Source organism: Haemorhous mexicanus, chromosome 1, assembly GCF_027477595.1.
Source record: "Haemorhous mexicanus isolate bHaeMex1 chromosome 1, bHaeMex1.pri, whole genome shotgun sequence".
Classification (NCBI taxonomy): Eukaryota; Metazoa; Chordata; class Aves; order Passeriformes; family Fringillidae; genus Haemorhous; species Haemorhous mexicanus.
The window spans coordinates 13,483,688-13,609,641 of NC_082341.1; the positions used below are offsets into that span (position 1 = coordinate 13,483,688).

A 125,954-nucleotide genomic window follows, 5' to 3' on the forward strand; every position below is an offset into this window, starting at 1 on the left:
AATGAAATTAGGAAGTCTCGATGACTTCAGTATGATTCCATCCCTCCTCCCCTTCCATACACTCACACTCTCTCACACACACACCCTCAGTAATGCCAATTAAGTCGGAAACAGGTCTCTCTTCCTACCACATCAGTAAGGCCATTAGTTCCAGCAAAGCTCCCAAAAACTCTTCTCATAGACTGCAGTGCCCAAACAATTAGATCACTCCTGAATTAAAAGTACCCAGAAGCAACTTTGCATATACACTGGTTTTTTCAAAGCACAATGGAAAGTTGGCACATACTGCATTTACGAGAGCTGTAATCTGGTTTAAACACGGGTTTATTTTAAAGATCTTCAGCTCTCATCTGTAGGCTACTCCAGAACTCAGTGAATCAGCAAATAGTTACTTATTGGAAAGCTTCCCTCCTTAGGACACCTTGACCACTATTCAGTAGTTTGCTGAAATTGTGAAAAGAACTGCACCATCAATCTTCACTACAGGCAACTATCTACAGGTGTACAGGATCTAAAACGTGAAGTATTCAGGATGAACATTTAAATTTTGATATACAGACCTCCAGTGAGTCAAATATTCTGCAGATTACAGAAAATTTAAGTAAATAGCAGCCATATAACAGAGAGCATCTTACAGGTATTTACAATATATTTAGCATCATGTCATGAGCTTTGGTGTGCTTTTTCTCTTTGTCTTCTTTCAGATATTCATGGATTTTAAAGCATCTCAACAAGGTTTTTAAAGGAAATCAGACACTACACAGGTTAAACAACATGGTTCTATTAAAAACTATCTTTAACCATGGCACTCAGTGACAGCAATACAATACTTTTTTCCACAAAGCAACTAATATAAAAATATGCCATAAAATCATCTGTAGACTAGTATGCTAGTACATACATATAATCATAACATTCTTTTATAAACTCTTTCCTGAGATACCTTGGGTTGTTTGATTTTCTTGTATTACTGGATGCATTATCTTTATGATTCATCTAAAACAATTGCAAAATATTTTGAATGTGCAGGACACTCAGTAACATGTAAAAAGTAATTTGTAAATATATGGCAAAGAAACAGCTCTTAGAAATTATGCACTCTTTTACTTTTTTCTATCTTTTAACATTTGGCTCCTTGGGAGACAGAAGGATGATGCATGAAAAACCTGAAATTAGAGCTATGAATTGACAAAAAGCAGGAAAGCATTCAGGAATGTTAGGAGTTGGAATATATTATAAATGACACAAAGAGAAAGCCATAAGTCATGTTGGCTATGTATTGTCTTACAAAGCAACTGGACATATCTTAGTTCACAGTATAATAAATATTTTTACTAATCTGTTTTGGAAGAGCAAATGTCTTTTAGGGTTTCAAGCTCCTGTATAAGTTTCTTGTTCTGAACTTCTAGCACTGCAACACGACTCTCCAGACATTTTATGTATTCTTTCTTCCGACGTCGACATTCTTTAGCAGCTTCCCTGCAAAAAGCAGAAGTAAAAAGTGCAAACAAAAAAGCCATTTGCATGCCATTAGAAAGCTCAGCAGAGTATGGAGACTATGACAGAATTCCAAATTTTGGAATATCTCCCAAATCAGTCTGAAAACACTAAGCAAAACTGGGTTCCACAAGGGCCTCAAGTGTCTCTTTCTCAAGTTCATATGGCAATCTGTAGAATTGCTTCCTCTCATGCCTTGATTAAAGTTCATAATAAAGGAGGTCCAAATGAAAGACAGTTATTCTGCTTTATGACAATAAAGATCTTTGAGGGCCTTGAGTTCCTCAATGAGAGTCTTGTTTTGGTTTTCAAGCACAGCCACACGATTTTCAAGACATTTGACATATTCTTTCTTCTTTCTGCGACATTCTCTGGCAGCTTCCCTGGAACCAATACAAGGCAAATGACTACAGGAACAGCCACAATATGGCAAAGACTGGATAAATGCAATTACCTGCAATCCCTGTGGTTCCACAATAACAACAACCACCACCACCAACTGCTGGATTGCACAAACAGAACATCGGATAACAGCCAAAAGCAGTAACATAGTTAAAATATAATCCAAAACATCTAGAACTTGAAACGCATCCAGCATCACCAAATACAAAGATGGAACCAATACACAGAAGAATTGAGAAAAACAGAGAGTAATTGATGATGTATTGACTTGAGTTGTACTAAACATTAGGATGGAAAGCAGCATTTCTTCTTCCAGTCACATTCTACTTTGTGTGTTTATCGGGAGCATTGTCTTCTGCCATCAAAATCTTAAAACCAAACCCAGAGAATATACTTTCAGAAAAACACAAACATAACAATACTCTCTTCAGATAAAAACTAGATGCCAAGCTTACATCAAGATAAAAACTTACAGCATGTTGTAACAATGTACAATGCAATTTAAGTCCAAACAAATACAATTTATTAGCATTTCAGAACTGGCTGCCTGAGCACATTTCAGCCACATGAGTCTGTAGTTTTTGTTGCTGGCAAATGATAGCCTGAAGCCATTTTTGTAGTTCTGCTCAGAAGTCTCTAATATTTGAGCTAAATGCTTTGGCTAGTGTGTTCAGAAGCATGTGACTAAACAAGCATTCAATTCCAGAAGAAATATTAGAAGTACTGGGAGTCCTCCTTTACTACCTTGGAACATGATAAACTACCAAATTGTGAGAGGCTAACATTCCAGCAAGTTATGAGCAATAGCACAGGCACTAGTTTTAAAACTCAAGGGAGAAGAAACAAAAAGGAGGCACAACAATGCAGTGATCCTTGTAAGTAATTTAAAATAAAGGACAGGCATGAGAGCAAAGCAATACCATTAATTCAATTACAAGACAAGTGGCTAAGCAGTGTATTAGAGATCTGCAGAGCAGACTATTTCTACTACTAATCTGCCAATCACAGAGGTGGCTACACATTTTCAAAAGACAGACTTCCCAAGGAATAGCAAGAAGACTGCACAGAGAAAGACTGACATTTACAACATTCAGTCAAGTCCATGACAACTAATTAAAAAATATACAGCAACTTGACACAATGTGCCTCACAAAATGACAGGGGCACTGCAAAGTATCTCATCCCAGCAGCCAAGTATTTGGCAAAGTCTATAATTATCATTCCATCTTTGAATAAGTCCTCTTCACAGCTTCATTAATGGACAGCTGCTAATGAGATCCTCCGCTATTTTCCTAAACAATTCTTTGCGGGGACGCTTTAAATGAAAAAGGTCCTACTGGTCATTTTACTGTCAGTAGTGGGAGAGGACAGGAAGTAAAATTCAACAAAAAGTGTAACTCTGGATCATCACAAAAATTATCTGATATTGATTTCTGAACCACCTAATATTTTCAAAATAAAAATTCATGGCTACAAGGTCAACTCTAGTCTTCTGGAGTTAACAACCAGTACTCTAATGCCAGAAGGACACGGGATGACTGACAAAGAATTTCCTGCCTTCCCTTCATCAATTACAGGCAGTGCTCATGACCTTAAGAATAAAACTTTGCTTTAATGTTTGTGGAGGGGGGGGGAATAGTTTGCAATACTGACTGTGGATTATTATATAGTCTTACCTATTTTTCAAAAGTCTCAGCTCTCTCTTGCGTGTGGCCTCTTCTGCCATTTGCTGAGGGCTGTGCAAAGTCCCAGGTGAGGCTGCCATAACCACTCCCTGAGGTAAGGTAGTAGTGGGAGTTCGAATCTGGTAAGCTGGCATGTCACCAGTGGCAGCTGTATAAAAGAAACATATTTTAAAATATATGGCAAAAAAAAAATATATCTGAAAATAACGGATTTCTGAAAATTATTTATCCGGGATCCCAGATACATAAATTTATTCACAGGTCTGTAATGACACAACCATATTTTTTATCTTAATAGCATTTATTTCCATACTGTCAAGTGTCTGAATTGCTCTAACATGTGGCCCCAGCAGCCAGATGGACTGAAAGCTTCCACATGGCCCTCTTCAGACAACATGGAGAAAGCAGTTTGAGAAACAGTTCAAGCAGTGACACTTACTTCCTGTTTGCACAATCCCACAAAAAGAAGGTCCTGCTGTTGCAGCCACTGAGGTTTATATGCTACCCTGTTCTCCCTGTACAGGACTCAATTTACTTCAGAAGACAAATTTCTCCTTCTTCCTTGTGATAGCAATAGTACCAGCTTTACAGCCTCTCCTCCTCTTACAACAACAGTTTGGCAACCCTTAGATAACAAGTGAGAGCTGCTGTTGCTACAATGAAAAGGAACAGACAAGTGCTCAGGATGTACAGGCATTTGTTCCCTGGGCAAGACGACCACACATAGGATGCTGCAGCATTAGCAAACGACAGGAGGCAGTGGCAGTTGCACAGGAAGGAGTGTAGCTGCACAGTAAATCAGAGGGCAAAAGTTCAGATTCAGCTCCTGGGCTTAGCAGTTTTGTGCCCTACCCAAGCCAAATGCTGATCTGACGTGACTTGAAACCAACACCTTTCCTACAGTCTCACGTCATTTCTTTGTTTCAGATGTACTTGTCCCTACATGATGTACCTCAACTTAAAAACACTGGGGAAGTCCTAAGTACTTGTCTCTTGTCTGACAGAAAACAAAACCAACCAAAAAATATATTCCTCTTTACATTCTAAGCAAGTATTTACCTATTTCTTTCCATAAATATTTTATATTATGATAGAACAAAAATTCAAATTTTGTCATTAAAGCAACTGTATACAGCTGATGTTTCTTTCAGAGGCTTGTTACACTTAGACTATACTTTAATTCTTTAAAGCATTATTCAAATAATGGAAAAACATGTCTCACAGTGTAACCCCCCAACTAAGCACCACACTTAGTGGAGTCACTTGCTCACTCCACCCACACAGCTCCCCAGCTGAATGAGGTAGAGGAAACTCACAGGTTGAGATGGGAACAGTTTGATGGAAATAAAATAATAAATGTAATGAAAAGGAAAATAACAAAAAGAAAGATAAATAGACCCAAGAAAAATAATTAATGCAAATTAAAAGCAACTGTTTACCACTCACCAACTGATGACCAGCCTGTTGCTGAGCAGCAGGCCCCAGGTCAGCTTTCCCTCCAGTTTATATGCTGAGCATGATGCCTTAGGGTATGGAATATCCCTCTGGCTATCTGGGGTCAGCTGCTCTGGTTGTGATCCTTCACAGCTTTGAGTGCACCCCCAGCCTACTCACTGGCAGAGTATGAGAGGCTGGAAAGTCCTTGTGCAACTACTGCTGAGCAACAACCAAACCATGAGTGAGCTATCAACATCTCTCTCATCCTAAAACCAAAAAACAGCACTGTACCAGCTAACAGGAAGAAAATTAACTCTATCCCAGCTGACACCAGGTCAACTAGGAAAACTAAAAGGCAGACAAAAACATCTTCGGGAGGCTGATAGATTGAGCAGTTAAGAAACATCAGTTAACTACAGGGGGAAAAAATGAAATCTAATAAAAATATACTATTATTCTTACTATATTAAAGCAAGTGCTTCACTAGTTCAAAACAAACAAACAAAAAAATAGAATCAAGTTGGTTTTAGAGTACAATTCCACAGCCATGTCCTGAAATCATTATCAGCTTAAACCCCATGCACCTCCCCCCCTCCTCAGTCCTGTGGGTAAAAGTGTTTGTGGAATTACAAGATGAACTGGACCAGTGAACTGACCTGGATAATCCCCTAGGGATGTGGGAGAGAGGGAGGGGGAAATCAGCTCAGAAGGGCCCTGTGAGCAAAGACAGGCAGCTGCCCTGAGCACAGGGCTTGGTCATCTTGTACATCTACAAGGGAATTGCTTAACCCTTTAAATCCTCCACTTTTCTTAGCAGTCCCAGTCACGTCAATGGAATAGTACCTCAGCTCACTAACTACAAAAATGGAATTTTAGCAACTCTTCATGCTCACCTTTATGCTGGCCACATAACATACATCTTACAGACTCTATGGTAAGAACTACCTTTTTCTATCTCATCACTAGGTATTAAAGAGATGTTACTTTAATTTGCCCTAGCTACAATGAATTAGAAATCCAAGCAAACCATTTTGTAGATGAAGTCATGGGAGAAAGCTCCACAACCCAGATCACCTCAGCCTGGCAAGACCAACTAATTTGTTGTCTGTGTCTGACTTAAGCTCAGACAGCAGCAAACGGGACTTACTGCAGCTTTTGTGCAGAGCACTCAGTGTGATCATGTACCTCCAGCAAGACTTAACAAAAGCAAGTCCCTATCTCAGCTGGGATCAGCAAACACCACTGATAAGTCTTCTAGTCTGAGCAGGTCCCAGGAGTGGCAGTCTCTGCCTGACAGTTGTCTCACTTAGAAACCTGCCAGCACAAGAAAACAGATAAACTATTCTGTTGGTACTGACCTTGCCAATCCAGACACCACTGTTTAGAAACAAGAAAAAAAGCATAGCATAGCATTGACAAAGTATCTTTTAGCTGTGCAATAAGATATGTTTTATGATATATCATTGCAAAAATATATTTTGAAGATTGAAAAATGTTTTGTGTATTAGATCAAGAAATTACAATGTAACTGACTTCCCCAGAAAAAGACCTTTGGAAAGATGAAATAGGCTCTAAACATAGTGGGATAAATTTAATTTTTTTCAGAGTTACTTTAAGCCTAATTATGAATCTATATTACATTGAAAAATACCTTCCATTTCATCTGAGACAAATGTCCCACACACTTCATCCAGACTGCCAAACTTCTGTGGCCGTTTCTAACAACACTTCACCAAGGTTTAATGTAATTCCTAAGGTATTAGAAAGAGAACTGAGAGTGTTAACGAAGTAACAACTCTGGAGTTGGTGCATTTCCCTATCACATTGCCCTGGGTAATTTTTTTTTTTCCCTTTAAAATGCAAGGGAGTAAAAAGTCACTGAAAACCTGAAGCTTTTAGTTGAGACTTACAAAAAAGAAAATTAAGAAAACCAAAAGACAACTAGTGAAAAAAACCAAGCATGCATCAAAAAAAAAAAAAACAAACCAACCACCTCTTGGAAAAAGTAACTTGCTGAACACTAGAAAGCATCCCTGCACTCAATTCTTTCAGTGACTATCCAGGAGAAAAAATGCCCGATGTATTTGGATGCCTATTCCCCCCCCCTCTGTGAGTCATAACGGTGGGACTTGATTATCAAGGGGTTTTTAACTTCACCACTAAACTGGCTACACAAGGCATGACTCATTATCCCTTTGAGCATTAAATACATCGACCTGGAGAAGATATTTATCTTTGGATTAATGAAACAAGGTGCGCCAGCAGTGAGCAGCAGCACGTAGGAGCCGGCAGGGAAGCAGTTAATGTTACCGAGCTGCCGGAGGCAATTGACGAGGCAGAAAGGAACTGACTAAATCGCAGCATGACTTGGAGCTGACGTCAATGTGTATCTTGTTTGGAGTTTAACTTTTCCAGTTCCCTACTGCAACACGATTCCAGGAAATCTAATGACGTCAGCCTTTTGAACTCAATTAGCTGAGGAAAAGACCATTTTAACAGTGGAGGAGAAAACAAACAGGCATTACAATACTGCAATTATTGCCCTCAAATTTGTTTCCATTCAGCGTTTTTTTAATACTGAGAGCATAGGGTCGATTTACACTGCCGAAACAATTTCTACAAAGCTAGGTTGAAGTCCATGGCTATCAAATTTGTAGCGTCTATTGCTCAATAAAAAAGGCAGTTGTCATTTTTAAAAAAACAAAAAGGAATTATAAACACAGCAACATATATGACTGCCACCAAAATAAACAAAAAAACAAAAGTAGAGTGGTGGATTGTTTTCAGCAAAATCCTGCATCAAATAATAAAGAACAGTTACTGAATCAATTTGTGCAAGAACTCATGCATTAACAGTGATTTTTCATTTTTCTCCCCCAGACAAAACTGTTAAAATTGCCCTGGAATCCTACACAAAGTAGACAGAATTAGCAGCTATTTGCATGACTTTAGAAAGATGAAAGAATTACAGCAACAGGTTCAAAAGAAAATGCCACAAATATTAACTAAACACTGCATAGACATACAAAAATACCATGTCAAAGGCTAACAAAATTTTTACCTGTTTCATCTCCTGTTACAGCCATGATCAACTTCTGCACACACGATTCTGCTGCTCCTCTACCAGAGCTCAGCATGAACTGTTCCAAACTACCAAGCATGTGCAGGATTACAAGCAAGAGCACTGACATCACAATGACCTCACTTGCTTACCGCTGTCATTAACATGCTCCATCACTGGAACAGCTCACTGAAACTGCAGCCCAAAGAATTCCTTTTCCAGTAAACCTGGTTTTTTTTTTTCCCTCTTCCATATTGCTATAATCCTAGCTTTGTTCTCTTCCCCTGAATTATTCATAAAGCTACAAAAAGCACTCACCACAAAGCAGGCTGTTAAGAAAGACCTGAAAATTCACAGCACTGACTGACAGAAATGAAAACGTGGCTCTAGCATTCATGAATGAATCCAAATGATAAGGTCATGATTGCATAGAAAATAAGGAAATTTAAAACAGACGTGCATTTGTTTTCATTGGAACAGTTCCACTAAACGGCAGAGAACTCTGTTGGACAGACATGCAAGACAGGAAAGCTTAATAAGCTGTAACAAATAGGTAAATGAAAGGCTAGAGCTCCTTGCTTTGCAGGAAAACCCACAACCCACTCATTTAATTTCAGTTCAAAGATTCAGAAATTATTAAGGAACACCCCAACAAAGTAAGCCAACCTAAAGCCAGTGGTTTCAGATGCTGTAACAAGCAGAACAGTAACTCTGGGTAAAGGCTACCTCTTCCCCCTTCCCTCCTTTTTCAAAATATGTCCAAGAGATCTGCTTGACTCTGTTTTAAAATATAAATTAAAAAAAAACAACTCAGCTCTAAGAGAGTTACTCCTTGTTTACAACAATGCAAATAAAATAGTTTCAGACCAAGAATCCAAGCACTGGTTTGTATGTAGGGCAAAGCAAACTTCTAAGGTCTTTGTACTAAACTAATTCAGACTGGTAATTTATCAACTGTGAAACTGTGCTGGATGGCAGCAGTGGAAGCATCAATGTTTGCATTGATGTTCTGTGTTTTACATCCTGTGTTTACAGGAGTGTTCTGTGATTACAGGAGCACTTCAAGATCGTAAGTACAGAAGTTCATAACTAAAGCACAAGAAGTTAAAGCCACAGATTTCAAATATCACTAACAATGTAACGAAAATACACATAGATTCCAACAGAATGATTTTTATATAACTTTTCTATACTCACTTTCACTAATAATCAAAACACTTCCTTCTTCAGCTAGCAAAAAAATCCTTAACCCTTAATGTGTTAGGAAACTGCTCAGACACTAGAACTGCCTCTTATTTTGCCTACAAATGTAAACTTGAAGCAAATACAATGTCACTCAATTGGATCAATATATTTGGCACTTTTATCCTAGTATTTTTCCACACCACAGATTATCAGAAAATACCAAACACAGGGTTTATGTGATCTTATCCATTATTACATGAGATTCATTAACAAATACTTTAGAAAAAAAACCAACACATATGCTATCTGAAAGATTCTGAAACAGAATCTGAAACAGATCTTTTCTGTTTCCAGGTATTTGTTATATTCTTTTCTTCTTCTATGATAAAGAAAATAAATTATATGCTGCCTACCCAAAATCATTATAAAAATACATATGCAATAGTAGGATTACTAAGCAGAATAATTTTTCTATTATAATCTATGTTATCACAATATTAGGTGAACAGTCAACTACAAAGTGTAGACAAATGACAAATGTTTTTAACCTGTATTCCAACAGACTTTCTAGCATAGGCAAGATGAGCTGTAATAAGGACATTTCAGACACTTCTATATTCAACTTATTGCTGACCATTGTCTCACTCCATCATAACTCAGGTTTGCTGCCTTCATACAATTGTATTACTGTAAACATTTTCACATTGTTTTTATACATCTTTTTTACTGTAGATGTTTTGTTTTTTCTAAAGATTTTCTAATATCAGTAGTATGTAGAATAAGTTGAAGCCTTTTATCTTCTCATCATCTCCAAGTTCATGCTCATTTACTCTTTGCTTTGTACTTCTCCCTATATGCTATGTCACATTTTTTGTCTATGTTAACAGCTATGAGGCTCACTAAAGCACTGGACTTTGAACCAAAGGAACAGAGAATTCCAGGAAATAAACTTCTCTGAGCATGGACAGAGAACAAATCAATTTAGTTTTAAAAGTATCTAGATGCTTCCAGAAACATGATGTAGAAGGTATTTGGTTACTGTCTCTGAATCCATTTTGAAAGTTTCCATCACAGGCAAAACACTTAAAGGGCAATTCCACTCGTGGAGCCCATTGCTGAGACTGAGTAGCTCTGTCAGAGAACAGCTCTGTAATGGAGAGTCTGTAAAGGAAAATCAGTCAAATGGAATTCCCAAGGACTGAAACACTGCCAGACAAAATCCTCAAATGGTGTGCTTCTTCACAGACTTGGCAAGTTTTAGTAATCAGCTGAGGAGTTATTTTTCTGCCCCTGACACCAAAGCTCTGAAGAATCAAATCAGTACCTATAAAATACTACAGTCAGAGAGATGGAGAGATGGAGGCAGCCTCTGATTTAAGGGATGTGTAGGCACACACACAGAAAACATATTAGACACATACTCAGAAAAACATGCAGTACTAGAGTGGGAAATTGGTACAAATTTGGGTCTTAAGGCTTTGTTAAGAATGTATTCATAATAACATTTAGGGAAGTTGTGACAATACTCTCTGAGCAATAAGAACTTAACATTTGACTAAGGTGTTTTCATCTTATAGTCTTATAGTATTTGAAAATGCTTCTGGAAAGTCTTGGGACAACAATGTATTTCAACATTTATTTGAGGACCCTCATCCACTCCATGAATACATATCTAAATCCTTCCTAGCTCTTCTCATGGCTTATTTCAGATAGCTGTTTTGGGTTAAGAAAGTATTTATAAAGACCCCACCCCCTACTTCTCTCTGTCAAGAAAATATTTTTTTTAAATTCTGTATATCCTCCATAGCTTTTAATTTAGTGTCTCCCTAGAGAAATCTATCTCCCATTTTCAAAGGTTTTCATCATGTTATGTGTGCACTTTATAGGACCTTCAAAGTGTTCCTCTGTGAGAAAACTAGCTTCATTAAAGGACCTTTCATTAAAGGATCTGCTCTCTAGTAACTGCAAGAAAGGAAATTCGGCCCTAAATATATCCCAAAATCTTCAAAATTTGTGTTTTATTAACATTAACTGCTGAAAAAACCAAATTAGTTTCATATATTAAATGATGTGCACTTTCAGCATCTCACTTGAATCTGTAAGAGTACCTTTAATCCAATTAAACATGTCTCAAAATCTGGACAAGACATTCAAAAGCAGAAAGTGATGTTATACTGCTACTTCATTCTTTTCAACCAAACACAGTAGCTGCCTTACTAAGCAGAGAACCTGAATCCCTTCCTAAGACTCTTTCATCTTGCTGTATTTTACTTAATAGTGCAATAATGTCAACATAAAATAAGAAAACTTTAAAGAAAAATTGTTTGATATGAAAAAATGAAAACAAAGTAGACTATTCAAATATACCTTGAACAACAACTTGGCTTCCAGGAACAAAAAACTGTTGTGTGCCATCAGATGACTGTGCTGCATATTGCACAATGGTAGCGCCTGGCTGAGGAGCTCCTGAATTTGTCACAGTCTGAATTGTACCACCTTGAGATATAGTAACTAAACAGGAAAAAAAAAAAAAGGTAAGTTAGGCAACAGAAAGACATAACACATGCTAAAAAACATGCAATAAACATTGTCTTACAGGACTCCTGGTCCTCCCATTGCTTAAGGATTAATTGTATGATAAAACTTAGATAATATTAATATTGATTTCCACAAATATAAAGTCTGTTGTGTAGTATATGCCATACACATAACATATAAAAAGCGGTGTGTAACACATTTTATCTCTATGTTTCTAAAAAATATTACCTCTACTAAAATAGCTTAAATATGGGGGGGTGGGGGGAAAGGGGAAATAGTAGCCCCTAGTCATACAAAAGCGATGTTTTAAATACTAACATAGAAGTTATTTAAAAAAAATTCTTAAAAAAACCTTATTCTTAAAAAAAGTTTACTGACTCTCAGAAAACAAAAATCAGGACATCAAGACAAAGGAAGAGAAAGATGTTTAACACCAAGAATCCTTTCCTTAGAGTACAAAAAAGTTTAGCACAACATTTAACCAGGTGTACACAGTTGTACGGAGTCCAATACTCATGTAAAAAGAGAAACATAAGTAGGGCTCTTCCCACAATGTAATAGCAACACGAAAAAGACAAATATACTTTCCCCATTAATAAAAATCATACTGCATTCTTGCCATAATCAAGTATTGATAAAAATGCAATTCCCTAGAGACATCATTAATTGTATATTCCTTTTGAAATTAGCATTGCCTTTGTTAAACACAGAAATATCACTGAATCACAGAATGGCTGAGTTGGAAAGAACCTTCAAGATCATCTAGCTCAAACTCCACTGCCATGGGCAGAGGCACCTTCAGATCATATTTCTCAGAGCCTCCCCATCCAACCTAGCCTTGAACACTTCCTGCGATGGGGCATCCACAACTTCTCTGGGCAAACGGTTCCAGTGCCTTGCCACCCTCAAAGTGAAAATTTCATTCTATGATCTAAACTAAGTCTATCCTCTCTGTTTAAAGCCGTTGCCCCTCATGCTATCACTACACTCCCTGATACAGAGTCCCTCCCCATCTTTTCTGTAGGCCCCGTTTAACTACTGGAAGGCTGCTGCAAGGTCTCCCTAGAGCCTTCTTTTCTCCAGGCTAATCAACCCCAAACCTGTCAACCTGTCTTTATAGGGAAGGCCTCCAGCCCCTGATAATCTCCATGGCCCTCCTCTGGATCTGTTCAAGCAACACCATGTTTGTCTCATGCTGGAAACTCAGAGCTGGATGCAGCACTCCAGGTGAGGTATCACCAGAGCAGAGGGGCAGAATTGCATCCCTCGATCTGCTGCTCACGCTGCTTTGGATGCAGCCTAAGATCTGGCTGGCTTTATAGGCTGCAAGCACACATTGCCAGGTCATAGTCAGTGTTTCAGCCACCAGCACATCCAGGTCCTCTCAATCCACTCATTGCCCAGCCTATATCCACATTTAGGATTTCCACAACCCATACACAGGACACTGTGTATTGATGATTGGCATTGGCCTTATCATGAAGTTTGCAAGGGTCCACCTCTCTACGCTGTCACAGTCCTTTTGGATCCCTTCTCTCTACTGAGCTTTGAGTATCAACTGCATCATTTAGCCTGGTGTCACCTGCAAACATTCTGAAGGTGCATCTCCACAAAGATTCCACATCTCCAACCAAAGATTAAAAAAAAATACTGGTCCCAGATCTCTGAAGGACATGGTTCATTGCTGGCCTCTACATGAACATCAAGCTATTGACTGGAACTCTTTGAGCCAATTCCTCATCTACCAAGTGATTCACCAGCCAAATCCATATCTCCTGTGTTAATTAAAGCAATCCTGAAACCTTCAGCTGAGAACCCAATGCCCAAGGAGTAAAAAAAAATCCTTTCTCCCTGTTCTGGATTGCAAGGCAGGATGTATTCTATTACCATCTGTATGGCAGTTGTCTAGGTGTTAAGTGGGCAATTTCCCCTTATCTCTCTCCCTGCGAGATCACAATCACTCCTCCCTCAGCAGGGGGCATCCCGTGATAAGAGGCTATTGAATGTCACTGCATGGCTGATAAGAACTGTAACATCCCATTGTGAGATGCTCCGCCCAGAGGGAGGAGCCGAGCATTGCTATCCAGATATAATCAGGAGATTCTGACACACCAGCACAGCTTCTCCACTGGATTCACCAGAGGAACAGCAGCTGCTTCTTCTTCCACGGATCTGCGGAGGAAGAATCACCCTTTTTCTACAGGACCCCCTGCTCCAACAGAACCACACCTGACACCTCAGGAGGACTGCAGCCACTTTTCCAACTGGACTGCTGCCAGCACCCTGACCAACAGGGTGTCAGGTTGAGTTCTGACTCTGTCATTTTAGTGTACTGCATTGTTTTTATTTTATCATTTTATGGTTTTTCCCCCCTTCCCTATTAAAGAACTGTTATTTCCTGCTCCCGTATTTTTTTTGCCTGAGAGCCCCTTAATTTAAAATTCATAGCAATTTGGAGGGGTGGGGAGGGTTTGCATTCTCCATTTCAGGGGAAGCTCCTGCCTTCTTTAGCAGGCACCTGTCTTATCCAAACCAAGACACTCCCCCAAAAGATATTTAAACTATGTTATAAAAGTCAAACATAAAAAAAGATTGAGGCTTGTCAACTCCTCTGAATTAACTGTCAGATTACAGTATTTGAAGGTTCAGCTCTGCTTATCTCAGTACAGGATTTGTTAGATACCTATGTGAATTTCAGAGATTGCTGATTTCAAATGTTCTGTTTTGGCAACAGTAGGTTATCTCAAAAGCTCAACTTCAGATATAAACACTTGAAAGAGACTGAGATTGCTAAATCCCAACAGTTGAATTAGCTTCTTTTGGGGATAACATGGAATTCCTCCTCATCTGCAATACTGAAACAGGGTTCACCATGGACCTCCAGACCTGCCCTTGGAATGAGGAGTATGTAGCAAAGGAATTAGTTGGGTGCTGCACCCAGGCTCCATAAGGCATTGAGGAGAAAAGGGAAGAGTATGGCAGGGGGTAGAGTGCAAAATGTTTCAGTCTGGCCTCCAAAGCAGAAAGCATCCCCCTTTAAGGCAAGACAAAACAGAGAGAAGCAACAAAAGTAAAGCATTCTATTCCCTACTCTTCACAAAGTCCAGGACAAGAGCAACAAGATTTTTGTCAACTCTACCTCCCAGACAAGTTAAAAAGAGCCAAATTCCACCTCTCAGAGTTAGCAACAGGAATGGTGGTACATCTACACCATCACAGAACCCTACCACATAAAACCCAGTCAGTTTGGCTTCCTAAGCAGTAAAACATCAGCACAGATTGAGACAAAGCTCCTGGCCCCACAGTGAAGCTGGGTAAACAATTATGTCACAGCTGTCCAGCAATTATTCGTTCAGATCCCAATCTAGTACTTTATAAACAAAAGTGAATTAACTCCAGTAACTGCCTCCCTTACAGGACTGATTCCTGTCATATTCCCAGAACAGCACACTGCCTGTCCCCCCACTCACTGTCCTGATCTCAAACAATGCACACACTTTGTTGTGCTGGAGCACTACTGAAAACTGAGCCTTTTATGATGAGTACAGGACTGTCCGGGACAATCCCTGTAGTTGAATGTCATGCAGGTGGATGGATGCAACTGGCATCTTTTCTTCCAACTAGGAGTGAGGACAGTACTAATACCACTCTCTGAGTATGATCATCAGCTCTAATCCAGAAAAAAAACCCAGATCTTTTTCCCTTCCAAAAGTGAAAATGGAACTAAAGTTAGTCTTTCCCAAAAGATTTCTTAATTCTCCAATTGTTAAAAGTCTGTCTAAGACAGCAAGTAACCCAAACAGATAGCTAAAGATTTAATAATTTTCATTACCCCTGCATTTTTTCATGCAGATCATCATGATATGCACAAGGAGGCAGGGGGATGGGAAGACTGATTCGCACACTCCAACTGAACGAACAACTCTTACACATTAGACCACTACCACAGGTGAGTGAAGTAATTTTTTTCAGTATTAAATAACCAATATGACAGAACTACAGCCAACAGAGTAGGTGTGTAGTCAGATAAGAATACAAGGCTCCTATATAAGAGACCATCTCGTGAAAAACTACCCATTTGCCTGGCAGAAAGATCACACATATGTTGATGGAGGTAGCTGGCAAAGACTACATTTTATCTGGTCATGTCAGTCTGTCTGCTTCCATAAGCTAAAGCCAAGAAGCTCCAAGGAAAAAGGTATTGGGAAACCATGGCAACATACCATTTTGCCTGGTGAAAAGTAAGTAGAAAACAGCCATCAATGCTGCTAATGGACAAAAATACATTTGTTTTCCAGAAAAATTTACTTGTCAAGTTCTTCCAAAAAGAGTCATCCCAGACATCCAGACTAAACACACAGTCAAAATGATATTTTCAACTAAATTGCCCTTCCTTTGCAGGAATAGAGGGAACAGTAGAGAAAAAAAGGAACCAGCAAATGTAGTAACATAACACCTCTTTTAAACCGGGGCACAGTACAGATGGCCACAGTGAATCTGCAAGGCTACTCTTCATTGTCATGGACACTGCTCCAGCTTAAGGCATAAACTACTGGGTGCTTGCACAGCAGAACCTGGGCAGCCCATGCTGGCCAGGGACACAGGAGTCCTCAGGCACAGGAACAACAGGCAGAAGCACAGAGCTACTGACAGGAGGCGTAAAGATGAAGGAGGTACATGGAGTGACCCTCTGCATCATATCCAGCCTAAAATCAACACTGGATTTGCTACATTCCCACCAAAACCAACCACCCATTCCTGGTTTCAGCTAACAGCAGTTCCTGAGGACTACAGGCAACCAACAGGATGGCTCAGAGATGCTTCAGACCGTGTGTCGTATATGTGAAGACTAGGGGTCAACAGTCAAGCTCTCTTCATTAAGTTCCAAATTAAGACCCCTTTTATTACAAGGAAATGACCATCCTTGCTACCACCTGGCCTAATTAAAATACACAGACTTTGCTGAGGCAAAAGGTATTTTAACTAACAAAAATGAACTAAAAAAAAATCTAATTAATGAACTCATAAATTCAGCAAGAAAAACTACTTCCAAAAAGAAAAAGCTCTTAAAACAAAGTTCTTGAGCCAAAACCAAGAGAGTCCATAAAGGCTGACATTGCATTTTGAAGCAATGCCCCATTATGATGAGAATCTTAATTATATAGCACATGTTTCACGCTACAACAGTAACTTACTCAAAGAAAAAGCAGCAAAGAACAGAAATCTCCCAAGCTTGGCTTATAGCCAAGTTTAAACTAAGACACATAAGATTTAATTAAATTTTTGTGGACTCTGTTCTCACATTGTCAGTGATGCTCTCTGTTGCTTTTTTTTCAGAAGTAAATGCCTGACTGAACAAGAAACCAAAACCTTTGAATTTTGTTACTCACTTAAACACTTCCCTATCACTACTGTTTATAGGTGTGTTCAAATGAAAATATATTCCCCTAAGAATCACCTCCTGCAAGATATTATGGTCAAAGTACAACTTTGGCTTCCCAGAGGAAGCCACGATTAAACCTAAGCTCTAAAGTTTCTTAGAAATCCTACAGGTTTACAGGCTCACTAGGTAAGACACAGACATTATAACACTTTTTTTAAGCCTTGAAATGGCAAATATATATATTCTTAATAAAATCTAAGCAAAATCAAAAATACAATTCAAAAGTTGAATAAAAATATTTAATTTTTCTTTGAATACAAGAATACATTAATACATGCTGGATTCTGTACTGATTAGTTGTAATTTAGGATGATGGTATTCTTTTCCACAGAAAAGAACACTTCAGATGTTGGACATCACACAGCAAACATTTATGTCTAGAGCTTACAGAAAGGGTAAGAAAAGCAGCTTAGGAGCACAAGCAAAATTATTTTCTATGCTGAAAGGATAGATAGTATAGGCAAATTCTGTCTTTGCACCATTATAATTAGTTTAGTTGTATAAATTAAAAATAACTGAAGAATTCTAAGGGTGAGTAGAACACAACTAGAGCCTTTCTATCCTCTTTTATATGCCACCACAGTATTTTAATAGACTTCCTCTGTTTTCTCATTTCAGGAAAAAAACTCCACAACATTTCTTATGCAATCTTCCTGTCATTATATCAAAGGAAAAACACCTGCACTTTAGTGTGTCTACTTATGAAAAGACATGAAAAACCCCTACAAACTGTAGGATTGTAGCTTTATAAAATACATAATTTTAAAAAGAGTTGTTATTATGAAGTTATCCAAATTGATAACTGATTATCTGATTATGTCCAAAGAAGCCACAGAGTGCAAGTTACGCAACACTTCTACTATAAATACAGGAATAAAAATATCCAAAAGCAAATCTATAGAACAGAACTGTGAACGTAACTTTTAACTTGCATTTGGATGACATATCAAATGTTGAAAACCATGATTTAGGTTATTTCTGTGGTGAAAGTGTAGATACTTAAAAACTGGTGAAAAAAGACATAGTTCTTTTAAGAAAGAAAATTGGAACTTAACAAGTAATTTCATACTCCAACCTTCCATTTCAAAAAACTCTACTTGCCTTTTCATATAATGAATAGCACTAATACCTGGCAAATCACAAGAATTTGAAAGTGCAATGATTTGTATCATTAAACATTCACATAAAGGTGGCAACATTTTTCATTTCAGCTGAGCCTCACCTCTACATTTTAATGCATAGAAGCTCTAGAACGATTAAATTTAGCAGCCAACAAATACTACAAGATTAAAAGTCTATAATCCCAATGTTAGAAAAAAATTAATAATAATTACTTAAAAATACAGAATCTCTCATTGCTCTTCATCAAAATCAAACATCCCTACTGCATTTGGTAACTCCTAGAAACAAAGCTATGCTATGCACGATCTGCATCATCACATAGTACATTGCACACATACGGTATTGCCCTGTGTTAGTATGATACAGGCTGGTTGGCATGGCCACTGCAGAAATACCAGAAGGCGTTCCTTCATCCTCTGACTTCTCTTCTTCTTCAATCTTCGCTACTGCAGGTGCATCTGACGAGAGCTCATTCAAAATTTTTCTAAAAAGAGAATGTAAGTAATTTTATGTACTTGAAGATCCATATCCATATCCATAAGAAAATCAAAGCACTGACTTTTATCAGACAGTTTTGCTGCAATACATAAGCTGCCTTTAAAACCAGCAAAACCAAAATTAAAAGTCCTTACCGGTATGAAGGCCTTCTGGAAAGTATTTCCCTACGTTTTTGAGAATCAATTATTACTTCTGATTGTGCAGCTTCATCTGCAATCGATGCTACCTGCAACAGCAAAGTTCCTGAAATTCATAACTTCATTAAAAAAAATAGCAGCAGAGTAATTTTTTTTTAATTCCTTCCATGTTTACATGGGAAGTTTGTTGACTTATTTATCACTAATCACGTGATTTTGGACTACTTTTTCCAATAAAAATTGCAAATTCTGAAGTTACCCAGACAAAGTCATTCAGATAACAACTTCCAATTTGAAAAAGGAAAAAGTCAATAAAATCCAGGTTACTTTATTTAAATATACATATTTATTAGACTTACTAACACATTCATAAATGCAAAGGCACTGTTTAGCAATGTTGGACAAGTTTTGGAAGTGCCTGAGAAATCCACAGTATCTCATTTTCTCAGACCTTTAGTATTTTCATATATCCTTTTCTTAAAATTAGTCCAGACAATATTAAGGCCTAGGGCTGAATCACACTCTTGACCAGCACCTATCTTACTACACAGAACTGAAAGTCATTCTTGAACAAGGAAAAGGCTTTATTTTCTTGCATTGTTTTAACTACTCAGAACTACTGCTGTGCTGAGATTTCCAAATTGAAATAGTGTGAAAATCTTTTCACATGAAGACAGACCAGACTGCAGTTTCAGATTAAGCACTTTGTTAAACTAACACTGAACAAACATGATGTAAGAGACTAGAAGACTTCAAGTGTTTGAATGAGCTGCAGTGGAAGACCAGGGAATACAAGAAAGAGCTCTGGAATTAATGCATCTGCCAGTCTTCAGTGTTTAGTACTAGAAACAAAATCTGTCTGACCTCAATAGAAAATGACTGTCTGGAAGGTTCTGAAAATTTATAGGCCTGGGTAAGCTCAACTCAAACCTTTAGAACTCTGCCTTGAAGGAACTGCGGGTTACTGCAGAACAAAATTATCTCTTCACTTGTTAATTTTATTACATTACACTTCTGTGTAAAAATATTTAATGTAGCCTCATTTGGCTGGGTAACATGCAACAAATATCATTAGAACTCTATGTCTGCCACTCAGGCAGTAAGAGTTACTTCTGCATGTGTACAGATGCATAGCTCCAAACCAGACATCAGAGCTGGCTGCAGAGATCCAGGTGCTTCAAGAAATTTGTATTCTTCCCTTTGCAGGAGAGACCAAGGCTGAGCAGCAGAGTGAGATCCTGAAAGACATTTCCCTCCCAATGTGCCTTCAGCAATCTCCTCAAGGATCGATCTTCAAGCCTCTGGCATAATCCTTCAGAAGTAAAATTGTATTGCACAGCCAAGAAAGAGCCTGGGCATCCTAATTCAAAATTTTCATTCTGCTGGGGCCTTGGGATTAATAAATTATCTATTTGTCCTAGGACAAATAGTTCAAAAACAAGACCTCAACTATCTTTAAATTGTCACATTACCCTAAGAGCTACCAACAGGCCCCCTAGTTTGCGAAGATGGCTGAAGAAGTTGGGAGCAGACATACTTTAGGAAGAAGGTAAGGATAATTACAAGATGATTTAAGCATTTTAATGTGTGTATTGGTTTTGCACAGCATAGTTTTTGGTAGCAGAGGGGATGCAGAGGTGGCTTCTGTGAGAAGCTGCTAGAAGCTTCCATGATATCCAGTAGAACCAATCCCTGATGGCTCTACAGATGGATGACCAGTGGCCAAGCCCAGGCAAATTAGGGATGGTGGTAACACTTCGTGTTAACATATTTAGGAATAAATCAAAACAAAGGTTGGGGGCACAGTTTCAATTCTAGCCAGAAAAGAGGAGGAGGTGAGAACATGTGAGGGAAACAACATGGAGACACCAAGGTCAGTGGAGGAGGAGATGCTCTAGACGCTGGAGCTGGGATTCCTCTGCAGGCCGTGGCAAGACCACAGTGAAGCAGCTGTGCACCCACATACCATGGGGATCCATGGGGGATGCAGAGATCGCCCTGCAGCCCATGGGGGAGGCGCCCACGCCAGAGCAGGTGGATGCCTTGAGGAGGCTGTGGTCCAGCAGGAAACCCATGGAGAGACAGGTCTTGCTCCCAAGTTAGAACAGCCTGTAATTGAATGACTGCACCCTGTGGAAGAGCAACCCATGCTCTCCCAAAACATCAGTTCTGGGAGCCTGGTTTGCCTGTGGGAGAGACTCACATTGCAGCAGTTTTTGGAGGACTGCTGCTCAAGAGATTGGAGCCATGCTGGAGAAATGAATGGAGAACTGTCTCCCATGGGAGGGACCCCACAGTGTCACTGATGAGGAACAACTTCTCTCCCTATGGAGCAGAGGAAAACCTTGGGTGACAACTGACCAAAACCCCCACACTTTGTCTCCCTGCACTGTCAGTGGGAAGGAGGGAGGGGCTGGAGGAAAAAAGGTCGCTTCAAGGGCTTATTTTACTTCTCATTATCCTGCTCTGATTTTGTTAGTTATAACTTCACTTTATATCTTTAAGTTGAGTCTGTTTTGCCAACAGAGTGTTCTCTCCTGGTCCTTATCTCAATTCATGAAACCTTTTGTTAAATTTTCTCTCCTCTGCCCAGCTGTAGCAGGGGAGGGTGAGTGAACAACTTTAATGGGGGCCTGGAATTGGGGCAGTGTCAAACCACCACAATGTGGAAGAGGACATTTTCTACAAGAAAAATGTCCATTAAAATTTCAAAAGCTTTAATTTTCATCATGACAAAGAGAGAAATGAACACTTCAGATCATTCTAATGGCAAACAATCATGTCCATACTGTTAACAAACAAACCATTGTAGCATTTTCCCGGACATCACTCAGATTTCAACTTTACCTATTTCAGCTTCACCTGCATTTGAACAAATTTAACTTCAAATTCATGCTAAGTCTTTCCAAGACCTGATATACTACAGGGGGGGAGCAAGCAATAAGTCAAATAACAATTTAAATCCTCCTACAAACAAAACAACATTTAACAGAACAATAAGGAACGCTATAAAAGTATTTTTTCATCTAAAAAAACAACAGCATTATGAGAAAAACTTCTGAGCACTTTCCAGTTGAAAAACGCAGGTGTTTGAGGGAGAGGTCATGCAAGCTTCAACACCAACCTTCAGCATACTTCTTTATTTCTCTTTTAAACTGATATAATTTCCCAAGTTCCTCACTGTCTGGCAGAGACAAGGTAGCAAGTTAAAGCCAAATGATCTGGAGGAAATTCCAGGTGGCAGGATAGTCTACTGTAAAGGATTACAGAAGGACTGAACACCCTCTGTATTGGATTCTTCCACAGCATCTTCAAGGCCTTTCTTATCCAGATGAAACCAAAGCAAAATCCTAGAACTAACTAGTCAATATTAATTGGGACAAAACTTTCCTGTTTTTACTCCTTTGGGTAAGGGTGGACAGCCAGAGTTGACTCAATACATCAAATAGTTGACTTCCACTCGCCTAAGATGACACAGCAGCAGCTGGCAAGAGATTCCTGAGAAATTTCTCCTTCTGAGCTTTGAAAAGTCCTCTATCTTTGCATGTATGTCCTGACTACACTGACGAAAGGAACAGAAACTGGGAATTACTGATGTTCTTATTGAATAAAGGTAACTCAGGAAAATGACAGTTAGAAAGAATTCCTATGAAAAAAAGTATTTACTTTGAATACTCTGTTCTGACTTCAAGTTTGATCAAGTATTGGCACCTACCACACCTCTTTCCATGATGATCTAGGATTTCAAAACCTTGAGGTCCCATCATTTACACCTACTGCTCAGCAATAAAATATTCATTATCCGACCACGGTTTTATTATTTTTCTCAAATATAAATCCTACTTATACATGTCTTTTTGATTATAATACTGGAAATTTATTAAGAAGCCTCTAACATTAAAGATGGCTTCTCAAGACTGACGACACATGGCTTTTCCTTAACACATTGCAATAGCCACAGGCAAAACCCTTTCCTCCTAACAGGGAGAGGTGTATCAGCTTTCTTACCAGAAACAGCAATTGTATCTGCAAAAAGCAATTCAGCTGACATTTCTCAAACAGATTTTAATAAAACTAGAGCAGAAGCCTTCCCAGCTACAAAAAAAACCACCAATGGGAGGCCAAGAAATTTTCAAAACACTGCAAATTCATTCTCTCTTGCCTTTCCTACTTTTTAAAAACTCTGAAAAGTCTTACATGTTTTGCACCAATCCCTGTTTTCTAGTTCCAGCAACTTTAAACACATGAACATTTGCCACATAAATGTGTGTTTTGAGGCTGCCTGTATTTTTGGTATCCACATCCACAAAAAGCAATACAAGATGCTCTAACAGGGTCTGATGTGGGCTCCAAACAAGGAACCACTTGGTACAATATGCTTACTTCTACTAGGCCCAGACCCTTTCCAATAATAAAATAGGAGATACTTCAATATTTATGAGTTCACAGCCTCATTAAAAACACTATGTTCATAGAATTTAACAAAAATTTAAAACTGCAGGATACACTGAAGTAAGGCCATGTTATGACACAAATTTGCTATTGCGTAAGTTCAGACCCAAGTTCCAAGACAATTTCTTATAAGATAAACAGGAAGCATTAAGGAATTGCTACACAATGCTTGTAGAGCTGCTCCTGGTTGGATGTTTGCCACCTTTTCCCCTGCTGTTTCCTGTGCCAGCTGAGTAAATCTTTCAGCACTGGTTGGAATGAAGAGAAACTGAAGATGGGCTGGGAAAAGAATTATGAGGTACCAAATATTCATGAAAATGTAACAATAAAAAAGCTAACCTGAACAGCTTGCATGTGTGGTGACTGAATGACTGAGGGCTGTGTGGCTTGAATGACACCCTGGACATGAACAGTTTGACCAGAAGGCAACTGCACTAGAGTTACAGCTGGAGATCCTCTTCCAGCACTGGAAGCAGCTACAGAAACCTGCAAAAATTACAATCATCATGTTTAAGTAAGATGCCTTAAGACTTCAGCAAATGCTTTTAGCAGTGATAGCTAAAACAGACTGATTTTGTTGCCACATCTAAAAAAGCTCAGGTGTATACAATTATCACACACAAAAATAAATTATTTTACTAGTAAAACTACCAAAGGCATGTATCTTTCCAAATGGTCAGGAAAGCTTAAAACTATACCCTAACAAACTGCAATTATTTGGTTTTTTTGTCTCCAGAGACTTCGTATTTTCCTTTCAATACAAAAAAACCCCAACCCTCAGCCATCGCACACCAGATCTGCTGTTGCCAGCATGAAGGTTAGGAAGAATTTCCAGAAATGTAACAAAACACATGCATATTCAGTGGAGTAGAATGTCACTGCAACAACATAAAGGGCAGAATGTTCTTAGGAAGAAAAAAATTTAGAACTGCTTTAGCTTTGCTTTGCTTATTAGGTAAGAAGTTATGCTTTTTGAATGGATGTCTCAAGAGACATAAGAATTCCTCAGATAGTGAAAAATCACCCTGTTAAATAAAGCCATACAAGGATTTTTAAACTCATTTAGTTTAACAGACTCCTGTTATATTTATATAATTTTATGTATCAAGAAAAAGAGAGCTGGAGTGTATCAGTGCTTCAAACAGCAACAAAAATAAAGAACAGCTGAATCTTCTCTAAGCCTAGCACAGCCATAGAACAGCTTTCCCCAGCCTGTGACTCTCAACCCTCAGTGCTGAGGACTAATGGGCTGAAAAACAGCTTAACACTTATGGGCTAAGAAATAGTTCACTAGTTGTGCTGTTACTGTTAAATCTATTAACAGAAACAAGCAGTGATGTAAAGGGAAAACACTATGATTGATCTCAATTTATGTGATGAAACATCTCTACACTTGGAAAAGGAAGACAATGACAAACATAAACCATATCATAAAAAGAAATGCTGTGTTTTTCAATTAAACTGCACTGAAAAGTCTTATTTCTATATTCTGCGCATTCAATAATAAAATCAGACTCAAATATAAAATTCTGTTATTATTCCCTTCCTAGCTTTGTTAGCAGCTCCAAAGGTATCCGGTATGAGCAGTAAACATAAAATGAGATGAGAGTAAGAAGAAAAACATGAAGAATGCTGAAAAAAAAAAAAAACAGTTAAAGAAACTTTTGTACTTTTTACATATTTACTGAGGGTTTTTTTATTCCAAATATAAAAGCAGTTTTCATTCCTGATCCATAAGATATTGCTTGTCTACAAAACAAACCCCTTCTTGAAGGAAGAAAAAAATTTTAATAACTATTGAGATACACTGTTATCAAAAAGTCCTGATGTTGGTTCAAATTACCTTGAAGAAATAATGTTTCTAGGAGACAAAGACAGGATCTTGTCAACATTCACTATGCAATTGTTCAATGTTGTAGGAAACTGAACCACTTTTGAGAAAACAGAACAATTAAGGGCATTTTTTAACCCTGAAATGAGTTCCTTAAATCATTCCTTAAATGGCATGAACTAGTAACAGGAAATAGGACATACAAACCGTTTTCCCAGCCTATTCAACAAATATTAATATTACGAGAAATTTATCAGAAATAGATATTTGAGATTAAGCTCCAGAAAGTCTCAAGAAAATGCTCAAGTCTGAAGACTATGATCTATTTTGTGGCAAAGCTTACATCCTAAACCCAAGCTTCAAGCAGCGATCACAGAGCGGTCTAAACGTTTACAAAGCATGCTAACTTTTCAAAACATTATAAAGGCAATTTCACCAAACCTTTCCATTTACTGTTCTCTTTGTGAGAATTGCCATTTGATACAATACTCAGTGGGTCAGAAAGAACTTTCTGAGTACAGCCATAAAACAGTAAAAGGTGAACAGTTTAAACATTTCTTTTTGGTACACAATGGGTCCATCACACATAATAAGAAATAATCTGTACTTGAGATTAAGAAACCACATTCATTTTAAAGCTCCTTATTCAGTATAACCCCACAGGGGAAAAAAAATAAAAAAAGACAACTTCATTCAGCTAATACTCTTTTGGACTAAAATTTAATGGAGAAATTGTTTTGCTTCCATTAATTCAGATAAGAGATTAAATGAAGGGGTTTAAGTGCTGAGGGAAGAGGAGATGGTAGCATTATAAAATTTTCAAGGTTCATATTCTGAATCTCTTTTATAGATATTGGAAATTATTAATAGAATTTTGATTCAGATTTCCCTTTACAGTTTTCAAGCTGAATATTCCTGTGTAAACTGACATACTAGAACATTTTCATGCTATCATGCGTAAATCCTGACTGAAACAGACTTGGCAAAGAAATCTCTTTCTGACATCAGTGATGAGCAATGCTACCTTTAACATCATTATTTCAACGACTGTCTGGCACAGCAACTGAAAACAATCCACAGAGGCAAGTCAGGGACACAGAGGCTGAGGGGAAGATTAACATATTCTATGGGTTCTAGGCTCCTAGGCATGCAATACTCACATCCAATAGCTTCAATGAATATTAACCATGCAACCCATAATAGCAGTATGGTCCCATATTTCAGGTACTTGGAAATGTAAGTGCTCCCTCTTCTACGTGGGGAGAGAAAAGTAGCCAGCAAGAATGACCAGGTACTACCTTTCCACTGAGGCACACACTCTTGCAGAGAAAGAGGCTGCCCATCATTTATCTAACTTCAAGATACATGGTCCATCTGAACAGTTATCCTGGGTATCCTGTGAATGTCAGATATGGTGAAATAGCTGCATGTTTATAATCCTCTAACATTAACTTTGCTAAATGACCAGCTTTGCATTTGGCAGGCTGGTTTTAGAGTCTTCCTTACAACAGCCTAGCAAACTCCCATAGGTCTCAATCTCTAGGGAGTAAAATTTAACACTGTTTGATATCAAGAGCCCACAAGGACAACCCCCAAAGTGCTAAACTTGAACGGTCCCAGCTTGCAATAGCTACTCACTCCAGGCTCTGAAAATCTCCCTGAAAAACTCCCTATGCTCACTGACAGCAGTTCTCACATTGTAAATCCTGACACATGTCTAATTCAGGGCCAGCACCAAGAGGTCAACAGATGGTATCTCAGACAAGGTCAGCAGACAGCTCTACTGATAGACAACATGACAAGGTTAACAAAAAGTGAATCAAAGAGGAACTCATCAAGACGTAGGATTAAAGAAAAAAAGAAAACACAAATGAAAGTGTTTTTATCAAATCTAAGAAGGGCTAAAGGACATTGATCTTACATTGTTATAGTTATATTTATTGTAGCTGAGCACACAGCAACACAGAATGGCTTCTACAAATCCTGCAAAAGGAACATCTACTTTCTCTTGGAATACCATTGCAGATTTAAATCTTCCAAGATATAAGTTTGACTACCATCAACACTATCAGAATATTCCAATACAAGTTTACTTCCTTGTAAGTACAGATCTATATATAGCAACAGATGATCTGGGCATGTGAGACACCCATGGAGCTCATCTCAAAACAGGTTGAGAAATTTTCCATCTCACACCTCTGCTCTTCCCTCAAAGACATCAAGCTTTTGTACAGGTGTTTGGCACATCTTCAACAGCTTATAACGACAACCACCAATAATTTTATTTTCTTACCTATTTATTCTGGTAGCTGGATCAGAAAAATATTACCATGTCAATTAATCAACTGGCTAAAAGTGACAGATGCAAGAAATGCAACTATAAACTGATTCTACAGTACAACATTTTATTTTAAAAACAACCATTTAATGGATAAAAAGTGCATCTCATCTTTGCTAGTTTCAAATTTACTCATTTTTGCTTTAGTAGAAAAAGTAACTTTACTTTCAGCAGCAAAAAATTGCAGGAGAATAAAGCAGTATCTATGACACAAACTAAAAAAAAAAATGCAAACACTATTTTTTCCTGTACAAATAATGTATAATAGGTCCTTCATAGCATTGGAGGTCATCCCATCACACCATAGTGCTCCAGCCCACACATTGTTAATGTCTCCTCTCTTTCCCAACAGGGGAGACATTAAAAATGCTTCAGCACAAAACAATCTCTGTCCTCTAAAGATTATCATCTTCTGAAGTACCTGGTCCATCCTTTTAAAACTAAATGGGAGATATTTCTTTAAAAAGCCTATAGAGTAGGGGAAAATAAGTCAGCTGCCCCCCAAGAAGAGGAAAAACAAAAGGTGTCTACCTCCTATGTAGCTGTATCCCTCAGCACTTTACTAGTCCCTCCCTGCCAAAGCCATAATTCAATTAAATATCAAGCACATTAAAAACCATTACATTCCATCTGGACACAAAAACTCCACCTGTTTTACTGGAAGGGCAGTCGCCTGCTGGGACAGATGCCCAGAGAGGTTCTAGAGACTCCATCCTTGGAGACATTTACATCCCAGGCAGACACAGTTCTGGCTGACACTGCTTGCACAGACAGGTCAGACTAGATAATCTTAAAAGGTTCCTCCCAAGCTTGACCCTTCTACAATTCTTTGATAATACACAGAAAACCACAAATTGAAAGACAGTGTATTAAAATGTTTTACTTCTGACTGACCAAAACCAAGGTTGAACAAATACTTTGTTAGAAAAAACACAAAGCTGCCATCTCCCCCCTCCCTTAGAGATATTTGAAAAGGAGCCCTCAGTTTCAGAGTCCAGGCATTTTCACTCTCAGTAAGAATCAAGTCATTATTTTCTACTATTTCTGCATATTTTCAAAAAAAAATAGTAGGAGAGACAACTGGAAGTTGGCACAAGATGCTTTAGTCACTTGTAGTAGATGACATCTCTTAAAATGCACTCCTCCACAGGCCAAAGAGGGAGAAGAGGTCTGTGCTCCTCTGTAATTAGTCAAAAGACACAGGTACAGCCATGAATTCCTCAGAAACACACAAACTTCCCATCTGGACCACCACAAAACTGGTCAAATGTCCCATACAGGGGCCTCCAGCGGGCTCTGACCCCTCAACACCCAGGCCCAGCTCTCCATGACAAAGCACCTCACCTTCCAAGCCAGCCAGGTAGGAACACAGGCCTACTCATCTTAAGCCAAAGGAGTGTCTCAAAAGGCCTGTCAGCAGGAAGTGCTCTGTCTGGGCAGCTTCACCACAACAAATGCTGGGGCACAGCAGCCTGAAGGCACTGAGGGCATGTGAGGGCTGCAAGCCCCAGGAGCCAGCAGCTGAGGAGATGGGCACAGGCCCGGAGCCGTCAGAGAGGGACAGCAGCACCAACCCCGCTTGAATGGGAGCCCGAGAGGGACAGCAGCACCAACCCCGATTGTCTGGGAGCCCAAGAGGGACAGCAGCACCAACCCTGCTTGTATGGGAGCCCAGCAGAGGGACAGCAGCACCAACCCCAATTGTCTGGGAGCCTGAGAGGGACAGCAGCACCAACCCCGCTTATCTGGGAGCCCAGCAGAAGGACAGGAGCACCAACCCCAATTCTCTGGGAGCCCAGCAGAAGGACAGCAGCACCAACCCCAATTGTCTGGGAGCCCAGCAGAAGGACAGCAGCACCAACCCCAATTGTCTGGGAGCCCAGCAGAAGGACAGCAGCTCCAGCCCCGCTTGTCTGGGAGCCCAGTAGAGGGACAGCAGCTCCAGCCAGTTGCGCCAAGCAGCTCTGCCAGCTCCAGGAGAGCTCTCTGAGCTGTCTGACCAAAACCAGGGACTCCACTCCAGACTGTTGCACCCAACTGAGGTACAAGTTTTGGTTCAGTGTCAACTGAAGGAGATTCATCAATACTTCAGAGTTACTCATTTTAACTGGAAGGTATGAGACCCATACCCGATAGAGCTGAACCTTCACACACAGTACTCAAGCATTAAATGCAGACAAACATAGAAAGTGTGATACATTGCACAATATAAGAGTGCAAAAACTCCCCTACAGCATCAGGGACACCTTTGTCTCTGGATCAACACTAAAAATCCTAAGTGACAGAATTCACAGATGTCTTCTCCAGAGGCTATTTCCCAAGCCAAGAGATTTTACACATCAATCATCCTATGAAAATTTGAACAGAACTACTAAAGAAGAAATGAGGGGATGACATCAACAAAGCAAACCAAATAAAATTCTTAAAGAAAAAAAACTGAACAAGCAATATTCCCAATGCTGCATGCACCAAAACCAACAAAAAAAGGTTGATAAATATTTTACGGTCTACTTGTGTCTGAAGATCTGACAAAAAAGAGCAGCTGCTTTCAGTTTTAAAAATGTATCTATAATGTAGATCAAGTATCTAACATAACGAATACATGGCATCAAATCTTAGCAAATAACTTCAATCTTCCAATGATGAAAAAAATCGGTAAGACTTTTTTTAAAATCAGTTCTTTTATTTAACAAAGGGCTTTTGAAAATCCTTTTAAGTGGTCCAGACACTTTTCTGAAGCTATAAATCTCAGTACTGTCAGGAACACTATTTCTCTCAAGTGCTGAATATTACAGTACATATTTTTAATGTCTGAGAATTGTTACTATATAATCTTCTATCCATTAACAACCAAACAATAATCCATAGAAAACATGTAATGTATGCTTTTAGAAGTCCAGACACTGTCATTGGATACACAGGGATGAAACAAAACAAGCACACATTAAAAATGTACTTGTAATTAGATTAAATACACTCTGTACAAAAACTGGAACTAGGAGAGAACCATGGCTATTTTTATTCATGTTTCCATTTTTGTTATACAACACATCTTCAAGATACACAAATGGTTTAGATACGTTTGATCTTGTAGCAACATCAATTCCTTAAGACTGTATCCCATCTCTATAACAATCACCTTGTGAAAGTGAAAGGAAACAATCCCTTGGTCTACTGATCACTCTTGTCTGAAACGGCTCCTAAAAATGCTACCTTTTAACAGACCTGATGTTATATTAGTCCTTTGTTAACTACTAAAGGCGTATTTTCCAGTATACCTTTGCTATATTTTTCCTATTTAATACCAAGACTTATAAAACATGAGAATACCATAAAAATTGATTGTTTAAAAATCATAGCAGCTCTGAATATCACTTCATTGATTCTTCTCATCTTTCCACACTTCAACTTACCTCAGATCCTGAGGAAATCTGATTCTGGCCTGGCTGATTCTGAAGGTGACCAGCACTTCTCTCTGTCAGAGAATCCACTGCATTGTCATCCTGTTCAACCATTTCCATGGTCATCAGTCTAAAAGTAAGTATATACACATTTAAATAACTCAGTACAGGGAGGTATATCAGGCAGCTAGGGAGAATAATTCCAAACTATTTTATATTTGGAGCAGACAGAACATAAGTATGTTTCTGTCAAAATGAAGTCCTTTCTTCATTACCCTGTGTTAAAATATTCACTCATATAGCCAGGAGCTCTAAAACAAGTATTTTGGAGAGCTGCAGGGAGAGGCAGTTCTGGAGATGGTTCTCAGGAAGGGACAAGCAGAGTCCCAGGGTCCCATGAAGTGCTGGCAGTGCTGCCCACAGAAGGCCCCTTCAGCCTCATGGGCTGTTACAGCCTTCTTGAACCTTCCAAGATGCTGACTCCCTCCCTGCTGGCATCTCCACTTAAATTGTCTATAAACTGCTCATGGCTCAGGAGCCACAACAATTCTTCTCATTTTACAGATTTAAAAGTAGGATAGATTTCATTGAAAACTAAGAACTTGCTGACCCTCAATTTAAACTAAGAGTTTAAACTTTGTAGAGAAAACTTCCAAATCTGCTACATATCTGCTATATAAAAATGCAATTACCTGACAGCTCCTTTTCGATATTTCTTGGCACACTTAGTCATAACGGAAGGTGTGAGTTTTAAAACAAGAGCTTGGATCTCTTCGGCTCCCTTTCTCTCCTACCAAACCCTGCACTGAAGGTGCAACATTGAACAGGTGATGTCAAACATTGCCATGGCAACAGGTCAGTTTACAAACAGAGAAGAGACAGGATAGGGTCAGGCAGAGGCAGGCAGGGCGCCCTGCAGGCACACTCCCACCTACACCCTACTTACACAACCACTGACAGTCTCAAAAGGAAGACATGATATTAGTTGAGAGATTGAAGAGGCAGCAAATCTCGTTTCCCCAGGTTCAGTTTCCATAACTAGGGGATGACAAGCCTGACTGAGGCCAAAGTTCAATTATTTCTGATAGTTACTTTGGTTTCTTCTCAGGACTTAGACTGAGAGATGCAAGAGGCAGGCAAGGACAGCTACCCACCTGACTCTGAGGCTCTGGAATTCAGTCCCTGTTACATTAAATGAAATTAAATGTAAACCAAACTCCTTTTGTGGCACTAGTTTACAGAACATTCCACAATCTTTCAAGAGAATAATTTTTATTAGTTTTTTAAAAATCAAAATTTTGCCCAAAATAAAGGCATGAAAGTATGAAAAGATACCCAATCAAATGATGCAGAGAAGCATATTTCTAGCTCATATGCCTCAAATGGTGCTCTACTGACCAGACTTAACAGTACTATAGCCAATGGTAGTGAAGCTGCAAAGCAATTTAACATTTTATGGGTTTACATGAGTATTTCTGCTCAGAGAAATTACATAACCTATGCCAGTATCAATTAATTCAGATTAGAACCATAGGGAGCTATTTTACAACTAAAATCTTCCTACATTTTTCTCTTGCTAGTTACCACAAATTACCTTTTTGTTTAGATACAATCTAACCAAATATCTACTGAAATTCACCAAAGCTTAACAGCTCTGGGGAAGATGTTTTCACCAAGCTTTTCACCATAATTTTCTATAAGAAGATGTTACCTAATTAAAATATTCTGGTTTTATATATATATAATATAATAACAATAATAAAGTAGGGAAAAAAAGTTCTTCCTTTGTAAACTAGGGTCAGCCATAAAGTCTCAAATATGAAAGATTTATGTGGTTCATGTAAGAATAAGCTTGAGAATAGCTCACACCCCAAGGAAGAATAAATAATAATAAATAAATAATGCCTAGGTACTGGCAACATAGTCACTGTAATCTCTTCCTAAAAATGGGAATATAGACAGAATTAATTCACTTTATGAAGGCCCTGAAGTATTTTTGTATCCAGAGCCATCTGTCACAGAAAACCTATTGTTGAAAAAAAACACAAAAAACCAAAAACAAACAACAAAAAACCCAAGTACTTTTATTCCCACTGAATGCATTTCATAGAAATTTTACCCAGAAAGTGTCATTTTTCATCTTGGAAAAAATTTAGTTCCTTATTTTTAGCTTAATTTCTCACTGATTGCAGAACAGTATAAAAATGTATTTACTTTTACTACTTTGTCAGGATTTTTGTCCCAAGACCTTTCATTTGCAGTGCTGCACTACGTTAGCAAAAAGCTACAAAAGAGCATCAGTGCAGCAAAAAATCTAACAAAGTTATTCCTCATATTTTGCAAAATGCAGTTCAGAGAAAGGGGTGTATTTTTTGATTATTTATCTTTAATTAGAAAAACAACAGCAAGGACAATACATGACAGTGTAGTGACAAACATAAATAAGATTTATGATATACTTGTAAAACTCCAGAATTTATATAGAATTTCCACCTACAATAGTGTATATTCTGACTCTCAATACAAATGATTGCTTAATTGAAATATTTAGTAGGGTGGAGTAAAGTCTGAAAATTTGGCTGCCATAAAATGCAATCACTACTCTGAACCACAGTAAAATACTTTTCCTAGATAAGCTCAAACCTGCTTCTTTTTGACAACCTCTGTGACCAAATAGTGACTTGACTTAAAACAACATCCAAATATAAAGATCCAATCACAGCCTAAAAAAAAAAACAAAACAAAACAAAAATAATGAAGTATATGAGTAATTTTAAAAGATACATGAGCTATCTTGACATAAAACTTCAGTAAAACGATGACTTAAGACAAACTAGCACATTAGTATCACAATTCAGACATGTTACAAGATTAGGACTGACAGACACAACCATGGGATCACTGAGCTGGCAGGAACAGGTCAGCTGCAGTCATTTGAGCCCACAGGGTCAGTGGTGGCACAGTCACACTGAGCTCTGCCAGTTCACGTGGGCTTGTACACAGCTCCAGACCAGGCACGCCAAGGAACTCCTGAATTTTAGACGAGGTTGTCACTGTCTTCAGAGCACTTTCATAACTGAATTGAACAGGGTTTTTTTTTCCTGTACTACATATCACGTCAACATAAATACGTCAAACTTTTTAATGTTTTTAATACATACAAAGAAAAAATACGGAGCAATACTTTAACTATGCTTTTCTAAAACACCAGCAATACAGACTGTGGCATGAAACCGTCACTAATCCAATTCAGAAAAAAGTTCCCACACATATCACACTCAATCAGTCTGCATTGCCAGCAAACTCTAACATATTCATTGCTATTAAGTTTCCAAGAAAGAAAAACAGAATTTTCCGCCAGGTCCTTAAAATCCTTTATAAATGTCTATCAGTAGCAGTACACATCACACTTAAAAGTTTACATAACCTTCCTTCTATTTTTAAAAGAATACTAAGCAAATAGTTTAAAGTGAGTGGTCTTGGGTCCTGTTTAAAATTACAAGATGTTTTTCTTCATTGTATGACTAATTATATACAAGTTTTAGTCTTATACTCATTATTAATACATCTTTTTCTTATATTTTTTATGTTAGTTACTTACAAAGGCTGAACAATAATTTTAAATACTAGTCTGGGTTTTTAAATTAATAAACAAGTTACACCTCTGCACACACATAAAAATGGGACAAAAATGGTTTTCCTTAATGAAGCAAAGATACCTGCTTCTTCCTATAACATTGCAAAGAGATCTTCAAAATCTGGCAGGAAGTTTATCTCTTACCAAACCTGCAACATTTCAGTAAATATAAGCACATGTTTACTGTAGTCACTGAGACTGATAAACAGCAGTCAGTGATCAGTAGCAGATAAACACTGATTAAGATGATGCATACAGTGCCCATCAAAAGCTTCTTCAACTGAGATCAGATGAACCACCCCTGACAGGAGAAATCTGACAGACGGAATCAGCTAGAGGGAAACAGAAAAATTTTTCCTAGAAAATTCAAAGCAATTTACAGCTAATTGTGTGAATTCTTTTATTTTTTCCCATAGGTAAGAGATGAAGGAAAGCATCCCTAACAAGACACTTTCTTTTGCAACAAAGAGCACAATAAATCCTTTCACTCCTCCCAGTACTCCCATTTGTTTTACATCACTGCATATCAACATAATATTTAATGTCTACTGGTCAATAGAAACTATCCTGCAAAAGCAGACTGCTACAGTATTTTGCATAACTGGAAGTATTGGACTGTCTAAATAAATACCCAGAGACATTTTTAAAAACAACTTTTTTATTTCAACCATCTTTTTTACATGAGGGACTGCTTACAAATGTAGTTTGATATAAAGGAAATCAATCGCAAGGGGCTAAAAAATATGTTTCAGCCCTTGCTCCAAATCAATTTGAAGTCTTTATTCACAGGAGAGTTACCAGAAATTAAGAATGTGAATTTACAAACACCTGTTTTGCATTTATTGATGACCCCACAGTGAGTGTGGAAACTCTCAGAATACACTTGTTTCAGACACTGTGTTTTGTATCAGCTCTGTAATAACTGTTTTACCACCCTGCTGGCATGAAGGACACCAGCTGATAAGGTGATCACAGCAGTCAGTCAATTAAAATATGCAACAGTAAACAGACCCAACTTTGAAGAGCAAACTTTCAGTTTTCAGAAAGCCAGAAGCTTCACCACTAAGGGTCTTGCGCCTCCTACACTCTTATTTCCCTATTTTCTTCCTCGAACACCTCAGCTAAACCCGAGACCCCAAAATCTTAAAACCCCAACGTGCCATTACTCTGAGCACAGGCAATGCTACCTGGCCACTCGGCACCTGCCACCCCAACCATGCTGACAGTGCAGCGCAGAGCAGGCCGTGAGCGGACACACGACCCCCTCCAGAGGGACCCAATCAGCCGCTGGGTAGGCCAGAGGATCAAGCAACAGTCCCCGTGGAATCACCTAACACGCGGCTGCGCTCAGCACCAAAAATGATGCTATCACACCAGTGGGGGATGCAGACAAAAGTTTCAAGCAAGACTTCGGACTCACGAAGCCCACTGTGATCCGTCCCCACTTGTTCTGACCTAGCTCCGAAAGCCCTGTGGGCAAGGTTATAACCGGGAGTAACGGACTGAGGGGCAAACGCCACCGGGCACACCTGCTCCCCTCGGCCGAGGCAGCCTTACGGAGACCCCAGGACGGGCCGTCCGGGGCGCTCTGCCCGCAGCGGGCAGGCGCTGCCACCGCTCCGAGCCGCAACGCCGGGCTAGTCGAGCCGGTGGCCCGAGGAAGCGCTGGAGCCATCGCCTGCCGGAGCCCGGCGAGCGCCGTGGGTCCCGGGCGGCTGCGGAGCCGGCGCTCCGCGCAGCCCTTCCGGAATTCCAGGGATGCGCAGCCGCCTCGGGGCCGCCCCACAGCGCCGTGCGGGCTCTGCGCGGCCGACCCTGAGCGCAGCGCGCTCCCGGCTGCCGACGGGGACGCGCCCCCACCGCCTCCCGCGCGCTCCCGCGACGGGGCTGAGCCAAGCGCGGCACAGCGCCCCCCGCCTGCCCTGCCCTGCCCGTCCCTGCCCTGTCCGCCGCGCCGCCCGCTGCCCTCCGCGCTGCCCCGCTCCCGGCCCGCGGGGGGTCGGGCTGCGCGCACACGTGTCCCCGCCCCCTCCCGCACTCACCCGCCGCCCTGTACGTGCTGCCCCCGTCACAGGGGGTGGGGGGGACCGGGCCGGGCGGAGCCGCACGTCGTCCTCACGTCAGCGCTGATGCAGCCGCGCCGCCGCGGGGGCGCCGAGGAAATGGCGTCTGTGGGGCCTCCCAGCGCCAGCAGCCGCGGCAGGAGGCGGAGCCGCGCGCGGGCGGCGGTGCCGGGCGGCCGCGGGGTGCAACGGCCGCGGTGCTGACCAACCGCCGCCGCGGGGCCCCCGCCGGCGCCGCCCATTGGCCGGGGCGGGACGCGCCGCGGTGCGGGCGGGGCGGCCCCGCGCTGCCGGGGGCGGGGGCGGCCGGTAACAGCCGGGGCAGCCGCGCGCTCGCCGCGCTACCTGCGCCGCGCTCCGGGCGGGCGATAGCGGGGCGGTGCCGGCCGCTCGCTGCGCCGGCCGGGCCCCGCCGATAAGGGCGGTTGGCTGGACTCCCCCGCAGGGTCCAGCCCTGCTTGTCCGCGCATTGACCTAGGGAAGGGACGCGGCACAACCCGTGGTTGTCCCCTGGGCGGTGCCGGAGCCCTGAGGGACACAGAAACCTGCCTAGAGGCCGCCCCGCCGAGGTGCTGCCCGCAGGTTGTTTTGTAATTCTGCTTAGTAAAAGCACGTTCCTTGTATCAGTCATTCATGGTATGACATAGTATTTTACATTTATTTGACTAAGTAAATCAGAAATTGCCAAGAGGCAACAAGCGGGAGGGACGTGCTTGTTTCCCCGCTCGCTTCCACGGGATTACGTGCAAATATCCTGAGTCATGTTGGGTTCGTGCTGTAGGTGTGAGCACGTCCTTTGCCGGAAGCGCAGGGCCCGTCGGCTCAGGGTTAATAATGTTAAAATGCAATAAATGCGTAAGCCATAAACTTTGTTACTATGGGTGTTTGAATAGCGTATGTCTTATTACTGATCAGTATTTTACAAAGTAGTGTTACATGGGATTATATTGCAGTAAATTTTAAATTGTATGTGTATACTTAACTACACATATATTCTGAAGTTGCATAATGTATTTACCCATTTTTGTGGTTTAGGTTTGTTCTTTTTTTTTTGTGAGAATCTACTCAGTGTGCTAAATAAACATGAAAAACCTAAGTTAATGTCACATAACTCATTGTGATTGAAGAATTGGAGGATGTGTGTGTCAGGATTGGTGATAGGTCTACACAGGTCAGACACTCAGTCTTATTCACGGCATAGAGAGAACCTGCGTATTGATTTCCTGTGTTTTTTAAAAAAACAAATAACTCTTATCTCTGACTTCATAAGAGATGACTCATATTTGTTTGCAAAGCTTTTGTCTTTAAGCATTTAGTTCTTTAGTTTGCTTCACAGGACTTATTTAACACAGCTATCTAAATTGCAATCTAGTGGAAAAAATACAGAATCTTCAATTATCACTATTGCTTGTGCAAGTTTTCAGTTTTCATCCTACATTTGCTTTGTTGAAGTATCGAACACCCTCTTCCTGTTTTGAGTTCTGTTTCCCTCCCTTTGTTTTTGTATATATATTATGTGTCTGTTCTGGGTTTTTAGATAGGAGTTTCTCTTCCCGTAATTAATTCTGCTTTAAGATCTCACCAATTACGTACAGTATTGTTATGCTCATTCGTTAAAAGATACGTTTTCTCTTGTCAATTAAAAATATTTGTTAGACTAGTAACACAATCAAATGAACAGGCAAGTGTTGAACTACTGAGAATTACTCTGCTGAAACCTTTGGAAGAAATTGCAGTTTTGCCTTGTATACTCAAAAAGCCAGAAATGGCTCTTAGGATGTTAGCAGCACCTCAAAAATATTTTTGAAAGTAGAAGTCTTAGTACAAACAGGAAGAAATTTCAAATGAGAGTGTTAAATAATAGAAACCACTGGAGTGATTTACCTGTAAACAAACAGAATTTCCATGAACTCTTATGGTCTGGATTTGGACAAAGTTATTTTTTATTAGTTTTCAAGTAAGCCATAAATGCTTTGAAATGTTTAACTAAGAATTTACTACTATTTATACCACTTTTCTTGTAATAAAATGTATCAGAGGTGTAAGAGCCAGAGTGCCCTAGACTTTGGTGATACAAAGATGACTAACCAGATTTGGCTCTTGATGCAGCTCTCTGAAGCTGGGGGGCTGGAAGAGGAAAGGAATGAAAAGAGCCTTGTGTGGTGTTCTTACTGCAGCAGGGCTGGGGTACCGTGTTTGTTACCTGAGGCCAAACCAACCTGTGCCACAAAAGTGCTCACTTTGACTAAAAACAGTTCTCCTTAAATTGGGAACAATGCCTGATGTGAACCCATTTAATTTCAAATGCTGAGACCAAAAGCAATCCATAAGAAGGCCACACAAGTCAGAATTTATGATTTTCATAAAATATGGAAGAACATAAATTTGAAATCCAGACTCTTTGCTGCTGTCAGAATGCCTGAGTCATCTTTTATCTCAAAATGTCCATTGTTTTTTGTTGTTTTTTTTTTTTTTTTTTAACTTTGGTGGGCAGAGCCATTAAGTTTCTTTCAGCCTGGATCAATTCTTAAGTCTGATCTACTGCACCATCACGCAGGGAGAAGTAGGACCTTATCCAGGGAAGGTAATAGATGAACAGGCTGTTGGAGCAACTTTGTTTGGCACCAAAAAGAAACATGGTGCTGTTTGCAGAGAACTTAAGTATTTCACCAATGCACATTACATCAGTAGGAGTGCTAATTGTGTCATTTTCAGACAACTTTTTCTACATATGGATCTCACAGCTATCTTTAAAATCATTTTTTTAAAGGGGATTGAAGGAATTTGTTGCATTTCAGTTCTAGTCTTATGAAACACCTGTTTAGTTTTCTTGTAAAAAAGTTCATGGATTGTCTTGGCATAAACAATGACAGCAAAATGGATATGCTACCTAGCTTGGTTGTCAATTTCTCTTTCATTAGAATCCAGACATCTGAAGATAATAGAGGTAAAACTGACAGAAAAATAGACTGGTATCCCTATTGGAAATAATAGTGATACTTACAGATTAATAATTTCACCACAGGTCTCCTCATGGACCACTCCAGTTTCAGCTGATCGTTGAATAACTGAACCTCTACTACCTCTACTCTTTCATTGCCTGCAAGGAAATAGAGGGACAAGTGCAGAACTTGCAGCGTGGTCACAGGAAAGTGCAGTCAACACACAGCCACTGTTTTCACAATTTGTTTTGTGAATGTGATGGAAGTCAGAAGTAGCCAATATCTGCATGCTGCAGCAGAATCCTGATCAATCTAAAACAGAGAACAGATTAGGCAAGAAGTATACTTTAATGAGTATAAAATATTAGACTAATACTTTATTTTACCTATTCTTTTCTAAATTCCTAGCAATGCAAGAAAAATATGAATTTCCATTGGCTCACAAATAGAACCAGAAATGGCACACCCTTAGAAAGGCAAACATTGAAGAATATAGTAAAAGGTAAAAGCTTTGTAAATATTTTTTGATGTATATAGGTTTTTTAATAGTTAGACATCTGTAGAATTATAAATATTTTGTAATCTCTCCTTCTCTAAACTGTGTCAAGTTGGAAATAAAACTGAGTAGTATGAGTTGTACAAGAGCAAACTGATGATCCTTTTATTCTTATTATTTGCTACTGCCCATCACTGGAACCTCTGAAAATCAATACTGTCTAAATTAGTGCTGTGCTAAGGCACTGCCTTGACTTCAGTGGTTTGCATAAGCCAGAAGCACAGGAAGGAATAGCCTTGAGGAGTCCCAGGTCTCGCTTAGTGAGAAGCTTGGCCTAACAACTGGGAGGCTTTGCAGCACCTCAGCTAGCTCTGCTTTGCCTTGTGTCATGGAAACAATAGGCTTTCTTTATTTGAAAGGGTTGCATGTTATTATTGTTGAGGGGGGTATCAAGTACTATTCTAGGTCCATTTTTAAAATTATTATTACTTTCATATTCTTGGGTTTGTAATGATTTGATTTTGGATAATAAGTTGCAGTAATGTTACAATATTTTACACTCCAAATATGAAATACAACATTTTAATATGGTTTGTGTTCATTGTGTTAATTTTGTTTGCTTTTTTTTTTTTAATTTTTAAATTTTTTTTTACTTTGTAGGGATTTGTAATAAGAAATTGAAATTTATAAATACAAAACAGGTATCCCAAGTCATATGCTACTGTCTGGTATGTCCTGCAGTTTGAAAGGAGGTACTTACTGATGCACCAAAACATAGCAAAGCAAATCAGAGTACACTAGCAGCTAAGCTGTGATCATTGCTTGAACAACCACACAAATGGCTAAAATGATTTGTGAATGTGTAGTTAGATACCTGGTATGGTGTTTGTAAGTCATGGGGAGAATTGACAGGATTCAGATTGTCTGTTTCCTAATCTACTGGTCCTAGGTCAGGTCTCCAGCGCTGTTGTCTCCCCACATGCTGGAACCAGAACAAACAAAACAATGGAGCGACCTATAGGCTGACAACTTGACATTGTATAAATTGCTGCATACTCATTTGTTGTATATTCATTTCATGTGAGAAATTATTATAATGGGAAAATATTTTCACTAGGGTACAATGTAAGGCATCTGAAATGTTAAAAGAATTGACTGGTGACTTCAAGACATATATATAATGATATTTCTATTGCAGCAGGGAAAAAAAGGTAACTTAGATCTACTTTATGAAATTTTAATTTCATGTGCTGAACAATGTACTTTGCTTATATAACACCTTCCTCATAACATGAATATAATATGTACTTTACAGTATTCATAACCATTTACAATTTATTGCTGTTTGTAGAGATCTTTGACTTTTCAGGTGAAAAGTACCAGATTTGTATAAAGCATTATTTTGTACTTATAGCATGAATATTAAACTTCCAAATAACTGCTTGAGTTGTATTTAAAATTTAAATACATAAAACTTTACTGTTAAAAGTTTTCTGGATAGGCTGTGTTAAAAGAAGCACAGAGAAAACAGTTTGTAGTTGAATGTGAATACACTGTGCCACAGGAATATGGATATCCCAGTTGGCCTACACTTGTGCCTTGAAAAAGATCTATCCTGTAAGGCACAGTAAGGCAGTGCAGGAATGTGGCCAGCACTGATAGGACATTGAGGAACTACCTCACACAAAGGTGAATGACATCAAACATTCAGATAATGCAGTAAAAGCCAAACACATACAAAGAGTTCATATTTATTAAAAATGATTCAATGAAAAAATATATATAAAAAAAGAATTTGCATTTAGTTTACACAGTGACTGTAGACTAGATTTTCTAGCAACTGTAGGTTGTTTTTGATGGGGGAGCAGATTGTTTTGGTGGTGGTAAATTGTTGTAAGTGACAGTGAAGAGCAAGAATGAAGAATATAAAATAAAAAGCAAAAGCTGCTGAATAAATGGAGCAAGGTAAAGGTGTCTGGGAGCTATGAAGGGATGAGGTACAAGTGAAAAATAACTAAATGGAAGAGTATTCTGTATAACACGAGATTGTCAGGCTATTTGCAATGTGTTTATGTGAGAGAGCTTCTGTATTTCTTTCATGTCAAGAATTGTTAGTTCTTAATCTACCAGTGATACAGATAAATGGCTAAAGAAACATATTTTCCTGAAAAGGATATATCTTTCATCAAATGCCAGCTCAACTAATTTCTCTCTTTGATGATGCTATTTTGCCAGCTGGTTTATTTATGAGCTGTTTTTTGTCATTCTGTTTGTCTAGTACTTTTGCACATTACAGGAGGTTACCATCTCCATTAAGTATGAAATATGCTTTTTACTGGATCATTTGAAAGACAGATATACTTTTATAAAATAATTTCTCAAGAAAACACAAGGAAATGGAATGATGCGAAGTTTAATTTGGAAAATGACATGTTAGAAATGGACACTAGACATGTCCCATTTATCACATTTTAGTACAGACAGATACTATTTGCTCTTTTTCCCTTTTTTCTTTTTCTGGAAACAACAACTCTGCAAATTCAACCTTGTCTCAACATTAGGTTATGTTGCCTAAGAGTAATCATCACTAGGGGTTCCGCAGTCACCAAGTTCAGGTGTTTTTCTTTCTTCTGTGTGTATATTTAAACGTACTGCACACAGATGCCATAGAGCTGTATGCTACCATTTTTAGTATGGTGGTAGAACCACTCAAGATTTACATAACTATTTTCTCCAAAACATTGTGCCTAGCAAACAAAAAGCAGAAGCTGCCTTCGTCTCACAGTATCTATTCATAAAATTATAGGATTATGTGGATGTCATGGGACAGAAAGAGAGAAATGGCAAGTGTTTCTTACAGTGGCTTGTGAGAATTTTTAGGGAGTCGTAAGGATGTGATAACTTGTTAAGTATAAACAATCTGCAGGTGGTGTTTTTCTACTTCGTCTTTCTGGTCTTCTCAAGGACGGTGTGTGAGAAAGGTGTTTTTGTTAAGTAGCCAATCAAATAGAATGTATCATATCCCTCTATATAAACCACGTGGTTCTCTTGGATAAAGCTTGCCTGTTCCTGTACTGACTCTTGCCTGTTCCTGTGTCATTCTCGGTGCAAGAGTCACAGTATTACAAAATCATTGAGGCTGGAAAAGACCTCCAAGGTGATGGAGTCCAACCTGTGGCTGAACACCACCTTGTCAAATAAACTGTAGCACTAAGGGCCACATCCAGTTGTTTCTTGAGCACCTTCCAGGATGGTGACTGCACCACCTCGCTGGGCAGCCAGTTCCAATGGCTGACAACCCCTTCAGTGAAGAAATTCTTCCAGATGTCCAGCCTGAACATCTCCTATCACAGCTTGAGGCCACTTCCTCTCCTCCTGTCTGGTTGCCTGGGATAAGAGGTTGACGTCCACCTGGCTACAACCTCCTTTCAAGGAGTTGTAGAGAGAAATAAGGTCTCCCCTGAGACTCCTCAAAGCCAAACACCCCAGCTGTCCCAGCTGCATCCTCATATATCTTATTTTCTGTACACTTCACCAGCTTCATTCCCCTTCTCCACGCTCCAGCACCTCAATGTCTTTCTTGAAGTGGCAGGCCCCGAATTGGACACAGGACTCGAGGTATTGAGCAACATCTTTTCACTGTGTTCTGGCATCTCCATGAAAGGATTATTTCACTATGATTTTTAAATATGATTGTACAGTGGTGCACATGATTTATGAGCCTTTTATAAAAAGGCACTACTAAAAAAGGACTTGAACCATTTTCTGAAGACAATTGCGTAATTTCTCAATCAAAAGGGAAGGAGAGACATTTAGAATAAGATTGTTTGGTTCACTGCTGGTACTATAAGCAAATATATTCCTGGCTCATGACCTGGTAGATGTAACAGAACTTTCTTGGAACCTGCAGCTTCCCTTCCCTTGTGTGCAGCATCCTCTCATGGCTCTCTCCCTCTCTCTCTCATTTCCACCAGCAGGGATAAGTGGTGATGTTTGAACAGTTCTATGTCCTCAGCTGTCACCATGCTTCCCTAACTTGTACTAGCTTTGGAATTTTGTGCATATAAGCTGAAGCACGAAAACTACAAACTAGCTTATATACTAAAGTAAATTAAAAAAATGAAGGAGTAAAAAAAAATGAAGGAGTAAAAACTCCTTCATTTTTAACAATTTGGAAAATAAAGCCACCTGATAGCTTCTTTAGAAGCTTTTTGCATTCTTTCCCCAAATGCTTAGAAAAACAACACTGAAACCTGTTATATGCCAGGTTGCTTGTTTGTTGGGAAATTGTTATATCTGGTTCACCCAGCCATTAGCAAGTACCTGATGCACTTACTGAACAAAAAGAATTTACAACCTTGTAACTGAACACACACAAGCTCCAAAATCTTTTACTCTTTTGACTCCTCATATATAAAGCTGTTTAATATCTGAAAATTCCTGTAAATAGAATCATTTAGGCTCAGTTACTGCATCATAAAGTCTTGGCAGCTCATTGATCTCTAAATACAAGTTCTAAATACACAATTTTGCTTGTCAATAATGTTGCAGAATATTTTTTCAGCAAATTAAAAAAAAAAAAAACAGGAAAGAAAAACTAACTACAATTGCCCAAATAGATAATTGAACTTGTTAGCTACAATGACATGAAAATAAATCGGTGCCCCTTTTTAATAATAGATGGGAAAATTACATATGCAAATTTTTTTCCAAGCAATCTTGGGGAAGAATAGAATAAATCTGGGAGAACTCAACACTTGATGGCTAACTAATAAATGTTGTTTGAGAGAGTTCAACTTTTGTTAATTTTCCTATTTCATGGACAAAAAGGTGTGGGTTTTATTAGTTATATTTTATGTTGAGCAAGTTGAAACTCTTGAACTGCTATTTTTTATCTATTCAGTGCTGCCATCTTGTGGCCAAAAGTGCAGCAAGCGTCTGCTTCTTAATGAAAATTAAAGGGGTTAAAGCAGATTAAATAATCATACATTTTAAATCCTTCATAAGCTTTTAAAAATATACAAGAATAATACTTAATTACTGCGTATTTTATAATCACAAAAGACTTGTTCAGTTTATACATATATTTTGCACATTACCACATGAAAGACTAATACCCACAATAAAAGTCTAGATGAAAAATAGCTATAATGAAATAAAGGTCCATTCCTGCTTTCATTTATCTTGTTTTCAGAAGCAAAATATTATTTTTTAAAAAAAAATTGTATTATTATCTGCATCAATAATGCAGACTAAATAATTTAGTAAAAATTGAATATAACATGCATATAACATAAATAATCCAGTCAATATTCTCATTTTCTACATGAAAAAGGCTAATGAATATGTTACTCTAAAAATAGGATTTTAAATCAAAGACAAGAAGAGTAGATAGTAACGTGAAAGGCATTTGCAAATGACATGGTGGTAGTGGGGAATGTGGATACTTAGTATCAGTTCAGACTGCAGTCTAAACCAGCATTTAAATAAAGGAGTAGATGGTACAGTGGCACACTTAATACAGTGTTTGTATTACCAGAGGGCTGTGGGATACCTAGTTCTGTACCAGAATAATACAGTGTTAGATGTAGCATCAACATAAACAAAATAGACAGCTCCTTCCAAAAGAATTAATTACATAAGAGAAAAGAAAACAAGTTAATGCAAACAGACAGAGAAACAGAAGTATCAGATAAGAGAAAACAAATGCATATAAACAACAGGGAAACTCAGGAAATACTGCAATACTGGTTAGGACAATGAGCAGACTTGATAGCAGATGTAATAAAATAAACATAAATTTGTATATATGGTGGCAAAGATTTAAGATGGCATGTGCATGTAGTAGAAAATAACCTATGTCACTCACTACTGTAATCAACAATATATAAAGAACTGGTAAGTTGACTTCTCCATAGGACTATCCTGCAAAAACTTCCAGAGTTTCCATCTGTCCCCTATCTGTGTCTTCTCTATCTACAAATGCTGGAAGACAACACTAAGCCTTGGTCAAACAGGATTTAAAGTAGCCTGCACATCTGCTGTCATCAAGAAATGCATCAAGACATGACTGAGGTAGCTGAGGATGCCACCGTTAATTGGTCATGCTTTACAAATGGCAACTCTCATTGCTGGCTGTTTTGGGCACATCTGCACAGCAGGTTAATTCACATGATCAACATCTGGGCTTCAGCAGGTAGGAGCAGCCCCACCACAGAGCTAGCACTGAACTGAACTCACTGATTCATAAATCACGTATCCACTCACATAAGTGCATACACACAAGTTTTAGTCTTGCTCTTGGAAGATACATTATAATTATTTCTTAATAGACTGTATGAGAACCTTTGTTCTTTTGGAAGCACAGGCAGCACTGTGGGAGTGGCAAGATGACCTTAGGAACACACACAGTAATGCTCTCAGCTTGCTCATCTGACTCCTGCAATATTCCATTCTATGTTTTCAGGTGGTAATTCTCTGGAATTCCTAAATAATTCTCTGTTATTTCCTAAATACATTTAAATCCAAGAACAGTTTTAAAATACCTTACAAAAAAGCAGTAATGAATGTTCATGTTCTTCCTCTGAATTGTGACTCCCTAATTGTGCTTCCTCAACTGCAGCCTTGTAGAACAGTGTGCAGAATAGTTGCGGATTTGGTACCTAATTAAAGTCTGTGCTTATTGTGAATATTCATAACTTCAGAAAATTGCTACACAATTCTTCCATGCTGAACAACCCAAATTATTAGTTTTGAAAAATACCTCCTTTCCTGTATCTATGTTTCCAGTTTATAACAGTTAACTAAGGACTAAACTTCCTCATATAACAGAAATATAGAAAATATGCACTGGGTAATGTTTGAGTAGTGTGTAGATAAGGATGTTATTCATTAATGGCCATCTAGCTTATGATATCTGATCTTGTACAATTAATACATTCACACAGCATGGTTAAATAGCATTATTAAATTGTGCCAGCATATACTTGAACTGCTAAGAGTTTAACTCAAAAGCTTGTGGCTAATGCTACCACTAAAAAAGAGCCTTCAGTCCTCTAAAAAAGGAGAAAGTACCCCAGATACAATCCAACACTTGCAGAAAATAACAAGAACCCAAAAGCTTAAAGTTACAACCTACCTCCCCCCCAGCAAATAGAAGAACTTTAAACTAGCAGAATAGAAAAATGAAGGGGTTTAGGGTGAAAACAGAGAAAGCTGAAATAGTGTTTAAAACGTCTAGAAGGAGCTAATAAAAATAATTTTAAAAGAGAACACAAAGGAAAGCATTAAGGCTTAATGATAAAGCTGCAAGTACTGGAAATGAAATGGGCAAGGGCTTGATTTCAAAACAGGGAAAGCAATTATTTTGACGTGAGTTTTGAGTCGTTTGAACAATAGAGAATTTTCAGAAATAAATATCTGATTTCCAGAAGACTATTGTCTCCTACGGAGAGCTGCGCTGTGTGCTCTAAATGAATCCCTTTTTTGTTTGTTTGTTTTTTTACAGCAGAGCTGCTCTGCTCAGTTGCGAGCGCCCTGGCCCGGCCCGACCTGCCGGTGTCTGCAGGGCGATGCGATGCCCGGCGCTCCCACCGCGCGCACGTGCGCCCGGGGCACGTGAGCACGCCCGGCTACTTGGTCTCCACAGCGACTCTACTTTGTTACTTCCACCCGACAACTTTGTGTTGCCCCTTTCCGCCGAGGCCCCCTCGGGGACGGCGGGCGCTCCGCCGAGGCAGCCGGGGCCGGGGCCGGGGCGCTGCCCGGGGGTCCCGCACCGAGCAGGGTGCTGGGAGCTGGGGAAATTCCCTTCTGGGGGCCGGAGGCGGGACTAGAACACTTCCACATTCTGAGGTAACGGCGACCTGCTCACACGAAGCCCGGGAATGCCGCGCCCGCAGGAGAGGCCCGTTCCAGCCCCCGTGCCCCGCGACTCCATGTCGGGAAGGCGCGGGACGCGAACGGTCCCGCCATGGAGGCGGAGTGACGCGTGCGCCGCGACCGCCCCGCCGCTGGGAAGTGCGGCCGCCCGCGCTCGCCGTACAGTGCGGGCTGTACCAAACCCCGCTGCTCCGGCGGGGGAGGGTGCGATCGGAAAGTGACGGAGCGCCGGGACCCGTCGGTCCCAGCTTATCCTGCGGCCGGCTGGGAGAACCCAGCAGGGAGAACCCGGGGGCGGCGGCGCCGCGGGTGAGGCGGCGGCGCGGCGGCAACAGCACCGAGCGGGGCCGCGGGGCCGCGCCCCGACCCCGGCAGTGGCGCCGCCGGCAGAGGGGCGGGGCGCGAGCGGCTTTGGGTAATGGCAGCGCTGTGAGGACGGAACGGGGCAGCGACCGCGGCCGAGGGCAGGAGCGAAGGAGGCCGGGCGGGGGTCGCTGACTCGGGCCCCGGGCCACCAGGTAACGCCCTCGCCCTGTCCGGCCCGGCTCGGCCCGCCCGCAGCGCTGAGGGAGGGAAGCGCCGCGCTCGCGGGGAGGTGGCGGTCCCGACCCCGCCGGCTGTGCGCGGGGGCGATCGGGCCCTGCCCCTGTCCGGCCCCGGACCCACCGCTGGCCCCCGCCCCGGGCCCCCATCCCCCGGCGGTGCCTGTGCCGCAGCGCCCGCCCGCCGCGCCCTGCCCCGGGTCCTGCCCTTGCCCCGCAGCGAGGGCGCGGTGCGGCCTCTCCGGCGGGGCCGCTCATTATCCGCTGGCTGCGCCCTCAGCCAGTTTCGCTTTTCTTTTGGTGGAGGGAGAAGGTGGGGAGCGGGGCACCGGGTGGGGGCGGGCAGCACCGGTCACCTGTTTGACGCGAGTGCTCCTGCCTGTGGCTGCGCACCCGCCATGGGCTTGTGATGCTGCTTTTCGAGGTGGTTAAATAGAGTGGAAATTTGGAGCGTTCTTTGATACTGGACAGAATACTATGTTTATTTGTGTGAACAAATCTTTGCAGTATGACAGTGGTGTGTTTTAAAGAATGAGGCGATGGAAGCAGCATCCTTTCATTATCATGTCGAGTAAATATGTTTCAATAACATCTGTTTACCTTAGGGCTTATCAAACAGGTATGGCTTCCCACACCCTGAATAGTCTAAACCCAAGGGTAGATATTCTGCCTTCCTGTAGTTCTTACCATGATCAATACAAGACATTTAATAATCGAAGTTGGTCAGCTTGTGCATTGCTGACACTGGAGCACAGCATACCCCAAAAAACCCGGTGTCTTACAGTGAAAGTTACACCATACGTGTTGAAATATCTGTAAAATACATTTAAATTTAAGTTTCCATGAAAGTTTAACAGAATGCCAAGTAACAGTTATCTTAAACTATTTAACTCCAGAATACTTGGGTGACCATGTGGATGCTTTACACGGTATTCGGTTTTAATCATCCTGAATGCGGTGTTACTGATTAATGACATTGGGATATACTGTGGGGAGGACTTTTTCTTCTCCCTTCCTTCTTCCCCTCAGTTTTGCTTGTCTTTGAAAAAAGGGCTCTTTTACCTTGGGTGTACCACATGTGTTTCCAAGACAGTGACTTCTAATACAGCACGTACAGTTTCATTACCACAAGCACTTATTATGATTCTTAATGTCTTTTGTAGACCATGATTATTTTTTCTTGGGGCCAGCTGGAAATGCTCTCGAGTTTTCCATAAGAGCAGTATTAGGGCTTTTTGAAGATTACCACTTCCCCCTCTCCCATCCTGGAAGTGAGCTGTTGTCTGCCTAAGGTTCATGTTTCTGTGAACCAGTGTATTTTTCAGCTTACTTTCTTTGCTGGATCTTTGTTTTGTCACTTCTCACTGATTTTTCTGTGTAAGCTCCTGCTGACATATCTGGATTGAATTAGTAACCGTGTTACAAATATCACAACATTTACAGCAGTTGAGGAGCTTGGTTCATTAGTCAGGGGGTCAGGTTGTATGCATGCATGCTAAAAGTTGCATTTGATTTCATTGGTTTTTTCTTAAACTGAGAAGTGATATATCCTCTGAGATCTGGTAGTGGTTAAGGCAGTAAGCTGGTTGCTAAATAGTTTTTTAGCATGATATTTGATTCTTTCCCTTACAGAGGTCTACCTTTTGGACTCAAAGTCTGTCACTAGCTTTCTACTTTCTCTTCTGACCTTGAAATTTTGGAAAGACAAGAGTCACTTGTCCATCTCTTTGAAATGGAAATAGAAGTATTCTTTCCACTTTTTATTGTAGTCTTACAATGTCATGTTTCTGAGCAGGAACTAGACTTGCTTTGTGCATGGAATGTCACACATCAGGTCCTTTCTAAATTAGTGGTAATGAGGCCTTCCCAGTTGTCTTTTTTTAAAATCACCTTACTTTTCCCCTAGTTTTATTTAGATAATTTAATGTTGAGTGCGGTTTCTTTTTGCAATAAATCTCTTCTGCTGTATTTGATAGGTTATTACTAGCACAGCTTCTGTATCTTCAAGCCGTGTCTTACTTGACAGATGTCACTGTTTGTCCTGTTGCAGAGTGCAGTAAGCTGTGCACAAGCTCTGCATATTGCCCTGTGTTTTCTTTCTCACATCCCGATCAAAGCTTTCGGGTTTTGTGGCTTTTCAAATGTAACACCAAAAATGTCTCATGAAAGCCTGAGGTGAACATAGGCTGCAAACTGACAGTAGGAATTTCAGATACTCTGGTAATAGTTAAGTTTGTTCTTACCCCAAATTTTCTTAGATACAGTTGAAACAGCCTTTGAATAAAAGTGAACAAATCAAAATTTGCAGGAAAGTTGCTTTCTTCATGTGACACTCTTAAATGAATAGTTTGGTGGGATAATGAACTTCACAAAGCATGATGCTTAGATTAGTTGGTGTGATGTTAAAGGCTGCTCATGCCTATGGAAAATTAATGTTCCATTCCAAAGCATTAAAAATGAGGGATTGTGAGCTTCATTTTGGAGGGGGTGGGTGTTCTTTGTGTCGCTCTATCATAGTGGTGCAACAGTGTACAAAGTTTAAATTTAAAAAATTCAAAGGAAGTGTATATTTTTTTAATGATTGTGCAATGTTGTCTGACATGTTTAATTCTTCTACAGATTAACACTAAAGCCCCACAATGTCCTTGAAACCACGAGTAGTTGACTTTGATGAAACATGGAACAAACTTCTAACAACGATTAAAGCTGTTGTGATGTTGGATTATGTTGAAAGAGCAACGTGGAACGATCGCTTCTCGTATCCTTTAAGTGAAAAATCTGACTTAATGTGTTTGTGTGATGTGTTTAGCACAGAGTAAACCTGTGTTATATAACAGTGATCTTGAGCAGCTTGTTGTTAGGCTGCACCTGTTATTAGGACTGTGAATAAGTTGAAAGGGATGGGGAATTCTGCATATTTGGGAAGTAATCTATGTGAAAATCACCATGCTGATAAAAAGTAAACTGGTCTAGTTTTAGTCAGTTTTGGAAGCTCTAGTACTTAGCTTATGCTAAAGCTGTTCTTACAGGTATTGAGTGTTCCCTATTCTGACAATGAGGTTTTCTTGTATGTTTAAGTGTTTGTGTGTAGCTGAGGAAATACCCAAGACAGAGAGTGCACATCTTTAAGTTTGGGATGTGGGGGATGATGAGGTTGTTCTGTGTAAAGATTTCTCCCTTTTCTTTGCATTTCTAACTGTACTGATAACTACCATACTAGGCATTTCCACAACAAGGTTTTATTTAGAAGCCTTCCTTTCCCTCAACTGTTACTGCCTTATTACTTGTGACAGTTAAGCTATATTTAAGAATAACTACTCTTTTTGCATTCATATGGTGTTGCTGTTTAAGTGACAGCTGTACATACATTGTTGTAGTGGAAAGGTTTGTGTTTTACATGTAAAATGGACCTGTAATATTTTGCCAGATTTAAGTTTCAGTGAACTTCTTTTAAAAGAAGTATAATATTTCCAACCAGTTATACTGTGCCTTGTGTCTATATATTCATTAGCCATTACATCGGGGTGAATAATTTGAGAATTTTAGGATGCTTTGCACCTCTTCTGCAGGGATTGGTCACAGTTGGGTTTAATTGCAAGGGGGCAGAATAGTTTAGATTTATTTATTGATTTATTAATTCTTGTGGGTGGAAAAAGAAGCACCTGAGAAGATCCTTAGACATAAGTTTTTACAAGATAAGCTTATTCTGTGGGCAGGGGCTTGACTCTAAAGTCTCATCTTATTCTGAACATGTTAACTGTTTCTCAGAATTGCTTTCCCGTGTGCCTGTGTTTTGAGCATGTGCACGTGTATATGTACATAGCTTCTAGTTCTTGTGGAGATGTTTTGTGCTGTAATAATCTTAAAGAGCTCTTTCTTTTAAAAATTTTGTAATTATTTTCTGGGAGCATGACCTACCACCTTGTACTGAAGTCAAGTTCAAGTGACTCCAGAATTTTTAAAAAATTTGAACTAATTAGGTGGGTACTTACATGCTGAGAAGTTGTTCTGCAGTCATTCTTTCTAAGCAGTTTTTGAGGATTACATAATTCAGTCTTTATCAAGTGGTTAAATTCTACAACTTAAAACTTTAAGCATTTAAACAAGGGTATCCAAAATAGATTTAAATATAAAATAAGAATTGTTGCGGGAGATGTTGTATTGATTCCTCGTCACACTGTTTTGCTTACAACTTCTTATGTGGAGACCTTGCACATGAGTTTGCTGTTGATCCTCTTTTGGGATTTAGTCCAGTTGATTGAACATCAGAAAAGGATTGCTTATGAATAGCAGACTCAGGAAGCAGTCTTGGAATAATCATTTGGCATGTAATTCTTAAGACCTTACTTAGTATCATCTCTTAATTACTTTCCTTGGAAAGTGGCACTATTAGTGCCTGATTTGGCACAGGCATGAGCCTTTTGGCTTTTTGTCTGTGGCTGGATGGCCCCAGGAGTTTGTGTAATTTTCAGCTTGAGTGTTGGTTGTTTAGTATTTCTGCTTCCTATAACCAAACTTTGCGTTTTAACACAAGCTGCTCAATGAGTGCTCAACACCATGGTGGAGCTGGTAGTTCTGTACAGCTGGAATAAAAGTTTTTTCCAGGTTTTATACATAAAGAAGACTAAAGTATTAAGGATAATTTTTTAAAAATTGGCATTTAAAAAATATGTCATCTTGTTCCTTGTTAACTTTTTATTCTCTCTTAAATTCAGTTTAATTGGAGTAGTGTTTCTAAACATCTACAGCAATTCTAAAGGAAATGTTCTGTTAACTCTTTTTCTTATTGCTTAATCAGCACAATAGAAAGATGGCAAATTATTTCAATAAAACCCATTCATTATTTCAATAAAACCCATACGGGTTATTTCATTGATTATAGTATCAGTTGATCTTTGTACTGTATAGTCAACACAGGGATGTGGAAACAAAGGATAAGATACAGCAAGCAACCACTGTTTCAGTCTGCATCAGTGTATTCTAGGAAGTATTAGCTTTCCCTTGTGCTGTTCGGGGCAGCTGAGATCCAATGGAGTATGGAAGCTAACAGTATTTTAGGGATGACAGGCTTGTACTGCACATATTCCACTTCTAGAACTAATTTTTGCCCCACTAGTTTTCCAGAACTTGTTTGTCTTGAATATAGTGTTTCCTTTGTAACTTATGGTAATTTTATTGTTAAACATGGCTTATCTTTAAATAAACATTTTACCTCATACTTGAAATGCTAGAATGGCAATGAGCTGGGAACCACAATGGTGTAAGAGTTAAAATCTTCTGGAAAAGATCACCTGAAAGACCTCATGTCACTTTATTTAAAATGTGAGTCATCCTGATCCACCTTTGACCTTCAGATTTCCTTTTAAGATTCTCTGCAGAAAGAAATGTGTATGAACTTGTTTCATTGTCTGGTAAATGAGTGACAGTTATGTCTCTGTTTGAGGTGTTAGTGTGAATACATTGTATCACTTTCAAGACTGTTCAGTAGGCATAGGAGTGCTTTTTAAGTTAAGGCTTGGTTAGAGCGGTAGGTAGTTCCTCTGTACTTTGGTAACTGCCTTTTAACTAGAACTTTTTTTAACAGGTAGGACATCAAGCTCTTCTTGTTGTTGTCTTGGGATTGCTACCCAATAAGTTAAAATAAGATCAACAGTACCCAGAGACAGTTGTACTTCAAACAGAATTATTTTAAAAGTATGCAGCATGGCCACCTGCTTTTTTTAGCCATTTTTTCTCCAAATTTGTTCTCCCTTCTCTAATGTACTGTTTTGCAAGGACCCTATGATGAACCAGAAACTTAAACATGTATCTAAAAACAACTGTCTGAGAAGTAAGAGTAAATAAAGTTCGTATGGTTGGGATTCTTTCTGACTGAGTCCTGAAATTCTCTACAAATTTTGGTTCTGTCACAGAAGATTGATGAATAGAAATTTTCCCGAAGCTCTACACTGGTTGCCTAGAGAAGTCTTAACTAGGTGCTTTTTTAAATCTAAGGACAATATTTTTGAGTTTTTATAGCCTTGACTATAGTATTTTCTTGTTGATAGTAATTTTGTTGTTGTTCTTTCTTAGTTTGGAAGTGCTTCAGTTTCCCATTGCTGGGTAATGCCCCTCAAATAGCAACTACCAAAACACTTAAGGGTCTCAGAAGGGTTTTGCTGTTCTTGTTCTCAATACAGAGTAAAGGCCCCTAGGCAGCAGTTTGGCTGCAGCTTCCTCTGGCCTTTCTCACCCTGCAAAACTGCATGCTGAACTGGAAGAACAGATGGCTTTCACCATTAAAGATAAATTATTGAACCATAAAGGTTTCTTCCTGTTGTTCTATGGGACAACAGCACAGGAAAAATATGCTGTAAGTTTATGGAGGAAAATACCAGTGCTGATTAGTGAGATTTTTTTTCAGAGATTGTTTGTTTGTTAAGAGAGTCACAACACTTTGAATATGACACTTAAATTTGTATTCTGGACTCAGAGATAAAATGCATAAAGAAACAAGTACAAATTGAGCAAGGAAGAACAATTTTGCTTCAGTCAGATATATTCCAGTCTCATGATATCTTTTCTTTTGTATAATTCCAGAGAAACTTGATAGCCAGCAAGTAGTATTTGGTTTATACAGGAGGGTTAGGTGCCTGCTCAAGTGCTTCTGTCATTAAGCTCTTAGTTTGTGTATCTGCTGATATTAAACACAGTGGCAAATGTCAAGAGTCCTAGATTCAACTTTCTTCATTTGTAAGAAAATTTGTTCTCTAGAATAAGGAAAGGCATGTTTGGAAGATGTGCATTTTCATAAAGGAGTAGAGATATCATTTTCATTCTTAATAAGGATTATTAAAACTGAGAAGCTTGTTCACAAGAAAAAATCAGAGATATTTGTTTAGTGCTTTCATCAAGTAAACTGCCATTGCTATATTTTTGTGCTGCTGTGAAGACTTCCTCTTTCCTCTAAATTTGTAAATTGTTCTGTTGTAGAGATCTGTAGGTTGTGGTGATTCAGGTAGTGTAGTTTTGGGTCAAAAGAGGAAAAAGTCATATCTCCTTTGGTTGTGAGCAGATTATTAAGATTTCTTATTCCGAGTTTAATTTCTCAAAAATACCTTTGCGTAATGAAGAGGCTTGTGGCTTGAATTATATTGAGAGGATGCATTTGACTACTCACCATCCTTAGACTGAGAAAATTTGTTGGGGAGGGGAAAGTGTAGAAACCAATTATTCTTTACAGTCTCTGACAGGATATTTCATTCTTCGCTATTTAAGCTTGTTTTGATATTTTATTGGTCATTACTTTGCAATCTGGTGTAATGCAATGGTAGCTACTATTACAAAGCAGTGGATGTTGCCCGTTATGTTCCACAGTGTTTCCATTTAACACTTTTTGCTGTTCTGAGGAGAATTCTAGCAATGATCTATATGAGTGAAGTAATGTACTCAAATTTAGATTCTGGTTGGGGTCTCAGATTCCAGTTGCCAGGTAAAGGGTTTTTTCCTAATTAGTTCTCCTGCATCAGAATCTTCTTTGTTTTGAGTAGTAATTCTATATAAAAAATGAAACACGCAATTGGACAAGCTATGTGATGGGAGCCTGACATTATTCTGTAGATTAGCAGGTGACTCTTCAACTGTCTTCTACCTCCTTTCACATAGGCATGTGCTTTTTAGGGTAGACTAGAGGAAAGCAGGTCTTCTGTCTTCCCTTGATTAAAGTGATATACTAAATTATTGATTTCTACCACGGCTGGCTTTATAAAGTGCCTAGGCTTAGTGCATAAGACATGTTTTAAAGTAATTTTGCAGAATTAGTTTATTTCCTACAGCTGTTCATGTGAAGCTTGACCTAATCCATGCTTGACTTTTCTGAAAGCAAAGTTCTCAGTCATAATTTCTCTTCCTCAAATTACTCTTAAAACCTGATACAAACCAAAGGTGTAGCTCTGCAAGGTAGTTTAGGGACAAAATCACCTTAAGGTGGCTTAACAGGTGACTGCTGCTTGTTTAAATTATCAAGTACAACTGTTCTTTGTGGCTGTGATCTAAAGAGGATTACTGAAATTATAATAATGGTTAAAAAGAATACAAACTTTCTTTTATCCACATCACCATTGTGATTATTTAATTTTCAGTGTCTCCTGAAATTGTTCTAGCTGTGGAGGTGAGGGCAAAATGCAGGGACAGTTAGTTATTTTGGACTTCAGGAAGGAAAACTTGAAGTCAGCTTCACCATGAGTTTGCTCTGCTCTGTACTTGATAATCATGTTCTTAATCTAATTAGTGCTTCTTTTCATTATATGAGAAGAGTTTCAGTTCATGTTGGCTGCAAATACAGAAGAATGGTGCATGAAAGCTGCTTTTCACCTTGAGATTACTGTATATTATGCATGGCAAATAAAGGTTAGAAGCCACATCAGTATGGGGCTATCAGAAGTTTCAAGATCTTAGCTCCTCAGCATTCACTATTTAAAATTTAATATTGATGCTGTAAACTTGGAGTTTGCACAAGCCAATGCTTGAATTAATTCCAGAAAATTATCCATTTTATCCTTTTTACTTGATGTAAAAAAGGCCCAAAACCTAAACTGCATGTGTGGAGAAGAAGGGGTTCTTTAAATCATAAACTTTGTTGATATGTTTTCACACTTTATTACAAACCTTGACTTTGAGCCCAGAGACATTTATGCTTTGTGTGTGGCCTATCCCGAACCTCTTGGAGAGAGACTTTATACCGAGACTAAAATTTTTTTGGAGAATCATGTACGCCATTTGCACAAGGTAACCTGTACAGTTACTGATGTCCATGGAGGTGGTGTTCATCCTTTTTTTGATTTTTTTGTAGGCCATTATGAGACTAAATCACAGATGACAGAGTTGCAGAGACACAATACTTGTATATGTGAAATATGTAATGCATGTAACAACATGTCCACAAATGTAGGCGGGTATTCTAGAAACCTATTGATATGCAACACAAAGTAAATAATTTTCTTTCTAAGCCAACAGTTATGGTTTATGCAGTATATTCATGGGCTTGAAAAGCAAGTTCTTTCTTTTACATTGAATGCTTATAATCAAACAAGTTAGAGAAACATGTTAATTTTGCAAATGTAGTTTGTCATTAGCCTTCTGTTTCAACAGAAGTGTATCTTCTCTAGTGTCTTGAAAACTGGTTGTATATACTCTTAAAAAAAGAAACAAAAACCTTCTGAAATATGTGAGAGATAACACAAACCCTTGGGAGGAGAGGAAATAATGGCAAATTATTTATTATGACAACAATATTTGTATGTCTGTATAGCTGTGAGATAAATTCTGTTTCATCAGCTAAGACAGCAAATTTCATTAGAATTATGATTCATCATGTTTAAGATGAATGATGCCTCCATCTACTACATCAGTAAAAAGAGAAGTAGATTTAAATAAGATGCTTATCAGTGTCTTTAGTGTCTTTATAGGGGGCAAAGCATTGCAAATTCTGCATAGTGCTGCTAAATGGCCTCATGCTTAGGTACCTGAGTATTTGACAAGATAGATGGGTATCTTGATGGGCAGTTCCACTGGTTACTGAGAGGATAATTCTGGCACTCTGATAGACTAAAGCAGTTCACTAAACTAGCAGAGAATTCTGCCGAATCATTTCTTCCTCATTTATTTTGTGAGCTGAATGAGCTCACTTAGGATTATCAGGCAGGTGCCAGCACAGTGCAAGCTTTGGGAAGTAGCAGAGAGCACACATCAGGTTTTTAAATTGGCTATCCACTACTTGTCTCTGAGATAACGTTGGAAAACCTTTGCAAAATGCATATAGCAGAGTAAAGCATTCTCAATTCAGTTTTATCTACCAGCTTTCTTCTTTCATAATTTTTTTTTTACCAGTTTTTGCATTTTTTGCCTGGGCTTCTTTGCTGCTTGAGCCAGATTTTAAAATTATACATTCTAGATTCTAGAGAGAATTAAAGTTGAATTTCTAGGGTCTTGTTCCCCCTCTCCAATCATACTAATTAGTTTAAATTGTTGAACTTCTCTGAAGTATGAATCTATTTTGAGAAGTTCAGTAGTTTTTTTGATGATTATTTGCTTAAATTTCAAAAGATTTGGGCCTAGATTTGAAAAACTTTAATGCTTTTTTTTTCCATTTATATGTATCTGTGCTTTGTTAAATTTGTTTTATTCTGTGGTTCTTGGTAAGTATGAGGACTTGTCTATCCAGTAAGACATAGTGGTTTTAAATGGTTATAGTTGGTCAATTCTTCAGTGTGCGGTGCATGTGGCTGGGTGAATATAAAACTGATCTGTGTCAGTGAGAGAATGGTTCTGTGAGTTATCCCACTAGTTTGATGTAAGAATATGAGCCAGGCCTATTCAAGCAGGTACTTCTGAAAAGATCAATAGAAAATAATTCAATAGAGAGATTGCTATTTTTAAATGCAAAATAAAGCAAGTCCAGGTGTTCTATCTGGCTTACCAAAACTTGATAGTATTAAGATGTGTTAGCTTTTTGGTCATTGCCACAATTCTGAATGTGCAAATACTATTCCAAAATTATAACTCCATATATAACTTCCTAAGTATGTGTGCTATTTTCATACTAATTCTGGTGTGTGGGGTGTGTGTGCCTTCACAGAGAGTTCTGGAAGCTGAAGAACAAGTACTGGTTATGTATCACAGATACTGGGAAGAATATAGCAAAGGGGCAGACTATATGGACTGTTTATACAGGTAAGCTTTGCAAAAGAGTTGTCAAACCATTGAAATTAACATGACATTTAACATGATCTGCAGGTTAAGTTGAAGAGTGTTGAGAGAGCAATAGATGAATATGCCTCAGGTTAATTTTGGAGAGAATATAGTTATGGTAGCAGAACATGAGCAAAAAGGATTAATGCCTCAACAGGTAAGTATCCAAGACAGTTCCTAAAGTTCTTTCATTACTAATATGTTCTGCTTGATGTTGCAGTGCCAAATGTGTTGGTGCTAATCAACCCTGCAGTGTATAAACTCATAATCCTAGGAGTTTTTCTACAGGGATGGCACTGTACGGCAGTTTGCAGTTGAACCAGCATGGTTTGAGTCAAAGCTTTAGGATATTCTACTTTTTATGAATCAGTTGGAGTTCTTTTCATATTGCATGCCAGCTCTGAAAAAAGTACCATAATTTAGTTGACTCTCTTGTATCCCAGGTTCTAGTTTGTATAATTCTTCCAGCAATGAAAACTGATTAATGTCTACAAGTAGTAATCTGAAAATTATTTTCAAATAAGATTCCCTAAAAATTTAATTAGGCTTCCATCTCTGCTTCTAACCTGATAGGCAATATTTGAAACACTGCTCAAATGTGAGACACTTTTGAGCAAAATTCTTAAAATGTGAGATTGCTCATGTAATTGGAAAATGAGTTAAAACTTTTCTTTCTTCAGTGTTGATTTTGGTTTGGTTTTTTTTACTTAGCTTCCTTGGCGCATTTTGCTAGGAAAACAAATCTGGATTCAGTTTGAAAATTAAAATCCCACATGTACTTGACTAAACCAAGGTGATAAAACTGATGGAATAAGGAACACTGAAAGAAATGTCTTTGGTTGTTGTTTTTGGTAGTTCTGATGGTAAAAATAGTAGATAAAACCAATGCTGGACGTTAGGCCTTACCAGTGTCTTGGTGCTGTAACTGGTTTCACAGGTACTTTAAAAAAGTCTGTGTACTTTAATTTCAAGTGATTGGGAGAGTTTCCTTATCCAGTAAATTGAATTTAAGTCATTTAAAGGGAAAAAAATAGAAAGAAGTATTACAATTTTTCATAACAAAATTCTGAAAACTAAACACACATGGTGCAGCTTTTGCTTTGTTCCATTTTGTCTTTAAAATATTTGTAATAATACCAGCGTATCATGGTATAGCAATATTTAGTTTTACATGCTACTCTTAGTTCTCTTTCTGTATGTACTGATGGAAGAGAGAGTGAGGGGGAGTGTAGGACTCTCCTTCTGAGCAAGTTTAACGAGAAAAAGCAGATTGGCAGCTGTTGGCTTTGTTCACATGGGGGAAGATGGGAAAATGCCACCAAGGAGCCTGCTTAAGGCTGGTGTTTGAGGTGTTCCTAATGTCCTCACAGGATTAATATGACATGGAGGCCTGTAGCCTTCTAGAGAAACCTGCATTTACAGTTCATGGTTGGTATTGATGGTAGCACAGGTTGCAGTACCCTGTGAGAGTGTGAAAGTAGCTCTGAAAGTGGCTGCTGTACTCCAGTTTGTCATCACTGAACTATAAGTCTTCCTTCTTTTTTTTACTCTGTGGTGTCCTAAATTCTTTCAAGTTCACAGGATTTTACAGTGTGTTCCTCCTTTTCTCCTTTGCTTGGCTTTTGCCTTCATGTCGAGAATGTTCAGATGTCGCTGGTCTGGTGCAGCCTCTGAAGCCAGAATCTCTCAAAGTGCTTCAGTAATCTGGCTATTTTCAGTGTCTGAAACTGAGCATCTCAAAACTCCTGGTTGGATCAGAAATTTGAAAAACCTTCTCCGTTGCCTCATTTAAGCATTTCTAATATAAGAAATATTGTAAGTGTAGTAGGGAAATATATTCTAATTTTTTTCCAGTTATCTGGGAAAGGAAAGAATGGTTCCATTTTAAAATGTTGCAATATTTGTTCTGTGGGAATACTGAGAGTCAAGAGGGATGTTTTAGCACATCTCGCACAGAATCCATTTTGTGTTCTTTATAAAAACTATGCATACAGTAGTAAATACTGAATTTAAATATAGCATTTATAACATTTCTTCTTTATAGCTGTTACTTAAAATAATTTCTGAAAATTCTTCTCTTTAAAATTTGTAATCTGGCTGTTAGCTAGTTACCATGACCTGAGCAAGGGATCATAACAGACAAAAGTTTCCCCTGTTAAAATGAGCAGTATTTCTGCATTTCAGTCTGAGAGAAACACAGAAGAACAAACAGTACAGGTAGAAAGAAATACTTTTAAGTTAAAAGTTGTTATTTTGCACATATATGTATGTATGAGTAACACATAAGTATGTATAAGCAGTGCATGTTGAAAGGCTGGATTCTTACACAAGTATATTGCTCACCAAGAAAATGCTGACAGTGATATTTCAGGTTCCTGTTTGATCTCTGTTACCAACACTACTGTTTTAATGTGATGGAAATTCTTTCAATGTCATTTGTATTATAACATTTTTCTACAAATAGCAATGGCATTGGTTTAAGGAGGTTATATATTTTGTGATGTGAAAGACATTCCACAATTCTGGACTTAAATTAAAAAGCCTTTTATTTTTGCCTGTTTTGATGAGGATATCCTTATTTCTATAGGTACCTCAACACACAGTTTATTAAGAAGAACAAATTGACTGAAGCTGATCTTCAGTATGGTTATGGAGGGGTGGATATGAATGAGCCTTTGATGGAAATTGGAGAGGTAGGTATCTCTGAAAGTGGGGTTGGATATAAACAGTTTTCAGAATGCTGTGAGTTCATCTTTGTCCTTGAAAATTTTCACTTCTTTATGTCACAGAAATATTGTAGATGTAAGCACTGTTCCTCTTGTAAAATGAGATTACAGTTTTGGTGTAGAAGAATAAGAGTGACCTGGCAGGGAAAAGAAACAAATATGAAAACTGTTGGAAAACTTGGGTTTAAAATGTGATAATAGAAACACTTTGCAAACAAACTTTAGATTCTTAAGTGATACTGCTATCTAGAAAACATGTTGAAGAAGTAGTATACTTTTGTTTTGGGAAACCCTTGAAATATTAGTTTTTAGGCTTCTATTTCTTGATGTGACAAAGTATAAAAGCTTTTCTTGAGAATCCCAAGGCAGTAAAGTTAATGTCTGTTCACAACTGGTGTAGGATTAGGTTTATAGCAGTCACTTCTTTGTCCTGAAAAGTAATGGAGACTTGAGGCCTACATTCATGTATTAAATTGCAGCACTATTTTGGTGAATTCATTGCTCCATTTCTTGACCTACAAGGCACTTGGCAAGTTTGTCAAGTCTTTGTTTGGAAAGCATGTACTCTTTCATTATAGTTCCTGTAGGATTCTATCTTTTATTCTTTGGATTGTACAAGAGCTCTAGTAGAAGTCAAATTATTTGTTGTTTATCACTTTAGAATGGAAAGAATTACTGTTTATGCTATTTTAGGTGACTGAAATGATCTGGCCTTTATCTACCCAAGGGCAAACATGTTTATTTTATGTATAGTTCTCTTCAATCTCAGCATGAAGTTACAGAAATAATGCCCAGTATTTTTAGAAGCAGAACTGCACTCTCTGCTTTAAAGTTTTGGTCCAAACATCACTCTTGTGTGGTAACAAAACTTTGGGAGCTTTTCAGCAATCTTAAACAAGTCCATTCTTGCTCAGTTCTTCCAAGGGGTGTATCAGTAGGTCTGTACATGAGAGCAGAGGTGTGTGTGTGAGGTGTGTGGGCACAGCTTCAAACAGTTCTTCATCTCCACAAGTGTTCCAGACATTCAGTAATTGTACTAGGAAACGTACAGGATGAGATAAGTTAATGAAAATAGTCTGCCAGTGCTTGCAAGTGCTTGCTTACTTTTTTCTTCTCTGTATGTTATTAATGCTCGGTGAAGGACACTGCTTTTTTGAGTTGAGCTCCTATCACTGATTTCAAACTCCTGAGTTTTAAATGGCTCTGTGGGAGTCCTGAGCTTAAATACCTTTATTTAAGATGTGCCTTCTGGGTTTTTTCTCTCCAGAAAGAGATTCTGGAAAATGGAGAAAACTGCCACATTCAGTATTGCCAGTCTAGTTGGAGAAGTAAGATCAGTCTCTATCCTCAAGTGGGAGAAACTGTCTTGAACTAATACATCCAAGTTGCTGGATTGATCTATCTATAGTTTATTTGACAAGAAAATTCCAATAGGTGATTGACTTTGCTTCCCACTGGTGGCTCATATGTGAGAAGGACCATGCTAGACACCACATTGCAGAATTGATCTCCATGAGGTGTTTCTCTTCACCTCATAGTCACGAAATGTGTCAGTTCTTTTCCTTTTTTTTTCCCTCCTTTTCTTCTGTCTCTCCAGAGCTGGCTTTTTCAGCTGGCTTCTTTCATTCTGTAGTGGATGAGTTCCTGTTGTCTTACAGAAACTTAACTGTTCTCCAGCTACTGTCCACAAAGTGAGACAGTGAAAATCACTCCTAAGACAACTTTGGTTTCAGAGCATGATCTGTCTTTGGATTTATAAGCAAACCTTTACCTCTCCTTTAGCCTGCTTATGGTGCAGTTGTGTCAGGTTTACTTTCTGTATTGCAGTGTGGGTCCTGAATAGCTGTGACAGTTGAAGCAAGTTCATTTGTCTGCTTTTTAAAAAGGAAATTTATTTCACAGAGTCAAATTGGCAGTTGATGGCTATGTTCCTGCTTTCAGTTAAGACATACCTGATTGATAGTTTAATTTTTAAATCTAATGACCTGTTAGTTGTGTCAAAGCTTTCTTAGAAGCAATATTCGGTCTGTCCTTACTGAACTGTGCAGTTTCATTTTTTTCCCAGTCTGCTACTTCCTGACAGGTGTTTTTGGAGGTCTCCTATGTGCAGTTACTCTCTGTATATAAGGGATCACATTATCCCTTTTGGGCTTTAAATCTGACTTTGATTCAAGTGTAAAAGCTCATTTGAACTCTTGCAACTGTGTTTTTAAAAATTGTATATCTTGGGAGCAACTGTTTCACCTGTAAGAACTGATGAGTTATTGAATTGATTTGAATTCATTTGAAGCCAAATGTTAGCTTGCCAGTGACTTTGCTTAAGATGTAAGCATCTCAGTTTGGAGATGTTCTTTGTGTGTTGGATGAAAGGATTCTGTATCTTTGACTGTGACCTCTGAAAAACTGGCCAAGAGAAATTCCCTTTTGTCAGCTGAGGCTTATTTTGCAATCATTGTTAGAAATACTGGTGTTTGTACACATTCAGACACTTTGGTTAGAAAGGTATGTTACTTACCTATTACTGTGCAGATGTTTAGTTTATGTGTAGTCTCAAAATCTGCCCTTGTAACTAACTTGCTTAGAGTCCTTACATGCATTTGGGAATACTTGGAGTAGAACCAAGGAATAAATCAGTTCTATGAGATGTGTAGGAAGAATGCAGGCTGGGAAGCCAGCATTCACATACTGCCTGACTAGGGGAAGAAGAGGTTACATAACAACTGAATTTTTAAAATCCTGAATGGAGAATTGTGTCATCTTTGGTACTGTTCTGAGTTTGGTGTGGTGGCTTTTAGGGTTTTTTTTTGAAATGTACTTTTTATTGATGTAAACTTGTGTTGTGTCCTGACAGCTAGCTCTTGATATGTGGAGAAAATTAATGATTGAGCCACTGCAGGCCATCCTTATTCGGATGCTCCTCCGAGAAATAAAAAAGTGAGTGTTTGATTGTTTCTTGCTTTACCATAATGGGGGGGTATTGCACTTTTTTTTTTTTTTTCTTTGAAAATCTGTGGACTTTGACAGAATTCTTTTATGTTTAGTTTTTTTAAGGTAACTTCTTTTCTGAGGGTGATGGTCTATCAGCTTTTCTCGTTGTAGCTGTGTATTTGTGGCTTTCATGTGTAGAAAAAGGCAGTGAATTCCCTGTAACCACAGAGTAGTGATCTTTCTGTTTCAGCAGCCCTTCTTATCAATGGAATAGGAGAGGAGTTAGAATAATTGTCCAGGTCCCATAGGATGCCTTTTGCCTTTTTCTCCACCTGATGCTGTCTGCCTTTAGCTTTTGTGCTGTCAGTCAAGTTAAGGACCAGGCCTTGGGCAAAGATTTGCCAAAGCCAGAGAGGCTGTGTTTGTGTGGAACCCAGAACCCTTTGCAAGTGACAAAGCTTCTGGGTTTCTGTTTTTCAGATCAGTATCTTCACTTAACATTTTTGGTGTTCGACTTGAATAAAATGAAAATAATTATTTTTTGTAGTTTGAGGGAAAGTTATTATTTTATTTCTAAATATCTTTTAATTTTTTTTTAAATACTTCTAAACAAAGCCAAAGAGCTTGGGACTTTTAAAGCTTTGATTTAAAATTTTATTTAACTTCTAAAGAAGCTAATTTAGGGATAAACAGAAATTTTGGATCTACTACAGATCTTGTGTGCAGTTGTAAGTTTCATCAGTTTCTGCACTCCTACCAGGTTTAGGATACAACACTCTGGAGTTGCCTAATGACTGGGATTTTTTTAAGTGATTACTCAGGTGACCAGACTGGTGTAGGTAAACTGAAGGGGAGAGGTATTTTGGCAGATGGAGGTTCCTTGGACATGCACTTGGTCAGAAAAAAAATCTGTAAAGCATTGAAAACCTAATTTTAATAGTTTAATTGTATTTTTCATTCCTGAATTAAATATTTGACAACAAAGTAACGGATATGATGTCTCTTTTGGATGGCATTTCTGAAGCCAGGAAGTATTTATTTGCTTCCACTTGTTGAATCATGGTTCCTTTGTAGCCAGGACTAATAGTGATTTATCCATCTTTACTCAAACTATTTTTACTAAATGGAGATTCCCTAATTCATGGTGAAGAACACTGTCCTTTGTTACATCAAGCATAGTGATGCTGGAGACTTGTCTTAGTTAATGTATATATTTCACTGGTGGGTGGGAATGGAAATGTGTGTAAAAACCTTTTTTTGCCCCACATAAGGGGCAACAGACATCTGATGCCCCTTAAAATTGAGGCTGATTGTAGACCTCCCCAGGGTGTTTAGATCAAGGCTGTCACTGGCTTTGGGAGGCATTAGATCTTGAGGCTGTAAGAAGTTGTAGCTATTTCTAACTAAACTGTTTGGAAACTTTGAAATAAAACTTCAGTCATTGTCTCTTAATGGTTGGATTTGGATTTTTTTTTCCCCATTCTTTATTAGGGTTTCTTTTGTGTGGTCTCAGAGAAGTTAATTCAGTTCTGCTTCTCAAAATATACATCCAACAATTCATATTAAGTTTCTTCTAGCCACTTGGTGATCTGCATGTCATTAATGAATTACATAAGAGAGAGCTACTTCTTGTAGCTGTTTTTTTCCTGCAGTCATGAAATGCAGTGCTTCCTGTGGGGATCCTGAGGATGGCCTTTGCAAGTAACAAGTAGGCTTGTTGCTGTTCTTTGCTGTAATTTCTGTATTCAATACAGCTTTTAAGAGGCAGTTTTGAAGATGCTGCTGCAAGTGATTTAAATGTCTTTTAGCCTTGAGTTAAGTAATTCAGGGATTAAAAAGGCACATATCCATAAATTATATCTGTCACACAGGCAAGAATATGTATGGGAATAATATAACTTTAAAATTTTAATAAAATTGATAATACATGTTTATGCTTTAAAACTCTTCTATTCTACACCTTCCTCATAGTAGTTGTTTGTGCATGGTTCAGTTTATTAAAATGCTTTAAAAAATTAAATTAATGTAGATGGGTCAGTTGAACTACTTCTAGGCAGGAAGTTTGTGTAGCATGCAACAGTATGTGGAGTTGATAACTAACGCTGTAGTCGATTATTGCATATAAAAGTAGCTTTGTTACTGTAGTGGAAAAGGTAGGGAAGCAGAGCCACAAATTCTTTCAAATGTTATTTCATCAGTGTATTTAACTGGATTTTTAAGAAGATTTCTGACTACAGCCTTGAGCACACCAACTTTTTAGAAGCTATAAGCTTGTGAAATACCTTATATATTAAAGCTGACAATAAACTTTTTTTAATACATGAAAATAAAGAAATACAAGTAGGGGCCTGTGGCTCAGCTGAACAAGATGGCTAAACTGATCTAAGAGTTTACTGACACCGACAAGGAGCAGGCTGTGCTCTGCTACCTTCCGTGTGCTAAATTTGGTGCTCGCCTAGTTCCTTAGTGACCCAGCTCAACTGCTAATGTGGCAGAAAACCATCTTGGCTAATGTTTCACCAAGCTGGCACAAGTCAATTCAGCAAGGCATTAGATGAGTGCCAAAGCAGAGGAAGAGAGATGGAGGGCTGTGAGCAAAAGGGAACAGGATTAGCCCCCTTGAACAGCAGAGAATTCTTAAATCACTTAAGCCTGTCTTGTCTGACTGCGCTCCTGATACAGAGTTCTGAGTATAACACTTTCATCCCCCTCCCTCTAGCCCCAAGCATTCCTCCTACAAGGTGAGCTGAATATTAACTTAAGCATTCTTGTTTCAACACAACAGGAAGCTGACAAGATCTTGAATTGTGAGAAAATTCATCTATGAAATTCTTAAAAAGAAATAATTTGGAAATTACTCAGGTGCTATCTCAAATGACAGTGTGATTAGTACAGACTAAAACTTCTCTACTAAAGATAACTAACACTTTCTAACTAACTGGACCTATGCCTGTCTAAGCTTATACATTATCTGTACCATTTGTTTGAAATCAAAGCTATTGGAAGTTAACTTTTTTAAAAGTGTTTGGAACAGTCTCATCTAGTTGACAATTGATTCTGTAAGTAATTGGCCTTGAAAGACCCTTGGTCTGACACAGCAGAGCATTTTTGAGTGATGGAATCTTCTTTTAATGAATTTGATATCCAATTATTGTACCTGAAACTTTAAAAATGTTCTTCTTTGGGGCTGTAGTAATACACTGTACAGTACATGTTGAGCATCCACCATTAGCTTGAGTCTGAAGACAGGAACAAGATGGAGTTAATATAAACCAGCACAACTTTCTTGTGTATGTGTTTTGTAGCTTTCTCCATTTCTTTTAGAAAAAAATAACTTGTCACCACCTGAATTAGTGGAATTTGTGTTTCTAGCACTTAATCTTTTATCCAGATTCCTTTCCTGTACCCAAGATATCCTGTGACATCCCTGCTTCACTCTGTGTTGCAGCTGTTCTGTAGCTTTATGCATCTGTATTGCTTGCTGAGTGCTGCCAAGAAGGAAAATAAATGTTTCATAGACTTCTACCTTTGCAGGGTCACCAATTCCATTTTAGTGTGGCACTTGTTCTTACTACTACAGCTTTTGTGAAAGTCGTCCTTAAAATTTCTGTCAAATTTTTTTGAGATTTGCACTACACATTGCTGGGAGCAGAGTGCCATTGGTGTAAATAAAAACCTGAAGGGGCTGCCAGAGCTGGCAAGGCCTGTTCTGTGCTGGGTTTGTTTTTATTACCTTTGAGCCATATGACCTCTGCTTCAAAAGCTTGTTTCCTTCCTTCCTTCCAGCCCTTCCGCGGAGCATGTCTCCTGTACTCTTACAGTTCTTTCCTAATGTTCCTTTGAGTCCCCTGGGTCTGGCCATTGCTGCTCCCTCCCCTCCTACACATGTATGGGCTCAGGTCTCAACTGGCCTGTGAACTGAGCAGAGGGAAGCTGGGACTTGAGCTGTCCTCCAGTGATGGTGGTTGTGTTTGTGTACCAGGTCCAGAGCCCTGCATGTGAGAGCTGGGCTGGGCTGTCTCTTGCCAGAGCCCCATTTATAATATGCTCAGCTTTTAGTTCTGTGGCTTCCTATGCTCCATGGCCTAGCCCTGTGTCCACAGGCTGCATGCTTCCTGCAGCTCTCCATGCTCCTGGGCCCCTCTGGGCTGGAGGTGCAGGCCCAGGGCAGGTGGGACTTTTCCCTTCTATGATTCTGTGCTGCTGCCTCTGCCATCATAACCCAGACCCTGCAGAGAGATGTTGGCAAGGATGCAGGGTGTCATTACACGTACCCAAACCCAGGTTTATTCCATTGGTTCAGCTCCCACAACCAGAGGAAATCTTCCTGTTCCCTGTGTGAAAAAATCAGATCATCCCTGATGGAACCCATCAGTTCAGTTCATCTGTAATGGATGATAAAGCTGCATAAACCATACAGTGACTGTTCATTATCTGTTAAGAGAGCTAATTCTTTACACCCATCATGAGCTGAAGTTTTCAGACTAGAGAAAGCAGTAGTGTTTGAAAGCAGTATCAATGATTAACAGTTGTGAATACATGAAGATGGTCTGGTGTGCATAATACAATGACTGCTGGTGTGGCTGTCCTGGTAAACCTCCACAGCTCCTGGGTATCCTCTGGAGTTTTTCCTGATTACAAACCAAAATAAATGACATTAGCAAAATTACTTCTCTCCCATTTTACCCCCGCCTAGATGGGTATATGGCAATGTTTGTCTTTGATGCTTAATCATACTTTCGTAAATCATATTTTAGTCCTATTTAACACCTTAGGAGTTAGAGAATATTTTTTAAACTTAGTTGTAAAGTGCATATGAAAGTGGAATTTTTTAAGAACTTTTCATGTCTTAAGAGGAAGTTTGTGCTGTTTTGAATGCTAGTTATTTCCCAGTCTTTGCAAAGGACTGAACACTAGTCTTTTTAGCATGCAAAGCACTTGTTTTAATTACTTCTATTTTCACCTGAATGGAACTGAAGACAACATTTTCTTCAATTCCTTCATTTGAAGATTAGAACTTGACTGGAAGATGTAAGGTTTTCCTTTTCTGTATGATGCATGATTAAATATTGTGACATAATGGGCCAGGTGTGTAATTTATTCCACTTGAAATCTATATGTTGAATAGTAAATATTCAGAAAAAAACCCAGCATTCTTCTTGTTGTGGTGCTGGTGAAAAGGATAGATTTTTTGGAAAGGGCAAGAGTGTGAAGGTAGTCTATGAAAAAAGGCTACAAATACGAGATGGAAATTACTGTAGCTTTTAAACTACTTACATTGCATAGAGTATATAATTTAGAATACTTAGATCCTTTGCAAATACTTGGAAATTTTATGACCTTTAAATGCTTTTTTATGTTTATGAATAACTATCTCAACAATTCAAATGTATATGAGAGAAAGAAGTGCATTTTTTATTTTAAGATTAATTTTATTTAATTTGGCTATAAATGAGTTACACCAGATGCCTGCATTCTCATAAATATTGTCTTTGTCTATTTCAGTGATCGCTGTGGAGAAGACCCAAACCAGAAAGTAATCCATGGGGTTATTAACTCCTTTGTTCATGTTGAACAGTATAAGAAAAAATTCCCCCTAAAGGTAGATACACATTTCTGATTATGTATTTTTAATTTGGAATGTCAATGTAGTATATACATTATTTATCCTTTAAAAAAATTCTCTCTTCTAGTTTTATCAGGAAATTTTTGAGTGTCCTTTTCTGAATGAAACAGGGGAGTATTATAAACAAGAAGCTTCGAACTTATTGCAAGAGTCAAATTGCTCACAGTACATGGAGAAGGTAGGAGATTCTTCAATACACATGCAATAATTAAAATCATTTTATTGATGATACATGTTGTCCTCTACAGTTCTCATAGTTGTTCTTCATGTTATTTTTTCATGTAATTGAAATGGTACTTTTTAGTGACATGGTTAATCTGAACATAAACTACAAACCTTGCTATGGGTGGACAGTCAGTATCAAAATATTTCATAATAAATGATGACTCAATCATTTGAGTATGAAAAGTGAAAAGTAAAAAAAATTAAATCATATCAGGTTGATTAGTATTTCTTCCTCACTTCCTTATTTTCTTTCCGTTTGGAGTAGGGTAGCATTAGACTTTTAGCAATATGTGGTTAGAAAAGACTTCAGTTGTTACAAAACATTATTAAAAATTACATACTCTGAGGTGGATTTACTTTCATTTTGCTTTGTGGTATATGAAGTTATGTTGTGGTTAAATTACTTGTAACCTAGTTTGAGAAAACAAGGATTAATACAACACTAGGAGTCAGTTCTTGGTCCTATACTGTCTGCACTACCAAGATAAAAGAGTTAAGAGGGCTGTGAGATTGCTTTTAAGCTAATGGTTTCACCCCATTGTATTGAAATTCAGGGGCAGGCTAAGACTTCAACTAAACCAAAAGCAGTTTTGCCTATCATTAGCAGTCTGCAGCTGCACTACTCTTCCTAGAGTCCCCTCATATTCACAGGGTGTAAGTGCTTTTATGGCAGTATTCATCTGACTTATCTTATGATTAAGCCTATTACCTTCATTGAGTTATAAAAAAAGCTTTTATTAATAGCTCAGATGTACTCCTGTGCCTGTTGAGCAGATGTTTACATACAAGCAAATGGACTGGGAATAGTAAAGTGATTCTTGGAGTTCTCTTTCTGTTAGGTATTCTGGTAAAATTTTCTCAGAAGGAATAAGTAGGATAAGAGAAATTGGGGAAGACTAGTCACCAGGTTAAAGGGAACAAGAAATTTCAAGATGAAAACTATGGAATGCTGGTAGACATCTAGTAGTGACCAAGCCTAGTTAGTACTCAGACTAGATTATGTTCATTCAGTAATAGCCTAATTCAGAAGAACAAATTAAATTTTTCATCCTGCACAAGTTCTTTTGTAGCTTTTATTACTCGCTCTTGTTTCTCATTCTGCATACATACACTGTTGTACATTCTGGTACTTTATAGGTTGTCAGTATTTCTTCAGCTTGCAGTTTAAACTCTTCTGTGTAGGTTTTAGGTAGATTAAAAGATGAAGAAATGAGATGTCGGAAGTACTTGAATCCCAGCTCATATGGCAAAGTGACTCATGAATGCCAGCAGAGGATGGTAGCTGATCACTTGCAGTTTCTACATGCAGAATGTCACAATATTATCAGACAAGAGAAAAGAAGTGGTAAGTCTCACTGGTCACAAAAAGACTGAAATGGTTTTTTGTTTTATTCACTTAGCATTGCAATTTCCTATCTTTTTTCAATGACCTTCTGTGCATATAATCATTTTCAACTAACATTACTTATCTAGAAATCCCCATTAAACCCTGAATAACATTTTTCTTTTAGCATGTAACTAATTTTTATTCCTCCAAGTATATAATCAAAACCTTCTTTTTACTGTTAACAGTCCTTCTTTCAGCTAATGCTCTTTCTCTTTCCTTGTCTTAGTCATCTTAAAAACACACTGAAGTCCTGTAGAAATGATCATATTTTATGCTTGTGTTTTCTTTTGTAAACCAATGGCTCTGTCTTAACAGATTTCTTCATCATCACTTAACAAGTCAGGCTTATAAAATATTTTGGCATCTTTTCATAGCCACTTTTTATTTTCCTGAATCTTTTGTGACCTCTCATCCACAATCTTTGTTACAGAAGGAGATGCTCTTGTAGTTCTATTCCTTGCCTGACTAAAAAAGCCATGCTTCCTGATGACTACATGCCTCTTGCCTTTGAAAGAATGCTTATTCTTGCATGAAAGATGGGATCTCTTATGTGACACAAATTATTTTTCACAGTCAAACTCAAATTGTATTTAATAAAGGTGTGTTCACTTTCCAGGGAATCTTTCAAGTTTGATCAGAGTTTGGATCTGTTTTGTTTCGTTTCTTTTTTGGGAGTGCGGGGAGGCAAAATATAATAAAAATAGCAGTTGTTTGTTTAGAGTTTTTCTCACCTGAGAAAAATTTCAAGCTACCACTGGAGGCAAATAAAAAGTTAAGAAGATATCTAAACTGATTTTAGTCAGCTGCTGCTAAGGGAGATTAAGGAAGGCCAGGTTTTAGAATAAACTGGCACACTGTTTCTCCACACTAGCCCACCTCTCTGAGTCTCTCCTAAAGAAGCTGTATTGGAAGGGTGAGGTAGTCACAATGGCGGGATTCAGTAAACACTGATAATAGGCCTACTCTTTAATTTTTTTCTTTTGTCAGTGATGTAGTCTATGTTAATTTTTTTCTTTCAAAACAGTTGATCTTGTTTCTGTCTTTAAAAAGTTATGTTGGAAATTATGATACTATATTAAGTGTTAATTTTTAGTGTTTCTAAGTGTACCTTCTAAAAATGTGTCTCTGTTACAGACATGGCAAATATGTATACTCTACTTCGTGCTGTGTCAAGTGGTTTACCTCATATGATTCAGGAACTACAAAACCATATCCATGATGAGGGCCTTAGAGCAACCAGCAATCTTTCTCAGGAAAATGTGAGTTTCCTCAGGCAGCTGAAATGATTGTTTGAATAATAATCTTGATTGAGTGTTTGCCCTTCTACTCTTAGTTGGGTTTTTTAATTTTGCCTGCATAAAATTGGTTTGTAATGTGATGGATAAGTTGTAACTTCTCATCAGCACGGTTAGCTGTGCCACATTATCTATCCTGAGAGCTGATTGTTGTAATTGTTGTCATCTAACGAGAAACAACTGCAGCTAGATATTTCTCATTGTTGTTTGCTTAATACTGCCAGGGCAAGTAGGTCTTTTGTTCCATGTATGCTTTTTTCCCCCTGAATTTCTCTTAAGTCAGTGGCATTTGCTGTTCTGGTATATTAGAAGCCAGTGATTCCATTTTGTAAAGACTTGACATCCTGTCCTGATTTCAGTCTGGTGATTTTCATAATAGCTTTATAGTCATTATGCTTTATATTGTCATGTAATTTCTGAAAATATTATTAGATTATTTATGTTACTAAAGTGTGTTAAACTTTTTTTCCATTTATGTCTGTTTAAATTTCTCAATTCCATTTTTGTTTCTCTAGCACTGCTGTACAGAGACAAACTACAAGCTTTTGTTTGACATTGTATTTGTGCATGTGTACATCTTGCTGTCTCAGTTTAGGATGGTGACTTTAGCTGTCCAGTGTTTCTGTCTATTAAAATTCATAAACACAAGCTGTTGTATATTCACTCTGTTACTGACTGAACAGGAATGCTGACTATTCTGTGACTCCACTGTAACTTCAGTGTGCATACTGAAGTCTTTAGTAGTATAGTTTGCTTTCCAATTATTTTTAGGTTTATTGAACTTACTCTTTCAAACTAGTAGTGTCTACTCACAGAAATAAATACAGACCCATGAGGGTGGTGGCAATTCACAGCCTTAGGTAGATAATTCCAGTGTGAACTACTCATTCTATTGTATAAATTATGTACTTTGAAACATTTTTAATATGTGACCTGAGAATGTTCTTGGGGAGTTATGCTACAGAGCCAATGCCTTTCACACTCTTGCACTTGTGCCTGCCATCTTGTCTGTGTAGGGACTCCTCCAGCTCATGTCAGTCATTTCTATGCAGAATATAATGCTGGAATGTGGTGCATGAAATTCAATTGATAACTGCCCTATGTAGGAAAATGTGAAGGGATCATTCATATTTTCTGTCTCTGAAGTCTCTGTGTAGGAGAAGCAGTAGTTTATTGTATCAGTTGCTTGATTGCTGTATTTATGTTAGCATTAATGATTTTTGAAAACGCTAATAATGGATTTTATTAGAAGGCATGAGAACAGTATAGACTCAAATCTAGATTGGATAGCAGGACTGTAAATGTAGCCTTGACTTTTTATTTCCAAAACATGCTCTAGCATCATGATGTGAGAGTACAGCAGAATCCATCCTCTCAAAATTCACTGTAGTATTAACTTTCTCAAAAAAGAGTAGTTAGTAAAAAAACTACAACTGATGTAGATATGTTTGTGTTAGATACTACTACTTTCCTCACTAACTTGCTTTCTGTTTTATCTACCCTTTTTAGATGCCAACTCAGTTTGTGGAGTCAGTTTTGGAAGTACATAGTAAATTTGTTCAACTGATCAACACTGTTTTGAATGGTGATCAACACTTTATGAGTGCCCTTGACAAGGTAATTTTTACTTAAATAAAGAAAGCATTGGAAAACAAAATCCAGGACCCTGATTCAGGCTCGCCAAAACTCTTCATAGGACCAACACATGGTCAATGATAGTTCATATGCAGTCTTTCTAGTTTAGAAATGCAATGGAGCAAAAGACAATCCAGTGTAAGGGAAAATATAAATTAAAGGAGACCATTTTAATTCTTGTTTTCTGAAAGAAAGACCTTTCTTTTCATCAAATTTCAAAACACAAAAATGGTGCTGATCCATTCAGTGCAAATATAAATGCAGATAATGAATAGGCAACTAGTGAGGTTTGGGAGGTTTGGTAATTCTTGCATGCATTTGAACTTGAATTTGCTTGCTGAGATAATGTTTATCTCTGAATGCTCTTAGTATTACTTCCACAGAATCTTTGCTTAGATTTTTCAAGTTGACTGCAGAGAATATCTGGAAACCTACATTACTTCAGTCACTGCCACGATAAGTAACTTTTTCCAGGAGAGACCTGCACTTGAATTTAAATAACAAATATAGGGAAAGAGGCTTGCTGCTCTTTTATTTGAAATGCATAGCCATGCATGTATTCAAGATAACAGTTCTAATTGTCATGAATTTTAATAATAATAATTATTAATTATAACTAATAGATATATTTTCTTTCTTTAATTTCATTTCACAGGATGCACACATACAGTTCATTGCTCTTTTGTGGTGTGTGCAGTAGTTGCAGTTTCTAGTTAATGTCAAGAGTCTAAGCTTTGACAATTATCAGTCAAGGTTAACCTGTAGAGGCATAATGGAGAAAGTACCAGTGATGGTACCAATAATAGTTACCCATCTGTGTTTGTGACATTGATAAAAGAATTATTTAGCATTTTAAAACAAATATTTCAATGCCAAATACATTTCTCTGTCCGTTGCAATTAATGTCATGTACCAGAAGGTGGAGTAACACGAGACTGACGACTTCATTTGCTGGCACATAGACAATGTACTTTTTCTAAATACATCAGTTCTTCACTCCATTGATTTTTCTTAAAGTAAATACTTTAAATATTGATTTGCTGTTAATTTTTGATGGTGACTATCAAAATCGTTATTGCTGCTTCCAGTATTATTGCAAAAGATTGCTCCAAGCTTTAAAGAGTTTCCTATTTCTTGTCAAGCCGTGCATTCTTTTCTCAGAGGAATTCTAGGGACCTATTAGCAAATTTTGCAATCTTGAGGTATTGTACAGAAGAGTTCCTTGTCAGTTTGTCTTTATAATGATAACAATATTTTCCTTCTACAGAGGAACTATAATTCCTGGGACCTATGATCATGCAATATTTTTGATTCACTGTTAGCTTACAACACTAATTTAAATGTGACGTGTAGTTTAGAAACTCTGTTATTCTGATAATCTTTTTTTAATTTCTAAACTGCCATTATCTCTTTCCTTTTTCATCATATTCAGGTTTTCTTCAGCCACCATATTGTTTGTGCTCTACTACTTCAAATTTCCACTTTCAACAATATATTTTTCTCCTTTTCAGTGTATGAAAAAGTCCAACATTATTGGAGGTGAAAACCAAAAGCACTTTCATTTCTTACTGTTATGAACACATCGTATAAGTTTTTCAGCTCAACAACATGCTGTTGATGTGCTGCTGCTCAAATCTACTTTATCTGCACTTATTCCTAAGTTTCTTTCCATCTGTTCTTTTGGACCATAATATTGCTGTATACCAAAATCATAATACTTTGTGAAGTTTCTAATCAGAACTTAATTTGTTCTTTGGTTTTCTGTAATTATTTTTATTCTTCTATTCTTTCTACTTTTACTTAATTCTCAACCTGAAAATGTTTAACAACCAAATTCTCATAAAGCACTAATTGAACCTTTTTATGAGTCGTTTCTTTTTTTATCCCCTTTAGTGTAGTTCAGCTTTATAGGATCTCAGATGGTCTTTGCCCTGAGGACTTTTTTTATTTTTTTCAAATTTCATAAAAGAAAAAAGTTTAAGTCATTGACAATTTTTCTCTTTGCTCCATGTTTTATATAGGCTTTGACATCAGTAGTTAACTATCGGGAGCCCAAGTCAATCTGCAAAGCACCTGAGTTGGTAAGTGATGCACACAGAAAGTAGTAATTCTTGTATAGAACCATCAAATGGATTGCCATAGTGCCCTTCACACACGTATCCAGCTCTCACACTGGGTCACACTCAGGTGTGTATTTTAGTAGTTACAGCTTAAGCTGCACACACATTTTGTGAGTGTGCAAAATTGCTATGGTTCTAATTTTTGGTATAGACTGTATTTTCTGTGGGTGCAGAATGTATACCCATGAATGTTTGCCCATGATTGCAGCCCTTATATAGAATGTGAGACAGTAGACTGTGACTTATTTCATATTTGGACTATTGTAGACATTTGGAAATACCAAATATCTTGGCATACATTTGTTCTTAAGCTTGACAAGTAGTTTTGGGTTTGATTTTTCTTTTTTTAATTTGAGCTGGCCAAATACTGTGACAACTTGTTAAAGAAATCAGCAAAAGGAATGACAGAGAATGAAGTAGAAGACAAGCTTACGAGTTTCATTACTGTTTTCAAATACATTGATGACAAAGATGTATTCCAAAAGGTAACTTTTCCTATTCAGTAATGTTAAAATGTCACATTTAAAGCCTACTTGAAGAATGTGGTTATGCTTCTTAAAATCCTCGTGTCTGGTTTTTTTTTTTTTTAATGCAGTTCTATGCCAGAATGTTGGCAAAAAGATTAATTCATGGTCTGTCTATGTCTATGGATTCTGAAGAAGCAATGATAAACAAACTAAAGGTAAGGTAATATTCTTCTAACACAGAATAAACAAATATAGGAGCATGTAATGTTGAGAGGGAGCAGCAGAGGGTGCCAGACGTAACTTAACAATTGGTAAATCTATTTCCAATAGCTGAAAGCAAAAGCTAGTGTTTAGGTAGTCTATGAAAGATAAAAGGCATCACCTCAAATGCCTATCACCTAGGCATTTGAGATTTTTATGAGGTTTTGGATAATTTTATTAGCTTGGTAAAGTCATTCATGTTAACATTTAAAAAGTACCAAGGACTTTCATACGCATGTCTCTCTTTTGATTTTATAAAACAATGTTTTTCAAATAGATTAGTGTATATAAGGTGAAACTAAGATAAATATTATTTTATTTTACAGTATTTGGTTTTATTATAACTAGTGTTTTCTGTAAATGTAACAACACTTCTGCTGACTAGATTTTCGTATTGTATTAGTGAGGGAACGTAATTTATATGATGAGTACTGTTTTCACTTTGAAACTTGTTACAATATTTCTTCACAGCAAGCCTGTGGTTATGAATTTACCAGCAAGCTCCATCGAATGTACACAGACATGAGTGTTAGTGCTGATCTCAACAACAAATTCAACAACTTTATCAAAAACCAGGACACAATCATTGATTTGGGAATTAGTTTTCAGATATATGTTCTACAGGTACTAATGTATGTTTATTGCTGCTGAGTTATTTGTATTTACCTTTTATGTTCTGCTAACAAATATACAGTTTTTCTAATTATGAATACTACTTTATATGGGAACTGATGGACTGTGATCATTGTGGAATTACTTACTCTCCTAGTGTTTATTTGTCAAATCAACCCACTAGGTCCCTAAACAATAGTGATATGGAATTTCAGTCTTAATTAATACCTCAGTGGGGTGTGCAGAAGGTGCACTAAAAAATGATCAGTAAAACTTCCTGAGTTATTTGATTGTCTTATGAAATAATGCACACTATACATCCACTTAAGAGTGTTATTTTTTTCTTAATATATATTTTGTATGAAAATGTTAATGCTTCTATTTTTCCCAATACTTTTAGGCTGGTGCATGGCCTCTAACTCAGGCTCCTTCTTCTACATTTGCAATTCCTCAGGAACTGGAAAAAAGTGTACAGATGGTAGGTTAGTAGGAGGCTTCCTATAAACATGTGGAAAATGTAAAATCACTCCAAATGAAAAATTATCACTCTAACAGAGGAAAAATTTGAGCTGCTTTATTTTGATTGTAAATTATTTCTATCATGTTTCCAGTCCATATGCAATGTGGAAGGGTCACCCAAATACCTTACTGAATTTATGTATGTATTTGTGTAGCTTTTTCACGTCTCTCTTCTACACTTTGTGATTGCTGAAGGAGATGCTAATAAATGCAGTCAAATGAACTACGTTGGTTCTTTGCTTCAAAACCAACTCTTAATATTTAGATAAAAAAAGATTCTGTTTCTAATATAAAATCTGAACAGTCTTAATAGCAGATTAAGGTGCAAGTACAGGTTTCTTGTTCCCTGTTTCATAGAAACTGTTCAAAGTCAAGCTTCGTGCAAACTTCTCTAAAGCTCATTTTATGATTTCTCAAGGCAGTAAAGGTTTTGCTTTAGCCAAATATTTTCTTCTTATGTGATTATTTCTGCCTTGTGGAGGTAGAGTATTTTGTTGCTTTTGATTATATTATTGTATTCTCAATGTTACCTGTACAATGTTTGTTGAAAAACAAAATATTTATGTTGATCTTTGCTAAGGTGTATTTGATGGTGAAGTACAATTTAGGCAATACACATTTTGTATTATTGGACATAAGAGGTTTTTATAGCTGTTTTTATACCTTAAATTACTATTTGATGTAAGTAATAATGGCAAATTTTTTTTTTTTTTGTGGTGAAGGATCTTTTTCTTGTATTACTACTGAATATTAGGACTACTTATTCAGCTTTAATTTCCACTTAAGTGGTACTCAGTTTTAGCAATATAATAGTTTCTGACCCAGACTATAGGATCACCAGCTGTGATGAGGTTTTGCTGTCTTTGTGGGTTAAAATAGGAGTATTGTCAGTTGTGCCTCAGTTGGAAAATTGGTACAGAATTGTGTGTCAGAAGCAGTTCAGAGTCTGGGTTGCTTGCCTAATTTCACCATTTTGCCATTTTAAAGGAACAAACTTATTCATGTTGACCTAGGTAAAGATCAGTGATTTAAATTAGAATTCCCTAAAGAAACAGAACATGACCTTGAGGGGGAGTCTTTGAAAATTGTCTGACAATGTCTTTATTTACTGTCCAATTTGATGATTTGACCCATGGAGAGAGTTCTCTTAGGATTCTGGCAAGGATTTAGAAAGAAAAAAAAAGTATTGCAATTGCTCTCTGAAGTATGTGAGTACCTGTGTAACTGGGCAACATCTTCAGCACCTTTTTCTGAGACTGATGAAGCTTCCTGTAAATATATATTTATCTGAGTGGTGTACAAATACTGGTTTTCGTACTGTGCAAGCTTGTGGGTGGATCTCTTTAATTCTTAAAGAGATCAAAATTCCCTGTTTATATGTTCTCCTTCAATGTTAATCCAGACCAAATCTGAATAAGCTAAATAGGTGTGTGTACCCAGTGTTGGCATTGTGGGGTTTAGGAAGTTTGATCTCATTTTAGGGAAAGGTTTTTTGAATCTGCTGAAATTCTTCTCATTATCAGAGGTAGACCTTAAATTAAGATTCAGTCATCACTCATTTTCTAAAGGAAAATGCTGTCACAAATGGATCTGCAATGTTTTCATCCAGTGTGATGGACATAAAACCAGTATTTCTTCATTAGGGTGGCAGGGTGATGATAAACTGTTGTGAGTAGTTATATGTGTGACTAACTGCTGTTCATTTTGTTTTGCAGTTTGAATTATTTTACAGTCAGCATTTTAGTGGAAGGAAGCTTACTTGGTTACATTATCTTTGTACAGGTAAAAATAAGTGCTGTGCTAAACTTATGATCTAACAGTTGCTTGCTAAAAGTTCTTTTCAAATGACAAAAACATGGGAAGTTGGAACATTATTTTACATATAAAGTCAATGGACGTATTTTGTGTTATAAATTAATATTTAGTACTTAAATTTTCCAAAATTCACGTCTTGTAAACTTGTGATTTATTAAATATAAGTAAAACTAGATTTGTATGTTCTTAACTGCAGAAAAGCACTGCAGAACTGCTGAGTTAATAACAATTGCCCTGGAATTGTTTCTGTAGTATAGATGTTCCTTACATAAATACTAAATAATTTTAAAAATGCATATTATACTATTTTACTCAGGTATGTATCTACATAAATACATACTTTTAAGTATTTAGTATTTATTATTATTATTAAGTATTTATTTTAGTAAGTGCCAGTCAATCATGTTTTATTTTAAGTGCTTTCAGTGTCAGGCTTTAACAACTGAGCACTGCAACATATCACACAGAGGTGAAAACCATAGCCCACAACAATGTCATATAATGAAAATCTAGTTCTGGTAACAGAAGGTTGCTGTTAACTCACACTCCCCTTCACACAGAAAATCTAAATCTGCTTTCAGGAAGATTTCCTCAGTGCTTTTTGTTTTTCACGGGAATTTTAAAATGTAAGAATATGAAAAATTTTTGATGGACAAGAATTTTTCTTTGTTTTTAAATTTTCCCTTAAATAAACTTCCTCATTAATCACTATTCTGAGATTCTGTGTAAGCTGTTAATTGAAATTTATGAATTGCAATGTGTTGAGGCTACTTGTAATTTCTTTTTTTATGATTATTATATCTTTATTACTATTATATATTGCACTATTTGTCTAGTATGCATAGTTAATCAGGGTGGGGTGGTTGTTTTAGGCTCTGCTGTATATGTGTAAATTCACAGTATCAGTTGTCATTGTTCCATTTCAAGTGTTAAATACAGACTTGAGTTGAATGTCTGGAAATGTATGAGGAGCTCTGGTAGTTTGGCTTCAGATGACTTTTCAGCTCCATTTTTCTGTTTATAAAATACTACTTGTATCATTACAGGTGAAGTAAAAATGAATTATTTGTGCAAACCTTACGTAGCCATGGTCACAACATACCAAATGGCAGTGTTGCTTGCCTTCAACAACAGTGAGACTGTCAGTTACAAGGAGCTTCAGGACAGTACACAAATGAATGAGAAGGAGCTGACAAAAACCATCAAATCTTTGCTTGATGTCAAAATGATCAACCATGACTCAGACAAGGTATGCCATAATGATATTAAAAAGTTTAATGTTTTCAGTCTTGTCATTCTGATGTTTGTTGAGGACATTTAAAAAATATCCATTGTTTACTTTTATTTTTCTAAGCTTTATTTTTGACCCTTGTGAAAAATTGTAAGTCTCTACTTACAAGGAAAGAGACAGGAGGAAGTAGAGTGCCTGTCATGCAGGCTTTCTATGCCTATAGCAGCATGAAAAGGTAATAATGCAGGGACTCTTTATTGTTTCTGTTGTCTTGCTTTCAAAGTTGTACTGAATCACTGGAAGGAGCCTGAGTAGTAAACCAAAGTGTTAAAGTGATCCTAAAAAAATATTTTGGGATTAAGAGATTGAAAGAAAGAGCAACCGTGTTCTTCCTTGCAGACAGTTTACAGGAGCAAGAAAAAGAGCAAGGAGGACTTCTGTGAGAGAATTTTTGCTGCAGTTTGCCAGACTTATCATTCCATGAGTTTCTTGGAATTCCAGTAATATCTGAGCTTTGTTTGTGATTCAGGCAATGGTTGCTACTTCTTTTTCTGACTCTCTCATCCTTCTGTGTAGCCTTTGTGAAATCTTTTTTCCAGTACAGCAAGGGGCACAGACTTTACTCTGTTAAGTAAGAAATACTGCAGAAGTGCCTGTGCATCCCATACATACAAAGCCTGTGCTTCCAGCTCGCCCAGAAAGCCCACTATGCAGACAGTATCAGACAGAAGGAACTGAGATAAGCTGTTCAATTCGCTTACAAGAAGAAATCCAAAGCTGCTCTGACAGCTGCTTTTGTTTTTAACCAGGAAAATTTTAGAAAATGGAAAGTGAGATCATAAGGAAGATCTGGTGTTTGGCTGAAGCATAGGACATGCTTCCAATATCTAGAAATGAGCTCAGGTTGGAACAATTGCTGGGAAGATGTCTGTTAAACCATGGGTCAAATAAAACACTGGGAAGCAGTGAGATCTTTAATAATCTTAGAACGTTGCCTGTTTATTACAGGAAACAGTGAAACCTTTAATAATCTTAGAATATTGTCTGTTGTTTAAAGGATTTACATTTATTTATGTTCATTGTATAAGGTTCACCCAGTTTCTTAAAGCTTATGTCATAGAAGAAGGAATAATGCAGCTTTCCAACCCGTTTACTTTTTAATGTTTACCACTGCTTTTTCCAGTTCTTTGCCTTCCAGACTACTGTATTCAAGTGTCTTTACTATTTCTGTTTTCTTTGCACTCCATCCAGCAATGTGATAGCAGATCTGTAGACAGTATCAGCTTACTTATTAAATAAACAAGTGAGCTTTAGTGGCTTAAGCAGTGGAATTCAATACACAAACTTCTCTTTACCTGTATCTGAGCCAAACAGAAAAGTACAGTGCAGTAAATGTTGTAGTTTGCTTTTGCTTGTTTGTTCATTTTGTGAACGGGTGTGGGGGAAAGAGCATGAGAAGTTTCATCTCAAAATCTTCATTGGTTCATTTGAATCATGCTTTTTGAGTTCATGCTCAATACACAATTTGCTTTGGTTTATATTCAGCCATGTCAGCAGAATAATGCTAGAAGTTAATGTTTGTCTATTTTTTGTTAGCTTATTATTATTTTTAAAGCTCTTGATCTTCCCCCTTTCATATTGTATTTTCTATACTATGCCTGGTTTTTATATATGTATTGTAACAAAGTCTATTTGTTGCAAGATACAAGATTAGAATTAATATTGATTTGAGTGCATATTTAGGTAAATATTTTCTGTGTTTACTAAAATGTTTGTGCTTTAGACAGTTTGGCAAGATTCCAAGGTCTCAGAATCCCAGTAACTTTATTCTGCTGGAAATTGGTAATACTTATACAGACTCTTGCCTGGAAACTGCAGAGATCTGTCCAGTCATGTTGGGTTGAATGTAAAGGTGTTTTTATTGTAGGGAAAAAAAATGTTGTAATAATAATAATCACATATATATATATATATATGGAAAAGAATCGTGATTTTGACAGAAAAAAATTTAAAATCTGCAGGTAGGTGTGCACTGTAGAAGTTGCAGCCTGTCAGCTTTTTCTGCTATAACATATCAAAATGATTAGATGCTTTTCCTTAAATTCTGGAAGAAAGCTTTTGTAAAAATTATGAAAGCAGCAGCTCCCCTTTGAAGTCCTGTCATAGATAAATGCAAATCCTACTTTCTTTGCAGGGAAAAAAATATTTTAAATGAAGGGTGTTTACAACTAAGATAAACTATCAAAGTATTAAAAGAGAAATTACTTGCTAACGAAATTCTTGCATGGCAGAGTTCTTCAATAGTGTTTTCTGAAATAGATTTGATTTCTGGGTCAGTTAAACTAGCTTTAAAAATTGACCTGGCTCAAGCAGCATTTTAGAATTTCAAGCTACAAATCTGAATTTTTTTCTGTGTATGTAAGACCCTAACTGTGACCTTTCAAAGTAAATTGTTACTATTTTCTGGTTCCATTCCTGATTTTTAAAAACGGTTCTCTGTTGCAGGAAGATATAGAGACAGAGTCTACATTTTCATTAAATATGAACTTCAGCAGTAAACGAACAAAGTTTAAAATTACCACATCAATGCAGAAAGACACACCACAGGCAAGTATTCTTCGCTGTTTCTAGCCTGAATAGCTTAAAAAGCTTATTTTTCTAAAATGGAATTTACTGTGTTAGTTTGGTGTAAGCAGATATCAGACTCCATAAGATTTACAAAAGAAATTTTGTAGGTTTAAAGCTTAAGCAGTGCAATTTTTTTGTACTTGAAATATAGGCAAGAGAAGATGAAATAGGGAACAAGAAATAGAAGAAAAAGATAACCGAAATGTTAAGACCAAATGGTATTGATGTTTAATCTGTGTCGTGAGACTTTTTTGTTGCTGGTGTTTATAAAGGAACTTGCTGCAAGAACAGCAGAACCAATCAATTATTTTCCTATTGTTTTGTGTCCTTTGGCAACTAAAATCAACTCCTGTTGTTAATCCATGTTCTCAGTGTATCTTCTAAAACACAAGATTTTGTACAAGATAGGTATGTGCTGCCAAACTCAATACATAATAGTAAATTCCGATTGCTTTTCTCCCTAGCAAAAATGTTGGTTTAGATGCCCCTCTCCTACCTTCCTACTGACTTTCATGAAACCTGATATCCTGGATTTATGGACATACTTTTACTGGAATTGAACTACGCCTTAATTTTTGTATTAGTTCACCACTTTTAGTAAAGTAAAAAGTAGAGATTCAAGATAGTTTTATGCAGTCTGTATTGGTCTTACTGTGTTTTGAGCATTACTGTTCTTGCTGTGTGGCAGGAGATGGAGCAGACCCGAAGTGCTGTGGACGAAGACAGGAAAATGTATCTTCAAGCTGCTATAGTCCGTATCATGAAGGCACGTAAAGTGCTGCGACATAATGCTCTTATTCAGGAGGTAAGAGAAAGTCCTTGAGCTTGATTTCATGAGGATCTTCAGGGTAGTAGGGTAGAACATCAGACTACAAAACTCAACCATGTGGAAACCAGTACTCCAGCAAAATTAGTGAGAATTTCCCAGGAGTCTATTTTGAACTGCAGTACTGGAACACTAGCTGGGATCTCTCAATCTCATAAATGTGTCTTAGCACCAAAGCATTAATCCTTGCTCTTTCCTGTTAGCTGATTCTGTGCCAAGAGATGTTGTATCCTGTAAAAATCATTGCCAGAGCTATGGGTTCAGTTGAAGACCTGAACAGGGATATTCTAGTATGGAATTTCCACAGAAGCACTTAGCCAATTCTGTGCTCTAATCATTATTTTATTATAACTCATGGTTTAAATTTTAAAAGTTGTCTAAGTATGGAGACATGCACTTTTTAAGCCCCTTTTTCTACAAAGCTGTACAGTTCTCTAGATTTTTTAGATTCCAGATTAATGATCTGTGAACTGTCACAGGCTGGCTTGGAAGGAAGTGCTATTTCTTTAGTTTTTCTCTCACTTTCCCATCTGCTGATTGCCTGCCTAATTGTATTTCTCATTCCAGCCTAACATTTGCTCCTTCCAACCAGCTGCCAGTTTCACTTTTTTCAACCTTCCAAAGATCTTTCTTTAGTTTAATTAATTCTTGCATCTCTGAGCCTTTCTGAATGGCCTCAGAGAAGACTGGTGGGAGAGGGAATTGAGATTCCTATTTTATTCAACCATTTTGAGCATAGAGGTGGAGAGACATTGAGTAATTTGTGGTGATGGAGGAAACAGTTTACCACACCCACTCTTTAATTTTTATTTCTTAAAAAAAAAATCTAGCAGCAACAGGGAGTTTGTAAGCCCAGAAGACGCAGTGTGAGACCTCTTAAAGATTTTGGATATTGAAGAAGTGTATTTACACAAATAGTCTGAAAGCAAGCTTTATTTGAGAAATCTGATTTTGAATATCGAAAAGATGAGGCAGCATAGGTCCTGATTTTTCTCAGAATCTTTGTTTTTTTTTTTTGTTTCCCATTATTTAAACCATCCACACAATTATGATGAAATTGTGTAAGGATTTGCAATTAAAACTAGAAAATGATAGGCAAGCCCTTTCATCTTTGGGAATACTTTTTTTCTGCCCGCTGTCAAATTATTAGAAAAATTTATTGAAATGTACTTTGCCTGACACCAGTTTGTAAGGGTGAACTAGATTACAAATTTCTGTGTTTTGGAAACAAATCCTTTCTGGTTGCCTCTTCCTTTGTGTAATGGAAGGGCCACTTACATGCCCTGCTGTGTTTTGCTCTTGCAGGGCTCTTGCAGAATAGCAACATTAGAACCTTTTTCTTCAGCTTTGCAAAAAAGGTGGATATTTTCATGGTTACTCAGTTAAAAACTAGGTAGAGAGTATAGTTGTGATACTGTTACTAATTTAATGCCATAGTTATTTTTATCATGCTGTTTATATTCTTAAATATAATGTATCAATTTAAATGTGCTGTTTGACTTCTTGAGTCAGAAGGAATATTTCTGAAAGAAGTCTGTTTACTATGAATAGCTAATATTTTCTCACCTCATTAGTATTTTTTTCTTAGCTAAAAGGGCAGGATTATACTGCTAGAGAGATACTTGAGAGACTCCTAACCCTAATGTAGTTAGCTCTGATTCTAACACTGCAGCACCACACATTTCATTTAGGTTGAGATGTCCAAGAAAATACTCCAGGCCCTTGGTAGACCTGTATATGTCAGCATGTGGTCTTTGTGGAATTGTTAATTGTGTTAGATGCACCCTGATAATTTCAATTCTAGCTCAGTACTGTAGTCCCCTGCAGGGCGAGGTAGCTTTTCCTATAAAATGAGTAAGACTGGAAGAGTACTGGAGGGGAGACATCAGAACAGTCATTCCCAGAAAATTTTTATTCTGACCATCAGGTATTTCTGTCTATCCTTCTTAGTTGTACTATCTTTGATAAAAAAAAGCAACAACAACGAGAAAACCCATACCAGTACAAAACTGTCTCTTTCATTGTCTCTGTCTTAAGTAAATACATGAAGTGTGGTGATGACAATCAGCTTCAGTGGAGGGCTAAGTTTGGTGAAATCTGAGCAGATCTATCAGCTTGTTAGCACCCAGTTTCTCCTCACTTGTGTAACATACCAGACCCTTGGCTGTTAGCCCAACAAAACTCAGTCTTTTGAGGTTTTTGTTTGCTTTGCTGGGTGAGTTCCACCTGGTGAGTTCTGTTGGCTCATGGAGGGCTCCAGCAAACTCTAGAGCTGGGACAAAGCCAGCCATGAGAAGTTGTAAAGAAAAGTGAAAATTCAGCTGAAATAAAAATAATTTTCTTTACAGAAGAAATAAGAAACTACAGGCAAAATATATTGTGACACTTGAATAGTAAGATCTGTTTGAAAAAATTTCCTACTTATAGATTTGCACATTCTGTTTTTGCAGACAATTTCTTCCCCTTCTCTACAAGAGAATGGGCAAGACTGAGAACATCTAAGAGACATCTAAAGTTTTGCCCGGAGTGGCAATTTCTTCCACAAAGCAAATATAGATTTTTTTTTTTTTTTTTACAATAAATATCTTCTTACTGCATGTATTAAAAAGTTCCAGCATAGCCAGATGGAACACACTAAATTGTAGGTCTGTCTTCAGTGACTAAAGAAAGAGAAGCTCATCCTGATTTTCTCCAATTGTAAAGGAAAGGAGGTTAGTGGTAGGGGAACTCCACTGTGATAGTAGTGAAGAAATGTGTTAATATTAGATTAATTTTTAACATGGATATTTGTCTTCATTTGTACTGTGACAAATGAAGCAAGTGAGAGGAATGAGAAGAGCTGGAGAACATGTGGCCAAAGTAACCAGTGAGCTGACCAGTCAATTTCAGTGTCCTGACACTTAGAAGTAGAGATGCTTTCTTGTTTGTTATAAATTAACTATTCCAGGGTTATTTAATCCTGTCTTTAAAAGAAAAATATACTGAATTTGCCTTGAAGCCTTTAGCAAATATTTAGATGACATTTATGACTATGAAAAATAGAAATAACACAAAAATTGTGTCTTTCTTTTGCAGGTAATTAGCCAATCAAGAGCTAGGTTTAACCCAAGTATCAGCATGATTAAGAAGTGTATTGAAGTCCTGATAGACAAACAGTACATAGAGCGAAGCCAGGCCTCTGCAGACGAATACAGTTATGTAGCATGATGTTGCTATCCTGCAGGTATGATTGTAAGGAGATCATTGCTGTCACTGTTTGGTGTGTTCCTGTGGGAAGAGGCAGGCCTGTGCCTCCATAATTGGTCACTTGGCAGCCCCTGTTTTTCTGCTGTTTACAACATCACCAGTGCCATGTCATGAGCGTCAATGAAAATGCCTATAGATATTTCAAGCTCATGTCATTATGACATTTCTTAAAACTTTACTAAAAGAATGAGTGAAGTATTGCTGAAATGTGGAGAATTGGTTGGGTACCATGCTTTTTTTTTCCCCCCTCCCCTTTCACGTTTGCAGTTGATGTTTTTTAATGTATCTTAAGACAAAGTAAAAAAAAAAAATCACACAAAAAACCTAAATATTGTAATATGACAGATAACCTAATAATTGTATCTACATTAAAATGTAAAAAAAATGACGAACATGATACTGCTGCTTGTCAAATAAAAAAATAAAGTTATATAATGTGTCTCGAATGATTGTAGAGCTGGATATAGCATTAATGTCTGTAAATATTATTCAGGCCTGAAGAGTAGAAATAATGTTACGTGTTTGGGTTTTGGATAACCTCAGAAGTAGGTCTGACATAACAACAAATTTATATAAAACTGAATACCAGGTATGTCATGTTTGATGTGATTATAAAAAATATTTATGGTTAAGTGCACATCTTGTTTTCTTGAGATTAGGCTTATTTACATTCTCACTGCCTGAAGGCCTCTGCTGTGTCTGTTAATCCCACACTGTAGGAATTCGTTACAAGAGAAAATGAACTGATGTTTGAGGGGATTTAAATGGTGTAGTTCACAAACACTTAGGAGTAGTTATCATGAGCATCAAAGATAGAGTTCAGTGGCTTGGGAAAGCATATAGCAGGCTGGTAATTGAAAATGTTTTTTCTCTAATGTATTGGTTAGAAACACTACATGGATGGGTGTCTATGTTTGTTTCCACATAAACTCATACTGCTTGTTTCTTGTTTTCCCTCCTGACTCCTATGGTTGTTTTTGTCATGTTTTGTTTTCCTCTGCCCCAATTAGATTTCCAGCTGTTAGGGTGAGACAAATCCACAGGCTATTTCATGTCCCGTGTTGTTCATCAGGGTTGGCATGGTGACTGTTCACTCTTAAACAAGCAAACTATAATTCTAAAAGGTATCAACTCTACCACTGGAAGTGAATGGAATTTAAGAGCATTGAGAGTTTGAACACACTGAATGCCTGCTGCAGAAGAGTTTCCTCATGGCTATGCCTGCAATTATGATTGACAGGATAAATATTAAGTTTAAATTTCTATTTTTGCCAAATTTATTTGAGTGCATATAAAAATACATATGTAGATATATACTATTTGCAGTATTTTTTTAGATTGTGTAGTATCACCTACTAAAAATCCACACATCAAGAACTAATTTTAAAGAAAAGCAAACCTTTGGAGGGAGCTTTTTACTCTTTTTTTCTTTTTCTAGTTCTTCACTGTATGAAAGGCTTCTCTCCAACTCTCAGATTGTTGCTCTTATTTTTTAAGTGGTATTGCATTCATATACTGTCTTAGAGGGTATAGGAAGCTTCCTATGGTTAACTAGGAAATGCATCAAGAAGTGGTGCTATGTTTTTCTGATGTGGATTTTGTTAAGGATGAATAAAGGGCAATAAACAATAAAGTGCAATAAACATCCCTTCCATATTTATGGTATTTTATCCCACTATGCTAAGATCTAAATTTTTTATGTGGATTTATGTCTTCAAGAAGTGAGGTTTTTTAACTAACTGTAATATGGTGCTGTAGATCATTGTCTAAAGTGTCAGTTTAGAGTTGTCTCTATGTGGTGGGAGACCTGGTGCTTATACTGTCACCAGCTGTAGTAAAGAGGAGATACATCAGCATAGATTTTGACTGGAATGACTTCTAATCCGTTTCAGTGTGGAGCATTTCTGTGCTTTATTAAAAAAAATATTCATTGCATCTAAGGATAAGGGCAATATTCAATTACATAACACACACACAAAGAAAAAAAAAAAAAAAAGGAAAATATATTTCCTGAATGCTGAATTAGCACTTCCTTTTTCCAGAAAACAAACTAACACTGACAGCAAAGTTTCTGGAAACAAATGTAGTTTATCTTGTATTTGTGTCAACACATTTTAAGCTTGTTCATAAAAGGGTAAATAAAAGTTTTATTTAAATATAGATTCCAGTAGTAAAATTTTAAGGCTGAGTTTGAAGAAGGCTTGACCAATTTATTTTCAGAATCTTTTCACAGGCAACACAAGAACTTCACTGCTCTAGCCCAAACGTGCAAGGTTTTAACATTACCTTATCTCTCAGTTTTTGCATACCTAAACCATCATTTTGGGTTTTAGGTAAGCATGCTGCTGAGTTGAGACATGTTTAGTGAGTTAAAAACATTCATCTGTTTCAGTGCAGTTGGCATCCCCAGATGATGTCTTTCATAATTACACACAAACTCAGTCTTTTCAGTGGCTCTTAGGAAATGTTGTTATAGCTGGGAAACATTTTGAATTCTACTTTATACCTCACACTTTCCCCCTCAGGAAAAAAGTAGTGCAAAATTCAGACCCCTGTAGCTGGGTTGTGTCACTGAAATCATTGCTGGCACACAGAGATGCAGTTTATAGTGTGGAGCTTCAGCCTAGCAACCAATACCTTTGGCAGGTGTAGGTTCAAAATATTAAGGGCCAATGGGTATTAACAGGAGGGGCAAATTGTAAGAAAGACAAGATAGGTAAAAATGCCATACAGTTTTAATTTTTTACTAGAAGAAACTGGTATAACTGTACTGCTTTTTTTTGTTTGTTTGTGGTATGCCTATTGACATGTGTGACCTGCTAGTGTATAGGAAGCCATACAGCTGAGTGGAAACAAATGGTTTCATACATCCCATACATGCCTAATATCAAAGTGCAGTTTACCTCTGGTATTGAGTACTGATCATTCTTGCACTAACTGAAAAGGTGTTTCTATGATGTTCTAATTTGTCTTGAGACTGATTGTCTAGTTCTAGGAAAGAAAAGTGTACCTGCATTTTAGTGTGTTCATACACACAAGGCAACCAGAGCTATGAAAGATATTTAATCACCATAACATAAACTGTTTGCAAAGTAGTGAGTATCATTACTTTCCATGAGTACATCCCCTTTCCAAATAAACAGAGTACAGAAATTGGTCAGTGGAGAAATAAATTTTATGAACTGATATCTTTTGATTATGCTTAGAAAGACATTTCTTATCCTTAAAAAAAGTTAATTTTAAAAACAACTACTGCAACATTATGTATTGATATCGAGCAAATGCTAGTAATAAATATAAATTCTTTGTACCCTAGGACAGATATTTTAGGACTGTCCATGCTTTACAAATATGGTAAGTACTTAGAGTTAATTAAACTATCACGATGTGTGAAAACATATTGTTCAGAAACAATTGTTATTACACTGATTATTTGCTCTTATTACAAATCTGAATTTGTCTTTACTTGTTTATGGTAAGTTGTACTGTGCTTCTGAGCTGATAAGAAAATGGCATTTTTCAATTTTGTCAGGGAAAAGAAGAGGAAGGGTCAAAAAAGTGTTTGAGTATAATAAGTTTAAAACAGTGCAAGACATTTGCGTGGTTTTAAAGAGGAGGGGTGTGAGAAATAGATTTGTAAAAGATTCTGAAAACCTGACTGAAAACTCACACAGTCTTGTACATCTCTATGTAACTGAGATAAGGTGTGCTGACTTGGAAAGGCTATGGAAGAGAAATGACATTGTTGAGAGAGAGATTGAACTAGAAACAAGTTTCAAACGATGGCTTTGCAAAAACACCAGATATTTTGGAGAATTGGAACTGTGAAAGATGCATTGTAGCAAGACTACATGAGGTAAAATAATAGGTGATTGGTGTTAGAAGTATTAGCAGCATTGTGTGGCAAAAGCTAATTGGCTGAAAAACATTTATAAGGTATTGTAACTAGGAAATAAGTTGTCTTCTAATAGAATGGCATTGAGTTTTACATCTCTTATGTCTCACCCTTCTATGAGACTGATAACAGAATAAAATCTTTTAAAACGCCTCTCAGTTGCCACATCTCTTAGAACTGGGTTTTTCCAATGGGGGGTGAATAAATATGATGGTAAAAGTAACCAAACATATCCATATACATATAGATGCTTGGATGTGCATTTGTTCTTATCTCCCTTCTGTGGAATTGACAACTACATCAATAAGGAAGAACATAACAGGCAGCAAAAGCAGAGAGGGAGATAAGAGGCTGGCTGGTTGGCATCTGGCAGTCGTGTTGGTGCTGCTCTCACCAGCTGTCCCAGGAGTACAGCACAAGCCATGAAAGCTCTTTTCATCTCCCCAGTAAGCTCAGCCTTACATATGCATCTGGGAAGTGAAGGACTAAGCCTCAGTAGTACAGTGCAAGCCTAAAGGTATTGTTGGTCACTTCTAAACTAGTTCTAGTCATTTAGGGAATAACTTCCACCATTCGTGTCTACACCTCCATAGGATCCCTGACTGAAAGCTGAGTGGTGATTTAAGCAAAACTGAAATACTCAATTGTTTGGTTGTTATGGCTGGAGTAACAAGCGGCTGGCATTAACACTATCCTAAGTTCTTCCTCCTCAGCTGGGGTGTAGTGCTGGGTGCATGCATTCTGTTACAGTATCAGGTACAAAGTACATATGAACCACTGGCAAACTTGGTGTATGTGAGCTTTTCTAGAGCTGGACTAGTTGGAAATCTCTGATATTTTACATAGAAGGACTATACTAGCTTTGTGTGTCCTTCCTTCCACTCTTCCACTGAGATAAATAAAATCACACACCAGTGTTCTGTAAAGTTTGCTCTCAAAATCTTTGATGCAGTTGTATACCGTGAACAGAAAATTGTGTATTTTAGGACTACAGAAAGTAATGTAGGATAAAATACTTGCCAATATCTATGTAGCAAAGGCATCAGTTCTTTCAGTCTGACTCTTACCAACCAAACATTTGATATATTGGTGTTTACAGGAGCAATGGATACATAAGGAGATTGTTTGGCATGTTCTCATCTAAAAGAGGCCTTGTTCTTACCATAGTCTGAATGGCACACACTGTAATTATCACCTTTTGATGGAAGCTGGTGGTTCTGATGTGTGTCAAACTGGCTTTTTCCAGCAGCTGAGAACAGTAGCACTGTTGCTGTCAACAGTCAGTAAAGAGGAGTGATTTGAGGGCAGTCTTGAAACTTGGCAGATTGCTGTTGCCTGTCTTTTAATGTTGGTTATGTAATCTATAACCTACTTGGTATATATGATTAAAAGTGCAGTGCTTCTCTGGTGGTATTTCACATTATATTGAACAGTTTCAGTTGAGTTTTATAAGATGTACTTGGTCTGTTTTTTTTTTAAACTCTACTCATGAGTCCATTTTCAATTCTTCTTTCCAGTCACCAGCTTAATAGAATTTGTGATCATCAAAACCTGAGTTTGAAAAAATAAAAGAAAAAAACCCGAAACTCATGATACTGTGTATTCACTGTATCTTTGAAGCCAGTTCAGGATGTTTTATGAGATTTGTTTTAAGAAATGCCAGGCATTTGGCTCTTTCAGAGTGGTGAGATCCATAGAGTGAGGTGCTGCCTGGAGCTGATGAAGAGGAGGCTGTCAGTGGGAGGATACGAACGATCCTCTGATCCTTATGCTTTGGAAGCTGATGTAGTGCACAGAATCCAGCACATCACATGCTCTCAGGGTTTGGTCTCTTTTAAAGAGAGGCACAAGTGGTGATGCTAGTGGGCATTTAAGAAACATGAGACTTGGACTTTTTGAGTCTGTTCTCATTCTTTCCTTGACCAGAAGAATGCCCCAGTCTTAATCAGTAAGGCAAGCAAGGCCTGTTACCTCTCCTGCACGTATACAAACTTAAACTGGCTTGAAAGTAAATCAGAAAGGGTGAGCACTTACCTCTTTCCCATGGCTATTTGTGTATTTTTCCCTGCAATATTCGAGGGACTAGAAAACAATAATTTAGACAAGGGACGTGTAATTTAGTCATTAATATATTCCTGTGGGAGCTGGGGCTGGGGGTGTGGGTTTCCATCAGTGGTAACTGAAGAGCCATCTGCTTCTCAGTGCAGTAGGAAAGTGGCAGAATTCTGTATGCAATCTGCATCCTCTGTGCTGGTTGATGTTCATAATAGACTTAAGTGATAGCTAGTAATCTAGGTAGCAGTAATGAATATTTGAACATTTAAGTTTAGGGGTCATCTCACCATCTGGCGACTCAAAATGACTTGGAAATTGGGCTTTCAAAATGATGTGTACAGGTTTGCCCGTATGTTCTGCCTGACTGCTGTCTGAAGCCATGAAAAGGAGTCATGTGAACCTCATCTGTAGCCTTGTCTCAGTGATTCCAAGTGAAATTCTCCCTTCCCCCAAGTGGGTGTCTGCTGGCACATGTTTTAGCGTGCTGGTAATGGTGTATCTAAGGCTTACTGCAGCCACAAGTTGAGGAGAATAGATGTACACCCACAAAACATTCCCTGCTTAAAATCTGAGTCATGGCTGTGAATCAGAGATGTGCCCATTGCAGCTGGTGAAAGAGATTTGGGAAGATGTAACATTCCTCTTGGGAACAGCAGTAGTCTGATTTTGGGCTAAGGAAACTGTCCATCTGCATGAAAACAGGCTCTAGCACAAAAAAACCTATCCATGGAGAAGACCCCACAAATTAATAGCTGTCATCCATCCTAGAAGAGTTCAAGGATAGACTGGATGGGGCTCTGAGCAGCCTAGTGTAGTGGAAGGTGTCCCTGCCCATGGCAGTGGGATTGGAACTAAGGTGGTCTTTAAGGTTTTCTCCAACCAAAGCCATTCTATTATTTTTGAGTGACATAATTGAGAAACTCCACTCGCTGCTCCTCAACCCTCTTTCCTCAAGGCAGTAGTTTTGCCTGTTTTGGATGCTCTCTCTCTTTCAGAGCACGGGGCATTCCGCTTTTTAAAATGTGTATTTTAAAGGACGTGTAGTTTGGCAGGTAAGATGGGAAAGAAGCAGAGCTTGTGCCACTGAGCACCCCTGGTATTAGCGCAGTGGGGAGGGACAGGTGGTGGGGACGTGCTCCGGCCCTGAGTGACCGCCTGGCAGCTGGGGCAGCAGAGTGTGGAGTTTTGCATGTGGACTGGCAGACCCTCTTTATTCTTTCCCACACCCAGGCACAACCTTTGAAATGCAGACTTGACAGGCAGAGCTGGAATATCTGCTCCTTGCCTTCCTGGTAGGGTTCCCGTGCGCGTAAGGGCCACATGTCGGGACAAGCCTGGCTTTGGCAGCAGAGCCCGTGGAGAGCGGGAGCGCCGTCACCCTTTGGGCAGGGGGAAGGGGCAGGGACACGGCCCTGGGCATTCGCAGGTGGCAAAGGAGGCTGGGATCTGCGGGGACTTAATTTTAATATAGGGACAAAGATCAGAAACTCTGCATAAAAACGCCAGGAAGCGTGGGATAAACCTCTTAATCGTGTATTAACTGAGGTGGCTCAGGAAACTGTAGGTTATGTGGGTCATCTACAACGACAAAAATTAAAATATGACAGGTAAAATAGCTGGTTTATGCTTGGATTTGCCTTTGACTTTTTTAGGTGTTTTTTTTTTTTTTTTTTTGGTTGTTGGTTTATAAATCCTTTTGTAAAATAAATACAGGCTTTTGAAAATATCTTCAAGAAGTTTGTTTTGAAAGAGGTTTTTATGGAATATTTAATCCACATTTCCTGTTCATGTGCACTCTGGGCTTTGCATCCTTCAGAATTCCCCTCCACACTGTCTGAAATGGCCTTTGTGCTGGTACACCTCTGCAGCAGTCCTTGGCTGCCTGAGCTCCAGACACAGGAGAGTTTTTTCTCTTTGCAGAGGCTGTTCTTGCTGCATCCACCTCCTCACTGTGACCAGCTCCTTTCATGCCATACCTTCTAGGCTCTAGTGCCTGCATAGTACATTTTGTACTTGACAACTGTTCATAGATCATTTTGTATATGACACTTGTACATAGCACCTTAACACTTCTCTAAAATCTGTGCCTGTAAAGGTATGTCACAAGTTTCTACTCCGCTGTCTGCTTCTGTAGCAAGTGGTTTGGCCTAGCCTTCCTTAGAATGTGGTTTTATTAATGTGTTGCACTTATGTGAGCTCTTGGATACTTAAATCAGGTTTTCTTCAGGAGTTTGCTATGGTTGTGTCTGGTTTTTTAATTATTAAACTAAAAATCCCATTAAACCCTGTCCACACAGACTAAAGTTTTGATACCACTCCTACAGAGCACTGAAAACCAGCATTTAGTGCTTCATGTTCTAGAGAGTAGTATTTTGAATAAACTTTTTGTTGTCCTTAGAAATCCTTTGTGGGATATATTGTTCATTTTTGAGTGCCTAAAATGCTTTTGAAAACTCCCACTCTAGCTATGTGCTAGTTAAAGTATGGACAACATAAATGCAAACTCCTTTTCAAGCTGTCACCTGTAGTAAATGGGGGAAGCAACTGTGACAGAACATCTCTGTATTCAGACTCTGCTGAATACAGAGATGATACAAAGGCTACAAAGGCTTTTGGAAATTTTAGAGCAGTTACATTTGGTGACAACTGCTCTAAAATCAATATTTTTAGGTTAAGTTGCAGCATGTAGGGGAACTATCCTTCCACTGTTCTGCTTTTGCACAATGAGATTGCTCTTTACTCAACAGGGACATTGGCTGATTGCGAAAATTTGGGGAAGGTGACAGAAAGCTATCCAACCTGCTTTTAGCAGTTCTCATCTTCCCTGGAGCCACTACTGTAACGTGATTCCCCTGCTGGCTCCAAGCAGCAGAATTCATTGTGGCTGTGGGAAACGTGGGTGCTTTCCTCGAAGTGTCACAGCAGGATCTCTGCTGGTTTAAGGACTTCCCACGCCTAGTGACCACGGTGGGGGACCAGTGTGGCCATACATTCTGCTGGAAAGGTGGAATACTGGGAAGGCAGATATGCAGAAATGGAATTGTATTGCTTCTCCGTCGTCAGGTTGAGGTCGGTTCGAGGTGCCCGAGCCTGTCGGCGGAGCAGGGGCCCCTGCAGCCTCCTGCCAGCAGAGGTAGCTGCGGCTGCTGAGCTGGCCAGGGGAGCCTCGCTCGCTGCTGCGGGTCCCGGCGGCGGCAGCCGGCTCGTCCTGGATGTGTTCCAGGAGGGGGAACCCTCTCCATCATGGACCCCGGATTTAGCAGCTGCTGCAGCAAGGTGTGCTGCCCGGGACCCAGCAAGGAGATCTGGGAGGGCTCAGGACACGAACAGAGTGAAACTTGTGCACACACGCTTGGAAGGTGGAAAGACAAACTGCTGCTGCTGCCATGCTGTCGAGATTTTGGGTAGTGGGGTTGGTATTGATGGACTGTCCTGTGCAGGGCCGGGAACTGGACTTCAGTAATCCTTGTGGGGCCCTTCCAGCTCGGGATATTCTGGGATTTCAATGTTCCTAATGAGTATCAGGACAGGCTGTGGTGCATTTCTGCTAAGACAGCTGCAACCTTTTAGCAAATTTGGGTAGGAGGGGAAAAAAGGGGAAGGTGCTTTGCATCTCAATCGAGTGCCTTCTCCATGCAAGGACAAATGTACTTTGCTTTTCCACTAGAATCCTGGCTAGAGGTAACCATTTATTGTTGTAGGAAGAGGAGGCTGGGGGAGTACTGCAGCTTTTGAGAGGTGTTGATCATCCTCTTGCCAAGACCAGAGAGAGAGAGAGAAGGGCTAAGAAACAAGATAGGTGTGAGGCTGTTCACAGACAAATCAGTTAAAGTAGAAGGGCCCTAGAAAGGTGGGGAAAGATACAGTTTTGGGGTATAAGAGTGCATGGAATGGAGGAACAGGCAGATGCAGAGATAACAGTGCAGGCATATGTTGTGTGGTTTGATGTGTGGTGCATAATTTTGTCTCAGGCAGGAAAAATCCCTAACCTACAATTCACCAGCTGGGTAGTTTTTAAGCACAAGTAACCAATTAGAAACTCCATGTCTGAGTCCCCATAATTTACTCCTCTCTTACCATCCTCATTCCTTGTGTTCCTGTTAGCTTCTTCCTCAATCCCAAACCTTCTTCCTTCGAGTTTTGTGTGGGTTATCTGATGATGTGAGTCTCTGAAGCCTTATTGAAAATAAAGGGCTCCTCATTGGAGGATGTTGCATGTCAGTTAAATGAGGGATCTAAACTTGGCTTAAGGAAGAAGCTGGAAATAGTGAAAGCAATGAGAGCTACAGGTGCAGATACCAAACTTTCTTTCCCAACCTTTTGAAATGGCTTAGCAATGCTGTTATGTGAGTTCCAAGTGAGCAGGAGAGAATGGGAGAAGCCCTGAAGCAGAGAAATGGATTGGGAATGGAGCCAGAAATCTATACTTGTCTTAGCATTTGAAACAGGCTGCAGCTAATTGGGGAAGGGGGAGGTGTGACAGTAGAAAATGGGTATAATAAATCCTGTTATTTGAAGGCTGGCCCTGCACCACTTAATGCCTTCTTACTTGTTTTGAGATTTTCTGTCTGAAAGCTGTTTGCTTTTTTTTTCCCCCTGAAGTCTTTATGGGTTTGTGGTTTTTTCCTATTTTTTGTGGCAGAAACTAATATTAAGAAAGGATTTTTAGATGCTTGGATATAGTAATCTGGTTGGAATAGAGAGGGCAACCCCACAGTAAGAAGATTTAGATATTTTAACCTTTTATATTACAGAATACTTGTCTTCATAGATTCATCACCATGGTAGGTGGTGCTATGGATCTGAAGAAATGTGAGGACTCATCTGGGAGCAGAAGCCACAATTTGCCCCAGGCAGCCAGGACGTGAGAGTGTGCTTTCAGTCTGGCCTGGTGGGGTCCTGAATTCCCTTGTGTTTGGCAGCTCCAGTGGCAGGGTTGGAGAGGCCTGGCTCCCAGGTGAGCCTTAGCAAGGTGCCCCAAGAGGCTGCTTTGGATTACCTTGGGCTCAGTGTAGGGAACTGAGCCTGGGTCTTCTTCCTGGGTGTGTGCTCTCACCCCCAGGCTATTAAATAGAAGGGATAGGTGAGAAGGTTGCTGGCTTCCCTTGGCTCTATTTTAAAAGGAAGTATCTGCCATCAGTGCACTTCATGGGGTGCCTAATCTTGTTGTGTGTTCTGAAAACACCCTTCAGACAGAGCCCCTTAGGGGACATTGGGCTCTGGAGCCTGCTCAGGCTGCAGTGCTGAGCTGTTGGGCCCTGCTGAGGCTGAGGCAGTTCTGGGCATGCACAGAGTGAGCCATCACCTATCCGGAACGTCTGGAAATCAAAAGGGAGGTGTGTCTCTGGGTGAAATTTCAGGATCACAGTTTTTGTCACTATTGGGTTTAGCTTGATAATATGGTTCAGTATTTTAATTTTGAATAAACCTTGACCTAATAAAGTCAATCTCCATCTCTGTGAGAAGCAGGTTTTTTTTTTTTTCCTTTTATAACTTGAAGCAGAGGTTGAACATATTTTCATGTGCAACCCCATTGTTGGATTAGTGCCCTCATTCAATCAGAGCGTGCAAAACACAAACCCTAGGCAGAGCTAAACTACAAAGCAGAGGAGATTTTCACAATGCTAAATGGAGTGAAAGCACCAGGGGAAAAATATCTGAAATCCTCTTATATGATTATTAAAACAAAAACACACACACACATGAAACTAGCAAAGTCTTAGACTGGGGTGCCACAGGGAACTGGCAAGAGAACAGCCTGTTCTAGCTGGATGCTCTGTTTGATATTAGATGGAAGCTGTAACAAAGCAAATATCCCAGATTGTAGGTCTCTGTGGAGGAGCTGACCATGAGTCTATTGGCCCCTTTCTCCTTCCACAGCTGATCCCAGCTACCTTCCAGCTCTCAGCACTACCCCTCTCTAGTCACACCTTCCCACTTTTTTCCTTCAGCTTCCAAACCTACGTGAGGGGAATTTCTTGGCCTTTCCACACAAATATCCTTTGTCATCTACAGCTGCACCCATGTCTGTAGATTCCACAGGATTAGCATTCTCTCTTGGGCACCTTGCTTGCTTGCACTGGCCTGCTGTGCACACACGCTTTTAGCACTACCAGGAGACATCAGTATGTGCATCTTCACCAGAGCCCAGCTAGCATTACTGCAGACTTCTAGAAATAGATTAAAAAGTCTTTAGGAGTACAACCTTATTTTCTGGCTCCTTTCTTTAGCAGCTGTTCAAAGGCACCCGCATCCCTTTTCAACAGGAATGGTGGCATTAATAACAGTAGGTTCCACAGTGGGAGACTGGATTGCTGAAGTTGTGTGAAGCTGAGAACACATGGTGGGATGGGACTGCACAGTTTACATTTCGGGCTGTTCCCATTTATGCTGCTCTCCACTGTGCTGTACGGAACCTTAGAGGTGAGGAATTACTTTAATTTTGTGGAAATTGCATCTAGTTTATGGGGCTGAGGCCAGTGATTATACTCAGAAGATGAAATAGAGTGTAATGAAATGAGCATGCATAAAATTGCATGAGAATATGAAATCCTAGGTGAGAGGAGCTAAAGGGAAAATAGAGAGGATGAAGCTGAGTGGCAGAATGAATACCATTAGATTTGCCAGACCAGGTTCATATGCATTCTCTTTCCCAAAAGGAAATGGATAAGTGGAGGAGAGAATTTGGCCTCCAGGCTTTAATCAGAAACTTGTTAGGCAAATCATGAAGATTTGATAAGAAGCATCTATCAGGTGCTGCAATAATGAGTGACCTTGCTCTGCCACATGCCTGCTGGTGGCTTGGAGCATGGTGGCAATCCCCAAGTGTCTTTACTCCTCTGGATGAAGCCATGGTGGCTGCCCAGCTGGAGAAGGTGGCAATGACTCAGGCTTGGCCTCTTGGATCTGCTGCCAGCATGCAAAAACCCCAGGCAAGGAGTATGTTAATTCTTACTGGGGATGAAGAGTCCATGGTGATACCTGAGCCCATCCTGGTGTTGGAACCATTCGTAACATACCATTAATGTGAGCCAAAGCTCTCTCCCTGGCTTAGCTGTGTGTTGGATTTCTCCTTTGGTGCAGCCTTGCCAGGAGGAGCTCCTTGTGGCTCTGCTGCTGTGACTGTCAGCTACAAGAACATGAGAGGCTGGTCTTGAGCTTTGACCTGCTTGGGAGAAGAGCTGTAGGACTGTAGAGTCTCCTTGAGCACCTCAGGGTTTTGAGGGATACACTTTTAAAATATTTGAAGGATAAATATGAACAAGGAGGAGGGGGGAACATAACATATAAACAATCTGAGGACATAAAAAAGCTACAATAAGGGATGGTTGGGTGAACCAAAAGAAAATTTCAAGCTGAACAGGAGGAAAACCTTCCTTACCATGATTTCTAACTGTGCAAGAGCATTCCAGCATTTTGGATGCTTAGACCTAGAATGTAACAAACAGTAAGAATGCAACTCAAGAGAGGCATTTGGCAGAGTTCAGTGAAGAACTTTACCATTTCTTTACCATTTCTAATATATTTTGACTGAGATGCTGCAGGAGAACATCCACAGAGCTCTGAGAATTTTTATTCTTTGTCCTTTGCAGATGTTACATGCAAGATCAAAAAGAAATTAGATTCATTGTCTTAAATAAAATTACCCTTGTTTGTGTCTTTCTAAATGGGCTGCAGAATAGTTGCAGCTATTTAGAGAATTCAATTATTTTCTAAATCTCTATTGAAAGCAAAAGCCTCTCCTTTAATTATTTAGGTTTTGTTTTATTGAGTAGGCAGTTTATAGTCATAAACTGTTTTGCATTTAATAACAAACTTTGAAACTCAATGTGTAGGAATTGTTAAAATTTGTGTTTGTTGAATTAATATAAGCTTTCATCTAGAAAAAAAATTTCCATTATTTTAGCAGTGTGTATAATCCTTTTTTGATGTCAAGAGATGTCTAAGTTCAGAAGTCTGGAGTGTAAAGGTTTGCACCTGAGTTACTCATCTTCTATTCTTATATAGTCAATAGGAAAAAGTAGGTACTTTGTGGTTTCCTCTGAGCTGTTCCGGCTCCTTTCAGAGCATAAATGCTCCAGAGATGCTGCTGGGTGGATCTCTGACACGCTGAGAGCAGTGCTGAGTGAGGAGGTTGCTCATGGACACCTACATTTATGTAGATGATGGCTGTGCTGGAAGCTTGGCCGTGGGGAACGCTCTGAGGGCAAAAACAAGGCTGGGCCCAAAACTTGGAAAGGACCTTGCAATTTCTCTGAGCATTTGGGAATGTTTAGGGTTGGAACAAGACCCAGGAGCAGCTGTGGGAAATCAATTATCAGGATGCTGTTAGAAGAGGGAGCTTATTGTGATTGGCTTTGGTTGTGGGGGTTGGACATGTAGAAGAGGGCTGAGCTGACAGACTGAGCCTGCTCCTCCCAGGGCTCAAGGCAGTAATCCTTCCCCAAGCTCAGGCTGCTGCTGCTGCCTCGGTTACTGGCAGATCAAGCTCTGTTCTTTGAGCTAATGGAATAATGCAATTAGGACAAGGCATTGCTCATAAACTCTTATCCTTTAAAGGGCTGGTTGATAATGAAAAGAAGCCCCTGCCATGGCAGGTACAGAACCTGCCTGACCAAATCTTGCTGTGCTGGAGGGTGTACCTGCCCATGGCTCTGGGCTGGCAGGGACAGATCTGTGGACAGGAATTAGGGAAGAGGTGGGAGGAGAGGAGAGCTTCACAAAGGTCATAGCTGTGAATGGTGTGGAAATGATGGGCAGGGATTAAGTCCTTTTCAACAAAAGCTATGGGACACCAAATGAAGCTAGCAGGAGCCAGGCTAAAAGCAATAAATAGTAAAGTGGATTTTCATAGGATGGGTAATTGAGTGGTTAGACACTTTGCCTAAAGGATGTTGTGACTGCTGAAAGTTCTTGTGGCTCAGGAGGAGACTAGACAAGTTTATGGCACTCTGTGAAGGGCTACTAATACCAAAGAAGCCACATCTAGCCAAGAAATCCCTGAAAAGGCCTGGAGAAAGGGACAATACTGGCAGAAGTACATATTCTCACACTCCTATCTGGGCTAGTGCTTAAGGAGTGAAGGTACTGGGTTACAGAGGGACCTTAGTGCTGGCTTGTGCAACCACTCTTAAGTGTTCTCTCACCTTCAGAAAATTATTTAATCTTCCTTTAGTTGGTAATTTTTTTTCCAGAGCAACTTTGCATGTTCTTCATATCATAGAACCATGTTTTCTTTTCCTGTCATGTTATAATAATTATTTGTTTTGCTGGCTTTACTTATATTTATTTTTAATATGAGATATTCATCTCAGGGGAACAAAACTCATTAAAAAAAATCTTATTCATGCCAAAGCACTTCTGGGAGATCTGTTTTTGTACTTTAGAAGATGCAAAAGTAAATTTAACTCGCTGAGGTCAGACTTTCATCTTGTTTTCCAAAATAAGCTACAAAGAGCTGTTTACATTATTGTTACAAAGCAATGTGTGCATCGACAGCCCTCAGCTTTCTGTCCTGCCTGCTGGGGCTCCTGCTGCCATCTCCATGGGGAAAACAGGGTGGGAGAGTGCAGAGATGGACATAAATTCATGGGAAGTGAGGGCTGATAGCATGGCTACAGCACAGTGCCCAGGATGAAGGAAGAATCTGTCAAATCTGTATCATTAATCTGTTTTCATGATGGGAAGAGCTGAGTTGGAAGATCTGTTTCTAATATTTTGAATATGGTGTGTAATTGTTGTTATGCAACTACAGTTGTAAAATCCTGGGTAATTGTCTCAAAATGAAACTGTTTCTGAATGTTCAGATTTGAAGCCTTGTAAAAGAGATGCTGGGTACTCACAGAAAGCTCTGCAGTCCCTGGATGTCTGTTTTGGATGGGCAAATCCTCTATGAAGTGCAAAATTCACTGGCAGTGAGCTGCTTGAATTTCTGATTGGGAATCTAAAAACCAGCATATTCTCAGCAGTTTTGGCCTTTGTCATCCTCTGCTTCACAGACCCACTGAGAAATGGGTAATCCTATCTGCTCAGCTCAGGGTTACTGAGAAGAAAAGCCAATATTCACAAAGTTTTTATAAATGATTGGCTAATACCATGCCTGGTGCAAAGATACCTAGAGCAGTGTAAGGAGGGCTTGGGACTCTGCAGTGAATGTCCCTTTAGTGACACAATAAGTATTTGGTGCCTCAGGAATCCTGTGACAAGATCACCATGTGGTTGTCAATCTCAGTTCTACTTGCATTTGTCCTTTTTTTTGTGGCAGCACAGTTACATTTTATTCCCTCTGCCACCTTTCAGAAATGAACATTGTCCAGGCATTTGAAAATGGCACCTTGAGAAAAGCACTGTGCTTCCCATGGGCATGGATACACAGAGCTTTTCTCAGTGAAGCCTTTAGGGATTTAAAATACCTCTTTTATGGGAGTGATGGTGCTCCTACTGCTGAAATGGAAAGCTATTGATTTTAGCAGTAAGGGGAGCTGTATAAATGCACAGGCAGTGGGAGTACACCCAAGTGAGAAAGAAATAAACCACAAGAAGCCAAACCAAACCTATACTTGTCATGAGTTAAAAGCTATCCTCAGAGAGTGCAGGGAGCTTTTGTCCTTGGTGGCAGCAGGTAATATAACATACCAGTGGTGACTGATACCTGAAAAAATTACCCTGTGTAAGGAAGGTTCCAGCAGAGTGTGTGCCCTGAGCTATTGTCACAACCTGCTGGCACTCCTCAGCACTCACTCCCACAGGCATCACTCACTCTGGAAATCAGGCAAGGAGATGTAAAGACCAACCACTGTCCTGGAAAGCAAATGTTCATTTCTCCTTTTCCTGGTGGAGAACACTTTCTGCCTGGTCAGTGGATGCCAAAATTAGCAGGGAATGTGTAGGGTGAGCTGACTAATCTCCAGAGGGAAATGCCTTTGGTGTGACAGCAGAAAGCCAGGATGAAAATTGAGGTTGGTCCCTGCAGTGCTGTGCTGGTGTGAGTGCAGGAGCCTGCTCCCAGCACTGCTGCTCCTCCAGTGTCCTCCCTGCAGGAATGAGAACCCCAGGTGATGCAGGGTGAGACATTCATGCAGACTGAACCTCAGATGTCTGTGTTTAAGGCTCCCATTTGTGTTATTTGCTCTTGCACTTTATTTTGTTTGTGAGTACTGAGCCAATTAACTACAAATTCCTGAAAATAACTTTTGAGAAGATCTGGCTTGTCTTTTTGGCTGTCAAAAATAGACATGATGGATGCATAGTTTGAAAGTCAGCTGAATGTATTACTGAAAGGATTAGAATCATTCCAAATTTTTGAAGATGAGTAAGAAAATTACCCTTTTTTTTTCCCAAATAGATTCTCTAGCAACAGCAGTTTGAATCAATATGGTAAAAAGTTTCTATTCATCTTCATAGTTTTTGGACTGCTGTTTTTCCTGGTTTTGAAGAAGCAATCAGTGAGACTGTGGTAGATGCCATGTATAGTACAGACTCCACTCCATACTCTTTTCCTCTGAGGCTCATGGAAAGCACATGGACTTGCTGCCCAGAGATTTAACAGATGCCATGATCAATCACCTTGTGAGATTTTTGTGTACCCTGCAGAGCTCTTACTTTCTCACATGCTTTGTTATTCTTCATACAATTATATCAGACAAGTTGACATAACAAAAACAGATTTAAGGCCAAGAAATGAGATTGCTCAGTCCACTGAACCATTGCTTTAATTCCCCCTCACCACCCACCTGCTACTCTTTGCCTTATTTTCTTTTTTTGCTGCACAGCCACAGGCTGAAGTTCATGCTTAGTCAAAATAATTAAAAAAAAAACAAAGCCCAAAAGCATGAGTTGGACATTGCTAAAAACCCTCACAAACCTGCTTAAGCAGGCCCTTACAATCTCAGTAGGATTGTCACTGAGCTCTGGGGTTTTTCTCTAGGCTGAAGTGATGCAATCTGGTGGAGAGCATTGGCTTTCAGATCCATATCTTGCTGCCAGAAGTATTTCTTTCAGGAGTGCATCCTGCTCACTGACAGGGAAGCACAGACTCCTCACCAGCACAAGGCTGGCACCAGGAGCATCTGGGACTGACCCTTCAGAGGGAATTTGGATTAGCAGCCTGTGATATTCCATTCTTTGGGAAAGGCGAATGCTGTCTGGCTTTGTGCAAAGGAAAGTGAACTGTATTCAAAGGCAAATCAAGGTGTTCTCTGTGTTTGAAAAACAAAAGAACACTAAAACAACCCCTGAAAGCACTACAGTAAGCAAACAAGGAACCCTTACAGCAGATAAGGTGTAGGTAGGCCAACCCTCTTGTGGGAGATGAGACCTTTTGGAGAGAGTCACACAAACAAATAAACCATAAAACCTGTCTGCAGTTAGGCACTACAGGTTCAGTGATTATTCAAATATATTTGGTTTTTGAATTCTCTCTGCTGGTGTCGTTCTGCTTATGCAACACTGAAGTCTCAGTGTTCAGAAGTCATAAAAAGATCTTTATATCAAATACTAATGGAAAGCAGAGGGTGCTGTAATTCACCTGCTGCCCCTGCAGTCATGCTCCATGAGATAGTCTGGAATTCGTCAGCAGAGACCCTGAAGCTGCCATTCAGCTCATCTGATGATCCTGATATGCTGAAAACATTCATTTAAAATATTCAGATGTAGATATGTGATTAGTTTGAAGGTGAGAATTTTTCCAGACAGATCATTTATTTTCATGTAATTTGTATCATTCTGTCTCTAGACTGTAATTTTTTCCAGGTCTGCCACACACAGTGTGGGGGTACCTGAGACCTGTGGTTCACCAGTTGCTGTGTGCAGGGTATAAATCAGGGGAAGGTTGTTTTTGGAACTGGGCTTCTCTAGGGGAGACTCTTGGAGCTACACTTGGTGGCTGAAGTCTTCTGTTTAAATCCAAGGGCCACACAGCATTGGGTACTTGGTGCTGCCTGGCAGGAGAAGAGGAAATAGCAGCAAGGTGCTACTGCAGGTGGCAGCTGGCTGTGGGCTTGAGTTCATCACAGCCTGCTCTGATTGATCAAGGGTAACCTAGCTAATAACTCTGCTAATAATACACTGGGGCACTCACACTTCAGAACCAGCAGTAAACAAATATCCAGGTGCACACCTTCTTTGCTCCAAATTATCAGCAGTTATAGGAATATCAAGTGATATATACATGGTTCATATTTTTAAAACCCACCCACTTCTGCGTGGTGCTGCAACCCATGGAAGTAGGAATCTTGTCCATAGTGGTTTCAGCTCTCCTCTGATTTCCAGCTGAGGTGTTGAAATGACAGACAATGTAAAAGCAGTCAGAAAAACCAGTTCCTGATTGTCTCATTATCATCTTTCTTTTCCCTATGCTAATCAGACTTTCACTAGTCATCCTTTTATCAGTCTCCCCATGTTCTCCCTCTGGCTTCTTTTCATAATCCCTTACTATTACTGAAATTTGAGAGTCAAAACTAGGCTGCTGCTGTTGGCATCTCTGCTGTCAATTTTGTTTCAGTAGTCTAAAACTAGGTGTGATCTTTGTCTTCTTGCTGCTCTTGAAGGTATACCTCAATCATGTATCAATTAATTTGGTGGATATGTACAAACTTCCTTCTGTTCTTTGTGCCCAAACTACCAAAATCTTTATCTGAGCATCTTGTCCTAAGTCCTGTAACCTTCCTCCCCCCAGGATGGAGTTTATGTCTGACTGCTAAGTTAATCTTACATCTCTCCAGCACCAAAATGGGGAAGTTTCTCTTCTGCCTGCTCCCACCCTGATTCCTTCCCTTTCCTTGACCCATTCTGCCCCGTGCCTGACCCTGGGTTCAGCCTGACAGGAAGCTCCCTACTGCTTGTTGCTGGATGAGCTTTCTGCCTGTTTAGGGAGTTGAATATTCTGACCATGGGGTCCAGCAAGCTCTACAGCCAAAGTGAAGCAGGGGGCAGCAGCAAGGAATGAGAGCGTGCAAAGTGCAAGAATGTTTTCAGACTGAGGATGATGAGCCCAGCTAGAACTCTGGTTTGAACTTTACCTGTAGCCTCCCCTGCCTGATGGAGGCCTAGCACAGTCCTCATGGTGTGTCGTTTCCAAGCTTGTCTCCTTGCCTGTCACTTTGGGCACATTCCTTCCAAATGTTTCTTTCTTGTTTCAGCATACAAAGTTTAAGCTTCTTGTCTTCACCTCGAATGCCTTCAGAGTTCTGCTCCTCTCTGCTATCTTCTCCTGTCCTAACCCATAACTTTCATTTTACCAATGATACTTTCATTCTCCACCCACCTGCCTTTTTTTTTAAATATGGAGACATGTGTATGCGTATATGTAGGGGGATACAGTATGGGTAAATGAAGGTGGTATAGAGGTAATCATTTCCCCCAATGAGTTGCAGCTGGACCAATTACTAAAGATTAGACTCAGGCCTGATCTTAACAGGCCACACCTGTAGCCAATAAGAACAAGGGGTATAAAAGAGTGCATTGGTGGGATCAGGAGTCACATGACTGCTGCAAGGACCAGGAAGAGTCAGTGCCGAGAGGAGCTGCCTGTGAGAAACACTGAGGAGGTATGAAGCTCTGGTGATATGAAATCCTTGCACTATAATGATGTTAGAACTTGTGCTATCTAAGACAACAAATGGTGACCCTGATGTGATTTGGGACTAAACCATATTGCCCTGTGGATTTGGATGACCTGTGGATTTGGGACTAAACCATATAACCCTGTGGATTTGGGGAAATGGGATCTGACCATATAGCTCCATGGATTCGGGGAAACAGGATTTGAATACTAAACTATTGGCAAAATATGTCAATTACAGCGTTTGCTAAATATGAGTGTAAAAGACATTGAAGATAAGTGCTTTGTAAACTGGGAAAAGCTATAGAACTGAACTAACATTTAGAAATATATTTATCTGTGCTGTAACATGCTGTTTGAACACTTGTATAACTCTCAGTTCTAAATGAAATATACAAATATGTCAATATGTTAATGTATTTGAATATGAACTTCTGGAAATGCTGCAACTCTGTGGTTAAAAGAAAAAGGGGAAATTGTAGGGGGATACAGTATGGGTAAATGAAGGTGGTGTAGAAGGTAATCTTATCCCCCCAATGAGTTGCAGCTGGACCAATTACTAAAGATTAGAAGCAGGCCTGATCTTAACAGGCCACACCTGTAGCCAGTAAGAACAAGGGGTATAAAAGAGTGGATTGGGGGGGATCAGGAGTTAGTTAGATGAATGCTGCAAGGACCAGGAACAGTCAGTGCTTTGAGGAGCTGCCTGTGAGAAACATGGAGAAGGTCTGAAGCTCTGGTGATATGAAATCCTTGCACTATAATGATGTTAGAACTTATGCTATCTAAGACAACACGTATATATGCACACTCATTTGTTTCATATTTGTCTATATATGCGAAGATCCCCAGCTCATCAGCAAGATGAAAACCCTCTCCCCAAAATATGCATCTGTGTATGAAAGTAATTAATAACCATAATATAGGACAAGTGAAAGAAGCTACTTTTTATGGTTTAGATGGGTAAGGAGAATAATGATTATCTAGTTTAAATACTTAGTAACTCTCCTCAAATTTTTATCTTAAAGAGTCAATTTTGTGCAACAGGGATTGTGTATGGAATGTATTTTTTGGGCCCATTGCACAGTAGGGACCTGACTCTAATGCTTGTAGCCAAGCAGAAATATTTCATAGCAACAAATCTAAATCAAGGAAGTCAAATAAAATGACACCTGTATTCAGTGCTTGAAAATAGAAAATAATTGAAAGTATTTTTTAATGTTTGGCTTTTCTGAAAAACTATTTTGCACTTTATTGGTTTTTGATTTTTTGTTGGGTTTTTTTTCTTTTTGCCTGACCTAAGCAGCAGCAGCAGCCTGTGCTGGTAGCAGTGGAGGTGTTCCCATCAGACAAGTTTTCAAAATAGAATTGCCACAGGAATTCCAGCTGTCACCCTCCTCACAGTGTGGCCTTTGTTGGCAATTCTCTGGAGAGTATCTTCAGCTTCTCACTTAGCAGAGGTGGTGGTTGCCAAAGAAACCCCTCGCTGATGCCTTGTCCCATTCCTTGTTATATAAAATACGTTTGTCAGTGTGTATCACAGATCAAAGCATGGGTGGTGGCCAAAAATTTTGAAAATAATTTTGTCAAGAATTCTGAAAAGTACAGACACAAAAGAAAAGATGGGCAGCATTCAGGTAAACTCAGATTTGATCTGGCCTTCGTGAGGGGCACAGCAGCAGAAGTGTGGGTAGAAGTTGAAGCATGGAAGCTTCCATCCATAATGCTCACCTCTGAGGCTGTCAGGGCTTCTGAGCAGAGAGTGGGTCACCTTAATAGGTTGGGTAAATTCCATGGCTGTCTTCTGTCTATCCCATGCCCTTTTGTATGCCTTTCACTGGGTAATTCAGTGTGTGGGGGGTCAAGTATTTGAGAATATCCATCAGCTTCTTTCCCTGAACAAGGCAGGAATAGAGTGCCAGCAGGCAGCTGCCAGCTGGGGCTCTCTGCTCTCTGCTCCCTTCTCCCTGACACCCCAGCAGTGGAGCCCACTGTTTATTTTCTGGGGCCTGTGCAATGTGCTTTTTATTTTTCACTATTTTATACCACTTGTGTTGTAACTCTGATAGTTAGGCTTGTAAAAGAAGGAAGGTTTGTTACTGCAAGAAAAATGTGTGATTAGATCAGCTGACATAAAATGTGGTCAAGCTTTCCAGTTTGCATGCATTTCAGCAAGTCTGATGCAGATAACACTGGAAAACCATTATTCCCAGGCTGCTGATATATCTGTTGGAGCAGCAAAACAGATCTAGGAGTCCTTCACCCTTCTAGAGCTTCTCACTCCTCCCCCATCCCTGCATCAACTGTTCCCTCAGAGTGGGACTATACTGTAAAGCTGGTGAAGTTCTGCAGGTCATTTTGAAGTAACCAAACAAAAGAAAAAGTAATCTGTAATTATGTTAATGAATTAGTCTGTTTGTTGAAGTGATTTTACCAGTAAGGTTTCAGTACCAGGAGAGCTGACAGATTGAAATGAAGAAAAAGCATTTGCAGCACAGGAACAGGACAACAGAGATGAGATGCTGAGAGAATTGCAATGAGCATAAACTTTATGCCCCCATTTATTCTCTATATTCAGTACTGCATCATATTATAGTCATATTTAAACCTAAATGTTCTGTAAGTCTCTCTTCAGAGTCAGATGTGAGGAGTTACTGGTTTGTGATATGTCTTGGGGAGGGGTGAATGATAGCTCTGCTTTTTATTTATAATTCTCATGAGTTTGTTTTGGCATGTAGAGGTTGACAGGTTTCACCCCTCATGTTCTACAAGGAGCTCTGGCACACTGCATGATGTGCATCACGTGCTGGCTGTAAAGTCTGGAATTAGGAGTATTTCTTGTAGACCCTCTGGGGGCAGGCTGGCAGCTTTTGCATCTCTGATTCTGTCAAGATGTGGCTGTATTCAGTCCTCTGATCCTTTCCTTTTTTTTTAAAGTCTGAAAGATTGAGTGTTGACTTGAAAGCTCTGAGATTGGATTCTGGAGAAAGGCATCCTTGATAGATCTTTCTTCCCTTATAGGCTGTATTCTCTTCCATGTGGCTGCCAGTTTGAGGCAATATGTGACAAACAGAAGTGTCCTGTTAATGGGAGTTTCCTTACTGTTTGCTAGAGAATGAGCCTAATTGCTTCTCATAGTTCTCATTCTCTGACATGAAGGTAGCATTTATGTCTATCAGCTTTGGGGTATTTAAGCCAAAGTACTGCTGTAAGAAGATGTCAGAAGTAGAAGCTGGAGTTTGTCATAATTTGTTTTCTTAAAAATTCTTTGCTTACTCTATTTCTGCCCCCTCAGAGAGGGTAGTTATCTTAAATGTGTCTAAAATTGAGACCTTCACAGCTGTGCAAATTGTGCAGTAACCAGTAGTCTCAGGTGTCCAGAAAGGAAAGCTCCTTCAAGAGCAGGGGCTTTTTTTCAGAGCTAAAAAAAAGACATATTTTAAATTCTTTTGACCCTGCATCATAGCATAAGCAGCTGTCACCACATCTGACTGGGAGCCTGAAGGATTAGAAGGAAAAAAACTTTGTTCACCGCAGAAAGGAAAGTTTTTGTAGTGGTTTTATGCTGTTGTGCCTAGTGGTGGGAGCCCTTCCCAATTCCTCTTCACCTCCTTGAGCTTTGTCATCCTCAGCTCTCACCTTGTCTATAAAACTTTCTGCCTTCACGGTTTCTGTAGTTTTATGAAGATAATTTTGTTTTTCTACAATGCTGTCTCCCAGCACTTATGTACAGAGTTCCAACCCTGTCTGCATTAAGAGCTCCTTGAAAAATTCCAGCCCAGCCCTGGCTGCCCATCCCTGTCCCCCGTGGCCACATCTCTGTGCTGGGTCTGCCTTGGGACAAGGACTCCCTCATCTCAACCTGAGCAAAACCAAGACAAGGAGAAACAAGTTGAAATAATAATCATAGTGCACACAAGGTCATTGTGTTACATGTGGCATGGGTATCCTTTCAAAGGGGTTTTTAAACTTCATTAAGAGGAATTTATTAATATGGGATGCAAATTGCAGGTAACAGTGTGTCTTGCAGCGTGAAAGCAAGCCCTAGCAGCTCAAGCAAGTGGTTAAAAAATGGCAGAGCAGGAAGAAACACATGTATTGTTATGGAAAACATATTAAAGAAAGCTACCTAACTAGATTCAATCCTTATGCCTTCTTAAAGCATGTAGCAAAAATAGCTATGATTCTCTCTCTAGTTTTCAAATTTCAGGAAATAGCAAGTTAGAAGGAGGGAATATCAAGTACATACAAGATGAGGAATTATAGTCTTGAGAGGGAGAAAGTGTAATTCAGCACTGTTGTGTGTAATGCCCTTTTCTTAGTTTGCTTCTTGTAGGCTAGCACTGGCAGTCTGTATGTCCTTCCATATATTTTGCTGATAATGCTGGTGGATTTATGCTGGGGGAGAATTTCACTGACTGCACAGTGAAAAAGTTTCTTTGACATATTTTGGTGAAGCTTTAGCAAAATAATTTTAAATTTAAACTTTCATCTCAGACACTATTGCTGTTTCTACTGCTGAATTCAGACAATGAAACTGGCTTGATAAGAGTAGACCAAATTCAAAAGTGCATCAGTTTTAATTGCTAAGTAAAATAAAATGCAAAACCTAAAGAATTTGGACATATACTGTAAGTATCTCAAGATTAAAAATTGTCCTTTAGTACTGTAGTTACAAGATGTTAGCATTAATAACAATTATAGTTAGTAGTACCACTAATAGTAGCACAAGATGTTACTATTAATAAAGTATTTATTAATTAAGTTTTCTAATAGTTGTCTAGTGTTTTTGGCAGTGTCCCTAGTTTGTATTCTAATATATGTATTTAAAATCAACATTTCCATATTTTGCCACATTGTTGATATTTTCTTCTCTCTGACTTGTGGTTACTGAAGATGTGGACACATAGTCCTCACAGAGTCAAACCTTATGAGATTGAGGCAGACTTCCTGCCAATGCAACGTTGTATTTTGGGCTGAGTGAAGCCTTTCAGGAAAGGATCACTAAATAATTGATCTGCTTGTCTGTCTCAGTGAGCTGTCATGCTCCACTTCCCCTGCCTGTGCTTGAGCTCTCTGTAAAGTGATGGCTGGAGCAGCACCTGTCTCACATGGACAGGTGGTGCAGCTGTCCTGGCTCCATCAGGTTCCTGGACACAGCTCCTGGGATCACAGCTGCTAGAGGCAGGAAAGCTCTTTTGATGGATCTACATCCTTTTTTTTATTATCGTTTTAATGGCAAAGCAAAACAACTCTTGTTTAATCAAGACATGAGGATCATGTAACAAACTACCCAGCAGTTTGCTTTAGCATCTCACCAAAGTCTACACAGGCATTTAGAAGTTATTTCTTGTATTTTTAAACTCAGAGGGGGATCTTGTGCTGCCCTCCAAGCAGCAGCTGGCCTGTCAAAGCAGCAGGCAGCAGAACTCAGCCTGGTGAGGCATTGCAAGCAGTTTTCCTGCTGTTGCTGTGCTCCCCAGGGTCATTCCATGGGCTCTGTTCCTGGAATGCAGGATGAGGATGGTGCTTATTCACCCCTGGAGAGTATATTTGTGACATAGTTGAAGGGAACAGCTGGTTGTTGCTGAGGTCCCTGTAAAATTTATTGGCAGGGGAGTTACAGTGGAAAGTAAATTTCATGCAGAAGTTTTGTTTCAAGCACTCCATAGGAGACTGTGATCTTTCCTGTAGAAAGAAATATTTAGGAGGATATTTGTGCATATCGAAAATTATCCTAATGTCAAATTACTGTAGGTTTTGCATGTTTATTTTAACCAAATAATGAATTGTCCTTAGAGATTAATTAAAAGGTTTATCTCTGAGATATATGAGGATCAGTACTGGGTATCCTGCCATGAAAGGGTGACATGGAGTTGGCAGCAGCACCAGATCAACCTCTGTCCTTCCTTCAGCTGTGTCTTTCAGACCAGGTGTGTCTTCATAGAGAGATACCAGACTTGGGGTAGAAGCCACAAGAGATGCTCAGTGTAGCTGGGGCACCTGGGACTGCTCACTGGAGCATTGGGTCTGCATTAGAGTTTTATAACAGCAGGGGTAGCTTGGCAGGAAAGCACAAGTTCTTTGTAGTGAGGACATAGCATAGAGGTGATGATGCAGCACAATAATTACTTACATTGAATTATTTTATTTTTTTAAAAAGTGGGTTCTGGACACATCTCTGCAGGCTTTTTTTGTAAACCATAGTGAGCTGCCAATCACGTTTGAAGGTCTGTCCTTCAGAGGAAGTTTTTCAGAGCAAATGTTTGTCAAGAGCTGGGCAGCTCAGTGCAAAACTGTGAGGTTACACAGGCACACAAAAAAATCCCCAAAAACCCAAACCAACAGACAAAATTTGTGCTTACTGTGTCTGTGATTGATTTGATACTCAAATCAAATCAAAGGGATTGCCCTGAGATCAGACTCCTGGGATTCTTACAGTGGTTCATTTGTGCTGCCTCAGTCAGCACTTCCATCCTGAACTGCAAATGTTGGTGAAGTAACTTTGAGGAAAAACCTAAAGCAGTGCATATAAACCATATAATTTGTAATTATGTATTTTAGGACTTTTCAAGCAGATTCATTAATTGGGAAAGACAAAATAAATTTCCTACTTGTGAAGTTCCTGGACTTGCTGTTTACAAATTTATCATTCTGTAGCTGTTAGTTATACCTAATATAGCATATACACTCAGTGGGATGTCCCAAGACACTCTGAAATTACTTAATGCTTCTTCATCAGAAAAGAGATATTAGAGAAGGAAATACAGACACTTTGGTTTGGAGTTAATGGAAACAAATAAAAGATTAAACCACAAGACTACAAATTATTGCTCAACTGAGCTAAGTGAAAGCATGAGATCTTAGAAGCAGAAATGTTTGTCTGTGCCCCTGTTTGTTTTTTACATGATATATGTAAATATGTCATCTGGTGGTGATGTGCAGAGGGAGTGGATGGGGAGAGGGTTTCACCAGCAGCCAGGGATGGGCAGGGTCAGGCTTCTGCAGGAGCTGGGCATGGGAAAAGGACAGTGCAGCATTCTGAGAATAATGCAAGTTCTTTGAAGGGTAGCTTTTACCCAAGAAAAAGGGCCTAGGGGATTCATTAATCTCTGCTGCTGCTTTATAGGGAAAAACCACCCCAATTCCAATTAACAATAACCACCAGGGTGTTAGAGATGTGAAACTGAGAAATCTGCCAGTTTTAATACACTAATGTTGCTGTGCTCAGAGTCAGGCTGCAAACCTGCCTGAAATTACATGAACTAATCAAGAATTTTGTTTCAGATTGTATTGATTGGTGATATTTTTACTGCTGTATGGAATTTGGGGTTTGTTTCCAGTGGATGAGGGGGAGATCAGCTTAATTTCTTTAGCAGCCTATGAAGTGCTAGCCAATACCCAGATCCTTAGTTTTATTACTTTTGTTTTATTTTTAATATTTATATATAAATATTTTATATATATTTATGTATATGCATTTCCATAAGTTTTATATACGTGCTATTTATACCTTCTATATTTACTTAGTCTTATTACTTTTATGGGAAAGTAAAACACGTGACATAAATTTGTGATACAATTTTATGTTTATGGAAATAATATCTAAGATTCTGTTACCTGGAAGACAGTAGGGATAAAACAAAAGGAGGTGGTTCCTTGTCACAGCCTCAGTATCTCAGGATTTGTCCTCCCAGCCCTTTGGTCAATATGGGCTTTTGTTGCCTTTTTTATGTTTTAAGTAAAGGGCTTGAGTCTTGTTTCATTTTGGCCCTTTTGCTGCCTTTTTTGCTTTTCCCAGAACATTCCCACAAAGCCATAGACTTCATCTCCTTTCTACAGTGTTCCTCACCACCACCTACATTGTTAAATTTCCAAACACTGCAACAGCTGCCTGATGCAGTAGTTTTTAATCATTTTAGCTTATTCGTTCCTAAAAGGAACTTACTAATATTTCTTAGTTTTGTTCTGAAAGAAGACTACTGTAATGACCATACTCTGCTTCTGTCAGGTTTTTTGAACCTTCACAGTATTAACAAAAGGCTGTAATTTTTTTCAAGAAGTTCCTGAGAAATGTTTTGATCGATCATGGTCGGATACTCTGTGCTTGGCAGGACAGATCCAGCTGAGAGTGCATGGAACCTGTGCATTCCCAACCTTCCTGTGCTGGGTCCCTTCATTTTCTGTGCTCCCAGTGTTCCCAGTCAGCCCTGGGCAGAGTGGGGCTGGGCAGCAGCTCCTGGGCACTGTCCTGGCCTTGGGCTGCCACCCAAGCTGCTCCTGTTGCTTTTCAACCAGTTCTGCTGGGGCTTGTTATTCCACTCCAGATTCCTCCCAGTGTCTGCTATTGCTGCTGGTTCTGACTACATGAGGAGATTACAAAGACACAATTCTGTCCAGTTCAGAGGAGGTTTTGGTGGAAAAGCAGTCCAAGGTTGTCATTCATCACCCCTAAGGCCCTTGGTATGTGTTTGTGTGCCGGCAGAAGCTCCTTGCTGTGTGGCTGGGAAATTGATGTGTCCTGGTCTGCCTTAGGAATGCAGGGCTGCACAGCAAAACAAGGGAAAACATGCAACTTTACAGGAAAAGTAAGAAAACTAATAATAAAAAGTAGGAGCACAGAAAATCTAGAGGTAAGGGAATATTTTTTTGTTTCTTTAAATTCATCAGAGTGTGATTTATAACAAAAAGTGTGGCATTAGGTCGTGCTGGATGAAACAGAGGGGGAAAACTATCTTAGAGAAGATTTCAAGGTGAGATGGGATATTAGCAGCATGATGGAAATCTTTTCCTGGTAACTAAACCTGCAAAGGAGAAAACCTGTTTAAGAAAGCCCATTTGCTGAAATAGAAGACAGGCAGTAGAGGGGGTGGTGATACATAAGAAACAGTAAGAAAGAAAACCCAGCTGGGAAAAGAAACCACCAGACCATCTGTACCAAGAAAAGTGTGCACATGGCAACCTCTTTTAGAGACAAATCCCCACAGAAAGGTAGGACTTGCCATTAGTTTCAGAAAAGTGTTTGTTTCAGCCTGATTTTAAAACTGGTAAAACTTTTATAGACAACAAATCACTGATGTTCAACCAGGGTCTGTCAGAGGTTTTATAAAGTAATGGGCAATGCTAGAAAATTTTAGCTCAGAAGACAGGAGCTGCTTCATTTCATGCTTTCATTTCTTTAGGAGATCACTTCACTGCCTGTTTTTATGGAATAGGAAGGTGTGGGGTGCCCCTCTTGCCCTGAGGGAGCTGAGCTCTTCTGGGAGCACCAAGCTTTTGTCCCAGCATCTGGCGGCAGCGAGGTTGTCACCGTGTCATATGCTTGCACTTTGCTGCTGGGTGGAGCTGAAAGCATTGCTCCCAGAGAGAAACCAGAGGGCTTGGAAAACGTGATTTGCAATTCCCCTTCACTGTAGCTCTTTTAATGACTGGGATTTGTGATGTGTGCAGTAAGCCAGCACGTTCCTAAAAATGTGCCATTGTAAACAAACACATGGTTATACTCCAGCCCAATTCCTTTGTTTTCCTTCATGGGGTCAACAGTGTTTTCTTTCATGCAAGACAGCCTAATGCCCACAGGCTAAACTTCAGTGCCCTGAGACAGAAACACAAACTTTAACTAAGGGCTGAATAAAAAACCAGCCAAGGATTTCACCTCTGGGGCCTTTGAGCAGAAGGTCACTGGGCTGATACTTGGAAAGAGATGTCTGTCTGCTGGGAGGTTTGTAGGTATAAATAATGCAGTGACTGTGACTATGCCCTCTTTACTATGGTTTTCCCAGTGTTCTATGGACACTTATCCAGTCTCTTAATCAAATTGCTTTAATGGACTAAAGAAAATGAGTGTGACAGTGCAGAATTTGGTGATGAGAATTACAGTAGATGGGCTAGTTTGTATTATCCTGGAGGCTTTAAGTCTGCACTAGAAGTTTCTTTTTATCCTCTAGCACTGAGGGATTTGGAAACATGGAAATATGCAATATTACATCAGTCATAAATATTTAGTGTGGTGCTGGAAGCTGTGAAGAAATGCCATGTGGAGATTCACACTAGAAATACTCTGTCTTCTGTAGTCTTCCCAAACACATCTGCTCCTAGTTCTGAGGTTACAATAGTGAGCTAGATGGATCAGGGCTCTTGAAGTGTGGCAGGCTTTATGTCCTTATACATGTGTTGGCTTAGTCTGGCTTGTGGCAGTGGTGTATTTCCCAAGTGCTTATGAGTTAACAAAGGAGGAGGAAGCCAAATGCGTGGATTGGAGGATGAGAATCCAGCATAAAATTGCTATTTAAGTGTTAATAGGGTGTGTGCAACACATTCGTGACTATAACTTGGTAGTCAAAGGTGTCTTTTGACCAAGAAATGTTATTTTACTGTTTATTGTATTTGAATCTAGGTGGTATTTATAGAATCATGTAGTATGTGTTCTTGTAGCCCGGGCCACACTCTGCTTGTACTCCTGGTATTAACCTGGTAAACAAGGATTCTAATTGCAATACTGATATAGAGATGGTGCTGCTGGGAACAGAATAGCACCCAGAGTTACTTTTGAATTGGCAAGCTTAGAACTAGTGACACACCAGATCACAGCCATTGATGAAATTCAGCTGATGAGAAGGGTTTCTGTTTTTAGAACACTTATCTAAGCTGGGCATCTAACTGTCAGCACGTGCATTTATCTGTAATATTTAGTAGTTCCAAAAGTTTATAGTACTTCATTAAAGTAAAAAAGTCAACTTATGTTATGGCTTGCTAGCAAGTGTGCTGACCAGTTTTTCAGGATTTCCTGTGTACTTTTTATTTCCCCAGGAAATAAAGGAGGCTGAAATTTGTCTGAAGCAATATCACTCAACTTACATTAAACCATGTAATCTAATACAATATAGCTGTTGTATTTCTTCACAAAGTTGATTTATTTGCTCCTGGAAAGGCTCTTCCTTGGTAAGAATGTCCTGTAGGAATTTTGGTTCTGAGTACTGTTGATTCTTTGTTACCTGCTGCTCCTGACTGAGTCAGGGAGATGAGCAGATACTCAGAACTGCTCAGGGAGATGCCTTCCCAGGACTCTGCTCCTGAGCACCTTTTGGGTTTATAGCACTGAGACATTCCCAGAGCCAAAGGAAAAAAAGCAAATTCAGAAAATTATCTCAAGATTAGAGTGTTAGAAAAGTGATCCTCATGTCACCTTTCCAATCTCTGACTTGCAGTCTCCCGTTGTGCTACACCCAGCTGCTGGCCCACTGCTCTGCTTTGGAAAAAGTGTGGTTGCAAGTTGGGACAGGTTAGTTTAGGCAACACTTGCTTTGAGAAGTCATTGCCTTCAGACGCCCATGCACACACCTACTGCTTTGTCCATAAATAATTATATGTACATTAGATTACTCTGAATCCTAATTATGACATACATTTAGTAAATTGGAATGAAATTGTGTGTCCATGTTATATTTGGAATGGGCTTGGTGTTTTTAAAGTTGAAAAAAAGGCCTGAGAGAGGCTGATTTCAGTGATAACTTCAACAGTTCTCTCTTTCATCCACCTGTTGTGTCTTCTTATAACACTTTCGTGGCAGGAATTATTTCTGTAGACTTGGAGATGCACCCAGTGCAGCTGCTCATCTTGAGCCACAGACACTAGTGTCTGCAGGGCAGGAGGCAGCCAGAGAAGGGGCTGGCAGGAAAGTAGGGCACTTTATGAGCCCTCCCTGTCTTGGATGCCAGCCATGCCTAGGAGACCCCCTTCTTGTTTTTCCTACCTGAATAGTACATGCAATAAGAAATATTCTGTGGACTGCAAATAAGTCACAATACTTCCAGGACTGGTGTCACACTGAGGAAGAGGTCATCCAGCTCTTACTGATAATGGGAGAATATCTTCCTTGTAATTCACATGGAGAAGGAGGCATTTTGAGTCTAATAGTTAAATGAAAAGGCAGTGCTCATGGAGCTTATAGCTCTTAAAATATCTCTGGCTCTGCCAGTGACTCACTCCATGGCCCTAAATACCCCCCAGACTCAGCTTCCTCCTCTGTTAAAAGGGGAGATGAATACGTACTTGTGTTTAACTGCGGAGATGATGCAAGACTTAATTAGCTATGTTTGTTGAGAGCTCTGAAAATGTGGAAATGTCACTGCTCTTGATCATCTTGAATAGCTGATGGCTTGGCTTGTCAATGTGTTACTGTCAGGCCCCTCTTCAGAAGTGAGTGGGACACGTGGAATCTCCTGGGTTTGTTTGCCTGTCTCAGTGCACAGCTGAAGCTTGGCTTTACATGTCTAAGTAGGTGGACAGAAACCTGGTGGTTTCAGGAGGGAGGGTCACATCCCACCTGCTCCTGGGTGCACCAGTTCCAGGTTTCCTCTGGGGCCACGTTAGAGAAGGTGCTACAAGTGGCTGCCTCCTTAGCCTGAGGTTACATCTGCCTGCTCTACAACTATGTTTTCTCTTCTGTTTTGTTAACAGGACAGCTCACTGGTGGAGGCTATTAAGAAATTATGGCTCCTCTGGCAGGACTCTGACAGCAGCTGTACCAGCAGAGAGCTGCCTAAACTTCTAAAAACAAATTAGAGAGGAACATGATCAGAGGAGAAGAACCTCCATGCCAGTGACCAGGACCTTTCAAAGCATAAGTTTTTCAAGGCTTTTTTTTTTTTTTTTTTTTTTTTTTTTTTTTTTTTTTTTTTTTTTTTTTGATGAGGCTGTGCTCATTCAATTATCCATTAGCTCATTCTGAGTTCTCTCTTCCTGGGGCTCAAGCAACCCTTGGGGAAAACCCTTGTTCAGGGCCAGAGCGTTAGGCAGGCTGCAGGAGGAGGAGGACTCTCTTCAATGAGCTTGTCCTACCATGCTGCAATGAAGTTTTACACACCCAGTCTGTAAAATGGTTCTCAGTGAACTCTTAGGCCCAAATATAGGCAGTTCTTCCTGTAGATGTACAGGAAGGAGCTAGAAACATGAGTTTTGGATACGACCATGGACCTTGACATTTCTTTGTACCTCTATTATACAAGAGCCTATATACCATTTTTGAACTTATATTTCAAACGGCTGATGCTTTCCATGTCCCATGCAGTTCATACATTGTCTACAACTTTGGTGTTGTTCATTAATAAGGCTAGAGCCAGGCTCCTTTGCAGAACAGGCAGAGTAACAGAGGTCTTGGTAGCTTTAGGTTTGTGGTCCATGGACTTTTTACCTGCTGCCACTAAGAAGCAGCAGGTAAAAAACTCCCCACTTACTGTCAATAGGCTCTAAATTTTAATGGAAGCACCAAAAGACCCATTGATAGTTGTTTGGGGTCTACACACTGAAAGGGACTGAAGCCACTAAACATAAGTTCCCTAAAGAAAGGCAAATGGACTGTGGGTATCAAGCTATCAAGCACAGATGGCCTGCAGAGAGAAACGCCCAAGCAAGATGAAATGGTTACAACCTAAAATTAATCTTTCTGTAGTTAACCTCGTGTAATTTTGTGGTCACTGAATTACAGAATAGAAAGAAATGAGGAAAATGCCTGGGGCCAAAGTACAATTTTGGTGATAAGTGATTTGGAAGTAATAATAAAAAAAACCCTTTGCTGTGCCCACCTAAATATAGGTTAAGAAAATAAAATTTATTACCTATTGCATACATTTTGACAAAGTTAGAAGTATACTCACATAATTAATTGTCTTGGAGGTTTTATTTAAGTGACAGTAATGAGACTTGCAATTCTGTACCTTTCTTTTAAGTTGTATCAGCGTGTCTGTACTTGAAAAATGTTAACAGGTTTGTTGGAAAATCTTGCTGTGATTGGCCAAGTTTTTATAAGGTGCAGCCTGATCCAGTTTGAACATCTAGATAAATATTAACCACTCTCAGGCAGGAAATCAATATCGGCTTTATATTGGTTTCTTTTTCACTCTGTGACTAGCCTGCCACAGGTAGGTCATGCCACCCTTCCTACCCAGCTCTAAAATATATATATCTTCCTTCAGCAGCTGACAAAATGAAGTGCTCATAGGGTGACCTGGCAATTCCTCCAAGGTGCAGTGCCACGTGGCACACACGAACATTCATCTCCCGACCTCCATAAAAGAGCAGAATGGTTTTTCTTTCACAGAACTCAATTTTGTTTTTACAAGAATGCAATGCTATTGCTACTGCCTCTCTTCCCTCCTCCCCAGCAGGCCAACATTTACCTCTACCCAGCTGAAGATGAGCTTTGCATTTCTACTTTTCTCATATCCCCCCAGTACTCTCGGGCTGCCCTTGGCCCCCTCCCTGAGCTCACTCACAGGCAGCAGGTTGTGGTGGGCGGTCGTAATATTTCAAGCTCCTCAAGCTGGAAAACTTTGCCAGAGTGAATCACTTTGCTGCCTTATTACTGCAGTTAGAAGCAAGCCAAAACTTGCCATTCACCAGGTAACTTTCATTTTGTTCCCCACATTGTTTCTTTGCCTTTGGCTTCCAGAGCTGAGGTGTTTTTCTCTTCTGCCAGCTCTGCTCAGATCCAAAAACAGGCTGAGTGAAGTAGTTAGAAAACTGTCTGAATTGTCAGGTTACTGCTAAGGATCTTTACTATTTGTAGTTATCTGTCTTTTAAACTTGCTGGACTCTTCTGGTTGACATGAACAGTCAAGTTCAGTGCTGTGGGTTATTTCACAGTCTGATGAGAAACTGGTGATGAAATAAGGTGTGTCTGTGGCACAGTCCTGTTTATTTATAATCAAAGCCTTGTTTTCCACTACTGTGGGGTAGATCTTAAGCAGCAACAGTTTTTCAGTTCTAAATCCTATTTCAGGATCACTCAAGCCTATTTTTGAGGCTTTTTCTTGGGTCCATATATTCTTACATGTTTCTATTGCTTGCTCTCTCAGCTTCACGAACTTCCAATTCCTCTTCATCTAACATTGCGAAACAATACTAAAGAAACAAGACCTTTTACATGTATCTCTATTTTGGGTAGTGATACATGGAATGGAAGCTGTGTGTCATAAAACAGAGTTGCAGCTTCTCTTCCTATTCAGCCCACTTGATTACAGATATTAACATGGTCAGATGGGAAATCATTGCATTTGTAGGGAGATGTGGGAGCAGGCAGGTAGGGCAGGCAGTGCCTGCGTGAAAGTTGCTTTTGGCAAGAGAAGACTTTGGCCAGAGAGAAGGATGTCAAGAGGAAGAAGAAAACTGGTCCTATCAGCCTCAGAGATTCTTATTGTTCTCTGGGTTGCAGGAGAAAAAGCAGATGTTTGAGATAATAGGTTGGGGTTTTGGGCAGGGAGGTGTTTGGCTGCATTTCCTCCAGGCCAGTGGTGCCTTACCAGGTGTCTTTCACCATCAGGTGAAATGCTTCTATGAAATGACTGCTGAGGATATCTGCACTGCTGGAAGCTGGAAGAGTAAACTGGATTAGGAAGCTTGTGGAACAAAGCTCAGGAGTCCAGAGGAACATCTGCCCCCAGGGAGGGCAGGACTACCTGGATGTGTGAGTTACTCCTGGGCAGGCAGTGTAATGCTCGGAGCAGATATTCAAATATGAATATGAGCCTGAGCCTCATGACAGTGAGCCAAGTTTTCCTGCAGTGAGAAGGCAATCAGACTCAGGATGGACTCATTCCACTCCACTGTGGATGCTAAAGATCAGCTGGAAATGTACTCTCTTATAAGTGAAGGGTGCTGGACTGAAGGCTTTGTCATGGGGACACCTTTACTGTAAATGATCACCAACACTCTCTGCTGTGGCTGATGAAACTGGTAGCTCTGATATGTCTTTTATTCACATCAGAAAAGCTTTGACTGTCAGTTCCAATGGCTGGATGGTGTTCTTTGACCAGTGGAAGCTCCAGTGCAAAAACAATTATATTCTTCTTCTGCCCTTCAATAAAATCCCCATGGTTCAACGATACAAAAATACACTGCATTTAATCTGTTTGTTTAAAGTTTTCACTACAATTATCAAAACACTGTGGGGAAAGCCAAGAAATAAATTGTTTCAAATAACTATCCTGCCTCTGGTTAGTAAGGTAACACAATATACACTTTTCCTCAAGGCTTTCCAGAGTTTGTAAATACAAAAGAAGTGTATTTGTGTCCAAGAAAGTACAATAGAAGACTGTTCAGAGCTGAGTTTGTGCCCTCCAATAAGAAGTTAATGGCTTCCCTGTTTTGATGCATAAGAAAGATTATTAATTTCCTTAGCTGTGGTACCAAAGCTATATTGAATAATTTTGTGTGCATGGAAGTGCTGACTCCACAGCAGAATAGGCAGACACCAGAAAAATGATGCTCCTGATCCTTCTGCCTATACAGTACTGGTTCTGTGAAGAGAAAACTTTGCCTACACATTAGTGCTGCAAAACAAGTGTGCTAACAATGATTAAGTCAACCCCCCTCCAGTCAAACCAGTAATGTTTTGTTCCACTGAGTTAGAGCAGACATAATGCACTACACAAGTGAAATCTAGAGCAACATCTCCCATGTCTGATAAGTCTGGCACTTTTCACCATCACTAAAATTATCTCCAGCCTCCCACGCACTAAAACAGGGCTTTACAATTAGTTCCACAAGTGCCAGTGAGAAGAGTCTCCTAACGATGCCAGCAAC

The 125,954-nt window shown here is 39.1% G+C and overlaps 2 protein-coding genes across 13 annotated transcripts; one reads left to right on the forward strand and one right to left on the reverse strand.

Moving 5' to 3' along the window:
- Nucleotides 1-306: 306 nt before the first annotated feature.
- CREM (cAMP responsive element modulator) lies at nucleotides 307-36,859 on the reverse strand. Of its 11 annotated transcripts, none has more exons than XM_059840159.1 (9): nucleotides 36,707-36,836; nucleotides 31,720-31,832; nucleotides 31,040-31,157; nucleotides 23,797-23,943; nucleotides 19,003-19,094; nucleotides 18,709-18,854; nucleotides 11,635-11,778; nucleotides 3,576-3,732; nucleotides 307-1,479 (listed from the first exon to the last, which is right to left on the reverse strand). In XM_059840159.1, the coding sequence occupies exons 2-9, from the start codon at nucleotides 31,758-31,760 to the stop codon at nucleotides 1,335-1,337; spliced, it is 990 nt and encodes a 329-aa protein (XP_059696142.1). In that variant the 5' UTR covers nucleotides 31,761-31,832; nucleotides 36,707-36,836; the 3' UTR covers nucleotides 307-1,334. The 11 variants fall into 11 exon arrangements, with proteins under 11 accessions (XP_059696142.1, XP_059696187.1, XP_059696214.1 ...); XM_059840175.1 differs by having other exon boundaries at nucleotides 1,264-1,880; nucleotides 18,766-18,854; nucleotides 36,707-36,818; XM_059840184.1 differs by lacking the exon at nucleotides 307-1,479 and adding an exon at nucleotides 1,844-2,267 and having other exon boundaries at nucleotides 36,707-36,848.
- An 11,354-nt stretch (nucleotides 36,860-48,213) lies between these two features.
- On the forward strand, nucleotides 48,214-89,309 carry CUL2 (cullin 2). 2 transcript variants are annotated; one of them, XM_059840262.1, is made up of 21 exons: nucleotides 48,214-48,355; nucleotides 51,208-51,346; nucleotides 57,252-57,354; nucleotides 59,204-59,298; nucleotides 61,904-62,009; nucleotides 64,894-64,976; nucleotides 70,476-70,572; nucleotides 70,664-70,774; nucleotides 72,004-72,166; nucleotides 73,343-73,467; nucleotides 75,013-75,120; nucleotides 77,160-77,219; nucleotides 77,615-77,743; nucleotides 77,854-77,940; nucleotides 78,458-78,610; nucleotides 78,999-79,076; nucleotides 80,833-80,899; nucleotides 81,979-82,181; nucleotides 84,669-84,770; nucleotides 85,480-85,596; nucleotides 88,693-89,309. In XM_059840262.1, the coding sequence occupies exons 2-21, from the start codon at nucleotides 51,228-51,230 to the stop codon at nucleotides 88,822-88,824; spliced, it is 2,238 nt and encodes a 745-aa protein (XP_059696245.1). In that variant the 5' UTR covers nucleotides 48,214-48,355; nucleotides 51,208-51,227; the 3' UTR covers nucleotides 88,825-89,309. The 2 variants fall into 2 exon arrangements, with proteins under 2 accessions (XP_059696245.1, XP_059696238.1); XM_059840255.1 differs by lacking the exon at nucleotides 48,214-48,355 and adding an exon at nucleotides 48,412-48,564.
- Nucleotides 89,310-125,954: the final 36,645 nt, after the last annotated feature.

Coding starts and splice junctions, on each gene's coding strand:
- CREM (XM_059840159.1), bottom strand. CDS start 31,760: ATGACTAAGTGTGCCAAGAAATATCGAAAAGGAGCTGTCAG. Junction 19,095..23,796: donor CACACATGCAAGCTGTTCAG/GTTAGCTTTTTT, acceptor TTGCTGTTGCAG/GTAGCATCGATTGCAGATGA. Junction 18,855..19,002: donor TCCAGAAGGCCTTCATACCG/GTAAGGACTTTT, acceptor TTCTCTTTTTAG/AAAAATTTTGAATGAGCTCT.
- CUL2 (XM_059840262.1), top strand. CDS start 51,228: ATGTCCTTGAAACCACGAGTAGTTGACTTTGATGAAACATGGAACAAA. Junction 57,355..59,203: donor ATGTACGCCATTTGCACAAG/GTAACCTGTACA, acceptor GTGCCTTCACAG/AGAGTTCTGGAAGCTGAAGA. Junction 73,468..75,012: donor GCAATCTTTCTCAGGAAAAT/GTGAGTTTCCTC, acceptor TACCCTTTTTAG/ATGCCAACTCAGTTTGTGGA.